At 37.9% G+C, this 144,179-nt stretch overlaps 1 protein-coding gene across 2 annotated transcripts; it reads right to left on the bottom strand.

Moving 5' to 3' along the window:
* Positions 1 to 39,698: 39,698 nt before the first annotated feature.
* On the bottom strand, positions 39,699 to 102,851 carry PIK3C3 (phosphatidylinositol 3-kinase catalytic subunit type 3). Of its 2 annotated transcripts, XM_048932019.1 has the most exons (26): positions 102,636 to 102,851; positions 100,868 to 101,056; positions 100,228 to 100,371; positions 98,323 to 98,452; positions 93,431 to 93,517; positions 92,009 to 92,104; positions 86,597 to 86,668; positions 86,073 to 86,162; positions 85,366 to 85,470; positions 84,786 to 84,878; positions 83,985 to 84,170; positions 82,695 to 82,849; positions 81,783 to 81,870; positions 80,566 to 80,633; positions 77,420 to 77,525; positions 76,489 to 76,605; positions 74,723 to 74,854; positions 72,568 to 72,696; positions 72,188 to 72,257; positions 71,510 to 71,574; positions 69,927 to 70,011; positions 68,344 to 68,418; positions 58,573 to 58,741; positions 51,515 to 51,605; positions 43,554 to 43,679; positions 39,699 to 40,449 (listed from the first exon to the last, which is right to left on the bottom strand). In XM_048932019.1, exons 1-26 carry the CDS (start codon positions 102,701 to 102,703, stop codon positions 40,435 to 40,437), a joined length of 2,751 nt encoding a protein of 916 aa, XP_048787976.1. In that variant the 5' UTR covers positions 102,704 to 102,851; the 3' UTR covers positions 39,699 to 40,434. The 2 variants fall into 2 exon arrangements, with proteins under 2 accessions (XP_048787976.1, XP_048787977.1); XM_048932020.1 differs by lacking the exon at positions 86,073 to 86,162 and having other exon boundaries at positions 102,636 to 102,850.
* Between the last annotated feature and the right edge of the window lie 41,328 nt (positions 102,852 to 144,179).

Here is a 144,179-nt window from a genome sequence, read left to right as displayed (position 1 = left end):
AAGTACTTCATTTTTCTGCTCTCTTCATAGTTAACAGTCCTGTAAACAGCTAGTTGTCTTGTACATGAAGATGAATTTTACTTTTTTTTTTTTTCTTTTTTCACACCTGTATTAATCTGCGAGCAACATCACACCTGCAGTGTGGTGCAGAGTGTGCTTAAATTCAAACAAAAGACTTAAGAGTCACTGATACATGGGAAGCTCAGAGCCTAAATCCCTAACTGACTGGGGAGAGAAGAGGAAGACAAGAACAATGAGAACAACACAAGACCTGATATCTTTTATACTCCTTGGCAAATGCAATTAAAAGTCTCTAGGAAGTCAGGAAATAGAGGAATGCAAAGAGATGTTAAAAGTCTTACATCTCACGTGTAGTCAGACTGACTAATAATAAGGAGCTTGTTTTCTCCAAAAATGTGATGGGATAGGAGAGAGATTGTGGGAACGTCAGCAGTTCTCAGCGGTGATTTTTTCTATTTTCAGAACTAGCAGAAATGTAGATGTTCAGTAAAAGAATGAAAATTGAGATTTTACTAAGCTTTAACTTACCATTAAAAATACAACTTCAGAGGTTATCTCCAGTACCATGACCTGCCCATGTGTACAGAAATAAGGTTTAACAGCTTGGGCACTGTCTTGAAGAAGTATGAGTAGTCTTGTTCCATGCATCTCATATCCAGCTAGCTCAAATGTGTCTACACAGAGTATGTAACAAATGTGAATTTTTTTCCTCAATGACACAAAAATATCAATTCTTCACCAAGATTACTGCTTATAAGGAAGTTGGATTTTATAATGAGAATAAAATTTCTGCATATTCTAGTCAAACTTTGATGAGATCGATGTATGTAAAAGGAGAATTGTGAGTGCTTCCAAGACTTTCTAAAGAACGCCAACTATTAAATACAGTAGCTTTAAAATGGGACATGGTTGGTCTCCTTTACAGGGCTAGGCCACATAGTGTACCGAGGTTGCGGAATAAATGGCAAAAGTAATAAGATTGCAGCTTAACTTTTGGCATGTACCTGAATGAAAGTGTACCTCAGTGAGAACACTTTTTTCCTGACAATACACTGTGAAACTCAGGAACTGCAGCTGACTTTCAAGACTACAGAAATCACCATTTTCTGGAAAACACCAGATTCGGTTAACCAGAGATAATCTGAGATGCACAGAACTATCAGTGCATGGACTTTCATCCCATCTCCACATCTTTGTATAAGATGTTTTCTCCTTCAGCTGCTCTATCAGCAGAAATGCTTACTACCAAATTCATTTTTCCCAAGCCTCCTAGTTACTGTTTTACAAATGCAAGTGATACAGTACAGGAACAACCCTTGTGACATTTCACTCCAACCGTACGCTGTTAATTGTGCTGTCTGTCCCCAGTTTGGAACAGATGCGAGTCTAGATCTCCATATCTATCAGCACAGATATGAAGCTGAAACCATTGACCTAATTAATAATTCACTTGGCTGTGTCTGGAAAATGGGGGATAAACTTTTCTTTTACCAAATATTACTATATTATACCAAATACTACCATACTACCAAACTTCTAGGCAGTATGAAGAAAGTCATGGTATGGCTGGCTGTGAAAAGATTAAACTGTGGGATAAAGAACTGTGTGATACAGAGGGCTGCTGAGCATAGTCTTCCAGAAAGTCAACTACACTGATGTTAAATCACTGAAGGATGCTCAGTTTGCAGGATGCTTAGTCTTGTTCCTGACACTCTCCACTGAATTTAATGAGTACTATCCTTTACATTTTTCTCAAAGATACTTTTCTCAAAATAAGATCTGAATAGCAGGGCCCATTATCACTCCATATGGTGAAGAAAAATGGACAGGATCCAGAACACAGAGCAGACATTTTGCTTCCACCAGCTGCAACAAAGAAAAAGGGAGGGGGAAAAGTCTGAACAGAAGAAGGTAATTTGTCAGGAAGTAAACAGAAGAGATGTTAGTCAGGCCTGTGTTATTAACTGGCTTTCAATACTGAAATCTTCATTTTAATACAACTTCCAACTGCTAAATAATGCAAACTCTGCTTCCTGGCCAATGCAAGTCATGACAGTAGAACAATTTCCCTCCCTTTTGGTAAAGACAAGTTTTGCAATGGCAAGTCTAGATTGCCATGTCTGCTACAGTGCAAGATCTGAATTTTTATTGCATAAAACTTTTCCATCACATTTATTACTCTCAAATTTTATTTTTTTTAGGAGTGATGGGCTTGCATAGTGAGCTTGCCAATGAAGCTATGAACAGTGAACAACATCTTAATTTCTAGACAGGAATCAGATATCACTGTATCATAGAATGACTTGGATGGATCTTTAAAGATCATCTACTTCCAACTCCTCTGCCATGGGAGGGATTGTCAACAATCATGCAATGGCTAAGGCTGCCCAGGGTCCCATCCAATCTGTCCTTGAGCACCTCCAGGGATGGGTCATCCACAGCTTCCCTGAGAAACATCATCTAGAGAATCAGTCTCACTAAACACTTTCCCATTGAGACTTTTCTGTGGGACTGCTTCTTTTTCTTTCTGTTTCATTCTGTTTCATTATTTTAACCAATAGGTAAATGCTGCATTGACACATGCAAAAAACAAAACAAACCAAAACAAAACAAATCATATATATCCTTACTGAAGGGTGCCAAAACTGCACAAGCAGCCAGAAGCAAAAAAATAAGATGTCATATTGAAAGTCAGAGAAGTTTTCTGGATGTCTGCAGGAGCACTGAATGAAAACCACACGTGACTGATAGAAACACTGACATGATCACCTTTTTCAAGGTACAAAAAGAAGAGAAATGTTACCCAACATGCAACGTGAGCTTCAATGTCACTGGCAACAGATGTTGATCTGTATTGAGGTTCCAGAATTGGATCCCTGTTCCTGAACTTTTTGTTTACTTGGCTTGATGCTTCGTGCTGTTATTGTTAGTTGTTTTAATTAAATGACAACATAAGAAAATTAAAATTAGATAACTGCAACATATCCTCAAATCTGATTCCTGTGAATAAAAAACTTTGTGCTTCTTGGTCCAGATTCTCATGCTGTGCTGAAAAAGGTTTAGTCCTCTTATTTCAGTGTATGGAAAAAAAAATAATCGCTTTCTATCATCATTCATGTTAATTATTTTTTATAATTTGATGTCCAAAGATTTTTTAAGTCTTTCTGCATACTATTATTCTCATGTTACAGATGACTGAAGAGAGACTAGTCACGTCTGTCTCTCAAGTCATAAGTTCTAGAGAAAATGCATCCAGCACAGCCAACCATCATGAGTGTACAAATTTAACTGTGTGATTGGATCTAAATTAATCTCCCTAATCTCTTTACTAAGCTCCTCAGCATCCTCTAAGGCACTCACCATGTAATCCAGACTCAACCAGCCCTGTGGTGTAGCATGCTGCGATTGACTGAGATTTTCATGTATTCACTGAATCTTACCTGTTGAACCTGAGCTTAAAGAGGGGTAAAGGAAAAGTAAATAAGCCGTAAATAACATTCCCAGTGCTCAGGGAAATGCTGGCCCTTTAATGATCCAGCAACTGGAACAAATGATTGCTCACGCATAACGTACATATTGCAGTTGTCATAGAAACGCACTTAGCAACAAAGAATCCTTGACCTTTTCCCCATCTGTTTTGAATCTTCACAAAGGCACATTAATACCTATATATTGATTTCTCCCCTCCCCTCTCCTTTTTTTTTTTTTTTTTTTTTTTCTTTTTTCTTTCTTTCTTTCCCAAGAGGGAAATGTCATATTTTGCATGGCTCCCTGACATCAGCAGAAGCCTTCCAGCCCTTCTGCTGATACGCTGCATGGATGCACTGATGCAGTGTCTCCTCACACCTGCTCGGAGTTGAGCACCTGAAAAAAAGATAACTGCAAATTAAGGCATACAGCCAGCAACTCCACCTCAACCAGTAAACTTGGAAAACAATTTATTTCAATCTGAGAGGAACCAGGGAGGCTCAGAGCTCTGTGGTTTTTGACATAACCATCCAGCAAACGTACACTATCACAGTCTGTAATTAAATCAGAATAACCCTCTTAAAAGAGATGCAGACCATCCGGAAAACAAGACTGTGTTATCAACATCCGAAGTGTATGTAGCAACAACACTGTGAGATGGAAACCATCCTGCTACAAACAGCATGGCTAACTACCAAAAAGATACAGAAATGGATGAAATTAATCCAGACTCTGAGTAAGCTGAAATCATTGCATGTTGGAAAGACATGGAGCTTGTAGATATAGCTTGGTAGATCTAATCATATTAGACATCAGATTTGCTTAGGATTTGTTTATTCGTTTGTTTTTTTCCAGCTGTTGTGAATCCATGTTTACTATTTCACATAAACAGAATAAACTTAATTCACAGCTACTGTGGCTAAAAATAAGGAAAAGCAAAGTCAAAGTTACAACAATTTCAGTCATTTTTAAATGATTCAATTTTTAGGGTTCTTCTTCTTAATTTTACTTTAGGCCAGGTGGGTGTTTTTTAATAGCAGTCTGTTCTCCCACTCCTGAAATATTTTACAGACTGAAAAAAAAAAAAAGAAAGTACATACATATATAAAATGCACACACACACACTCAGTCTGAATATCTGAAAGGAACAAAGCAGTATTTTTGAAACTCTTGGTGTTTCCAGTGGAAAATTATAAAATACATAATTTTCCAACTAAAATGATTTTTTGAAAGAATTTCACGTGCCTCTTTCCACACATCTTAAGTGCTTTCTGAATTAGTCTAGAGAAAGAATTGCAAATGAATGTCTCTCATACACATAATAGCCCACATTTTATGCTGAGGCACTGGTGGCTAGACCAGAGCTTCTGATTAGTATCAATGTTCAACACATCTCCTGGAACATCAATTATTAATACCAGATTATTATTTTTTTTAATCTGAAAACCATACTTGAGGATTAGTGTGTGTTATCATGATTTCAAAGATCAGTTAAGGTGTATCTCCTGGGTCACTAGTTGCCTGCACACCGCAGGTGAGGTACTGGCAGTGGAAGCTTCTACCTTGGTTAGAGAGACAAACACTGTGGCTACAAATCATTCTCCTTTTATTCTGCTCTATTCCAAAGAGAAATAAAGGAAATGCACTGCTGTGAAAACCTGTCATGTGATCAAGGGAAAAAAATAAAGCAGCCAATTCAGGACTGAGATGTCCTGAACACTAACTTTAAAGTTGCTTGTCTGCAGTTTACCTAAAAACAAATAGTAGATCCAGTGCGCCTATCTAACGATCCTCAGTATTTACCAATTAGATTTCCACTGGAAAAAAAAAGATAGTAAAGAGAAAAAGAATCAAAGATGGCAACACAAAATGTAACAAAAAAAAATATTCATACAGTCATGAAACAAAAGACCAGGGCAGCATTCAACAAGTACAAGATGATGCTTGGACTTTGTTAGCAAGATAAAGCTCCTCAGATCACTCCAAAACAACTATTTCAGCATTACCTACATCAGAAAATTTGATAGGTGTGGGAAGGGTCAGGAAGGATGACCAGGCTGTTTATGTCAAAATCTTATACACAAAAGTCTCTCTCAAGTAATGCCTCATGTCTATTTCCATGGAAAAAACACATACAAAGAGCACAATAACACTAATTGATAGAACACACACTCAGTTACAAAACACTATTTTTCAGCGTAGTCTATCTTCCCTCAACCCAGGAATTCAGAAGGCAAAATTCCTGAGTACATGGTGGGTGTGTTAGAACTATCTAACCAAGACTGGCAAAATGTTCCACTGTCTTCAAACAGGTATCAGGTCTGGCTTAGCGTGTTACAAGAAAAAGGATCCCATAGTTTATATTTGTAGGCTATTGTAAGATTGTGTGATGGTGTTCTCATAAATACAGTTTTTTTCTGTCTGAAAAACAAGCAGATCTGAGGAAAGAACCGAAGGGTTTTGTAGAACAGCTATAGATTTTCAGAGCTGTAGATTGCTGGTACTTACAGGAGCTGGACTGTGTTCAGCATGTTTGAAATGATTTTCTTTATAAATGGAGAATTCAGGACTGTAGCTTAGATTCTCCTTTAAAATTAGTAGTGGCTTTGAATCTATAATCAGCACCTAGATATTTACATAGAACAGCTCTATCTGAAGAATGTGGAGGTTACAATCAGAATCTCAAAAAACTTGAAAATTGTTTGTATTGCATAGAACAAGCTTCATGTCCATTTCATTTGGCAATGCAAGTTGGAGCACTCTGAAATAGATAATTTCTAAAAGAGAGTTCAACTCTATGCAGAAGGTACTTTGTAAACATTCATCCTTGGTAGAGAGTTGTCAGCTGTTCTTCTTGGAAATGTGAATGAGAGTAAGATACTTGTAAATCTTCAGAAAAACAAAAAACAGCAAAAAATGAAAAGGAATACAATTCATCCAGACTGAAATGCAGTTTTTCTGGTATGTCACGATGCTCGGTTTGGTCACATCAATGAGCTCAAGTCAATTCTCCGAACACTGTTTATGTGACCAGGGTGCTGTCTGGTGTTCAGAGATACGCAGAGAGCATGCAAACAACAACTACTATGGGTTGGATGGTGGAACACCTCAGGCAGCTCAGACGTTGTGTCACCCTCTTGAACAGGCAGTTCCTCCAAATAGTTCTCACGAAGATGGGATTTCTCCAAATGAAAGTAGTTGATGTTCATAACAGTTCAGTGTCTTCTGTGCAACTAGCACTTGTGGTTGTACCCAGGTTTATATCAGAAAAGAGTCAAGTCGAATTTTCCAAGTCCCTTTACGGAGCTTGAACCAGACATTTACAGGATATTACATGGATTTTAGCAGATCTTCAGGTCTACAGCATTTTCAACTGTCTGGTATTTACATTTTTGACACAAAAGACAGACAAAGCAACTCCAGATACTTCTGCTGATAGTAATTAAATAGAAACACTCAGCATAAAAATCACTGAGCAGTATCTTGATTTTGGAATGGTTAATATTTTTTAAAAAACATTAAAATTGGCGGAAATCACAGGGCAAATTCTCACATAAACCTTTCAGTAAACTTCAAATGCAGAGGCAAATACTCCTTCAGGAGGTGTGGGACAGACATAGTAGCATGGTTTCAGAGAGGCTATCTCACAGTTAATAAAGCCATTCAACCTGAAAGACATCATTTTTCAAGGAGTGATTCTCCCTTGTAATTTTTTTATTAAAAAGCAGGGAGGGGACTAAAACAGAGAAATTCAGTCAATCTGAACATACAAACAAACAAAAAACAAAAAACAAAAAAAAAACAAACAAAAAAACAGTGCTTCTGTCTTAGGTTGTACATAGCATCAGACTGAACAGAGAGGGTGAACTGATTTCCCATTCAGAGAAGTATCTTATTTGTCTGGGTACGCTGCTTTTAATTTTACACTTATGAGCATTGCTAACATTGCACGGCATAGGAAAATGGAGGAAGATTATAAATCTCCCAAAATCAGGTTATGACCTCAAAGGCTTTTCTCTGAAGGGCTTTACCCCACTTAGTGCCATGGCGACAGTTGCTAAATCTATCATGTTGCATATGAAGGACTCTTTCTACAGACATTTCCAGAGGGAGGACTTGATATTTATCTCTTTTCCAAGCAATAGGGAGTTAACAGAGTTCTGTTTCACCCCACTTGAGGGGGTTGGAACAGATAGGTAATCTACAGAGTTCTTTCCAACTCCTAAGGCTCTGATTCTGTGAAATTTCAGAAAGGGAACCATTGTGGCAAACACCAATGATTTATCATACAGACTGTTCCTGTCATTTGCCCTCCTGCTTGGCTTCTGCTGAGTACTTCAGTTTGAGGTTGAGGATTTACTGGGTTCTGGAACATAGAGTGAAGCTTCTATCATCCCATTCCCAGAGAACTAGTTTGCCATGGCTCCATCCCTAACCAAGTTGTCCTATTTAGAGCATACCCATACAAATCACAGTCAGAACTGGAATTCGGTAAGGACAGAGAACAAGCTGCATTGAACAAGTTCAGGGATTAGTCAGAAAAGTGATTTTCACACTTCAATTTCTCCAGCTTTAGTCCTTCCTCTAGACACCTTAAGAGCAAGCAGTTCAGTGTGCTCCATTTTCAATGGTTATCAAATCTTCTTGAGCTCCTTCACTTGTTGTTCCTCTGATCCTCTCCTGATCTGTGCTTATTATTATCATTTGTCTTTAATCAAATAACCTGACAATTTTCTTCCTACTGCAAATGAGGTTTGTTCAGAAGGTAATGGCTCTTATTTTATTATGTTGGTGACTTGAATTTGCCATCAAAGAAAATGTTCAAGACACAGCTCTCAGTAGGTAAAATGATATATACTGTCTTTTGGGATAGGAGAGGTGGGATCCTTCTGCATTTCATGGAAAGTGGACATAGCATCACATCTGACCACTTCATTGTTACACTAAGCTGAAGTTCCAAACTTCCAGTCAGGCAAGAGAAGAAGAAAGCCTTTCTCTTGCAACACCAAAGCACCAGGACCCATACCAATTTTCAGACCACGGAGCACATTGCCAATCATGCCTATCATACAGTCCAGATTTGGCACCTTCTGAATTCCATCTTTTTGGATTGGTGAAAGTAGAACTGTATGGACAACATTTTCTCAGCCATAACACCGTCATACCAACTGTGAATTGTGGGTCACCTCTGCTGGTACAGCTGCGTGGCATGCAGCTCTTGTTCACTGCCAGCAAAAATTCATCACCAATGGTGGTGACAATGATGAAAAAGTGTTTTGCAGCTGAGAATTTGCTCTAGCAAACAGTGTTATCATGTTCTTTGTATCTGTTGCAGTATCCATGGAAATAAATAGGAGATATTACTTTCAGAGCAACCTATTTCCTTGGAAAGAGATGCAACACAAAGAGAGTATTTGTAGCACGGGCAGTGAGTTCAGACTTTGTGCAAAGCTGAAAGCAAGGCAGGAGTTCAGACAGGAGTGACTCATATCTCCTGTCTGCTACCCCAGGCACTACTCAACTGCCCAACTTAACGACTCTGCACTCTCTGTGGAGTAGAGTTACCTTGGAGCAATGACCTTTCTATCATTCAACAAGATTCAGCCCAGATTTGATAAGGGAAAGATAATTTATTCGTTTGAAAACGCAATATCAAATAATTGCATTTAAAATATTTGCCATGATCCTCAAGGCATGAAACATAGCCCATGGTCCTAGAGCTCTTGCATGTTTCTAAAGGCTTGTGAGGGCTGGGGAAAAATAAAATCTTTTTAAAACCCATTGGTAGAAATGTAAAAATAGTCACGCTTTCCGACACACAAGCTTTTCTTTCAGTTTGAAAGAGAAGCAGCAACTGCCAGTGTTAAATTCAGGTTAAGAACAATTGTTCTGAGCTGAACTTGATATGGTAATTAGTTAAATTATTGGAAAGAAAAAGTTGCTAGTATCTGTAAAGCAAAAATAAGGATTTACAAGGAAAAAAGAAAGGTGATGAGGTGATTATCTCCTATAGGGAGAGCAAAGCCAGGTGATTTATCACCTGTGGGAGTGGTAGAGGCAGCAAGGGGAGGGAAGAGGAAATTGTAACACACCTTAAGCCAGTATCTCTCCTGAATCCATGTCTTACCATGCACAGTTATGAATTCTAGTTCACAATTTATCTTCTGAGGGATTGGGGCAATGTTTTTCATTTGAGGTTGTTTTTCTTTTGGAAGGAGTGGGATGTAGATTTGTCAGAAATCTCTTAGTGAAGTTAAAAGACCACAGTTTTGATAGTTACTCATTATGACATCTCTAGCTAATAACCTGAAGTTTCTGTCCCTTATTATCCTTATATGTGTGAGCTGGTGCAAAGCAGTGGTCTACTTCTGCATGCACAGTTACTGGGAGAAGATATTTTGAATGGCAAGTATGTGATACCCCAAAATTATCCAAGTATAACACGTACAAAACCTACATATTTTGAAGGCTGTTTTGTGGATATAATTTATCATGCTGGCAGTGAAAATACGTTGGCAAACTTTACTTGCAGTCTCTGGGAACAGCCTGGTTTCATCCAGAGCACATCACTCTTCATACTGAATTTACATTTGATGAAGAGGTTTGTAAGCTGGGAAATGTTTTGCAAAGACTATTAAAAAATCAAAAACCATAGAAAATCATTGTGCAAAAAAGATAGTTATCACACTAAGTACAATGCAGCAGATAATATAAGGTTGGTGATCCTAAGAGGTGATTCACTCTGTATGTACTATAAACACAGGCAAACACATATGGGTGTACATTAGATTTTGTCACATTAATGACTGCCATCAAGTGGCTCTGAGAGGCAAACGCAATTGAGTCAAAATGCAAAACTGCAAGCACTCCTCTAGCTCAAACAGGTGAGGTGAACAAGCATCATTATCAAATAAAACTGGATAAAGATAGTGGTGTGACTGCAGGAAAAAAAAAAAAAAAGAGAGAGAGGACAAAGAGAAAAACACCAAAACAACCAAAAGCCATACAGCATGCAATATGCTTGAAAACACAGAGGCGTGATCATTAGTTTCCAAAATTTGTATTCATGACATGACCCATTCCCTCATTTACACTTCTTCCTATTTCTTCCTATTTATACTTTTACACTTTGAATGATTACTATTTGTAATTACTATTACTGCCCCTATTTGGGATTCTTGTCCTGGAACACACTTCTTCTCATCAAATACAGCACCATGTCATAAATGAATGGTGTTAAACAAGGATGCAGCATTTTTCATTGGCTTCTAGTCCAGGAACGTTGCCAAGGGGAAATGTCTTGGCACTGCTGATGGACCAGGCCTCAGGAAAGCTTGATTTTTCAGTCAGGGTTAAGATTTTCTGATGGATTGAGATAACAACTGAGCTGCAATGCTCAGAGAAGACCTTTGTTTACCAAAAGAGTGGTGAGGTGTTGGAACAGGCTGCCCAGAGAGGCTGTGGATGCTCTGTCCCTGGAGGTGCTCAAGGCCAGGTTGGATGGGGCCCTGATCTAGTATAAGATATGGAGGTTGGTGGACCTGCCTGCCACGGAGGGGTTGATGATCCTTGATGATTCTTGAGGTCCCTTCCAACCTAAGCTATTCTATGATTCTATGATCTCACATTTGCAGAAGGAAATTCAAAATGGCTGCAGAATGGTATGATCCCACAGATAATTAAATCTCCTTAGTCATGGAATTTCCAAGTGAAAAATAGATTTTAACGTCCGTGTCTTTTAGGGCTTGAATGCTTTACAGCTTCATAAATTCTCTTGTCTCAGATTGCTGCCTATCCCGCTGGATCTTGTCCTGCCCTCCCTGTGGCAGATGCAGTGCTAGGTATCACTAAATGAGTGTAGGGTAGGCTCCAAAAGTTAAAGTCCATTGGCATATTTCATTGTGGCACCCAGTGTGCTTCATTTGAGAGGGAAACAGCCTTGCCACAGCCCTGATAGTGGCTGCACCCTGACCTATGTCAAAACTGGTTAACCTAATAACAGTGATAAATATGACAGTAGATCAACATGAATGCTTTTCTGTTCTATAATACTTTCAAAAGTGGAAGTTCATTGTAAAATAATCTATATGAATTGAGAAACCTTATAATCTTGACACTAAAAAGAAACAGAGTTTTTGTTTACTTTCTTTTCTTTTTTTTTTTTTCTTTTTTTTTTTTTAATGAAGGAGTTAAATAAACTACAAAATTTGAAGTTCTCCAAAGTTTCTCTAAGCTCTCTTATTTTTTTCCCCTGAACAGGTAGGAAAATCAAGATATATTAGTCATCATTCCAATTTCACCTCCTCAACTCCACTGACAGAATTACTCCTATTGACACTAGCACAAAACGATATCCTGACAGATCCAAGTAAGCTCACATGTATTAAAAGCTATAAATACTTGTTATGATCCCAGAGAAGCAACATCTACTTCTCAATTTGTTTTGTGTATGACTTCAGAGATTAGGGGACCCTGCTACTTAATTGCTCAGAGGGACACTAATCTTGTAAAGCTCTTTTCCTCACAGAAGCTATCAAATAAGAGCAGGACTCCTTAAAAAAATTTTAGTTGTTAAAATCTCTGTTTTGCTGGGAAGTTACCAGAAACAATCACCAAAACCATTTCTAGAAGGATAATCTAATCATTTTACCAAGGTTTGAAAAATTCGGGTAAGCTAGAATTGAGCATTTAGTTCACAGTCCTTTCTATATGCTTGTATTGTGGGGGAAGTTTTAGACTGGATATAAAAAAAAAAAAAGTTTTTCATTATAAATGTAGTGAAGCACTGAAATAGGTCGTCCAGAGAGATGGTGAATGCTCTGTCCCTGGGTACATTTGAGGTTAGGCTGAACAGGGCTCAGAGCGACCTGATCTAGTTATAAATATCCCTGTTCACTGCAGGAAAATTGGACTAGTTGTCTTTTAAATGTCCCTTCCAATCCAAATAATTCTATGATTTTATTATTCTCTTGCAGATATACTCAGTAACTGTGCATTTTCAGTAAAATGATACGATTTTTGTCCATGTAAAAAGGAAATATGCAAAAATAATTCTCCCTGAGTTTGTTCTGAGATATGTTTGCAGACATATAGCCTGGGAAAAATGATGCTGAATGAACTTTGTACGGTTCACAGGTAGCCTGGAACATGATGCTGTAATATCTACTTTTGTCCATATCACAGTCTTGTTCCCAGAAGTGTCTGTTTGCAGATGATGAAGGACACAAAAGAACAGGACAAGCATTTAAGATACAGTCCCCAAATACTCTGTCAGCCTGCAGCTGAATGGCCAGTAGAAGTAACCAGAAATTCTGAAGAAGCAGTTTGTGCTGTTATTAAGTATAACAGCAATGATGGTAGGTTGAGAAGGTTGCTTGCTGTTCTTCACTTGAAACTTTTTTGTGTAAAACTTGGAACTGATGCTCTTGGTGATGCAATGTTATATGGCATACCTAAGTTGGAGACATCCCCTCCCAGGCTCCTCTCAGTCCAGTGCAATTCACAGCACCTTTGGTGCATCTGTCAAGTTCAGTCCAAAATGAAACATCTGACTGCTTGACCAAATGGGATTTGCTGTGAAAAATAGTGCTCCTGTAGTCCCCTTGTTATTAATAATTGCAGCATAATAAAAAGCATGGAGCTAATTGCTGATCCTCTGTTGCAACCTGGTAGATTAATAGAAACAGCTACTTCCTCTCAGGAGAGTGGGCTCACTTTTACATTACAAAAATAATTAAAATGTAATCAAGCACTGAGAAGTCACCCAGGAGGTCTGTGTGTAATAGCCCACACATACATTTTGTCTTTTGTACCAAAGCAGCTCACAAAGGACAAAATCTGTTCTGCCATCAAGTCCTGATTCCCCCATCATATGTGATGAAGGAGCAGCCAGTCCACAGCATGGCAGCTCTGCGCTGTCACCAGGGGTCTGACACCGCTGCCAGACCTCCAGCTGTGACTCCATCTTGAACTGTTCCTGATAACACTCCATCAGCTCTGCAGAAAAATCTTCCCTTGTTCATCTATATCCTGAGCATGACTACGTTTTTCTTTCAGATGTGAAGCTCAGAGAAGAGGTTGTAGTTTGAGGATGTCTGTCTGTCTGTCTGTCTGTCGCTAAATATTGCTACAGCTACCTTAATTCAGTAAGTCTGAGAATGGAAAGGACACGATGAAGACCTGGGGTTGCTGTCAGAGTCTTGCAAAGGAAAACTCCCTTCTCTGAGCCCAGCAACGTGCTGCTACTCAGGAAATCACAGGAGTTTGCATGCTCCCTGTGCACATTTTTCCCTCTCCCAGATCACTTCAGCACTACCTGCTGCTTCTATGCAGCTGCCACAGATGCCTTCCCAGCATCTAAAATAAACCAAAAGGTTGCTGCAGCTCTAACAAAAGCAGAAAAACACAGCTCTACAAGCACAGGCCAATAAATCTTTTTGTGACTTTTTTTTTTTTTTTTTAATTACTCCTTTAATCTTGGAAGTAATTTGAAGAGGGAATATCTGAGGCAGAATTCCACTCACACACATACTTTCTCTCTGTAACCAATTTGTTGAACAGAATCCTTTCACTCCAGGGTAAAAATGTACTGAAACACTCATTACTTCTACACGCCTGTGCATGGAGTCAAAACTCCTCTGCAACCACTACAGTGAAATCACAAGGTTACAGACTGGAGATCTTCATTATTTTCACAGTGAAACAGTAAGCATTTATTCATATGCCAGTCTTAAAAAGAAAGGAAGAAAAAGGAGCATAACTTAAAGTTGTGGTCGCTATAATGAGAAAGTGAATTTTCACAGTCCTCATCTTGAATGTCCCGTTCTAAAGTTGGTACAACGGGGAAAATTCTATAAAAATACTAACTCAATCAAAGATCAAAGTACATAGTTTAAATTCTACAGACTTAAAAGAGACCATTACTTAATCTTATCCCATTGGACCTTTGGTATCCTATTACCTGTATCTTCTGTATGTTAACACAGATCCCACACCCCATTTCTTAGGTATTTCAGCCCTAAATTTCAGAGTCTAAAGTTGTGAATCATAGAGAGAAAAAAAGAAAAAAAGAAAAAAAAAAGAAAGAACAAAATAACGTTAATGTCCAAGACTCCTGGATTACAGGACCAAGATCTGTGCAGTATCTGAGTCATATTTCAATAAAAACATAAATTAAATAAAACAAACTTTCCCCTCCTAAAAACATACCCCTAAAAACATGCATATAAGCAAACAAGAAGACCTCTGAGCGTTTCTGAGCATTTCATTGTTTCTGGTGTGAATCAACACTCAAATGTGGGTTTTTTTGCATTCTCACCAATGACATTAATGCTCAGAGGGAAGCTCCATCTCACACTACCTGTACCTGTGAGGTACAACCACATTCCTGAGGTTATCAGTGGCATAGAAAGTGTCAGGCATACCAGATGAAAGATGCAGTGATACACATGACCACTCTTAAAATCTTAAGCCTATTTTACTTCCAGTTACATCAGATTCTCATTTATTGCATCTGGAGCAGAACAGTCGTTCTATCAGTGCAAAACTGATAGAAGAATTGCAGACAAAGCAGGGATTTTTTTTTGGTTATCATTTGATACAGACAAAATGTCGACTTTCATGCTTTATTTTTTTTTTTTAATTGCTGTCTGGTTGATGATTATTTATAGGAGATAAAGAATGTTTGAAGGCTTCTAGAGTAATTAAGTTTCATCTTTTTACACTGTTCTTTACATGTAAAGGTAATTGCTTTTAGATGTTATAAATCTTGTGTAAAGTTCCTGTAGCAATAAACACTAGCTGTATCTTAGTAATTGTCTATTGACTGTACTTCCCAGTATGAATTAATTTTCAGTTACAGACTTCCTTTCTCACTGTATCAGGCTAAAAGTCTGCATTTTGAACACGTAGATATTCTCATCTAGTGTGAATTTCTCATCTTGTGTAAATTTGTCTCACATTATGCTGGGGAAAAAAAATAGAGATTCATTGTGCAACTATCAGACTGAATATCAATGCAGCATGACAATAACAGTATATGTCAAAACTTAGATTTCCTCTGCAAATTTCCAGACAGTAACAAAGACCCATTTGCAACCTTAATTATTTTTATTGCTGCTACATTATGTTCATCTCTACAGCTTCTTTAAAAGTTAATGGCTTGATTAAGAAAGGGATCTAAATTCAATGAAAATTCCACAGCAACTACAATTGCAGTCCATCCCTACCAAACTAATTAGAAGTATTTCAGAGGAATAAGTACCTAAGTTACTGAGGAGGGTAACTGTAGTTTTGAGGTGAACCATCACATTCCTTTTTGAAACAGAAAACACAGAAAACAGCAAGACTTTCAAGGTGTTCACCTGAAGTTGGATGTCCTGCTTGCTGCTGTTTCAGAAATGCCACAAGGAGCCCATTCACATTCTGAGGTATGGAATGTTTTTCTTCTTAAAGTGGCCAAACACCACCTGACCACAAAGTCAGATGCATAGCTCTGTGGATGAGCTTAAAGAGTACTGCCAAGTTGAGATACTAGAGGTATGGCTTCAAATGCAGGAAAATGCCATAATGGTCTTCTGCTATCAGAAGAGATCTTTCACAGCCTTGAGGTCTCACACTCCCATAAAATGACTCACTACTGTAGGACACTGTGCTATCAAAATAGCAGAAAACCATCCATTCTTCCCTCCCTCAAGATATTTTCTCCCATTTTAGTGAGGTAGATTAGCTTATGCAAAAGTTTTGAGAATGCCAAAGCAAGCAACAGACATATGAGAGGTGAAGACATCCAGAATTAGAAGACAGAAAGAGCTCCTACTCAATGTAGATACTGATGATAGCAAGCAAGTTTTCAAACATCTCACCTACATGCCACCAGGAGGTTCAAATAGTCCGTGCCCTGGGTAACTTCTTTGAACTCCCTTTTCATTCTTGGAGAAGGAAGAAGCTTGGAGAAGAAAAGGCTCTGGGGAGACATCATTGTGGCCTTCCTGTAATTGAAGGGAGTGTATAAACAGGAGGAGGAATGACTGTTTATGAAGGTGGATACTGATAAGACAAGGGGGAGTGGTTTAAACTAAGACAGGGGAGGTTTAGATTGAATATTAGGTGGAAGTTTTTGACATAGAGGGTTGTGACAGAATCACAGAGTCACAGAATCTCAGAATAGCCAGGGTTGGAAGGGACCAAAAGGATCATGAATCTCCAACCCCCCTGCCACGTGCAGGGTCATCAACTTCCACATTTAATACTAGACCAGGCTGCCCAGGAACCCATCCAATCTGGACTTGAACACCTCCAGGAACAAGGCATCCACAACCTCTCTGGGCAGCTGTTTGAGCACCTCACCACTCTCTCTGTAAAGAACTTCCCCCTGACATCCAACCTAAATCTTCCCTCCCTCAACTTAAAACCATTTCCCTTTGTCCTGCAGTTATCTTCCCTTTCAAATTGTTGATTCCCCTCCTGTTTGTAGGCTTCCTTTAGGTACTGAAAGGCTGCAATGAGGACACCCTGCAGCCTTCTTTTCTCCAGGCTGAACAAGCCCAGCTGGTCTTCATAGGGGAGGTGCTCCAGTCCCTGATCATCTTTGTGGCCCTTCTCTGGACCCTCTCCAACAGCTCTCCATCTTTCCTATACTGGGGGCTAGAGGCTTGGACGCAATATTCCAGATGGGGCCTCACAAGAGTAGAGTAGAGGGGGACAATCACCTCCCTGTGCCTGCTGGCCTCCCCTCTTCACATGGAGCCCAGGTTACCATTTGCTTTCCGAGCTGCAAGGGCACAATGCTGGTTCATGCAGACCCCAGGTCCTTCTCTGCAGGGCTGCTCTCAAGGACTGCTCCTTCCAGTCTGTATGGATGCCTAGGATTCCTCTGGCCCAAGTGCAAAACATTGCACTTTGCTGTGTTGAACCTCATCAGGTTAACCCGAGCCCACCTTTCCAACCTGTCGAGGTCCCTCTGAACGGCATCCCTTCCACCATGTCAACTGCACCACTCAGCTTGGTGTCATCAGCAAACTTTCTGAGGTTGCACTCGATTCCGTCACCGATGTCACTGGTAAAGATGTCAAAGAGCACCAGTCCCAAGACAGAGCCCTGGGATCGCTGCTTGTTACCGGCCTCCACCTGGACACAGAACCATTGATGACCACCATCTGTCTGCGCCCTTTCAACCAGTTTCTTATCCATAGAGTGGTTCACCCATCAAATCCATATCCCTCCGATTTGGAGATAAGGATGTGGTGGGGGACCATGTCAAAGGCCTTGCTCAAGTCCAGGTAAATTACATCGGTCACCTTTCCCTTGTCCACCGGTGCTGTCACTCCATCATAGGAGGCCCACAGATTGGTGAAGCCATGCTGGCTGTCTCGGATCACACTCATTCCTCATGTGATCAAGCATGTCATCTGTTCCATGATCTTCCCAGACACAGGGGTGAGACTCAACAGCCTGTAGTTCCCGGTGTCCTCCTTATTCCCTTTCTTGTAAATGGGAGTAACATGACCCTTCCTCCACTGACACAGTGGAACAGGTTGCCCAAGGAGGTTATGGATGTCCCATCCCTGCAGACATTCAAGGCCAGGATGGGTGTGGCTCTGGGCAGCCTGGTCTGGTTGTTGACCCTGCACATAGCAAGGGGCTGAAACTAGATCATCATTGTGGTCCTTTTCAACCCAGGCCATAGTATGATTCTTTGATTCAGTCCTTAATAGACTGGGGTTTCCAGAATTTACGAAATTCTTACAGCACTTAGGGAGATGTGACCCAAGTAGATTCTTCTCTGGTGCCCATACGCTCCCCAGGGGGCTGTTGGCACTGTAGATCTTCTGTATTTTACCTAGAGTCAAGTGTCTTTGATACTTGGCATTAGCTGCGTCTCTCTATCGGTGACCTAAAATCACTAACACTAAAAATTTAGTAATCACAGTGACTTTAAAGATGTGTCCAAGAAAAGTGGATATATTAACTCATCATTTATGCAGAAAGAATGAAAGAACATGTATGTCCTTATATATAGTTTCAAGAAGAAGCATATTGAATGATTCTGGATGTGAAATAAGGAAAGACTAAAGATTTTCTTCATACACGTACGTGATCTGCACATCTGAAATTTCAAATTTCTGAATTTCTATTTCTGAATGTTAATATGCTCTCCAGGATCAATGTTACCAAATTCATGACACTACTGGACACACTTCCGTACGTGTAGATAATTGTACATTTGGATATTTATTTAATGTTTGTTAAGGGATTTTTTTTTTCTCTATTCTCTGATGTTTATTTTAGCTGGAATTAAAAGGATAAAAAAATCTTGTACTTCTACCTGAAAGAATCCTGAGAATGGGATGAAAGGAGTGCAATGTTACTAGCACACTAGTACATAAAATGAAGCTTAAGCATTTTACTCAACCACTGCAACATGAATAACATTAAAAAGAATTGTCCATTTTTTTTACTTTTCTTTTCCCCTTGTATAAGATTTGCCCATCAGTTTGTGAAAGGAAGAATTCAGCTAATAGTATCACCAGATGGGCCCTTCTTGGTACTGTGCTTCCTGAATGATATCTCAATGAAAAGAAAGGAAAAAGAAAACTTCAAACTTTAGCATTTCTGCTCATTTTTTCCTATCTTTTCATCTGTGCTCTGGAGTTCTCTCTCCAGCAAGAAACTTTAGTCTTTATAGTATCTTACATTAAAAGGTGAAAAGACCTCGGTTTTACTATCCAGTACAATAACGTAGTGGCTTGCAAATTTCTCACTTGAGGTTAATTGTGTCTTCAAAGTCTGTGACCTACATTGAAGGCAGACAGAATAAAACAGTTCTGTATATATTTAATGGATTTATTTAAAAGGATGAGCAAGCAAATGTTCACTTAAAAGCACCTATTAGTGAGGTAATATACTGCATTTTTACTAGGACAATTAAAGACTGAACAATGCAGTGGTCACATTGAGATCACAATTAAAATTAAATCAGTAAATCAGTAGTCTCGGAATGATCAAACCACTGCATTAATACAATACATAATGGAATTGTATTATGAGGTTGATAGCTGATGAAATTACTGTATGATGGTCTTTGGCTTTGGCTGAATTTAACGAAGAGATGTTTTTTCTTACAGTAAGTCTCCAGCATGTACCAACATGGTGTTGATCTAAAAGGTAAAGGAACCAAGTATCTGTGTGTGTGTCTCATAGTCTTTTGGTCATTCTTCTTGGGAAAAATTTAGCAGACAATAATGGAGTCTTGGCTTAGACAAAAAACAAAAAAAAAAAAAAAAACCAACCAGCTCCTGTTGTGTGAATTTAACAGTCCCTCCTCAGCTCTCACCACAATTAACACACTGCTGTGGCTATTCTTAATTTTAACCATCTGTTTTTGCAGCGTAACATAAGATTTTCCTAAGGACTTGAAACAGGGTTGATGGCATTGGATAGGAACTTCATATTCCTCCACTGTGACATGCATTTATTGTCTGTGAAGTTTGTTAGATCACACATATTGCAACTCATCTCATCACGATCTGATCCAAGACAGCTGAATGAGCTATGTGTGACAACTATTTCAAGAATAAATGGCTGCTTCTGCAGTGACACTATCTCTGAGTAACTGATAGCATTTAAGCCTATTAAAATTCACGTAGGTTCTCCACCTGCCTCCCTCCAATACATCAGATTTTTCTGTACTTGTTTGGAGTTTGTGCTTGAGATTTTCATTCAGATATCCCAGCCTAATGAACACGCAGATCAGAGAGCTATTCCAGCCCGAAGGTGTGCTGTGTTACAGAATGGCTATGGTCCTGGAACGTCTCACAGGCCCTGCGCAGAAGTGCAGAAGAGATTCTCTTATCTACAGTAAGAATAAGAAAGTGAGAACCTATGCATAAAGAGGAGGAGAAGCTTAATACCACAAGCACTTCAAATGGCCACAGTGGCTGTGGAGTGACAACCAGCAATTCCTAATCTCTGCACAGCTTGAATGGGTGGGGAAAGGAGATAATAACTCATGAGCTTCCCAAACAAACATCAAAACAGATTTGAATGCAAGAAGGCTTTGCACTATTATATTAAATAAAATCCATGATAGATAGCTAAGTCACAGGAGGCCAGTAGCAAGCCTTTGCTGCTGTGAAATGATTAATTTCACTAAGAACATCAAAGAGAGGAAACAATGAAAATGGATGAGATGTGTGCTTCTTAGGAAGAGACGGCAGTGGGGGATTTTGTCCACATTAAAACTACAGCCCTATACACAGAGCTGGCAATACACATTGTATTTCATTGCCTTGGATTCACATCATCTTGACAAGCAGTAAAACTACTTTTCTCCAGAACAGCAATAAATAGGAGACACTGGAATTGGAGAAAGCAGGATAACAATGCCAGCCTGACCTTCCCCACCCAAAAAATTGAGATGATGCTTAAGAATTATAATATTCAAGAAGAAGGAAATAAACCCTTAAGGTTTGACTTACAGCTTTCAGCTTTTTCTCAGGCGGAGATTGTAAACTCTCTGTAACTGAGAGAGATTTTTATCTTAAAAAAAAGTAATAATAATCAACAATTCTCACAAGAATAAGCTGAATTCAGCTGTCAGAGCTTTATAAACTGAGACCAAAGGACATGGGACTCCATACCATTTCTGTCGCATTTCTGTGGAAAACACATTGTTTAGAAGACTCTCTAATTTACTCTTGTCTGTAGGAAGCTATAAGTATGGTCTAAAAAGACTGGAAGAGGAATGCATTATTTAAGTGGCAGCATGTCACAGAGTTAGCTTTTCTTTCTATGGGCCAATGTTGCAGAACGACCTGGCAGATTGGAAGAAGTTTTGAACCCCAATTCTAGTTTATTGGTTGAACTTCTGAGGAAGCTTCAGGAAAAGTATGGCCTTCATTGAAGAGGAAAGATAGCAAAGAGGCTGATTTTGTAATGGGAATCATGGTTGTTGGTTTTTGTTTATTCTCTTTGTTTATTCTCTATTTGCTTATTTGTTCAGATTTAGACATTCATGGGGAGGGATGGCTGTTATCTGATATTTTGATCAGCCTTCAGAAGAGCCTGTTGCTAGGGTGAAACTCTACCAACCTAGCTGGGTGGAATGTTAATTTGTACTCCTGACCAAGCACTGCAGAATATCAGCAAAAAAAGATGGAAAATGCAGCACTGAGAGGGAAAAAAAACCCTGGTACCTGCTGTCCATAGAGGACCCCAGAAAAAGACTTTCCAAGGATACATTTCCTCACTTTGTTCATAGTCATATCATCTCAGTGCTTCCAAGTGCTTAATGTGGAATCCTCTCTGGTGTCTTTACAGGAGTTTGACCAGTCTTTCCCCACCATTGGATTCTGCCATGGGAATTCAAGCTTACTAATACCAAGGTAGTAGGGTCCATTCTGGTGACAGAGGCTTAAACAACAAAGAGCCTTCCTCCAATTCCCATTGCCTTCTCGGAAACACGATTTAACCCATAGAACTAATTAACTAAGTAAGTAACTAATTTTAGTGACCTAAGTGTGCATGGATGACATTGGAGTTTCTGGTTGTACGAATGCAGAGATGTGTATTGAAATGATAGATACTGTTTGAGAGCTGAATATTTCTGCAACCAATTTCATGTATGGGAGGTCTGAGACTTCACTTGTTCAGTGAAACATATAGCAGATGACTATGTGTTTTGCTGAATAACTTTAAAACTAACCGAGATTCATAGATTTTGAAAAGAATTGATCACAGCCCTCTGCAGGCATGACCTTCTGTTTAATACAGGCCATGGAATTTCACCCACTGTGGTAGAGGAAATTTTTCTTTCTTTCTTTCTAACTGAATGCTATTAAGCACAATAACTTGCTGGTGGCTGAACTATAGCTTATTGTTAAGTAAGACATCCAGTCTTGGCATAAACGCTCCACTGTGAATTTATCACCTTCTTTGATATGCTTACAATGTGCTTATACACCTTGACAGAATTCATTCTTTTCCATTTCAATTTATTTGACCTAAACTTCCTGCTATTCAGCTCTATTATGTTTTAGCACACTGGATTGAATAACTCCTAATATCATTTCCCTGATAAGACTGTTACACCTCCTGCCATACAAGTGGCACCAGGGACTGAAACAAATACTTCTGTGATAAAATCTTCCATGTCAATAGTTTGTGATAGTTCAAGAGTGTTGCTCCATGGCCAGAGAAGTTCTAAGGAGAATGTCATAGCCAGATGCCCTGCCCCATCTGCACCAGCGCTTGTGTTCCTGAGGTTGTTAAGTAAATCAATTTAGGGAGTTCAACTATAAGAAATCCAATACTACAAAAGATGTGGATCAGGTTCTCACTGACTTGTCCCCTGAAATGGGGCATCACATGACTACCCAGCACTGGGACAGGGGAAGCAGCTCTGACAGGCTGCGTTGGGCTGATGGACTCAAAATTAATCTTCAGGACTGGCCAGAGCTTTCATCATCAAATCCAGGACTACTGGAGCAAAAAAGAGGATGGAAGCAGTGACGCTTTATAGATACAGTATGAAAACCAAGATGGGAGGCCAGACCCAGAATCCTTCTCACAGACAGCACGTCCTGAACAACCAACAAGAAAGGCTTCTGTGTTCAAAGTGAACCAGTGCGAGACAGATTGATGGACTGGCCTGAATAAAAGCCATGCATTTTTCATATTCCTTTGAAATATTATCTTTTCCTCCTTCCTAAATAAAAGACTTGAATGTTAAATCAGCTAAGTGCCGATAAAAGCTATGCAAACGTTTATATATATATATAAAGGCACCATCTATAACACTGACAGTTCAGATAAAGGCTTTAGTTTCAGTTTAAAATACTAGTTCCCAGTATGGAATGTAAATTCAAACATTTGCTTTATTATTATTTTTTTTTAAGTACTTTGTATTTTGTACTCTGACAGTTACAAATTGTATATATAATTTACTGAGCTTTTCCCTCCTCATAAACCTAGACCCCCCACTCTGAGAAGACTTCCTAATATTATAGAAATCTGGCTAGAAATTCAAAACTTGAGTGGCATTGGGCAGGAAGATAAATAAAAAACAAAACAAAAGAAAACACAGAGAAATGACTGAGTAAAATAAATAGCAGCCAGTAGATCAAATTACAAAGCGCTGGAAATATTAAAAATGAATCCATCATCAGTGAAAAAAAAAGAAAAAAAAAAAAAAGAAAATAAAAAGCATGCACTATAAAACATTCCTGCATTGGTCCTTTGCTTCTAACTTGAGATCAGTATCTCTCTTTTTTCTCTTTAAAAGTGAGCTGCTACTGATGTACCACCTCAAACATTTGCCTATCAAGAAAACAAACCTCATAAGCAAGAATGAAATTAAACATACTGCTTTTATTTCCTTCTCTAAAGACTTTCCTACTGCCCTCATTTTTTTCCCTTCTCTGTCTTTCATTCCCTGCCTTTGTAACCCCCTGTCCTTTTGTATCAGCACGACTGTTTGTGGTGCTGCTCTACAAAGGAAAATGTAGAAACAACAATAAAAGAAATCAGCAGAATAAGGTTGTGATTCCTGTTTTGACCCTGGTAATTTCATAGACCTGCTTTATGCTATAACCTCATACACAGTTGCAACAACACAGCCAAAGGGACAGCAGGGAACTTTGCAAGTTGGCTTCACTGCCAAAGAAAATGTAGTATATAACTACTCCCGCAGGAGACATTTAGTCAAATGGTTGACCATGCTCATCCTGCCTGGGGAGAACAAACTTTAGGATGGATTCAGTTCAATGTGATTGCACTGCCGCTGGGACCTTGCTCAATGCCAAACTGTTGTGTAATGGTTTTTTTCCCCGACTTAATGTACATAAATGATCTTTTTAAACTAAGTCACTAACCTAATTTTGACTTTACGGACTCTAAATGAGACTTAGAGGAAATTATACAAGAAAAGGAGTTATCTAAAGAGCCAAGACATTGTGTCATTAAAATTTCAGTGAGTTAGACAAACTCTCAATTTTATACACACTAAAAGCAGAAAGAAAAAAAATATTATCTCCCTGAATAACAAAAAAGTTGCCAGTTGCACCTCCAAATTCACCTTCACGGGGATCTTTTATGAAACTAAAAATACTGAATCTAGAGCACTTCACAGAACCGCAGTCATTCTACCATCCTTATATGTCTGAAATGAATGAGAAGCTGAAAGCATTAATTGGCCCTTAAGTATCAGGAATTATTTATAAGTCCAATTCAAAAATTGAACCCCCCAGAATCTGTACAATCCTATTTTTTTCCAAAACAAAGTACTGTTTAAAGAAATAAAACATTCATCCTCATGCATTTGGGATTTTTTTTTTTCTTTTACTATTATTTTTTTAACTTCTCTAAAGAACATTAAGAGCTATACAAGTGCAACCAAAGGTCTAAAGAGCTTCATTAGCTTTTGATAGAGCATTACAGAATAGCAATTGTTTGACTATTTTAGAGCTTACTGTCTTCCTCTGAGAAATGAGGTTCAACAAGTCTAAGTGCAAGGTGCTGCATTTGGGTCAGGGCAATTCCAGACACGTGTAAAAACTGAGAGAATAACAAACTGAGAGCTGTCCTGTTGAGAAGGACGTGGGGATCCTTACAGCTGAAAGTCTGGACATGAGCCAGCAGTGTGCTCTTGCAGCCCAGTAGACCAACAGTATCCTGGGCTGCATGAACAGAGCAGTGCCCAGCAGGTTGACAGAGGTGAATGTCCACCTCTACTCTGACTTTGTGAGGACCCAACTGGAGTACTGCTTCCACTGAAGCAGCAAGGATATGGAGTTCTTAGAGAGGGTCTAGAAGAGGGCCCAGAAGATGATCAAATGTTGGAGCACCTCTCTTACAAAGCACTGCTGAAAGAGTTGAGCTTGTTTTATTTGGAGAGAAGGTGACTCCAGGGAGACTTTGTTGTGGCCTTCCAGTACTTAAGTCAGCTTACAAGCAGGAGGGGATCGACATGTAACACAGTCTGATAGGGACAGGGCAAGGGAGAATGGTTTTAAACTAAAAGAGGGAACACTTATGTCAGATGCTAGGAAGAAATTCTTTACTCAGAAGGTGGTGAGGCATTGGTATATAGGCTGCCCAGAGAAGCCGTGGATGCCCCTTCCCTGGAGGCATAAAAGCCCAATCACTATGGGATTCTGGGCATCCTGATCTAGTGCTTGGCAATCCTGCCCATGGCAGGGGGTTGGAACTAGGTGATCTTTAAGGTCCTTCCCAACCCAAAATATTCTATGATTCTATAATCAATAGGATTCAACATATTTTTTTACTAGAAATGCTGAACACCCAAGAGATGGCTGGACAAAACTATCTGTTGAGAGTTGTTGATACAGTCTATCCCCATGCCTACAGTTCTGGTTGACAGTAATACAGAACAAACCAAATTCCAATGGAATTCATAAATTAAATATTTTTTTGCATCACTATTATATGATGTCAGTAACAATAAGCAGAAAATCTATCTTAATATGCAGAAGATGAATAGTCAGCCTGCAAACAAATGAAAGTGATAGGATGCAACTGCATGAACTGCAAACAAACATGACAGGGATATGCTGCATCTTCTAAGAGCAAGAGTAACTTTATGCAGCAATGCTTTCAGCTTACTGCTGGAGTAGGGTTAGAAACAGAACCCATTCCTGAAGCTGCAAAGTTTAAAATTGAGGCATCTTATCTAAAGTAAACGTTTTTTGTGTCATTATGTCATCCAGAGAGAAAGAGAGCTGTGCGCTGAACATGTCCTTCAGTCAGCACTGGACGTGGGAAAAGCCTGGTTCCAGTGGGCTCATGTCTCCACATCTACCACTGGCCAATGCCTATTGTGCTCCAGCAGAAGCTCAGAGCTTCCTTCAGTCAAGTTTATATGTACAAAGTCCCTTGCAAACACTGCCAGTTTGCATTGCCACCAGGTGCCTGCACAGAAGCACCAACAGCATGGAAGAGCCCTGCCTGCACACCATACCCTACTGATGGCCCCACAGCTCTGCCACTTTCTGTGCAATTTTTTTATCAGCACTATTCCCCCTCCTTGCTGTACAGAACTCTTTAATTTAATTATTCCTTCATTTTGCCTTTTCTCCCTCCCAAGCCTCTTGCTTCCCCTGTCAAAGCCTCATCTTGCTGTCACTCCTGATCTAATTAGTTCTCACAGAACACCTGGGTTCTCTGTGCAGGACTGACACTCTGTGATGTACCAGCCTTTTGCTCAATTGCCTCAATTAGCTTCCATTGGGCAGCGGGGTAACGGCATTAATATGACATCTGTACAGCACAGGGAATGTCTGCTCCATTATGGAGCTTTTCCATCACTTTTCAGAGAGAAAGAGATTACTGTGCCCTTAACTGCATCCCTGCCTTAGCCAGGGGGATCATTCTCTGTCACCTTGTTTCACATGCAGCCACTCAGCCTCACTGCAGATGTTGAATCTTGGAAAAAATGAGTCCGCTGTGAGAGAGACGAAATCACGAACCATCAAGGCTTTGGAAACAGTAATTTACTGGAATGCTTGGAGCCAGAATTGCAAAACTGGGTAAAGCTGTTATAACAGTTGCACCTTGATTGAACGCTGCTCTAATCCCAGCAAAGTGCAGCTCTTTGCCTTGTTTGGGCTGGTTATAAGCTTGAGGGTCTCCCAAAGCTGCAAAGCAGGACTTTAAAACCTTCATTAGGCTCAGATTGCTCAAGTTGTTTGCAATAAATTGCAGGCTAGGATATTCAGGCTATGTCCAAGCTATCACAGAAACTTTACATGTACTAGCTGCTGGAGAAATTTTCCCCCTGCTCTTCGGAAGGCTGTTGAAAGACAGGCCAAAGGGCATTCTCAGAAGCTGAAACTGCATTGACAACACTGAATGATTTAAAACACAACCCTAATACTAATAAAAGGTGTAACTAAATAGTTTGTTCAGAGCAGCTGAAAAGAAGGGAGGGATGAGGCTTCCTAGCAAAGACGAAAGTTTGCTTCCTAGATCTGGAAAGATTGAACAGTATGTTTTAACAAGTCACCAAGTTGGGTTCATAAATTAGATTTTCACTAAATTCAGGCACCTATTAGACCTCATTTGGAGATTGCCAGGAAAGAAATAAGCTAATATAACTGACTGAATTTCTTCTACAGAAAGTGTAATGCAGACCATGACGACGATCAGAGGGCTGGAGCACCTCTTCTACAAGGATGGGTTGATAGAGCTGGGGCTCTTCAACCCCTTCTGGAGAAGAGATGGTGATGGGGGGGAACGTGATAGCAGCCTTCCATAACCTGAAGGGGCCTACAGGAAAGTTGTGGAGGGACTTTTTGTAGAGGCACGTAGCAACAGGACAAGGGGAAATGGCTTTAAACTGGAAGAGGGTTAGGTTTAGACTAAATACTAGGAAGAAATTGTTCACTGTGAGGGTGATGACACACAGCAACAGGTTGCCCAGTGATGTTGTGGATTTCCCCTTCCTTAAAGCATGCAAGCCCAGGACAAATGAGGCTGTGAGCAACCTGGTCTAGAAGGAGGTGTCCCTGCCTATAGCAGGGGGTTGGAATTAGATGGTCACAAAGGTCCCTTCGAACCCAAACCATTCTATGGGTCTGTGATTCTACAATAGTTACTGAGTAAGACCTGAAACAGGAATCCTGAGCCACAGAACAGGTGAGCTTTACTGATCCTTCAGGTAGGAACAGAATTAAATAATGGATTTCACTTTGATTCCTTTGCCGAGCCATTATATCATTCCCCTTCAAAACAGTATTCCATTTTTCATGTCATTCTATGTAACTGGTAGCCAGTTAATTTCCTTCTGACAGAGGTCTCTTTTACATTCATAGAGGCAATGACACAACTTACAGAGGAATCCTTAACCTTCAGAAAGAAACTGGAGTAGACTAGTGTAGACTAGAGAGAATCTAGAGTAGATTAATGCACAACTTTTTTACTCAGAATCTTTTTTTTCTGCAGCAAATACTATTTCTAATTTCTAATGCTCATATTTTTGAACAAGATAGCTCCACTAGATGAAAACACAGCTCTGAAAAGAAGACTGAACTAGAAATGTATCTATAGATCTTACTACTGTGAGGAATGAGAGAAAATTCTAACATGCACAATCTCATTTGTCAGTGTGGCAGGATTTGCTTTCATAGCAAGTCACTATGTGATTAAAGAATTACTGTGTGATTAAAGAGAACAAAATCATTACATGCTTAGTTTTAGAAAAGTCTCCAATCTGTATGAGAGGCATTGATTCACTGGAGCACAGGCTAGACTGTCTTATGGACTAGAAGTATTTTTTCAAAGCTCGTTGTCTCCATGAATGCTATCTATGACATCTCCTACCTGTTGGTGTTTGCACTGCCTGTTCTTCAATGTACAGTTACGTACGGCTCACTGACATCTGATAATTAGGAGCCAATGGGTTAAGAAAAATGAACATGGAAACCATTTCCAAGGGGAGATTTTTCTTCTTTTCTCTTTTCATTTTTCAGGAGAGTATTTGATTAGCCTGAGACAGTCAGGTTTATAATTGAAAGCCAATTAATATCAGTCAGTCATCAAAAGTAGCCACATTGGGGAACTCTTAATACCCGAGGAGAGCAACAGCTTCATGGTTCATGTTCCATGGGGTTGCAGGTCATTCCCTTCCTCTACATCCTGGACGAACACTGGACTTTCACTTTGCCACTTTGTGCAAAAAAACAGAGTTCTGACAGAAATCACAGAACAGTCAATGGAAATGAGCAGCGCTCAGGAAGAAGGGCTTCAGCCTCCAATTTGCAGCCTGGCACTCAGAAAATACATTGGCTTCAGCCCTCCTTGTTCTGAAAAAAGCTTTATAAGCAGCAGGCAGCCAGAATGATATGGCTGATGTGACTACGTTTGAGTTTTTCCTGAAGGACATTACAATTCCACAGAGCAAAGTCGTCTGACAGCATGCCATAAACTGAGAGGATCACACAATCTCTGGTTCCTGATTTAAGTTTTGGTCTCGTTTAAACCTATAAAAAGAGGCATAACGTTGTGCTTACCCTGAGGTACAAAGGTCAAAGAAAGCCATCAAGAAATTCTGTTAGAGTTGTCAAAAAACAATCAGGATAATCTTTTGACTTTTTTTTTTCTTTTCTTTCTTCTTTCTCTTTTTCCCCCCTTCCTTTTTTTTTTTTTTTTTTTTTTTTTTTTTCTTTCTTTCTCTTTTTCTTATTTTTTCTAGTTCTTTCTTTTTTTTCTTCTTTTTTTCTTTTTCTTTCTGCCTTCTTTGTTGTCTTTTTTCTTTTCCTTTTTCTTTTTTTTCCTCTTTCTCTCTTTCTCTTTCACTTTCTCTTCTTCCTCTTTTCCCTTTTCCTTTTCCTTTCTCTATTCCTTTTTCTTTTCTTTTCTTTTTCGTCTTTCTTCTCCTTCTCTTCTTCCTTTCTCCTTCTCATTGTGTATTTTTTTCTCTTTTCCTTAAGATGTCATCACTTAAATGAAAGCTTTTTTTTTTTCCTCTGCATCCAGCACTGTTCTCTGATGTTTATTTTGTGTCTGATGCTTTAAGTGTTCTGTCATCACATATGATGGAAGAATATTACCAAAGTAATCAAAGTGTAGACAAAGGGATTTAGAACACTTACAGCTGCATTCAGCCCTCCAGATGAAGCTCATGACAGCTTGATGGCACACAAAGCAGCAGGCTCAGCTGCCATCATAGCAGGTCAGTACTCACCCAGGGCAGATATGCAAGATAGAATTTTTAAAAAATTAGCTGAGCTACCCTAAATGAACCTGGAGGAAGTAACAGATGGCAATATTCCATGGGGCTCTTCCTATTCAAACATAACCTATTTTTTCCAGGTAAGTAACCCAGAGTTCCTCCTTTTTGCTATCTCATTCAAACATTTGCAATGAAGGCAACAACAGGATAAGGTGGTCTTAAACCAATGTAGACATAGAATTGATTTGAGCTCCTAATCACTGCTCCACAGGGACCGGCAGCATTTTATAAACAAGATGTATTTAATCACAGTGTCCCATTGACATTAGTTCAACGGCAGTTACTGCTGCTCTCATCTTCAAGAGAGAACTTTCTTGCTCAGACTTCAATTAACTCCTGCATTGTCTAGCTGTACAACATTTTCAACCTTGTGCAGATCCTTTGCAAAAAATCTTGTCGCTTTCACCAGTGTTTTCTCCTCAGTTTGAATACACAGATCTTCAGCAAAAAAGGAAATAAGAAAACACTCCTGCCCAGACTTCTCCTTCCCTGCACTATGATTACACCATAGCTGCTTTTGTATTTCCTTTATTTCTCATAAGCAAAACCAAAAATAGCTACAAGGGTTTAGTCTCCTTTGTTTTCGTCTATTACAGAGTGTTAGCATTCTGCCTCATGCAAATTAAGTTCTTTACTATTTTGCCTAAGAATTACGATAAACCATTTTGTCATCAGATATTTCATATATTTATATATGGTATATATATCATATATTTATAAAATTGTAAGATTTTCTTTTTTGTTGTTGTTTAAATGGGAAACTGTTCAGTCTCCTCATAAATGCATGTACTTTGCAAAAGGAACAGATACCTTATGACACATTATTAAGTCATTGTATTATATAACTCAAATTATTTCAGGCCTCTGAAAAGCATATTTTTTTTTCTTACTACAACAGTCTTGGGTATGGAATTATTTGTATTTATCTTTAATTACAATCTTTACAAGTCTTCAGATGTAATATTCTTCAAAATTGGACACAAAAAAATGGAACTTTATTATTCAAATCAGCTGTCTCTGCAAATACTGTCTCTGCTCAAGGTGCATTTTCTCTTTGTGATAGACAGCAATTCTCTCTCATGCTAAGAAGAGTGTTTGTAGTGAAAAGGGACCACAGAGTGGACATGCTTTATACTTCTAAACATATGACCACCGATCTGATGTCAGCTGTTGTGTGCCACATCTTAATCACCAGTGACAAAAGCCAAGAGGAGAGAGAGGGGAAGAATAGTAACATATTAACATACCTTTGTTGTAATCTTTCAGTTTCCAATGGCTTGCAGGTTTGGGAAATTCAAGAAGTGTATGCAATATTATATTTAACTGGCCTTGATGAATGTTTTTTCCACACATTCATCTAATTGCCACTTAGCATCCACAAAACACTGCGATAAAGAGTTACACAGTTCAATCACACACTGTGTGAAAAGCGCTTTCTTTTATTCTTTTATTTTTTTCGAACCTTTATCTCTCTAATTTCTTTTGGATACCATCTGTTCATTATGTAAGAGGAGAAACAATCCATTCTGTTTTGCTTTTTCATCTAATGCTTCAAGTTGTTACAGAATCATCTTGGGAGGAAAAGGCCTCTTGAGTCCACCTAGTCCAACCCTCCTGCTCAAGAAGGGTCACCTAAAGCATGTTGTCAAGGATGACTGAGTTTTATGTACTTCTACTGATAGAGATTTCCAGTTTCTACGGGCAACCTACGTCCCCACGTCTGACTAGCCTCACAATAAAAGCAGACGTTCTCTTGTGTTCAGATTGATTTTCCTGTGTTTCCATTTCTGCCCATTGCCTCTTCCCCTGTCACTGGGCAGTAATGAAAAAGAGTCTGGGTTACTAATTTTTACAACAAATTAACTGTACGCATCTATTTTACATGTGCTACTTACATCCATTTACATGTGCTTTTTAATTTCAGCTTGGAATAATGGTTCCTTCCATAATTATTTCTACAGATAGAGTTGCTCTGATCTTCCAGCGATACAAGTGAGAACCACTTTGCGAACATAGCAATGTGATGCTTGCTCAGATGAGCTTACAGATTTAAAATGATAATGAAAAGACAACACAAATGGATGCAAGAGATGAAAAAAGAACCACTTGGATCCCAGATGTCAGATATAAAGAATTTCAAGTAGTCTGAATATGAAATAGTAATCAGCTGCGTGATATCCACAGAGCACTGTGATCAACTCTTTCTTTATTGTGTCAGCAGAAATTCACTCTAATGATTTCAAATTTATTTCAAGTAAAGCTCCTTTCTTAAGTTTTTTAGATTGAAAATCCTGAAGTAATTTCCTTTCCGCCTCAATCATGCTTGAATCTAAGGAATTAAATAAAATAAGAGAGAAATAGTCTACAAAAGCCCCAAAATATTAAAAAAAAACTGCAGAAAAGTACAAATTCACCAGGGCTCACAAGGGGGAGGTCGTGCTTGACCAACCTGGTAGCCTTCTATGATGTTGACTCTGGCTGGGTGGATAGGGGGAGAGCAGTGGATGTGGTCTACCTTGATTTCAGCAAGGCATTTGATACTGTCCCCCACGACATCCTTATAACAAAGCTGAGGAAGTGTGGGATAGATGAGTGGACAGTGAGGTGGGTTGAGAACTGGCTGACTGGCAGAGCACAGAGGGTCATTGTTGGTGGTGCAGAGTCCGGTTGGAGGCCTGTAACTAGCGGTGTTCCTCAGGGGTCTGTGCTGGGTCCGGTCTTGTTCAACATCTTCATCAATGACCTTGATGAGGGGATGGTGGCCACCCTCAGCAAGTTTGCTGATGATACGAAGTTGGGAGGATTGGCTGACACGCCTGAAGGCTGTGTTGCCATTCAGCGAGACCTGGAGAGGCTAGAGAGCTGGGCAGAAAAAAACCGGATGAGGTTTAACAAAAGCAAGTGTAGAGTCTTGCATCTGGGGAGGAATAATTGCATGCACCGGTACAGGTTGGGGGATGAGCTGCTGGAGGGGAGCTCTGCGGAAAGGGACCTGGGTGTCCTGGTGGACGACAGGTTGGCCATGAGCCAGCAGTGTGCCCTTGTGGCCAAGAGGGCCAATGGCATCCTGGGGTGCATTAAAAAGAATGTGGCCAGCAGCTCGAGGGAGGTGATCCTCCCCCTCTGCTCTGCCCTGGTAAGGCCTCATCTGGAGTACTGCGTCCAGTTCTGGGCTCCCCAGTACAAAAAAGACAGGGATCTCTTGGAAAGAGTCCAGCGGAGGGCGCAAAGATGGTGAAGGGCCTGGAGCATCTCTGCTATGAGGAAAGGCTGAGTGATCTGGGTCTATTTAGCCTTGAGAAAAGAAGACTAAGAGGGGACCTGATCCAGGTCTATAAATATCTAAGGTGTGGGGGGCAGAATGGCGAGGCCAGACTGTTTTCAGTGGTGAGTGGAGACAGGACAAGGGGAAACAGCTGGAAACTGGAGCATAGGAAGTTCTGCACGAATGTGAGCAAGAACTTCTTTATGGTGAGAGTGACGGAGCACTGGAACAGGCTGCCCAGGGAGGTGGTGGAGTCTCCTTCTCTGGAGATGTTCAAGACCTGCCTGGATGCCTACCTGTGTGACCTGCTGTAGGGAACCTGCTTTGGCAGGGGGGTTGGACTCGATGATCTCTGGAGGTCCCTTCCAACCCCTACAATTCTGTGATTCTGTGATTCTGTGATAGGATGAGGGGGAATGTCTTCAAAGTAAAAAATTTAGTTTAGGCTAGATCTTAGGAAAAAAAAAAAAAAATTTATTCAGAAGGTGGTGAGGCTCTGGAAATGTTTCCCAGAGAGGTAATGAGTGCCACAACGTACATGTTCAGGGACACATTGGATGGGGCCCTGGCAGCAAGCTACAACAGTAATGCACCAAAGTTCATTATATTAAAAAACAAAAAAACAAAAACAAAAACAAAACAAACAAACAAAAAACCCAAAAACCTTAGAAGCAAAGAGTAAAATTCTTATGACTTAGCAAAAGGCTCAAAAGCAAAACTGCTATTTGGAATATTAGTTGGTATATGACTAGCGATATTAACATGTGCTACATAAAGCAATGAAATAGCAGAACAACTGCTATGCCATTTGCACACCTCCGTAATGAAGATGTAAGACTGAACTGTGGGTGTGTTGATTTATTTTAAGTCTTAAAGCTTATTGTACAGCTTTGACTGAAAATGAGAAACTTGGAACTTATAATTCTCAGCTGTCCTTGTTCGCACTCATTTACAATCCATGTAGTGCTAAGCTATAAAAACTGTACAGCCTTAAGCCATCCTTCTGGCTGTATCTCATTATTGAATAACAATTTATCTATTGCTGCATATTAAATCAGGATTGGGTACCCATTAAGCTGGATGATTTGCGTGCAGAAAAGTTGGACCCTGATAAAAAGGTCTGACAATGTCTTGTGGCTATTGCTTGCTTAAGCTGAAAAACACAATCATCTTAGTTTGCTGTATAAACAATTCAGGATTTAGAACTCCAGGATTAGTTTAGGAAAGCAAAGAAATATCTTCGCTCTCCCTATTTTTTTTTTATTACAGCTTTCTAAGATGGAGAGCCACAGCAAAACAATGTTTGACAGGAACATGAGTTCCAGCAAGTGCATTTCTTCAGGCATCATTCAACTCTAAAGTATGGAACAAATAACAAGCCAGCAAACCAAGGCTGAATGTAAAACACAATCAAAACGATTTGCTGCTTGGCAGATTATAGTAGCATTTCCCAGATCTGTCTGTAATTAGAGCCCCAAGCTATGGTACTTTTGTGTGAGAAGCTAAAAATGGGTTTGCACCACCAAGTTTACAGAGCTCAGAGCGAAACTGGAGTTCGTAAAGTGAAAAGTCTTCAAGGCCACTCGACAATGAAAGCCACAGCCAGAATTGTAACCTTTCTCTGCTCAACTCATTTTAAAAGGAGCATTCACCAAATGTGAAGCAAAACTGGAGGTAAAATCTGTCATCTCATTTGTGATTAAGACACAACACCTCCATATTACATCCACTATTTTTCCCTTGATTCACTATTTCAACAAGTACTGCTCTTGAGGTAGACACTTCTTTGCCATATATTTTATCTCTGAAAAGACTGCATTTTTCGTACCAAACTTTTCATTGTTGCTGTGCTTTCCTTTGGAAAAAGCAGCTGAATTTAATTGTGGTGTAAAGCCTTATTGGATTCTGATCAGAAATCTCAGCTGAATCACTCCTACAGGGATAGCTTCCTGCCATGCACACTGCTGTCCTTGCCCTTTGGGCTTGTGAATGGATCAGATTCATTACAGCATCAATTGTCTCCTTCTTCACTTCTGGGTCAGAAAATTTAGTATCAGCGTCAGTTACAGCATATCAGAGGTGAGCATCAGAAGTGAAAATCACTCACACGAGAATGGCTCTCAGCAGGGACAACCAAAGGAAAAAGGTGAAACAGAAACCTATCTCTGGGAATGCAAACTGGTAGTAGAGGTGCTGTGCTATCATCAGAAACCTCTCTGAATTCCTGTTATGTCAGTTGACAATGATACTGCATTAGAAAGGTGACAGACAGGACTGAGTGAGCACAGCTGACATCACCAGAAAAGGGAAAAAAAACCAATCCACTTTGTATTAGAAAAAAGAAGCCCGTCCTCTGCAGCGGTGACAAAGTGCCCCTTGTCTTGGGAGCTGCGACTTGCTGGTAAGACACACAGGCACCTCCCTGTACCTGGATGTAGGCATGGAGCATTTGGGTAATTCTACCTGAAGTTCAAAGGGAAGAAGTTTATGAACACATTATTAGGAGCAGATACTTTTCTAATTCAGTCTAAGATGGCCTGATCTTGGTATCAGGGAAGTTAATGGTGATGATAATCTTGAGATCACATGGCATACACAGGACAAGCAGAGGATCAGGCCCAGCCTGCATGGGCTGATGAAAGGCAGGTCCTGCTCGAGCAACCTGATCTCCTCCTTCTGTGAAAAGGTGATCAGCCTGCTGGATGAGGGAAAGGCTGCAGATGTGATCTACCTAGATTTCAGTAAAACATTTGACGCTGTCTCCCACAGTATTCTCCTGGAGAAGCTGGTAGCCCGTATCTTCATTGCCTTCAGGAATGGAGTATCCACAGTTTCTCTGGGAATCCTGTTCCTCGGTCTCACCACCACCTAAGAGAAAATTTTCTTCCTAATATTTCACCTAACTTTTCCCCCTTTTAGTTTAAAGTCATTCATCCATCTATCACTGTTTGCCCATGTAAAAATTTGGTTTCCCTCCTGTTTATAAGCTCCTTTCAAGCACTGCAAGTCTGCAACAACTCTGTGGATCCTCTGGACCTGTTCCACGGAGCTTTACATCTTTCTTGCATTGCAGTCACTGGACACAGTACTCCTGGGACCTCAAAAGGGCAGAGCAGAGAGTGACAATCACCCCCTCTCCCTGTTGGCCACCCTTCTTTAGATGCAGCCCAGGTTACCACTGGCCTTCTGGGCTGTAAGTATATGCTGCTGGCTCACGTCAAGCTTTTCATCCATCGGAATCCTTAAGTCCTTTTCCACAGGGCTGCTGTCAGGGAGTTCTACCCTCAGTCTATTTACATACTGAGGATTGCACTGATCCTGGTGCAGCACGTTGGACTTGCTGATTAATTTCCATATTCTCAGCTAGGAAGCTGTTTACGTATGATTGTGCCAGAAAATAAACCTATTTGAAAAAGCCATTTTTCTTTCACATTGTGGGTCCTTTAGTCTCTAATCAGCCAGAGATGTTATATTAGACAGACATGGCAGGAAAAAAGCCTTTAGTGACAATTAACTTTACAGTCCATTTCCCAGTGAAAGAAAATACTGGGGAAAAGACGGCACAAAATAATCTTCCTGTTTTATTGATCAAAGACAGAAGAATTTTTTTTTTTTTTTTTTTACACTGTAGAACATGCATCTGTATGATCCATCAGTTACATTTTCCAATTAACGTTTACCTGATGTTTATCTTACCTGATAAGACAGAAAAGGTGCCAAAGTGCCATTCTTGGGCATCACTGTTAGGTCTGCACGCTGAAGAATACTTAACAGCCTGCCCATGGACGAAGCAATCTCAGATCTCCCCAGAGCACCCCACATTGGCTCAATCCTCCCTTATTATTTCTGTATATTGCAATTTATGAACTGACTGTCCTCCCCTCAAAAATTCTGCAAAATCATCTTCTTCTGATTCTTCAGCATAAAGAGGAGGATGGGGAAAAGATTAGGCTTACCACACTTCTGTCAAGTGAAAGAATTCAAACTGGTTTTGCTACATTTTGCACAACCTCTAATTGTGGAGATGTTTCATGCTTCACTGCCGTACAGCTTAACTCACTTCAGAAAGGATCACACCAGCTTAACTTACTAATTTTTGTGTGCAGATGAGCTACAAATTCCACTCCAAGCAGCATTCCTGCTGTTTCAGATTAGAATCCATGCAGGTGAACCAATCCACTGCTTGGTACTCCAGAAACAACTGAGGGTTCAGCAGTTTCCTTTCCAAAGTGAGATTTGTCCCCTCAAGACAAAGCCTTGTTTAAATCACAGAAGCTTGGAAAGGCAGGACGAAACAAATATTGCACTTCAAACAGTTTCACTATTACAAAGAATCATCACATCAACTGAAGAGATTAAAAAATCTATTTTAACACAATCCACCAGCAATCTGTTTTCAATGACTCCCTTAAGATACCATAAATGTATGCACTCAGCTACTTCAGAATAACCACTATATTTTATCATTGACTGATGATACTGGGTCATGTAAGTAAAACCTCTGCTGACTATAAAGGAAAGGCCATTCAGTAACATCACCTCTCTTTGCTCTACCAGGACACTGCGAGGTGTTAAGATACCCATTTTCGGCTTCTCCACCTCTTTTCCAAAGCTATTATTCCCCCAAGCTCTTGCAGAAGTGCTTCTTACTTTAGATTGCATGCAAGAAAAAGTCACACAACTGTCTGTAAGAACAGGGACAATTCCTGCCACAACTCTTTACATTAAAGCAGTCTCCTTCTTTTCCCACCCTGTGAAATACTTTTTTCACCAGTTACTGCTTTACACACACACTCCCATTCAACAAAAAAATAAAATATACATTCATATATATATATTATATATATATATACATAAGTATACACTTTGTGTCACTTTCTGCTCTTGAAGCACTTGGAATTGAAAAAAAGCTATGACTGCATGGGCAGAGTAGAAAACATGAATACATGGAATCATTTATTTTGCTTTCCTCACTCTCAAACCCAACAGAAACATCAACAGAGAGTACAGGAAAAAAAAAAAAAAAGTAAAAATAAAAACAAGACCAATACAGATGTTGAAAAGCAAAGAACTTACAAGATGACTTCCTAATGCTGTGTCTCTAGTTACACAAAATACAAAGTCTTTCATCTGCTGTATTTATCTTCTCTGTAATTGCTGCTGGAGAGGTTTAATAGGATGACATGACAAGTTACACAGTGACACAGCTGGTACAGTCCTGTTTCCCGCCAACAACTGCATCATGCTCTGCTACATATGACGGAGTTCACAGCCCCACTCTATGCACCATTTCATGCCCCCCTCTCCCTTTAACACAAATGTATGCTCGGAGTGAAAACGCAGTCCGACATTCACCTGAGGAGCTATTCAAGGGATTCAGAACTTAACTGGAGACGAACACAATTATGTGGGAACATAACGGATTACGTGGAGACAGAGACATAGAAAACCAGTTAAACTAAACATTCTTCCACCTGTTAGTCAAGATTTTAGACTAACATACTGGAAAAGATGCTTTTCATTTAGAATAAAATTGGGTATTTCCTCCTGCCTACATGACACAAGTCCTTAAGCTGAATGAGTACACTGAATACCTCTTCAAAATAATTTTAAAAGATAGGAAAGTTTTTTTTTTTTTTTTTTGTTTTTTTTTTTGGTAACTTTTTCTCTAAGCATTTGAAAACACCCTGCTCTCAAAAATTTCTCAAATACTAAGTGATTAGGGTAATGCAGATTCTCTGAGCAGCACAGACCATGAGGAAGACAGGTGTTAACCGATGTTGTGTGTAACAAGCAAATTTGGGTAACACGCTGGAACCACCTGTGGGCCTTTTAGAGCTCTGGTGGATCTTCCTCCATCAAAGCAATTCTGTTTGTCAGCAGAAGCAGCAAAGACCAAGACCTGTTTCACAAATAGCAGACTCATAACCAAATCAGTCCTTCTTATAACTGGGAAGGACAATTACTGAAAAAGTAACAAGCACTTACATGCATTTATGAAGAGGTTATTACTTTGCTGACCATTCAAAACAGATTCATTAAGCACTCACTATGTGGCACAAAAGTCAATTTATTCCTGAATCGAGAAAACTCAGTAGTGAAAATCCTTTCAGAAAGCTAAGAGTTAAAAACATAATCCTCTACCACGCCACGTCTCAGCAGGTAAGATTAAACAGACAATACAGAACAACTCAAGACTGTAATAACAAAGAGTTTATTAGAGTCAAGAATATATAATCACTGTACAGAAAACATTCAGAGTTAACGTGTGAAATACTGAACTGCTCACTGTGCATTACGGTTGCTGAGCCGGTTAGCGATCATTTAATTGACTGCCTACAGCTGGCTAACTTATCAGCAGATAAAAACATTTCTGTAAGCAGGGAAGAAATGATTGTCCTTTCTAAACGATAACGTTTCCCAAGGTCAGAAAGAAAGGATCATACAAATTATATTTAAAACTTACTCTTGGAATAAAGGTGGTAGGGGGAGAAGAGTGGTTAACAATCCCATGTTCTTCCACAGTGAGGAACAGTTGCTGCACTTTGTACATACACATACTCAGTACAGTAACTATTTCCATTTTTAAATAAGGAAATATTGCCATCAAGTCCAGCACCTTCCAGGTGAACTGGGAGGAAGTTGTGCACTTCAACCTTTGAGGCTCATACATTTCACCAGAAAGAAATACCAGAGTACCCATGCCTGATGGATGGTATAAATAAACATTGGTTAAAAACAACAACAACAACAACAAAAGGTCATTTTTAAACCTTCAAAGAATAAAGACTCAAAAAGCTTCTGAGCTCCCAGTTCTCCACGCTCCTAAGTCTTTAACTTCTGCCTTTCAGTACTGCTTGGTGAAATCCATAAGGGCTTGAGAAGTTTATTCTTGAATATTTGCTGAGACCTGTTTCCACCCATCGGAAAAGGCTTATTTTCTCCAGTACTAAAAGGGAAGAAAAAAAAAAAAAACAGGAATTTGTTCAATCTTACAAAATTACTTACTCTTAGAAACCAAAGTTAAGAGTAAATTGAACTCTAGGTTTGAAAGGCACTGAAAATCGCTTCCCAAAAAGGCAGGTGATTTTCACAATCCTTCAAGAGAACAGAAAACTTAGAAATCAACTCTACCTGGCATTGGACAAATAGTATCATGCAATGTACACAGTCCTGGTGGTGGATATTCCATGTTTTATTCTGACAAGCAAGACTGGATCCCACCAAAAGGATAAAAACCAGAAGCACTGTCTCGAGTAAAAAGAATCACTGCTGCATTCTGGGATGTAGCAGTACTGGGAACACAGCTTTGGGATATCCTAAAGCCTCTTCACATTTACAGTTTAATTGAGTTTGCACCTTAACAGGGCACAGTCATTAGTACAGTCCCAGCTGCACAAATTCATTTTAGGTGGGACACTCTTCATCTTCCAAGTTTTCCCTTTTTAAAAGTCAATGCTTAATATTAGCCCAGGATACAACTGATCTGAGTTGTATATTCACAAGGAACAAATGTGAAGTAAGTTACTCCAACTGGAGAGTGTTTCCCCCTTCTGCAGAAATAATGCTAAAATGAAAGCAACTTTCCAGGGAAAAATAGCTATCCAGCCTTTATTAGTATCAACTGAAATTAGTATGCACTTCTTCTCATTTCTCAAGCAATGCAGCACAGCACCATTCACTTATTCTAAATATTAAATTTATTTAATCATCAAGAGTTCGTTGATAACCATTATGAATAAATACCACATAAAAAGGTCTGTAAAATACCTAATAACACATTAGAAACTAAAGGCTTCACATGAACTGAATCCAATTCACAATATTATTACAAGAGAACTCTACCATGCTGATCCCAAAATACCTAGTCTATTTTACAGAAGAACACTACTACCTACAGAGTGACATATCGAGTGTTCATACACAATGGTTATTGCAACCTTATTAAAAAGCTTTTAACTGTTGCAGTGGAAAGCATAGATTCCCTAAAGGGCTATTTTGGAGGCAGTAGGAGAATAAATACCTATTGATAAATTAAAAACAAAAACAAAAAAAACTTGAGGGCATTTCAAAAATGGAAAATTGTGGTTTTTTAGGACCTAATTTAAGTGAGTACCATTACACCTGCATAGGTTATTTGTTTGGTTTTTTTTTTGAGACAATTTCTATGACTATTTAGAGGAAGGTCATCAGCAATTCAATGCAGTATTGTACACGAACAAACCGAAAGCTTCAACGAGCCATTGTGTAAGGTGACTACTGCAAATTCAATTATGCATTAATTGTTCATTTGTTCAACAATTTAGAGCCTCCGAAGACTTCAACAGCAAATACTTAAAAAGAAGACAGCTTCGGAAAATTTTGATTATTGAAGTAGTAAATATCACTACAAAGTGTCCTACCTCATTTTGTAATATAAAGAGAATAAACTTACACTTTTTTTAATTTTTTTTTTTAATACAGTCTCTAGAATGTTAATTCTTATGAATTGCCAAATCATCTGTGACTATTCTTTTTGTATCCTCACACTGACACGCATTCAGCGTTCTGCAAGGGGAAGCCTGCAGCTGTAGCTTTTTACAGTGTAAGAATGAAGGCAATAATCAGAACTCCAAAACTAGCCGAAGACTCCTACATCACATGGGGCTAAAACATTTTAAGCACATAATCGCAGGAAATAAAATAGAAAAAAAAAAGCTAAAGGACATAGATGTCAAACACTACAGCAGCACAAACTCTGCACACAGAGTTCACAGCCTCATGAAAAACAGCTTGTTGCTTAAAACACCATTCTAGATCTAGAAGCCTCAGGTTCATATTCTTGGTTACTGTATGTATTCTGAACAAATCTGTCTTGCAATTATAAGAGCAGTTGTAAGGGTTGAAGAAAGGTCAAGCTAGAATAAGTCTGAGTGGAAAAAGAAAAGGTCAACTAAATCAGATCCATAAACTCTGACTTACTAAAACAGTTTCACAAATGCAATAACAATTATGTAGTACAGACTGGCAGTCACCCAATACCAACGAAGTAAAAAGATATGTCTTAAAAAGTCACTGTTGGTATGTGATTAAAAGAAAGGTCTACACACATACTGGAGGCACTTGAAAATTTTAATCTTGGATCTTTACAAAGGCCTTATTTATTTATAAGATCCTGAGTTGTTAGGCATTTTTCACTTTTTAAAATAACCATTCCACAACCTATGATCAAATTCATCCATAATATAACAAATTTTGAAGCATTTTCATTTTCCAACAGAAAATGTAAAATCACCTTTATAAAATACATAGGCAGATGGAAATGATATTTTTACTTTCTCCCCTGCACTGTAATGAAGTTTTTCAAAATAAAAATTTAATTTGTAGAACAATAAATTCTTTGGAACTCCTTTAGCAATATGAATAGCCACAGAAACTGAGGACATCTGATTTTATCAGTTTTTGATTTATTTTTTTTTCAGTTTTCCCATTGTCCCAATATAAGGTCTCAGGCCAAGCTGCATTCCTGAATAAACTCTGCCTGTTTGGAGGTGCCTAACGTAACAGAGATAGCTGCTTACATAGCTGCTGGGGACAACACCTTGTAGTGCACTATCACTACTGAAAAGAACCTTTATGATTTTTGAGCAGAGATCCTGGCCCCTCCTATGCACCCTGTTGTGCAAGCTGCTGCCTTAATTACAAAGGTAAGTAATTGCAACACACAGGTCAGGAATTATCACAAAGGTAGGAAAGGAAGGAAATCTATCAGCACTTTGGGAATGAAAGATACAAGAGTACTTGACTTTTCTCTTGTAGAACTCCAATGTTCCAATTTGCAGTTCTTACCTTTGGTAAGGCAGTCAGTTACATCTCAACAAGTATGTTTGCTAAGTGCCTAAAAGAATTTTCTAGGACCACTGAGAGCTTGCTCTGCAGTGCTGTCAGCAAGAACACATTTTGAACTTGCTGAAAAATAAATTAAATCAATGGTAACAATGAAGTCTTGAACTTGCCACTTTGAATCTGACTTTACTCAGTTTTCAGAAAAAAAACACCAAGAAGCTATCTCACCTGTGCAAACTTATGGATTTGTTCCACCACAGCTGCAAAGAGGGCATGGACGCTTTCATCAATTAGGCTCTGCATATAATGGACGGCTTCTTCATCAGAAAGGTCCAAACGGAACTTGTCCTGTACCTGAAATGGGGTGTTCATGTCAAACAGGAATTTAATTCAACAGTTACAGCATACACAATTGTACCCAAACCAACAGTAGCAGACATTGGCATTAAAACTGTAGAATTTTAGTAAATAATCTATTTAACTTCTAAATTACAGCAGATTACTGGCAATTAGCACTTTTATGTAAAATGCCAGATTTCTGAACTGCTTTAAAATGTCATTAAAATGTGTATTTAAAAAAGCAAGAAAACCCTCCCAACACTATCTCCATGAATGGCTACATGGAGACACTGCTATTCCATACACTGTTTTATTTTAAAGCAACATATTTTAAAAATTGTATCCATTGTGCAAATAAAGCATTTTGCCTGTTAACTGCAATTTGTGTATGAATTAAAAGCCGAAAGCAGTGTAATTAAAAATAAAGCAACAAGATCTATACTGCCTTATTTCAGCCGTGGCAATAACTGTGATCCATGAATATTTACAAAGGCATAGTGAATGCCTTTTTGTGAATTCCAACTAATTTCAAGGCAACTATCAGGACTGCTCCAGATGGCAACATCTCATAAGCACCGCTACTACAGACCTGCAGATTTTTCCTTTAGTACACAGAACTGGCAAGAGCTGAAACATCTAAAACAAAGCAAAAAATTTGCTTCTCAGGAGCTAAGTAAGTTTAGTAGACAGTACTTTTTATCCCTCGAGAACATAATATGAGAGTCAGGTGCATAAGTGAGCACTTTGGATGAGTTCAAGTAATTGGAGGGAAAGAATTGATATAGTATTACAAATATCAAAACATAATTTCTAAGTTTTACAGAATCACAGAATCATAGAATCACAAGGTTGGAAACGACCTATCGTTTATATTCCTATCTAGTCCAACTGTCTCCTCATCACCATTGCACCATAAGCACTAAACCATATCACACAGCATATCATCCAGACGCCTCTTGAACGCTGCCAGGGACTGGGACTCCACCACCTCCCTGGGCAGCCATTCCAGTGCCTGACCACTCTCTGAGAGAAAAAGTTCTTCCTTATGTCTAATCTAAACCTCCTCTGGTACAACTTGCAGCCATTTCCCCGGGTCCCATTCATTGCCTGGCAGAAGAGGCCAAATGCCTCTTCACCACAACCTCCCTTCAGGAAGTTGTAAAGTGCAATGAGGTCTCCCCTGAGCCTCCTCTTCTCCAGACTAAACAATCCCAGCTTCCTCAGCTGCTCCTCATAAGACTTGTCCTCCAGACCCCTCACCAGCTTCATTGCCCTTCTCTGGACATGTTCCAGGACCTCAACATCTTTCCTGTAGTGAGGAGCCCAAAACTGAACACAGTACTCAAGGTGCAGCCTCACCAGTGCTGAGTAGAGGATGATCACCTCCCTGCTCCTGCTGGCCACACCATTTCTAATGCAGGCCAGGATGCCGTTGGCCCTGTTGGCCACTTGGGCACACTGTTTGCTCATGTTCAGCCAAGCATCAACCAACACCCCCAGGTCCTTCTCTTCTTCACAATCATCCAGCCACTCATCCCCAAGCTTGTAACACTGTATGGGGTTGTTGTGCCCAAAGTGCAGAACCTGACACTTGGCCTTGTTGAACATCATCCCATTCACCTCAGCCCAGCAGTCCAGCCTGTCTATATCCCTCTGAAGGGCCTCCCTACCCTCAGGCAGATCAACACCACCTCCCAGCTTGGTGTCATCTGCAAACTTACTGAGGGTGCACTCTATCCCCCGATCTAGGTCATCAATAACGATATTAAACAAGATGGGCCCCAGTACCGAAACCAGGGGGACACCACTTGAAACGGGTTGCCAGCTGGACTTCACTCCATTCACCACTACCCGCTGGGCACAGCCCTCTAGCCAGTTCCTTACCCAAAGAAGTGTATACCTGTCCAGGACACGGGCAGCCAGTTTCTCCACAAGAAGCCTGTGAGGGACCGTGTCAAAGACTTTGCTGAAGTCTAGGTAGACTACATCAACAGACCTTCCCTCATCTACCAGTCTGGTCACTGTAAGACATTATTCTGTTAACATCAGTGTCTCAAAGCTTGCTGGGGACACAGACGGACTTGCTCAAGTCCAGGCAAGTCCTGGGCAAGGGTTGTGAAATCCTTTGTCTGGGAGACACAGATGGACAAGGCCAGGGGCAAGGAGAAAGATGAGCTGCAGCTAAATAGCTGTGAAGTGCTCTTTTGTGTGGACTTATCTCAGGATGATGGCCATCTCAGAGGGTACTAATGACTCTTGCTCAAGGCCCATCCTTGTCACCTAGGCAGGAGAACAAGAAGGATAAAAGAGGAACTGAAAACCATGAGAACAGGGTTTCTGCCAACAGATTCCTCATGAAGAACAAAGGTTTTCTGCCAACAGATTCCTCATGAAGAAGAACAAGGATTTCTGACAACAGATTCCTTATGAAGAAGAACGAGGATTTCTGACAACAGATTCCTCACGAAGTGATGCCTGCATGCTGAAGTAGAAGAAGAGATGTCTGAGATCAGATTCCTCACACTACGGAATTCCCGCATGCTGTCGAACTCTCCTGGGCATGCTGCCTGAGCACTGCTGCTTCCTCCTGGATTGGCTCCACAACCGCCTCTTGCTACCTGCTTGCTGCACAAGGCCAGCCACGCTGCTGCTCTCTTCCCCCCCCCTCCCCACTGCTTCTGACTCGGACCTTCAAATGTCGAGCAGTGGGACGCTGCTGGATGCTGGTGGTGACTATCCCTGCTTTACGCAATTCTTGCTTCTTTCCTATCTTTTCTATCGCCCTCCTTCCCTTCCACGTCTCCCTGATTAGGATTTGTAATAAACTGGTTGGACTAACATATGAACTGTTATTTCTTAATCTCACGTTGGGTATACAGATATTAAAAGAACCTCCTCTCCCTCCTATAAATTGAAGCGAGACAGTCACCCAGTCATAGAAGGAGATGAGGTTGGTCAAGCACGACCTGCCTTTCACGAACCCGTGCTGGCTGGGCCTGATCCCCTGGACACAGCGCACATGCCGTGCAATCTCATCCAAGATGATTTGCTCCATAACCTTCCCTGGTACTGTGGTCAGCCTAACAAGTCTATAGTTCCCTGGATCCTCCTTATGGCCCTTCTTGAAGATGGGAGTCACATCAGCAAGCCTCCAATCCTCTGGGACCTCTCCAGTTAACCAGGAGCGCTGATAGATGGCTGAGAGGGGGTTGGCAATATTATGATATGATGCATGTGCAAGAAATTGTTTCAATGATTAAGTTTTTCATAGGGAAAAACTGTAACTTATTTCCTATCCAAACTTTCCCATTTTCCATCTCTGACAGTTGAGCTCATTACTTTTTTTTTTTTTTTTTTTCCCCTAGGAATTCTGCATCACAAATCTCTCATATAGGGAAATGTCAAAGTCTTAAGTTCCTTCTAGAACTTCTCCCAGATAAAACTGAAGACAGACTGTAAGCCAAAATGAAGTTTCTTTTGAACATTTTCTATTCATATACCTTTATGCATTCACAAAAATGCCAATTTTTTTAGCAATGTTCTTAATAAAGCCATATTAATGATATATCATAATCTTTTCACCCCCTTTTGTATCCTTTTTATATATAGCAAGGATACCATATGTGCATCCACCCTTTTCTTTATGACAACAAAACCATCTAAGATTTCAGTTAATTATTACTCTGCATTCTTTCCAAAGCAAAGTATTTTAGAGAAGTACCTTTCAGCACTACAGTAAAAGCCTAAATTAATTGGCCAACTGTGGAAAGATAACACTGCTGCACTCAAAATATAGTTACAACTCTATTCTTATTTTCAACATACCAACAAAAAATTAAATTCTTCAGCAATATTATTTCAAAAGAAGTATGATCAGTATGGAAGGAAAGATTAAGCTGGAAACACAAAATCTCAAGAAAGCAAACAGCAGGAAGGGAATTAGAAAGTACTTCAGGCTAATACTTCTATTTTCATAGTAAGTGTTTGTCCCATATACATGTTAGAAGTTTGACAGTAAGATGCAAAACAGAATCAAGCTGAACTTAATGGACTTTTCACATGCTTGCAACTATGCACAAGCTTAAATACTTCCGCAGCAGAGACCACAGGCTTCTATCATAATTATTTTCATGTTTACTGGAAAGGTGATTTGAGATTTTAGGCAAATTTCTATTGGCAGCTTCTAAGAAACAAAAACAATTCCTCAAACACTATCACTTTTTAACTATAGTCTTCAAGCACTTCAGCTATTTTCTGATGTTCTCACAGGAGAACTCAAAATCATACATCATACAACATGATGCTACTTTACTCTAGGGGATTAATGACTCAGCTACTTCCCACCTTCCCCAGGAGCACACTGGGATGGTTACATATGCAGAAAAATTTACCCACAGTTACATTCTAAAATCAACTTGCAAGTAACAGCAGGATCAAATGCTGCCGAGTATGAGATCCTTACCTGGAAGTTTTTCAGCACTGCAATTAAAAATGATTGCTGCAACCTAGCTGAGAAGAAGCATGGCATGATGACAAATTATCTCTAGAGCTGCAACATCATCAAGAAATTTAATATACATTGACTTATGGTTCTTGTAACAAAACCAACAGTAATTATTGCTTGAAATCTCTCAGCTCCAAAGTAAACCACATGTTCTAAAAGCCAATAGTCTCTCACAGAAGATGTGCAACTAGCAAAAGATTTTTGCACAATATTATGCAAATATGGAGGTCACATTCTGATGAGTTACACAATTACCTAATTTTACACAGCTAAGAATAACTGTCGCTATGAATATATAAAAAATATTCCAATTGAATTATTTACCAACAGTTCTCATTTTGTCATTTAAATTAAACAGCTCTTATTAGTTTGCTATTAGTTTTATTCAAAGAGAAAATAAGTATATTTGATGAAGATATTTAAGTTTTTGTTTTGTTTTCAGAGAAGAAAGTTTTAAACCCCAAACTGTATACATACAATAACTTTAAATTTATTTCATAATGTTTCATTATTAGAACTTGAACTGCTATGGGTGACAGTATGAACTACAGTATCTATGAAAATACTAATATTGAATTTCAGTATCTTAAGTAGCCACTTTCTGTCAACCTGCCCACTGGATAATGTAATTTAAAAAAAGAAAACAAACGCAAAAAAAAGTAGTTACATGGACTCACAAGACTTAGAAATTCAGAAGGGAAAGATATAATGAAGATGAACTAAGCAGAACTGCTCAGAAAACAATATAAGAGTGTGGAAATTTAGGGATAAATATTTAAGTATTAATTAGTTTCAAATGAATTGATGAAGGGAATATAAAAGCTGACCATCACTGCAGAATTTTATGGAGGAAGAGGGAAACTCCTGCAGGTGGCAAGCCAAAACAAAAAAACAAGCTCTATAATATAACCATGAGTAAATACTGCTTAGCAACATGATCATCACATGTAAAACCATAGGCTTAGGCTTATCAACTCTTGCTGAAATAAACTCAAGTGAAAAGCACTACAAGAGGAGAAACTAGTTACGTGCCAGCTTCTTCCCCAAGTTAAATGTCAAGCACAAGCTGAAAATACAGCACGGTAACAAAAATAGGGTGCTCAGTTCGTTTTGATTCCTACATGTGTATCAAGTCTTTACACACTGAAAGACTGCTAACATACTCAAACTCAGTTTAGAATTAGTGCTGTTAACCAAATTCATGTTTTGTGAACATCTGCAGATACAACTGACAGAATTATTGAAAAAAGTGGCAATGTATTTTGAGCAAACTTACTGCACACATAAGAAAATCCTCTTCATGCTATTTCACTCTCTAACTACAAGCCAGCAATTCCAAAGACTGATGGCCACTCTAGCATGTATTCTCACAGCAACATGAAGCACCACTGCTGGAGTTTACTGCAACAACTAGCTACAGATCTAGCTGTTAGCTATTTTTATCACTGTAATACAGAACTGCTCACTGCAAAGTCGGCTTACTCAAATGTAAGACAAACTTCAGTGCCCTCTTTGGGTGACAGTACGCATCGGATGCAGGAATCAGCAGCTACAAAAACCTCAAATGAAACCATTTGATAGTCAAGAAATTAATAAAATTTATTGAGATCTTCTGAGTTTTTACTGCTATGCCCTAAGAATGATAATAACAGCCAGCATTCACTGCTAATATAGAAAAAATTGGCATTTCATTCTTGGCTCAACCCTTACCACATTTTATCTTTTTCAAAAAGCTTTCTCTGCTTTAAAAAGACTAAGGTCACCCAGTGCCACGTTAAATGGAAAACACATAATACTTTTTTCCACTGTTTTCTTTTGTGTTCTACTTGGTCCAAACCTAAGGAAGGCAAACTTTCAACCACCTTTACAGCCTGATTAGTTAGCATTATGTTATACCAACTTACACCACAGGAGGTGACAAAAAAACACAAGAAAGGAAGCCATACAAAATGGCTGTAGAGATCTTTATGATTATAGTATCATATACAAAAATTTTATTTTCATTTAGAAGAGTTATATGTTTATAAAACTTTTAACACGCATTCAGGCTGTAAGGTAATGCTATTCTAGAAGTTTATAAAATAACACTATGATATTTCTAATGCAACATTTTACTTGCCAGTGTGTTTTTACATCCCATTGCTCACGAGCTTGCACATATTTTGTGCAACTTACAGTACTTCCCTGCGTATTAGGAAAAAGGAGGACACATTATGCTGCTTTGTGAAGTGATGGATTAGACTGCAACCCAAGCTACTGCCTAACATAATGCTTTAACTTTGAGGAATCACATGGTGGTCATTCATGAAAAATCTTTCTTATTGCTTCAACCCTATGCAATGTACTCCGATATATCTGCTTCAATAATAACAGTAAGTATGTTACAAACTGCCTGCTTTTTTCATCTCATTAAGCCAAACTGAAGGAATTGGCTTCTCTTACACCACAAAGAGGGGTACAGCTGCATCTCATGAAAAATTGTAACTTTAAGGAGTGCTGAACAATTTAAGCAATACACAAGTTTCCTTGTAGTTTAATGACAAGTTGTACTCTTGACTTATCAACAAACAAAAATAATCTTTTATTTTCTAAATGGCTTGACAGCTGTCTGCAAGATCAGAGCCTAACTAACTCAATGATACCTAAATATTAAAAAAAAAAAAAAAAAGACTGAGTATTGCTGCATTACCAGTAATAAAAATGCTGTCCACAACATTCCATCAACATTACTATTCAGAATGCCTTTTTAGATTAAGAAATATTTGTGAATCTCCATCTTTGTCTTCCACTAGCGCGGAATTAAGGTTGAAACAGCTATTGACTCGAGTAAGAAAAAGGTAATTTAATTTTACTGGTCAGTCCCAAAAGGATCTTTAGCTAATGTGAGTCTGCTGAAATATATATCGATTTTTTGTTTAAAGTTTTTTTTAAAAGAAAAAAAAATAATAATAAAAAAAATCAATTGAAATACTGAAAGCATTTATTCAATTTTCCTACAATAAAGTATAGTGTTATCTTACTTCTTAAATGATCTAAGAAACCTACCATTCAGCGCAAGAGACAAAAGATACAGTCTTTTTTTTTTTTTAATAGCACAACTAAAATTCAGAATTACTTTCAGGCAGACTAATGGGCATTAAATATCCAAAACAAATTTTCTAACACATTATCTAAAAAATCACCTGTTCACCTTTTTACAATGGATTAAGATTATTTAACAATTTTACAGTGGATTTAGGATGGTTCTGCTGCTCAGCCATTTTAGAAAGCACTTTTGTAGTTACTTTGAACACAGTTTAGTTATGCGTAGTTATGTCTAGAAAGACAAGGAAAGCTTTCCAGTTACCTTTTTTACAGTCTTGTCAGGCTCAAGAGCAATATCTGGAATGTTGGCATCTACCATAAGGGAAAATAAGTTCAAGATCAAGTTGGAGTACCTGAAGAGAAGAGCAAATTAGGTAAATGCACTTTGCAGCCTGTACAAAAGAAAACATTTTGTGAATAATTTAGTTTAAAGAGAACAAAATCATCTTAATTTGAGTTGGTAACATTTTAGAGAAGTTTCATACACGTTATTCTCACATATTTGGATAAACATATGCTAGAATGTCAATTCAAAGGTTTTCTATATTAATAAGGATAGTAGCGATGCCGTAGTATTATATAAATTAACAATCAAACAAATGAAGTCCTCACAATAAGAAATAATTTTTCATTTTGCTGCAAGGGTTCCTGCCATAACAGGTTAAATTTAAGTGGTTTAACCAGATCTACATATGCAGTTGCCCAGTTCAGCTGAAATAACTCCAACAGCGTATTATTCATAACCATTTGAAGAGAAAAAACAGCAGTTTTCAGCTTTAACAAGGTGCTGGTAGTACTTCCAAATCTTCTAAGGAACATCATTTTACCCTTGCAGGAAATTAACTGTAGGTTGCTTACTGAAAGGATAATTTCCAAGCCGTTCAACATAAAGTGAAGCTTCCTTTGCTCTCTCTGAAGACATCTTATCTCCTTTTAGAGAAAATGTATGCAACAATCTTCAAAACCCCAAATACTACTTTCCTAAAAGCATTAGGAGCTTTTTAGATGGTAGAAAATGAATTCATAACAGCAAAACCTACTAGAAAATTTCAGAATATATACAAGCTGGCAACTTTACAGAATACAGAACTAACTCACAAAATCTTTTGCACGTAATTATTTTAATTATTAACAGGAACTAGTATTTCCTAGACCATTCTGTGAGAATCCTTCTTTGTTTTTTGGCTCAAAGCTTGCTTCCTAAGGTATTTCTTGTTATAAGACTCTGATTGATTTGTTGAAGAGGCAAGTGATGGGTGCTAACCGTGTGACAACGGATATCGCTTTGGGAACATTTGAAAGCCCCTTCCTCCAGAGCTGCTTGCTCTGTAGAAGAGCGGATGAGAGTGCTCAGGAGTGTTCACTGGCAGAAGACCTGGCCTGTGACTAAACAGCTCCAGCTAGGTATGGGAAAACTGGGGAACGATACCATCATGTTCTGTGAAAAACAGGATGTAGATGGGCATCCCTGCTCCCTCTTATCTGCTGGCAAGGCCCGGAAGATGAGAACAAAGGAGTTTCTGCTGAGATCCCAGAGCCAGAAGCTGCCACTCCAAGGGGAGCTGACTCAACCACTTTGGATTTGAGCTGTCACTCCAAAGACAGCTGACTCGACCACTTTGAAAGCATTGAAAAGGGGCCATCATCACCATGGTCATCGTCCTAGTCGTAGTCGTTGTCAATAGAACGACTCTGCCTGACGACCCACCACTACTGAAGATCAAAGACTGAACTACAAACCACGCTGGATCCATGCTGGTGACTATCTCCCTCTTGCTGCCTATGAAGACTCCTTGCTTCCTCTTTCCTATCTTTTCTATCGCCCTCCCTCCCTTCCCCATTACCCTAATTCATAATAGTGTCCGTCCTCCCCTTCCCCATTTCCCTGATTAAGATTTGTAATAAACTGGTCGGACCAACATTTGAATCGTTGTTTCTTAATCTCACGCTGGGTATACAGATATTAAAAGAACCTCCTGTCCCTCCTATAAATTGGAGCGAGACACATTCCAATATAAGGTTTAACTCTTTAGTACACAAGCAATTATTTTGAACTGTTTGGAGAGAAATCTTCTGTCTGAAAAGCTACAGCTGTTCTACCTAATTTTCATGAAGGCAAAAAAATTACTTTTAGCACAGATTAAATTAAAAAGAAATAAAATTTACTTTTTTTTTCTTTTCTTTTTTTTTTTTTTTAGTTTTCGGTTTTAGTTTTGTTTTGTTTTCCAAATTGGGCAAAAGAAATATGGCAGCCAAGTTGCAGTAGAGCCAGAAATCACCATAAGTTTTCATGAAAACTTGTTCTACTTGCTTGAGACTATCAAGACTCATGTTAAACATACTTAAATCTTGCAGCTTTACTCTATCAAGGCTGTTTCTAAGTCATCGGTAGCTTACAGCAATAGCAATTTCCAAAGACATACTTCCTTCTTTGCTTCTACTGCTCTTTTGTAATCAGATGAAAGCAACTTCCAGAGGGACAGTCTTGAGCAGAGGACCCAGCTGAATCTCATGAGATTCAATAAATCCAAACAGAAGGTCTTGGTTGCCCTAGGTTGAAGCAAAATCCACTGTCAAAACAAGCTGGAGGATGAGAGGGCTGAACACAGCCCTGTTGAGAAAGACCTGTAGTATTGGTAGATGGGAAGCTGACCATGAGCCAGCAACGTGCTTCACAGCCCAGAAAGCCAACTGTATCCTGGGCTATGTCAAAAGCAATGTGGCCAGAAGTGCAAGAGAAGTGATCCCTCTCCTCTACCCTGTGCTGATGAGACTTCACCTGGTGTTCTGGGTCTAGACAGGGAGTCCTCGGTACAAGAGAGACATGGACCTGTTGGAGTATGTCCAGAGGGCCACAAAAATGATTCAAGGGATGGAACAGCTCTCCTACAAGGACAGGCTGAGAGAGCTGGGGCTCTTCAGACTGGAGAAGAGAAGGCTCTGAGATGCCCTGATAGCAGCCTTTCAGTATTGAAAGGGGAGCTACAGGGAAGAAAGAAAGAGACACTTCAGCAGGGTCTGTGGTGACAGGACAAGAAGAAATGGTTTTAGGCTTAAAGATGGTAGATTTCAGTTGGACATAAGGAAAACGTCTTTTACAGTGAGGGTGGTGAGACACTGAAGCAGGATGCCAAGTGATGTGGTTGATGCCACGTCCCTGGAGAATTTCAAGGTGATGATGGATTGGGCTTTGGGCAACCTGATCTAGTTGTGCATGTCCGTGTTCATTGCAGGGCAGTTGGACTATATAGGTCCCTTCTAACCCTAATGTTTCTATGATTCTACAAACTTGAATTATGTGGTGAGAAATTAAGTGGACAGCAATGGGAGGTAAAGCAGTACAGAATAAACTGGACAGTGAACAAAAAGTGTAAAGGGATGCAGCTGAGAAATGGTGAGATTGCAGATACTGATGGTAACTCCTGAAAAGTTCCTGTGTAGAACTGCAGTTCAGCAGAAAACAGAAAAACATGATCAATAGCCAGATGTAAAGGTGTGTACATACTGACGTAAGACACAAGGAGAGAGAAGGCCAACCACCAGGTGACAAGAAATCCAGACAAGGTCAACAACCCAACTCCATCCTAACATTAGAAATTCTGTTGAAACAGTAGAGCTAGAAATCTGATTTGTAGAAGGATGAATACCTTGAGAATCTCCTCTATTTTCTTAATAGTTCTAAGTGATGTTTGTACCTTGTTATTCATGCCACATCTTTAACATTTACATTGACAAGGCCTCTGTCATGGGTAGCCTCAATCCACTGTCAAAGAATTATTTTCTTTCCACATTTAAGAAGCTTATATCAAGCACATGAAATTAACCCTGAAATGTTCTCACTTATTAAACTTGCTTTCTCAAAGCCCAGTACAAATTAATTTGCAAAGGAAGGACTGTTCACCTGCACTTGATTCACTGGTTGATTAAACGTACGGTTTGAACAGGAAGTGCTAAAAACAGTGAAGTTCTGTAAAAATATATGAAATCCAATTAAACTCTTCACCCACAAAGAAGCTTCATGCATGTTGTATATGTATATAAACTGACTCAAAAATTCTTAAGTTTTAAAATAGGATAATGAGGTTTAACAAAAGCAAGTGTAGAGTCTTACACCCAGGGAGGAATAATTGCATGCACTGGTACAGGCTGGGGGATGATGTGCTGGAGAGGAGCTCTGCAGAGAGGGACCTGGACGTCCTGGTGGATGACAGGTTGGCCATGAGCCAGCAGTGTGCCCTTGTGGCCAAGAGGGCCAATGGCATCCTGGGGTGCATTAAAAAGAGCGTGGCCAGCAGGTCGAGGGAGGTGATCCTCCCCCTCTACTCTGCCCTGGTAAGACCTCATCTGGAGTACTGCGTCCAGTTCTGGGCTCCCCAGTACAAAAAAGACAGGGATCTCTTGGAAAGAGTCCAGTGGAGGGCCACAAAGATGGTGAAGGGCCTGGAGCATCTCTCCTATGAAGAAAGGCTGAGTGAACTGGGCCTATTTAGCCTTCAGAAAAGAAGACTGAGAGGGGATCTGATCCAGGTTTATAAATATCTGAGGTGTGGGGGCCATAGTGGTGAGGCCGGACTCTTTTCAGTGGTGAGTGGAGACAGGACAAGGGGAAACGGACATAAGATGCAGCATAGGAAGTTCTGCACGAATGTGAGCAAGAACTTCTTTATGGTGAGAGTGACGGAGCACTGGAACAGGCTGCCCAGGGAGGTGGTGGAGTCTCCTTCTCTGGAGATATTCAAGTCTCGCCTGGATGCCTACCTGTGTGACCTGGTTTAGGGAACCTGCTTTGGCAGCAGGGTTGGTCTCGATGATCCCTTCCAACCCCTACAATTCTGTGATTCTGTGATAATCTTTTCTGCTATGTTGCTTGGGACCCTCTGAAACTAATTCTGTCTCTTCCAGACATGCATATATATATATATTCCTCAGTCACTACTGCGCCCAACCAGCTATAACACACTATGGTATTATTCTTCCTAAAGTTGTTCTTTATAGTGAAATCTTCATCAATACTGATTAGATCCCACCTATTTCACATTATCTCTTAACAATCAAACCCCTTCTTCTAGAAGACTATGCAGTCCTTGCATTGCCTAGCTACTGTCCTTTCAAAGAATCAGTCCTTTCCAACAGTCATCACAGCTTTATATTTGCTACTCAGAGTTTCTTCATTCTTTACATTACTACCCATCTTCTGTCCATGATACCATCGTGAATAGTCTAGGAAAAACACTCTGGTCTACCTGGTTGGATATTATCATTTAGATTGAACAAATCTCAGCTCAAATTATAGATTTGGTCCACAGTTACTACCTACTCTTTTGTTCCCACCTATAACCACTTACTCAAACTGCATGCCAAACCTGGCGAGGAGTAATGTAACCTCACTCTAAAACAAAACAAAACAAACTTACAGATGTTGATGCTAGATTCCTTTCTACTGGATCCTGCTGAAAACTTGTAAACTAGGAATTTACTGGGAAAGGGAAAAACTGATGCAACAGGACTTGAACATTTTAAAGTAAGCTCAACATGTATAGTGAGAGTGTAACATGCTACTGCAAATCAAGTGAGAACTAAAATTCTCCAGCCACAGTCTGCCCTGCAGCAGTTAGCACTCAGAGGCTGCTACTTCATTAGAGTATTGCTGACAAACACACAGAACTGATCAGCATTCAAAAAAGTAGGAAGATGCATCTCCCACGAAAAAAAGTAAATAAACAAAAGAACCAAGAAAAGCCCTCAACAATGATCACGTACCAAACTACTTCCTATCTAAAACAAAGAACAAAACTTCTTCCACTTACAAGTTTTAAATTATTTTTGTTTTTGCTGTGCATGCACATCCTACCAGAAACACAAAAAGATTGATATGCAGCACTTGAAGCATGCAGAGAACTGTCTATAACCCAGTGAAATTAAGAACATAACAAATTGAAGATGAAAAACATGGTGTCTGAAATTCGACTTAGTAAAAAGGTTATGATTTCACCATACTTCACCAGAAGACATATCTGTGAATAGGTTTGCATCAACATACAGAACTGTTAGAGCTAAGCCATTCCTCTTTATTCACTGACTCTCTTCCCAACCCATTACACAAGTAATCATGACCATTTTTAATTCTAGCTGTTGAATGTAATAGTTACTGTAATACTAATATTATCCTTCTATGCTATAAGCCTTGAAAATGTACATCCAGAACAATTTAAAAGTACTTTCCTATTATCCTGAAGAAATATTGGAGAATAATTACAACTACAGTTCCAGAATTAAAATGAAAACATTCTGATTTGCAGTTCAATTTTATTCCAAAATCACCACTATACTTCATGTTTAACTATGATCTCTGCAGCAAATTCTAGTTAATGTAATGGATAATCCTTCACCAATATAACAGACCCTTCTACTGAAATAGTTAGGTTTAATCAACCTAACTCTGAATTGTCTCAAAACCAACAAATACAATTTTATCAAAGAATTTTAGAATTTAGAATATTTAGAATTTTAGCATTTAGAATATGGAATACATGTCAGCCCTTCTGACCATTCTCTTAAGTTATATGTATTGTTTGCCAACAGTGCATCATTATTTTTCCTTCTGTTGCACTGCTTTTAATCTATTAACATCAGTCTACAGAAAAAATCCTTATTTTTACTTCATTTCACTATTAGCAGAACTACCTGTATCTTTTTTCTGACATTTCTTATCATTGTATACGTATTACATACATGTAATTTTCACATTCTTTTCATAAAACTGATATTTTTTCACGTACTTGGAGGTTCATACTATATGATCCAGACACTGAAGGAACTTTAACCATTATGTCAATCATTGGCCACAAGAGTGCCCACCTGTGTTCTGTTGAAACAGATCTAAAAGAGTGATTTGCTTGCCTATAAATAAGTCTAAAAATATTTAACCTCTTGCAGGTATCTGCAGAAGCTACTAACATACTTGACTACTACGCACAGCAGCTTGCATGACCTTCATCCAGTTAAGTTTAGTTTCTCAAGACAAAGAATTTGATTCTGATCATCACTAGCCTAAACTGGAGGAGGGTAAAGCAGTAAAATAGCACGTGACTTAAGTGAATAGTTACTTGATAAAGAATAATTAGAGAAAAAACTGCTTAAGGGCAAACCAACATCCAAAATGCAAGATAAAACTTCATAACCCACAGAATTTACGAAACAGCTGATGAGATTACTGAACAAGCAAAACCAGGGATCTTAACTTAAAAGACAAAAAAATTCAAGCTCCACATTATACAAGTGCTATTTTCAAATAACTCAGCATTGAAATAGTATTGTTACCTGCGGAGATGGAGAAAGGCTGTATAGCACTGCTTACGGAACTCCTGGTACTGTTCACTCTGTGTGCCTCCCATGCCTTCCACCATCTCCTTATTCAGCTTCATTGGGGGAGGTAGAGGCTTAGGGTCCCGACCCAAAATATAACCAAAGTCAATGTGAAATAGTTTTCCTATAAGACAAAAGGTGAATGCAATTCTTTACTTCAACAACTCATATTGTATCAAATCTTGATGACAAACAGTAATAAAAAATAGATAAATCCCTAGGCGCAACTTCCAGAAGATAAATTGTTTTCACTGAGCACAATTCACTGCTTTCTGTAATGCTTACACCTTCAGCTATCAAGCTGAAACTACAGACTTAAAGCTAACATCAAATTCACTCAGAGCAGTTAAAAAAAAAAAAAGTTTTGTGTTTTTTATGGAATACATTCATAAAGATTCAATCGGTGATGAAAACAAAGAGACATAAAATATAGTTACATAATACTCTTTGCTCCTTAAGAACTTGTTACAAAATAAAAATATTAATATACATAGTGCACTGTTTTTAGTAATGCATTTGGTTCTCTGGCCTGCAATATGTTACCTCAGTCACATGTTAATTTTACCACAGGAAAATAAGAATAATGGTCCTAAAATCCTTTGTTTGGGTGAGGTTAAGATTTTTTTTATCATATTTCATAATTGAGTAAACATGATTACCATATCAAACACGCTTTAAAATTGAGGAACTTTTCTCCTGAGTTCTTCCAACATTGAAATACAAGTTATAGCATTTCCCTTCTCAGATCAACTATGTCTACAATGTTACTACAGAACTATCTTGAAAAAAAAAAAAAAAAAATTAGATACCTCATTTCAAAGGAGGCAACTTTAGTTCCTACCTGAAGCTTATTTGAAACAATGTTCACAGTATTATCCATAAATCTATTGGGAAGCATTCACTGTCTGTCTCTTCATAGAATCACAGAATGGTTTGAGTTGGAAGGGATCTGCAAGATCATCTAGTTCCCACTCTCCTGATATAGGCAGGGACATCTCCCCCTGCCCAGGTTGCTCACAGCACCATCCAACCTGTCTTTGAATGCTTTCAGGGAGGGGAAATACACAATTTCACTAGGCAACCTGTTCCAGTGTCTCACCACCCCTAAAGTAAAGAATTTCTTCCTAATATCTAAACTAAATCTACCCTCTTCCAGTTTGAAACTATTTCCCCTTTTCAATACTACTGAATCTCATGAGAGATGCAGAATGGAGCAAAATAAAAAAAAAAAAAACACAACCTGGAACACCAATTTCAAACATAATATAATAACATTTGCATAATCTAAAGATTATACGTATATATATATGCAAACAAAAATGCAGTCATCAGAAATATAAGAATTCATCAATGCTTAAGAAGCCACTTTCTAGAAACACTTCTGACTTGCTTTTTAAATAGTAAATATTAACCATATAAGGCAAAAAGTGTTTTTGAAAATGTTCTACAGATTTTCAGTTGGAAATTAAATTTTGAAATGCATCATTTCAAGAATACTACAAGCTGCATAAAAAAAAAATAGGTCAAAATGTTTTATATTAAAAAGGAAAATATTAAATAAAAAATCATAGAACCACAAAAGCATAGAGGTCGGAAAAGATCTTAGAGATTAGCAAGTCAAAATCTACCTATCATGTCCCAGCATTAAACCACATCCTTCAGACATTGTCTATACGTGGATGGAGACTCCACCATTGCTCTGGCCAGTCCACTCTAATGCCTGAATGTCTTCTTGATATCCAACCTAAACCTCTCCTGAAGAAAATGGTATCATCAACTCTTATCACTTGTCACCTCAAGAGATGGATACCTGCATCATCTCAACTTCCTTTCATGTGGCTGCAGAGAGTGTTGCAGTTTTCTCTCAGCCTCCTCCAAAATAAACAATCACAATTTTCTCAGTTGTTTTACTCAAGTCTTGTTTTCTCATCCTTTCATCAGCTTTGCTTCACATACATTCACACTATTCAAATTTCTCCTTGCATCCATGGACCCAAAACACAATTTTCAAGGTGTGGTCTCCCCACACCTTGAATGTACACTCATTTCCCTATTACTGCTAGTCTGCTGAACAATTTCCTTAAGACAGAGAGAAACCATCTTCCTGCAGTCAGCGTGAAGAAGGAAAGGAGGTAAATACAGGACAAACAGGTGTTTGAAACGTTAGCTGAGTTTTACGTCCAAAGCAGAAATCCCTAGTGACACTAATACGTTTATAGAGGAAAATGAAACGTGGATGCAGAACTGAAGAAGTTTTCAACATGAAACTAGAAAATGATTAGTATAACTTATTTAGTCACAATAGCACAGAAGCAGAAATAGATGTACTAACTCTTGCTTCAGCATTATGGAACTGACCAGTTATGAACATGCTTTTCTGTTTCTTTTCACAGAGAGTGATGAGAGAAGTGGAGGCTGGAAGCTATCCTGGACAGAGTGATCATGAAATGACATAGTTCTCTATTCCTCATGAAGTCAGGAGGGGGGACAGAAAAACTGCTACCTTGGACTTCCAGAAGGCAGACTGAACTGTTCAGGAGACCAGTAGGGAGAGTCCCTTGGGATTCAGTCCTGAACAGCAAAGGGGTCCAGGAGGATTGGTCACTCCTCAAGAAGGAAATCTTAAAGGCACAGGAGCAATCTATTCCCCTGTGCCACAAGATGAGCCAGCGGGGAAGAAGACTAGTGAAGATGAACAACAAGCTTTTTCTGCAGATCCTAGAGAAAAAAAAAGTGTCTACCTTGTGTGGAAGAAGGGACAAGCAACCTGGGGAGAGTACAAAGAAGTCATTAGGATGTGCAGAGAAAAAACTAGAAATGCAAAACCCCAGCTTGAGCTCAACTTGGCTGCTGGATTAAAAAAAGAACAACAACAACAAAATTACAAATATATTAACAGTGATAGGAGGGCTAAGGAGAATCCCCATCCTTTACTGGATGCAGTGGGAAATGTGAGCACTGAGGATAAGGAAAAGGCTGAGGACAAGGGGGCAGGAAGGCCCTACAGAGCCATCTGGACAGACTGGATTGCTGGGCTGAGGCCAATGGGATGAAGTTCAACAAGACCAAGTGCTAGGTCCTGCACTTTGGCCACAACAATCCCATGCAATACTGCAAGCTTAGGGCAGAATGGGTGGAAGATTGTGTGGAAGAAATAGAATTGAGGCTGTTGGTTTATGCTTGGCTAAACATAAGCCAGAAGTGTGCCCAAGTGCCAAGACGGCTGATGGCATCCTGGCTTGTATCAGGAATAGTACAATCAGCAGAAGCAGGGAGGTGATCAACCCTCTGAACTCAGCTCTGTTGAGGCTGCACCTTGAGTACTGTGTTCAGTTTTAGGCTCATCATTACAAGACAGACACTGAGACCCTGGTGTGATCAGAGAAGGGCAATGAATTTGGTGAGGGTCTGAAGCACAAGCCTTAAGAAGAGGGGCTGAGGGAACTGGGATTATTTAGTCTGGAAAAGAGGAGGCCAAGGGAAGACCTCATAGTTCCCTTCCCTATCTGAAAGGAAGATGAAAGAGGATGCAGCGAGGTGGGGAGTCAAACTCTTCTCTGAAATGCTCGTGAAAAGACTAGAGGGAACTGTCTCAAAATGCACACAGGGAGATTCCCGTTGAACATTAGAAAAGATTTCTTCTCCACAAGAATGGCCAGATGCTGGAACACGCTGCCCGGGGAGGTGGTTGAGTCACCATCACTAGAGGTACTGCATTCAAAAAACATTTAGATGCAGTATTAAGGGACATGGATTAGTGGGGAAATACTGGTATGAGTAGACAGTTGGACTGGATGACCTAGACGGTCTTGTCCAACCTGTTGATTCTATGATTCTGTATTTGTTTGCCAGTATTAGAACTTGAAGCACCTCTATTCATTTCAGCAAGCTTAAATGATCAACATTCTTGAAAAAACTGTAACAACTAGTATTTTTTCAGCTAGTCATCTGTCTGTCCGTATCACTGAATAATAGATTTTCCATCACCAGACAAAACTGCTTGAGATCTGTCATAAGCACTCTTCAACTCAAGAAACAAATTCCATCATGGTCAATTTTCTGAGAGAAATCACAAGGATACTTAATAAGCAAACTAAATATTTGCTAGTTGATAAATGTCACATTCATGACATTTTGCATATCTAACTATGCTAAACACTTCCCTGAATAGTGTTTTCACACTGTTACAGAAGTTAGTTTACAAAAATGAATTTTAAAAGTAAGTTGTTTGAAGTAGACACTGATATATACAGATATCTTCATTGCATTATAGAAACTGTTTAATTAAAGAGTCTGGGGGAGGGTCTGTTTTCAGTTCACTTATCCAAATCTGTCATCATGAAGAGTTAAGGGACAATATTTGAATAAAAGAATAACTCTACTGGCAGTAATTACGTCTTTTCTTAGTTTGCTTTGGAGGTAAGGAATAAGAGGTGCTAATTAATAACGTAAATTAGTAACTAAGATGTACCTGAACCATTCAAAAACATTAACATGAGTGTATATGAACACGTATCATTTCATACAAAGAATCACACACAGAATTCTAGGGGTTGGAAGGAACTTCATCAACTTATACCTCAGTCCTAAAAATGAATAAAATAAAGATGAGGCCATCTTTTATTGCTGTTACAGTTTCTCTAGTTGTGGTTCAATATTCAGCAACATTCAGCAGATTTTTAGGCTATGACTCAAATGTACACCGAACTTTTAAATTTGAATGCATTCAATATATTTAGTTACATGAAAAATAATAAACAGGTTTAATTTATTTTTATTTGGTTAGATCCAAGATCAATTAAGCCACCATACTAAAATATGAAATAATGATAGAAGGCTCTCTTGGTGTTTTTTAATCAAGGGATGACACTTGGAATCCCACTCTAAAGAAAATGATTGAGATAGTTGATCAAGAACCTCAGGAGGGTTCCTGGATCTTTTAGAAGTTTTTATATCCCAAGTTAATGAAGCTGAGGACAGTGTTATTCTGCATCATCCCTGAGAATTATCAAACCAAAACTTCTGAGAGAGAACTCTGACCATATTTAGTTAAAATTTTTATTCTGAGAATTGACTTTTACAGTGAGTAGTGTATTTACTTAGCACAGTCATTCCTTCCGATACACATCTGTAAGGAAGGAGCAACTTTTCTTCACATGTACAGCTCCTCAAAACACCATTTATTTAAAATTTGTCAGCCTCAGGTGTGACGATACTTGAAAAAATAACCTTAGGTATGATTTTAAGTTGTGCTGCAGTCTACAAGAGTGTCAGCATCATATTTGACAATACCAAGCTGAGTGGAGCAGTTGACACAGCAGAGGGAAGAGACACCATCCAGAGGGATCTGATCAAGCTTGAGAAGTGGGCTCATGTGAATCTAATGAGGTTCAGTAAGACCAAGCACAATGTGGGGCAACCCCAGATATGTACTCGAACTCACAGATGAACTCACTGAGAGAAGCCCTGTGGAGAAGGCAGTATGGGTCCTGCTAAATGAAAACATTAATATGAATCAGTAGAGCATACTTGCAGCTCGGAAGGCCAACAATATCCAGGGCTGCACCAGAAGAGGGGAGATTTTGGTAAGTGAACTTATCAAAAAGAGGAAAATTATATTTTTTTACACAGATAGATGGACAAGACAGAATTGTTTTACAGTAAGAAAGGAGAGCTTTAGATCAGATGTTTGACAAGAAATTTTTCACTGAGAGGGTGGTGAGGTGTTGGAACAGGCTGCCCAGAGAAACTGTGGATGATCCCTGGAGGCCAGGCTGGATGGGGCCCTGGGCAACCTGATCGAATGCCCAATCTAGTGGTTGGCAGCCCCACACACAGTAGGATGCTGGAACTGCACCTGTACTTGTGGTTCTTCTCAATCCAAACCGTTCTATGATTTCATGTTAGTTTAGTAGCTATTGAGTAAAGTTTTTCAGTTCTGAAATAATGTTACAAAAAGCCGTCATCGATTGAGAGTTCCTAGAGTTACATAACTTGACTGGTAAAAAAAGCCAATCAGATTTAGAGTATTGGTTATGTCATAGAACAGATCAAGTTGAAAGGGACCTTCTGGAGAACATCTCATCCAATTTCACTGCTCAAGTAGTGCCACCCAGATCAGTTTGCCCAGGACCACATCTAGAAAGCATTTCAATCACAATCAGCAAACTTTGCCAGGGTTCAGACACCTTCACTATGATTAGTATTTCATGCCATATAGCATGATATTTATATATAATTATCTGTCCTCTCAGTACCAGACATCTTATCAACTTCATGCTTCTTTTAGAGGTTTTTTTCCCCTTTAACATACAGTGAGTGCCACAATATGCACATCTTAGGTCGTGGTCCAACTTGATGATCTTTAAGGTTCTTTTCCAACCTGAGTGATTCTATAATTCTATTTTATGATTCTATTCCATTTTCTAATCCAGTTTCAGATTTATTACACATTAATTTGAAAAGGTTTATAATTATTAGGATGCTTATAAATTAAAGATAAAGACAAAACTGGACAAGTACTGATTTATTACTTTTTCCAAATGACTGCTGAATTTCTATACCACGATATTATTCATTTAAAAAAATAAAAACAAAAAAAAAAAAAAAAAAAAAGGGAAGATACTTTAAGAGGTGAAACAGATCTGATCCCGAGACATTTTTGTAGGGCTAGAAATAAAAGACATGGATTTCTAGTTCTGGGATACTGAAAGTAATAAATTCAATTGTTTAAATATAAACAAGAGAGTATGTATATATGATCATACCATTTAAGAAAGGTGTTTCTAGCTTACATTCCTTGAGGTAAGAGGTTAGCTTTTCCAACTTACAATGTCTTGGCTTGTGAAAGAACAAAGGTAGCAAATGAAAATAATTTCAGGCTCTGAATTTACTGTGGTTCTGCACTGCCCTCTGCTGTTCTGTTTAAATTGTTCCCGTAAGTCAAACTAAGCTACAGTTACTTCCTAACACAGCTTTACCTCTAAAAAACTGAGTTATTATCAGTCTGACTATGCAAACAGTAACTGTAATAAAAAACACTTTATACCCATGTCATATAAATAATTCAAACTTCCTGTCAGATTTTTGAATGTTCATCTGCACAACTGCGATCAAATAAGGGAAAACATATTTGCCTTAGCTGTTATCCCACAAGCTTACTTCAAGACATTCTACCAGAATTAATTTCCAACACTTTCATATGAAGTACTCTGAGTCACTGCATCATATGCCTCAGGCATACTGCAAAGCCATCCATGTGGATATGTCTCATTTCCCTATAAGATATTTTATTTACACTTTTGTCATTCAGTAGATGCTTACTTTACTATAAACACTTTACATCTAACTTTTCTTCATTAGTAAATGAACATATTTGAAGTATCAAAACACCTACAGAAGCTATGGTTCAAAAGTAAGCATGCAAAAAAAAAAATCCATATCCATATTTATTAAGGGTTTCTGCACTTCATCTAGCTATGAAGTTACTTTCAACTAAAATATTTTAACTTCTCCCATCATACGATATTAACTGTATTAGTTAGAATAGCTTGACGGTAAACTCTTGTACTGCCACTTAGTTGAGAAACTCAATACAATTCATCCGAGACTATTTTCTTCCATACTTGCTAAGTGCTTTCTAAGCATTCAAACAGAGAAATTCCAGAAGATAGGTTGATCAACAAGGCAAGCTATCTAGAATTCCTTGAAAACACAGAAACTTGAAACACAGAAGATATCCAGCATTTTTATTTTGCTACTCAGGAGGCAGGGAAGAGAATTAAATGAAATATTCTAAATAAAAAAAGACAAGAAAATGGATGCTTTTTTGAAAAGCAGTTTCCTAAGTAAGAAAACATTACAGGGTTTTTGTTTTCATTGGCATTTCGGGTTTTGTTTTTAAACCTTCCAAACTCTTTCAAAAATGAAATGTTTAACTTCAAATTAGAGATTATTTATATATAATACTATTCAACTTGAAATAAACAGACTGCACCTCTTGAATCCTAACCATTATTTTACCTGAAACCATGCATTATTTCTTTTAAACCATTACAGAACTTAGTAATTTAGAAGTGATCACTAACATTATGCACTCTACATGGCCCATTATCAGTACATATCATGCAACAAAAGGTAATGATATAAACAAAACAAATCAGAGATATTCAAAATACATGTCTGTTATTTTGAACTGCCAAGACACGTGGGTTTCGTTACAAAGGAAAAGATGCCATCTTTTTTTAGCAGCATTCCTGTATGTAACGGAGGTGTACAAGAAAGCTGAGCAGGAACTCTGATCAGGGAGTGCAGAGACAGGACAAAAGACAGAGGATAGATTTAGACTCAAAACTGGAACAGGCTGCCTAAAGAAGCTGTGAATAGGTGTTCCACAGCTGGAAGCGTTCAAGGCCAGGTTGGATGGGGCTAGTCTAGTGACAGAGGATTGGAACTATAAGATTTTCAAGGTCCCTTCCAAACTAACCCATTCTATAATTCTGTGATATATCTCATTTAATTAAATGATAACTTCTACTACTTCTGCTCCCTCAATCATGTATTCGTAACAGGTAGGACATTTAGACCCTAATCACTTTTACAAATAGCTGGGAAAAATAAAAACCCAGCTTCAGTAGGGCTCTGGTATGATCCTGACTATCAGTTATTCTGATGGAACACCTGGATTATTACTTTTCAGGGGCCCGGCTTTCTTTAAAAAAAGAAAGAAAAAAAAAGGTGTTCAGAAGCAAGAAAAAATTTTGGAGTGAACGCTGCTCTGCCAGGTCTTATGTGGCATTCCCAGTTTGGGGTTGCATCATGTTTTCAATTCCTTAGAAAAGCACCTGTAAAGTTCACAGTACCATTTCTTTCAGAAGAAAGCAAAATCTGAGAGAATTACCATGGATATCAGGGAAGTTATGAAGATTATATCTAATTCCATGCGACAACTGAGAATACTTGCCATAATATCTACTGTATTAGGAACAGTGTACATAAAATATTAAAATGCAACTGGCATGCAATTAGTACGTCTTGAAATTGCTTTTAACTGCATGTTAGGAAATCTGAAAAACAGGAATGTAATTATTCATTAAATTGTTTGATGAAGATCAATTAGGATATTTGGAGTTAGAATTACTTCACAGCTACCTACTACAGCATTCATTTTTTCAGCTTTGAATAAGCTGTTATAGAAAAAATTGAAGTATGATATTTATACAAGTTTAAGACAACAGCAACAGGTTTTTTGATCTTAGGAAAGGCAGACAAGTTTTACCCTATACTATGTCCATACTACTTTCAAAAACGTCAGCATCACTTAAGAAAAAACTCCTGTTCTTAAACAGCTCTGAAGTCGAGCTTTCGTGAGTACAAAAATTCCAAAGTAGAACCCAAGAAGGTAAAATAAACCAAGAGAAATCTGTACAGAAATCCTGCGTTTGTAAACATTTCTTTGTTCAAAAGAATTCAGACTTCAGATATATATAAGCTGTGGTTACACAAACATCAATACCACATACCAGCTAAATGTTATCTCTTGCCTAATTTGATTAATCTACTTGTTTCCTTACTATTCATCTGTCACAGATTTTATTTTATTGGGGGGTTGGAAGTAAATGATCTTTTAGGTCCCTTGCAAAATAAACTCTTCTTTGGTTCCATACTACTAGTAATTTAAACATACACAAATGACATTATAAAATTATACTAGTAAAAGGAATTTACCTGTTTTTGTTAGTAAAAGATTATCCAGATGTCTGTCTCCAACTCCAAGGATGTAAGTAATTACACAGTAACCAGCTGTAACAAGTAAATTGTAAGCATCAATACAAGTACCTTTCCTGGAGAGCAACAAGTTCTGTGCAGTTAACAACAGCGTATAATGTAACCTTAATTTTTGCTCACAAGCAATATACCACAGAGGGTCAGAAGACTGGGACAAATAATCCAGATTATCGGCAATATGAAGAAAGCAAAGTAATAAACTAAAATTTGAATTTACTCAGAAACCTAAATTAAACTTTTGCTACACAGTTATATGCATAATGGTGTCAAAAAATCCAATGTCTTTCAATACTTGGATTAAAATATTTCAAAGCACTTTGGGCAAATTAAATGTACACACTTCAAACATTTAAAGATATTTATCAAACTGTAAACAAGCATTAGACATTGATATGAAACTGAATGCATGTGTCAGTAGTAGTTACAAGCTAAGAAGAAAGAAATTATATCTAATGCAAACACTTATTTCTTTCACCAACTAATCAGAACCATTTTAGGAAGTTCTAACGGACTGCATCAGGAAAAATAAAAAAGACACTGTAGAGCAACAATTGAATGACATTTTTTGTAGGAAAAAGCTGTTTAGTTTAATGGACAGAAAACATGATTTTGGATAGAAAACATGTTTTAACATGTCTCTTACGCATCTTTTATGCGTCCATTTACAGAGCAAAAACTACACTACCACATTTTCTTGTAATCCAAATGGAATAACAAATGAAACAGTGTCATCTAAGAAAAAAAAAAAAATCACTTCCTTTACTAGCAAATTAGAATTTTCTATCTCAAATACAGACAATTAATTATTGAACAAATGTTTTACACCTCCCTGAATTATGAAGAATCTAACTGATGAAATAGAGGAATTGTAGATAAGATTACTGCTAGAAAGAAAGGCATTTTTAACTTCTAATCTCTTTAAGAAAAAGGAAAGAGGGCAGAGGAGAGAAAAAGTATACTTCATGTCAAACTCAAAATTACCCTTTTATTAGTCAGCAGCACTCCCCCTTGAGGGCTTTGCAGACTCCTTGATTATAATGGGAAAAAAGCTGAAATGTTTTGCAATTCTCCTCCTTTTCACATACCCACCTCCCCCCAGAAAAGCACTAGGTAGTAAGAAAATTAGGATTTTCTTTCACTATCTCAAAAATCTATGTACTGATGCTAATTACCAGAAAAACTCATGGCCTCTAATTCTACCCTGAAAGCTGCAAGAAGCCTGAACATTGCTGTAGTCCTGACAAATTAATGACTAGCTTTTTGTTCATTAGAATCTTTCAATTAAAAATGAAAGTTAAGTTTAATAGCAAATCACTTAATGACTGGTCCGCTGAATAAACTTTAGAACTCATCGGCTATATAAGCAAGATCTGCCCTTGCTACAACAGAGGTTCTCACAGCATGCAGTTGTATAGTCCTCCAGCTGCTGACATCTAAATTGAAGTGCCTCAGTAACTCATCAACCCCAATTATTATATTTCAGAAACAAAATTATCAGTCACAGTATCATTACTGTCACTTACCACAGCTCTTAACATACGTGTCCATCACCTCTGCACTTATTCCATGAGGTCCAGTCTCACTAGGTGCGTGCTTTCTGAAGAAGTTCTGGGGAAGTCATCAATACATTTAGTTACCCTTTATCACCCGTAACATGATTTTTATAACTACTAATTCAAGCCATAAAACAAGACCACAAATAACCAGTAGCGTCATGTTAAGGTAACAGCCACCTCCCACTTCCCATTAAAACTAGTAAGATCTATTTAATTCTACATTGCTGTCTTTACATTTCATTTTAATCATCATATTTGCATACTCAACAGAAACAGATATGAATTTTAAATTGAAAAGCAGATCTTTAAAATAATCTCAGAAAATTAAGAACGCATTAAGAATAACCATGAATACAAAAGTATGTCTGTTTGTGACAGGTCAGGAAAAATCACACTGAACTAAGTTCTGTGAAAGAAGAATCTGAAACAGCTAGCTGACAATCAGCTGAACATGAGCCAGCAGTGAGCCCAGTGCTTCCTGGCCCACCCAGTGGCATCCTTGCTTGTAAAGAAAGTGCTGTCAGCAGGGAGCAGGGACATAATCAACCCGTGCTCAACTCTCCTGAGGCTGCACCTTGAAAACTCTTCAGTTTCGGGCCACTCACTAAAAGACATCGAGGCAATGGAGTGAGTCCTGGGAAGAACAACAAAGCTGGTGAAGGGTCTGGAACACAAATCTTAGGATGAACAGCTGAGATAACTGGGATTGTTTAGTCTGGAGAAGAAGAGGCTCAGTCCTTATCACTCTTTACAACTACCTGATAGGAAGTTGTAGCAGTGTGGGGGTCAACCACTGCTCTCAGGTAACTGGTGACAGAATGAGAGGGAACAGCCTTAAACTGTCACAGAAGGTTGAGATTATAGGAAAAAACTTCTCAGGAAGAGTGGTCAGGCACTGGCACAAGCTGCCTACGGAGGTCATGGAGTCATCATACCTGGAGATGTTCAAGAAACATGGAGATGTGGCACTTGGGACATGGTTAATGGGTATGGCAGCAATGAGTTCAGTTGGACCAGATGATCTTAGGTCTTTTACAGCTTGTGTTATGCTTGAAGCTGTGCTGATTTTTTCTTTTTGTCTAACACTATTCAACTACATGTCCCTGTTTAATCTAATGAATGATACAGATGTCAAAAATTAAATGGACAAAATACTTTGTTGCTCAATCTAAAAAACATTACTACATGCTTTAATAAGGTATCAAAATCACTGAGTAAACAACAGAAATATCTTAAAAACAGAAGAATACAGAAAAGCGTCTGGCATTACTTTCATCATTACAGGAAACCCACAATTTCAGTATCACAACTAAAGATTGAGTTTAATTATATATATGGTGTTACTCTTAGGTCATGAGACAGTCATGTGGCAATTAAAGTGTGGTTTTCTAAAGCAAAAAAAAAAAATCTAGTCCATTTGAAGTCTACATCTGTCTTCTAAACAGCAGACACAAAAATCAGTGGAGAGACTGTAAAGACTGATGCATAAGATCTAAGGCTGCAATTTACACTGTCTGATGAGTAGAAGACTTAAGTACTACATCACAGACCTGTATACTTTCCTCAGTAGCAAGAACTTCTGCAACTGGCACTGATTGAATAAACTGCATGAAGCCTGCAAAAGAAACAACAAAAAATTTGAGTGCACAAACATCTGAAGGTACAAATTTTTATTAAAAGGTTTCACTAACACATTCACTCAACTGGTTCTCAGCAAACTAGCAAAGCAAAAGAAAAAACACAACACTTTTTTCCCCAAATTTTCAGGCCTTGATAACAGTACCACTTATCCTAACTCCCAATCAGACAGAAAAAGCCAGTTTCAAACTTTCAACAGAAGAGAAAGTTATATCAGTGACATTCTAAACACTTATCCACAATGGATCTGAAAGCATAGCCAAGTTTGATTTTGTTCTAGTTTTTTTTTTTTCCCTCCAGTCAATGCAAAGGTCAGTAGGAGTATTCATGTGATTTGTCCAAGACCTCACAGCAAACCAGCATGAAAATAATGTCTGGAAATAGTCTAATGACTGTCACATATCACAACCTATGGAATACCGTGGTCAATTAAGTTGGTTACTTCAGTAATTTATATACTTTATCTTACACATTTGAGCTCTTTTTCCAGAATGCTGTATATTAAGTAAAGTATCTATGTCACAACAGTCAATGAAGGAGGGAAAGAAAAATACCCAATACTGCATTTTTGGAAAACAAAGTACTCATACCATGTTTTGTACTGGTAGCCAGCACTTTATACGGCGTCAGTTTCAAATCCAGATTTTCTTTTCTTAGCAGCTGGGATGGAGAAGAAGGAAGTATTAAAATGAGAGCAACAAAAATCAGCTATGTTTCTAAAAAATAATACTGGACATTGATCTATGAAGTTCTTCACTGTAATGAGTAATGAATAAAGGCTGATTTAAGAATTTTTTTTTTTTAAATATAAACAGAATCTGAAAAGATCTATAAAAAAAAAAGGTCAGAAAAACTCTAAAATGTATTAGCTACGTCAGTAGCCATATTAGACCCATTAACAGTTTTTACCAGTCTTGCTGTTGAGAAGAATCAAGAACTCAGAAATGCCACATAAGACAGTAATCCTTACTTTATCCATAAGTGAAATTATCTGAAGAATAAGTTGATCTTGACGTAAATCATCCCCATGCTTAAAAATTACAGGATATTTGCTTCCATCTTCTGTCTTGAAGAATAACTGAGCGGGCATTAAAGCACTCTGGAACAGAAAATCCTACTGAGCTGGCTCAAAGCAACATCCACATTAACATCTTGCTACAGTACATTTCTAAAATGTAAATCCATATTTACAACATTATAAGTAAGTGAAATAGGCAAGAATAAGGCATAAGGTATAAAACTGAGTGACATAGAAGTCTCCTTGTTTATTAGCAGCATGGCAGCAAGGACGAGAAGTTCCTTAATGTTCCTCATTATCTGTCAAAAAATAAGCAAATCCAAAAACTTCTTAAAGTAGTTACCGACTATTCAGGAATCAATTAGACTATGTCATTCTCAGATATCACAGCTGTGATCTAAGCATGTTATAAAAAATAAAAATAAATTAAATCCCTTCAGTTCTTCACTCTTTAAAGAGAAAAAAATTAGTGAAGTGTAAATGATACACTCCCTAAACGCTACTCCCCAACGCATGCCTGAAGACAAAAGGGCAGAAGGATTCAAATTGTTTGCAGGCATTTCATTCCAATCAACATGAAAGCACTGAGCAAAAGGTCACAACAAAACAAATTTTAACTGACCAGATCAAAAAGACACAATTATAGGATAAACATCAAAGAAATGCTAGAGGCAAGTCATCTTTAAAAATTAACTGCTTCCTTAATCTATTTAGTAAAAGCAAAAGTGCCATTTTACTTTGTCGTTAGTGAAAATCAATTTAATTGTTTGTTGTTTCTTCAGATAAAATAGATTGAAAGGGATCAATTATGGACATGAATAATTTCAACTAGTGCAAATGACCAAGTCGCTTCCCTCAACGCAAAAACAATAAAAACCAAGGACACTGTTTAATATTTTAGCAGCAATACTATATTTTTCACATGGATTACATTTTTTTTTTAAAGTTCCATAAATCTGCCATGTGATGTCCAAAAGCACCAAAAATTAGTCATTCATCTAGGAGTTCGATTTTTTTCTCTTAGAGCAAGATTAGCGATTAAATGGAAATCAGTAACCATTCAGAATCAGGCCAATCAAAGTTATCTCCAATTTAAAAACAAGTTACTTGAGCCTGTAGTGGGAGATGAGTACTCTTCAAAGTAAGGGATACACACACACACAAAAAAAAGGTGAGTGGGGTATCAAAGTTGTCAAACATTTTCCGTATTTGGAAAAATGTTTCCCTAAGTTGACAGAAATTAATACATTCCACAATCACCGAACTTTGCAGGTATAAATAAATTTACAGCCTGGTAACATGCTGCAAGAGCAGCTAGAATCTTTTTTCCCTTCTTTAAAATTAGCACTAAAGCTGCTGGTTAGAGGCCTGACCAGTAAAACATATTTAGGTTGACTACATAATTAAAGTTAAATTTATAGGGAGGTACTACATTATTGAACACAGGTCCAGGTTAGCATAACCATCCACATTCCAGGTAGCATAAGAAGCAAAACAAAACTAGTCCTTTTAACAGCATACTGACTGTTCAGTAACCACACTAAGGAATAGCCATATAACCACAATCAACAGAACTGGTATAATTTAATGAGTTATTTATCCTTAGGTTACATGATCTACCAAGCAGTCCATTGCTACAAATGAACAATCATCTTTCTTTCCAGCCCCTAACAAGAGGTTTATTTTAAAAAGGAATACATGCTCATATGTATCTTAGGCGACTTGATTTTTGATCATAAACGATATTCCTCCTGACCAGAGACTCATCAAGATTCAGATAAATTCTGAAGCATTGTCAACTTGGGAAGAACATCTCTGGCTGGTGAACCACTTGCATTATTGAAGTTTTGTACAAAAATTTTTACCCTTTTCTAAAGGAGAATACAGCTACTTCATAACATTATCAGTCTTTCAAAAGCTGTTTGAACTTGGTGCCTAAAAATACTTCCAGAAAAACAAACAAACAAACAAACCTGTTATTGAATACTTTAAGAACATGTTACAGTTAGATCTTGCCTTGACTAAATCAGATCATTTCAACATTCCAACTGATGTTTCCAAGCTTGGTGGCCATAGTTTGTATTGCATCTATTTAGAGGCCATTTACCTTGAAGAGTGTGGCTTTTTCTGGGATTATTCCTTTAATTTTCACCTGAGGTTCCAGAGGAAGAGGAATAAGTTCCATGTCTGCTAAATTCATCTTTTCATTATCTGCTAGCAATGCCTGAAGCCTCTCATTCTAAAAGAAAAAGAATCAAATGCTTGTTTTTTACTCAAAGCATACTTACTAGGTACACATGAACAATTAAAGTCTTCTTACAGTAGATAAATAATAATTACTAATAAATCACTATTTTTTTTTCAATTCTTTATGCTTCAAAAAAATCAAAGCCGTGTGATTTAGCTTGAAAAAAGAACATCTGAGAGAACACTACCAAAACACTGCACAAGCAGGCAATACATTCCTATGGATTGAAAAAACCTTCAATCTCTTTAGGTGATTATACCTTTCTTACCAGCACATAGCACTATCATAAAATTTCAGAGAAGTTATACAATGCTTAAGTGTTTCATTTTCCTCCACAAACATGTCCCAGAGACAGAAAAGATAGTGGAAAATCACACCGAAAACTCATCTTAAAGAATAATAGTATACATCAGAGGAAAAGAAAATAAATTTCTCCAGGAAATTCCTTGGAGATCCTGCTCCTTCTCCATACCTGTCAAGCTCACCCAGAATTTTAAATTAGAGTGGTGAAGTATCTTAGAAGGTACTTATGACAGAAATTCTTCTCAAGGCTAACAGTTCTGTTTCATGTAGTTATACACTCATCTTACAAAGGAATAGCTTTATGATTTTTGCTCTTGCAACAAAATAAGTCTTGTTAGCTGAATTTCTTGATTTCTTACACAGGCATAAATTTCATTGCACAAACAAACAAATGAACAAAAAAACTGAAGGTCTGGTAGACACTTTGCAGTAAAGAAGGCTAATGGTATTGGATACATTAGGCATATCAACCCAGAACTCAAGGGAGATGATCGATCCTCTTCAATCAGTATTGATGAGGTTGCACCTGGAGTGCTGTGTCCAGTTCTGGGACCCAGACTACAAGATAAACTTGGGCATACTGTAGAGAGTCACAGTGCCTGGCTTCAGAGAAAGGCCAGGGTGGATTTTATTCACATACAGAAACACATCAAGAGAGGGAGCAACCAAGAGAGCTAGACTCTTTTCAGTGATACCCAATGCCACATAAGAAGGAGGAGGGACAAAAATACGAGCACGGGGAGAGTACAACTGAAAGTCAGGAAACACCTGCTCACTGTGAGGATGAGTGAACAATGGATAATATTGTTTAGAATCCTTGGAGAGTCTCTGCTCTTGGAAATATCAAAAAGCTGTATAGGACTAGCCCTACTAACAAGGGATATGTTTGAGAAATGGGTAAGACAAGTTGACCTACTGAGGTGCCACCAAACTTCAGTCATTGCATGATTCTTGCATTGCATGACAATTCACAACATCATAAAAATCATCACAACAACCTCTGTCTGCTATGTTCTCATGTCTTCTGTGACTTGTTCTTTCTTGCATCACCAGCTCTTCATGTTATTCCAACATGTTACTTCTGTCACAGTAACCTGAAACTTTTCTGAGGGGGCTCTTTTTTCCACCTTTGAAGTTTCAGAGCACTTTATAACCTTGACCCATCTAATACTCTCCTATGTTTGTTTAAAATTAGCTGAAATTATGTAACAGTTGTGTAACATCTGTCCTGTAACATCTCAGTGCTAAGAATTTTTCATTAAAAGCTGACATTCATGCTGTTAATTTCTACCCAGAGATAAGTTTTCCAATCTCTTATTTACCTTTTTCTTACGATTTCCACTTTCACGCTGCACTGCTTTCATTACATGAACCAGCCGATCCACAAATGTCTGCTGAGCTGCCAGTAATGAACGCATAACCCTGACAGACTTATCACCCTAAGTGAATTAAAAAAAAACAAAATTAGCTTTTTGTTCCCTAATTATCTCATCTAGAAATTATTCTTGTGATCTTAGACTTTTGGACTTTAAGAAGTGAATGAAAATCAATTTCTTTTTAATTCAGAAGATATTTTCTGTAAAATGCAATCAAAATTACTGCATCTGACAATTAATTATTTAACTTACCAGCATATTTTGATTTGCATCAATAATTTTAGTTGTGAACAATCATGCATGACAAACTTATTCACACAACAAGTTAGTAAGAGCAAGCACATAGAACATTCTCCAGAGCCTAAGAGTTAGATTCAAAAAGCATTTGTAAAATGGAAATAAAAAACATAAGACACATTAAAATTGGGAAAGACCATGTATCTACTAAAAAAAAATTATACACTACAATTCATAAAAACATTTTATTTTGTTTTTGCTTTTTCCCCTATATAACTCTCTGCTGAAGGCAAATAGAACTACTCTTCTTCTGAGTTTTTAGGACAGGCTTCTTGACTCAATTTCAACTGCAAAAGAAATAACTGACTGCTTATACAAGGCAAAGCATTTTAGAATCAGCATGTTACTAATGGAAGCAAGAAATAAGACAAGAGGACAATTTTCAATAATTCTCCTTTACTTTTTTTGGTAGCCTCTTTATAGTTTACCACAAACACTGAAAATTCAAGTAAAGTGGAAGCTTTCTAGATAACTGACACAACAAAGTGTCATTTTCCTAGACATGTATTTTTTTATTTTTATTTTTATTATTATTATTTTTACAAAATGACTAACAAAAAACACTGTGTTAAGGCATTACCTTTAGCAAAGCTTGACTAAATCTTCTCATCACATTTAGGTACATTTCGTGAGTCTTTGGGTCCCTCTGCTGAGTGTCTTGGTCTTCACATTCCACAATTACATACCTGCAGTATAAAAAAACTGAAGTTAGTGCATCCCTGTACTGTATGTCTGGACCTGAAAACAAGTTCATTCCTGAATGAGATAACAGATGAGCTCTCCGATTCATAATTACAAACTTCCACTTGAATTACGACGGCCTATCAACATTTCTGAGGTGCCTCACTACTGCAAACATCTCGTCTCTTAAACAGGACAAGACAGAAATGATAAAATATTCCAAGCAAGCACTGTAAGTGCTGCCAACCTCTACAGTCCAGGCATAATGCAAGCTTTGGATTCAAGTATACATTAAAAAATCCCATCTGTTTCCTATCAGCAAAAGTAAAAGAAAGCATACTGATCCTGAAGTAGCAAACTCTACATTTCAAATCAAGTTCTTCTAAAATTATGATATTGGAACAAAATTAAATAGGATAATTTCAGATGGTTGTCCTGTAACTGTCAGTATTTTACTCTGATATAATAATTAGCAATGTGGTACATTTTGTGTTTCCTTCTATTCATAGCACTGACAAGCAACCACTGCTGTGCACAAAAGATCCTTTCTGTTTAAGAAAATATTTCCTAAGTCTTATCCAGAAAAAAAAGAAACCCACTATATATATTTAAAAAAGAAAGAAAAAAAAAAAGAGATGAAACAGCCTCTTTTCAAATATAGTAGTGTTTGAAGTGACTACATACTCATCGTGTTTCTTCCCCTCTACAAGTGACTTTTCATATGGGTAGGGGGCTTTCTGTGAATAAGCAATGCTATTTTCAGTGCCCTTTACAACTTCAGGTAATGTTCAAGAACGCTAAGCACACTATATGGGTTGTTTTTGTTGTTGTTGCTGCACACTTCAGTTTTACACTGATTTCAGATCAGCTTTAATATGGTAGAACATAAATGACAAAACACCCTGTACTCTATTTACTCTATTTTTTATACTCTTAACTAAAAAGGAGAAGAAAGGAAATTGCCTGTGAACAGCTCAAGTCAAAAACAGCTCCCTTGCTGTACACAAACTTCCTTCCTCCTAAGAAGGTGCAGTCAGAAAGGTATATAATCAGTTCAAAAGCAGTTACAGGTATCCATGATTCTCATCTGTACAGAAAGTCAAATTGATAGAAGAATTTCATTGTAGTGTCAGTTTATTTTTCTTAAATTTCTATCTGCATAAACTAATTTTGAATTTTCTTGTTCACGCTGACATAAGAACTCCACATTTAAAAACTGCATATGTTGAATTTGACTACTTTTATTTACAAATAAATATAAAAATTAAGGAATATGCAAAGCATTCAATGCATATTCTCCAAATGGAAGTTACTTCCAAAGCTTTTTTTCTTATACTGGCTTACACTGTTACATTCCTACAGTGACAAAATTAGATTGCAATGGTATGATCATAAACACAAAGATCTTCAGTCTGTGCAATGAAACTTAAAAGGAAAATTGGATGTAATAAACTGAAATATGTAATTAGCATCTTCATTTGCTAAAACAAACAAAAAACTAGACAACTTCTCAAAACTATTATAAAAAACTTGAGTAGGTATCTCATATGCCCACACAGGGAAAAGTAAAGCAGTGAATTTTGTAGGCACAGTTAAAGTACAGTGATAGGAGAGCTTTAAAGCAAGTGAATGAGCAAGGAGGTTTAATTTTCGACAGCTAATAACCTTTTCCATTATTTTAGGTGCACACTGTGTCTGGATAGCTGAAACAAGCAGCTGATCAGCAACCAACTGGAGTTTTGGCTACATCAGCTCAAACAGTGACTTCAACATTTATATTCTGTCACTGAAAAATTGAGATGTCTGGAAGGAAAACAATGAACAAATTGACTTTGTGGTGTTCTCTCTACTTTTTTGTGCATTTTTTTTTTCCTGTTTTTGTTCTTGCTATCCAGTGACAAAAACTTCTGAGCTTTGGCCACTTAAACATTCTAGAGGCTGAGATGTTGCTGAAATGTCAATGCACAGCTTATGTCAGCATGATAGGAACTAGCTAATCTACCAACATTTGTTTTAATGAAGAATGTTTACTTAGGTCAAACATTTGGCTTCTACCCACATTAATGCATTATACCTATAATTTAGCCATTTCAATTTAATTGCATCTTTTTTATGGTGACAAGCATCAACTTCGGCCAGCACAATAAAAGTACGTACGCTAAGGAACTACTTAAGCCAGGCATTTACATGTGATGAAAAAATAAAACAAAGAAATTTACTAAATCATTCTTGGGGAGGTTATGATACTTAAAAACACCATGTTTTTACTATACAAAATACTCAATTTATAATTAGCACTTGCTAATGTGATAAGTATTTATTAAATACATCTAAGAGAATAGAAATCATAACCATTACATTTGGCTAAAATCAGAAGTACAATGTTCTCCACTGTAAAATGCGTGCCTTGTGTACATCTGTGCACACAGAAACATATACACACTTGTGAATTATCCTGTCTTAATATTAAAATAGAGTTGTAGCCTACATCTGCAAATGATTATTCCATTAGGTACATCAGAAACCCAGACGACTAGTTTAAGAATTTAGTTTAGCTCTTGAATTGCTTAAGTGAGACAAGATCTTACCTCTTCATTATCTAGATGAACAATTCATAACTAAATTTATCCCATAAGAAAGTATACATCTACAATGACTTTTTGTTTGTGATCACAACATAGGCACAAATCAAATCTAAAACAATTGTTAGCACAAAAGAATTAGTGCTTTATGAACCTTTGTGAAGTTCACTCTTGTTTGAGAAACTTTACTCATTGCAGAAGATGAGCTTTCTTACCTACCACCATATACAAATTGTATGACAATGTAAAAATATCTGGTTTCAGTATTTTTTTCTTAAATGCTGTACCTACTGTTTGTGTACATGCCCCTTACTCACTGAATACTGTGTTCAGATGTATGTTGTTTTAAATGCACCACTTCATCCTGACAGCAACAGAGACTCTCAAGTTCAAAACAAGTTATCTTTTCCTTCGCATCCCTCCGGGATTTCAATTACACTTTGAAACACAGTTTACTACATACCAGTATAAGTAGTTTGCCAACGTAGAATTTTTGCATGCTCGTGATATCAAGAATGTACAAAGATCTTGCTGTGAGGGATTTAATAAAAACAGAATTACATAACAAAAGAATTCTGAATGCATCAGTAAAATTTAGTTAAGGAAAAATAACAAATAATGCACAGACTTAAGAGATCCCTTCCTTTCTAAAGGTCGAACCCAACTCATCCTACAATGAAGTTATTTTTAATTTTTACTTTGAAGAATCTGAGCAGTAAGCTGTAAGTAAAAAAAGCCTACTGAAGTAGCATATTTACCAACTAAAGATCTTCAGTATTAACTTTTTATGTAAAATGCTTTACACTTGCCTCCTATGCAATTTTCCAAGCATGAGATTCAAGCCTAAAGTGGTAGATTTGCTACCCAGTTTGCATCAAGAACTAACGCTCATCAATATGTTCTCAATCTTCATTCTAGTGAATGAATCTGTAGAGTTCACTGAGCATTTAGCTACTTATCCAAGGTATAATAGCCCAAGAAGAAATCTGCATATCCTTGTTCATATGCTTCATTTGAGGATTATTTTCTATTCAGTTCTGAGACCCAAAAAGACAAATTTGTGAAAAGGATTTGTGAAATCTGGACTTTTTGTTCAGATATCAACCAACTATACATCAGGAAAAAATTAAATTTCCCCAAATTGTTTTCACTATCTTTCCCTCCCTGTAGTCCCATTTTTGTTGACCCATTCCTACTTTAAACAGAAGAGCAAAATCCTTGATGGATATAAATCAGCATAGTGTCCTTAGGCTCATAAGGAAGAAAAAATGCCAACTTGGCTAAAGGAGGAACACACTGCAGATATTAAAAGCATTTGGATAACTGTTTTCCATTATAAACGGAGCTTTAGTACAGCTCAAATACAATCACATGATTGTCAGTGTCTAATCAGCATGTATAGTCATTGCAGTTGTCTTATACTTCAAAGAGTCATTTGCTATCCTGACCAATTCAATGCTCAGCTCCCTCCAGACTTGGACTAATGTAACCAGAAACTCACATAAGCTGCTGCTTTGTTTGTTTGTTTTTGTATTTAATTCACGTTTATATTATTAGAACATTTAAGTATTCTGCAAAGTACAATAGAAAAATCCAAACACACACACACACACACACAAAGTAGAAAGTCTACTAGAAAGCTTCAAACATCACAATTGCAACATAAAACACTTGACTTACATCAAGGTTCTCATTGTCTGCAGGTTCCTTCATTTTTGAAGTTAGAGGTGGTGAGGAGACAGATGGAATAGGAGTCATGATCTGGGAACTACACAAAGGAGAGCGTATAATTGCCATGATTTAAAGTTCTTTCTTGGGGAACAGGAAATGTGCAAGGAAGTAGCAATGCATTTGACTTCCACAAAACAATAAACTCAGAAAATTGTAAAGGAAGTATTTTCTATATAAATTCTTTAAATTTACTAGCAAGTAAATAATCAAAATTCTGTTCCAGAACAAACGGAATGGCAGCTTTAATCACTACTGCTCCTGAAAATATCAAACATCTGTGCCCAGTTGTTAAACAACTTATGGTCATGCAGGACATTCAGTCACATCAATCTTACTGTTTTCTTTCAGCTTCCATAAAAAATAAACAGACAATCACAAGAATTTAGCAAATTCATGTTTTCAGTATAAGCTTTTTAAAAATGTTTTTGATGAAGTTGCTAAAACACAACACCTGCAAACCCTCAAATCTGGAATGCAATCACATGCAGTAGACAAATCCAGTGTTTGCTAAGTAAAATTATTATACAGTAAATTCACCTAAGTAAAAGGAAGTAATCAAAGTCCTCTATTAATGTCTAAGTATCACTGCAGCACCCATCCCAGTATATTTACTTTACAGATCTGCAGTAAGATCAGTGAAAAGGAGTATATTTATAATATGGAGAGTATACATTAGTGACACAAGTGGAAAACTTGAGATTTGTCTGTTAAACAAATTAGTTTGTGACTTAATGACATGTTCAGCCCTACTCTTGGACTGCAATTAATAGAATGTATGCCCCCAGCAGCTCCTCTACGTTCACTGGATTCTCCCTGCAAATTCTTTTAAAATTCTTTTTATTGAAAATCTTAGCTTTTTACCTGTCTATTTCTGTACCATTAGTTCCAGATGTTGTCATGCTTTCTGACATTGAACCTTGACTATCCCTCTTGCTAGGTTCCAGTCCATTTTTTATGTCATCAAAGTTTTCATATTTCAATGCCTGGACTAGCTGCAGTAGGTACATTAGTAAATCCTCATTAAGGGGGAAAAAAAAAGAAAAGAAAATGAATTCACAGGATCAGTCAAAGCTGCCTAGATTTCAGAATCTAGAAAAGAACAGAAAAACTTGGTCAGTAAAATGGAATAGTATTTCAACAGCAATATACAACAGAAGAACTGGTGTAGGATGTGGACTCAGACTCCCAAAAGGTAAGAGTTATTACATCGCTACTTCTTCGTTACACAAAGTGTTAATTAACTAATTCTATCAGGGAAAAATATGCTTTTAAAGCACACTTAAGCTGCCCTACTTGCTTCGAGTGTTCACAAAATACATGTTAGTTCACAGCTTCTAGGAATGAAACAAAATCTGGACCACAGTACCAAGAAACAATCTTTCCTCCTCTTTTCTGTACAGTTTTTTTTTTTTCTTTTATCCTTAGCAATGAATAAGCGCATCTGATGTATGACTAAAACATAGAATTTTAATTACTAGCTCTTCATAATTCGTTTTCTCTACTACTCAATTTTCTGAGTAGGATTTAAACATTTTGTGAAAAGTACACTTCACAGACAAAGCAGTACAACCTTGGAAACTGAAGAGGGATTTCTAAGATTACAGAAGAGAGCATTCCCAATTTTAATCCCAACTGATTACCAAGAATTTGAGATCTACAATAGTATATTCACATTATTTTATTTTTTACTTTTGAATGTAAATAATTACAATTTAAACTGACCAGCATCTATAAAGCTTGACTTACAATTCACAGCTCATCACTCTGATCAGTATAAAATTGGAAATACCTTTTTTCTACAGATGTTTATCTACTCATTTTCTTCATAAAGTATATGATGATGTACTGCTTTGACATCCAAGGCAGCTGGAAACCTTTTAGTTTACTTCTATGAATGTTAATGTTCAAAATTTACAATGGGTTTGAGGAGAGAACACTTGTTTCAACTTGGAGGAAAAAAAAAAAAAAAAAAAAAAAACTACCACTGACTGTTCACACTAATACAATTACCAATACTGTGAATTTCCTTCCAAAAAGAGCCCAACAACAGCATTTCCATCACTATTATTTACTTAAATGTCTTTGAAGGTAAGAAGCACCTGCTAAAAATCCTCTGTGCTCCACGTTCTGAGATGAGAGAACAGTGAATACCTCATCATCAGCCTGCTGAAGTCTAGCAACAGCATATCGTCGAACTGTTGGATTTGTGAAGTGAGATGATAGAAGTTCTAAGGAGTCCTCCACATCCATTGGTTTCCACTTGCCCAGTAGCTCCAGCGCTTGCTTTGCCTCTTGTGGAAGGTCCCAGTTAACACATTTCAAGAATTTTGTCAAGGCCTGGAAAGAAAGATCAAACAAATCTATTTAAGAATTAATGCCTCATGTTAAGAAAGTACTAGATTTGAACTATATTTACATGAGCACAGATCCAAGAAGATGTACTGACATATGACAATATAGCGTGGAACTGTTTTAATACTACTTGAAAATCTGGAGCTATCTTTAAGTAAAAAGTGAAGTCAATGGTTACTGCTCTACCACCATCATCAATACATAAAAGTAGTCACCATTAGATTGTTATTTATTTAATGCACTTTGTTTTTTTGGTGTACTGCTATATATTCTGGTAGTACATAATGTTAACTCTTTACTAAAAAGGGATGGACAAGCTATTTCTATTTATTTCTCTTTGCTGACCAAGAAAATAAAAATATCACCACTAGCACTTTAAACTGTCATTCTGGCTTTATACAAAAACTACTGCAATAAAAGCTAGATTCTATGATTTAAAGAGACTTTGATTTTTAATATCAGTGACTTCAGAGAAAGTTAAAAGCATCTTAATTAGCTACTAAGACACTTAAAGTCTGTATCTTCAAGGGAAGAACAGTAAAAGCAGTGTCAGTTGAAACATTGATTGCACTAATAACCCTCTCAAGTACTTCAGCTTACCTTCTCCTGGTTAGTAAGGTAATATCTGAATTTCCAAACTAGATCCTGTTCCTCGTATGTTAGCTGTTTTGTTGGTGGGTAACTCACAATGATCTATTAGACAAATAGAAAGTCAGTTCAAAAAACATGAGCATGCATAAGCACTAAGTTAACGGAATATACTGTGATGAAACAAAACACCGATGACACAAAAATAGGTAGGAAAAAAAAGTTTTCAACAACACAAAGTCCTCATGTTGTCACGGTGACGCTTCTTAGTTACAAGGTTGAAGGAACCGGCAATGCAGGCAAACAGAAGCAGTTACGACTCCCATCAACAGCAAGGTATGTGCACAACATGTGTTATGAAACCCTCAAAACAGAAGTAATATGTTTTTCTTAAAAGATAAAATTACAAAGTTGAATGTATTTCTGTTTATTTCTGACTTGGACTCACCTAATTACTTGTGAGACACACCTACTGATTTTTCTTCATTGATGATTTTTTTCAAAGTTAAACATTTCATTTAAATTCTCAACACATATTAATAGTGAACAACATAAAATAACTTTGAATTTAATCATGATATGATTGACTTACATTAAGCTGATCTCGAGTAGCCGCATTGGGCTTCAGATCATGATCAGAAGGTCCACTTCTTAAACTTCGAGCAAGCTTGTGATGTTTGCTTTCTACTAAGTTCTCCTAAACGCAGAGGGTAAGTCAATATACATAAATACTTCAACTCTAGAGAAAATTAGTATTGAAACCACCTAGCAAAAACTCTCCAGCATGTTGAATAATGCACGACAATTAAAATTCACATCTAAAAAATACAGCATCTTCTGGATTGTTTTTTGTCATCACTGCAGTTTTTACTAGATATTCCTTCAACAATATGCCCTTTAACCCCATAAAAGAGAAGAAGGCTGTAGGGATTTGAATTTATTTTTATGTATTTATTGTACTTCACACAACTTACAAGCCTTATTTTGCCTTTTGGTGAATTGCTGCAAAATGCAAGTGTTTCAGTCAACACACCCGTGATTTAGACAGCACTCAAACGTGCTAGCTGCTTTCTAAACATATGTAGGATGTTTGCAGTATGAAGCTTTGTATGCAACAAAAACATTCTCAAAAAGTTTTCCCACTGTTAATACCATGTTAGCAACAGTAGGAGCCACAAAAAGAGCCACGGTGTCAACAAGATTTCAGCAGCCAAGGCAGTTTTCAGCATTGTCAGACTTGCTCTTGCAGTGTTAGATTACACAGTGCTCAAACAGTGTTGCCAGTAGAAGCCCACTTACATTAAGGTTCCCAAAGCTGCCAATACCAGTCCCACTGAATTGGCATCCACAATAATGGAAATCTTTTCTAGAATTGTATTTAGGCACTGTCTACATGAAAAACAACATACAAAAGAGTGTAGGGAAAAAAACATTTTAACAGACGAAGTGACCAAGAGTTACTACACCTTCTTCAAAAATTCCTTTGTCTTCTTCAGCTCCTTTTTGTCTAATTTTCCCACCCTCTCTTCTACCAGCAGTACCCCTAATCTGCTTCCCCACATCTCAGAAGAAAGTACATTAAGTATAGTAAGGAAGAAACTCATCGTAAGCATTAAATAAGTTGCTGTATTTAAAATCTAGCAGAAGCAATAAAAACGTACTAAAAATCACACCAACATACTTCTCAACTGGACAAATACATCTTTCCCACAGGACTCTGAACTACTGACAGTAGGAATACAGACAAGCTTTCACCTCCATGTGTGGAAACCTCTCAGCAATAATACTGTGTTACAGAACGTATTACGTAGAATAATGCTTACCATAGACATTTGTGGATCTGGAATCTTAACAATTTCAGAACTTGTTAAAACTGGAGATGACTCATCACCATCCTGAAAGAGTTAAAAGCGTATTTAATATTTCTAATTCTAAAGCAATGCCATATTAGCATATTGCTTTTTTATTAACATACAGCATATCGTATTTAAGTGAAAAAAATGATGCAACTACACCCAGCAGTTTTGATGGGCCTGAAGGAGAAAAGATACATGTATTTTTATCTGTTTTTTCCTGATAAGCATGGTCACAATATAGGTTGAAGTTCATCCAGTGAAATAGATCCCGGCAGCTCTTCATCACGATAGCACACAGGTGAGTAGAGAAATTTGATGCTATCATTATACACATCCTCTGGAAGCAACAAAATAAAACAAAGCAGGACCTCCATCTCCAACAGAAAGCAAGTGCTTTGCTAAAAAACAGCAGTCACATTTCAGAAATTACTTGAGAATATTTCAGCAACTAAGGCTCCTTGAAACAGTCAAATTTAAATATACATATATGTATATATATATCTATTGTTGATTCCATATCACAATAGATATATAACATCACAGCCTACATCACAGTCTCTTGTGGAAGTTTACGCTGTGCTGTTCTGAGCAGAACGACAGCAGTCAGACAGTTTAACTTAGGGAAATCTGTAGCTCCATAAATAACATAGGAGAAGCAAAATATTTTCTTTGAACCCATCAGAAGGTAAAAATTAAGCCCACCACGATCAGTTCAAATCCAGTAATTGTCTTCCTTTTTATTAATGTCCAACAGTTTAGTTTTTCTTTTTTTTTTTTTTTTTTAAACTACAGAAGTGGAACCTAGTATTAATTCACATGACCTAAAAAAATATTTAAGACCAAAAAAAAAAAAAAAAAAAGAAAAAAAAACCACACAAAAAAAAGTCAGTATAATAAGTGATACTTCAATAAGTCTCTTCTCAGTTAGTATGTAGCAGATCAGAATAATGAATCCTAACAGAAATATCTCATGTCAGGATGATCAAACAGGACAGAAGTAATAACGGCAGAACTTTCAAAGACTGAATCAAACGTTTATCCACATTTTCAAAGATAAGCAGGGACTAAAAACACCTACTGGAATTATTTCCTAATCTACATTTTTACATTTAAAAATTCAGCCAAGGTTTTAATCAAAAGGCTACTGCTAACAATCAATCTTCCCACTGTTTTCATCACTTTATTTTTTCTATCTTTACTGTTGACTCTCCACAATTTACAGAGGCATCAGGGATACAGAGAGGAAAGAACTGGTAGACCTGGTAAAGATGTGCAGCATTAGCTGAGAAAAATAAAGCTTCACTGGATTTTCAAGTGTAACACATAAATCTAAAGGCTACGCACTTTAGTTAAGGTAAGTTCAGTTTCATTTTAAGAGAAATGGGCATTTCAGATCAACCAAGAATATACATTTTTTCTATATCAGCACTTCCCTCAGTAATGTGATTCTTTATATACCTTATTTTTTTTTTCATAATTAACTTTCAAAGAGATGAGGAACTTGTATCAAGGGGGGAAAATTACCTAACTGACACCAACAAGAAACAAAAATTAATATTTCTAACACTCTTTCATGGGAAATACTTTTTAAAACTATGTAAATTCATATGTTGCTGACTATTACTAAAATAAGCACTTTCAAGACACTTCCACATTTACTGGTGTCCTATACCTTTCTGAATCTGAAAAGTAATGGCATTAACCACATATACATCCCTTCTAGTCAAAGTTAGCATGCATCCAAAATCTGACCGTGACAGATCCGAGAACATAAACAAAATTTCTCTTCCCATGAGATTTCTAAAAAGCATACATACTAACACTTAATAGGGCATTTGTTTACATTTTATTTTAAAAGAACATCCCCTAAATAATGTACTTAGCATTATCTACATAGTATGAAAATAGTAATTCTGAAGTAGCTCCATTATAGCTAAACACTTCTGTGTCAGTGTAACAGGAAATGAATAGAGTAGGAGCTAGACTGACAGACCAGCATTCCCACTGTACTAAAACTTTTGTCAGAAAACTGGAAGCAACTTTCAGATCATGAGTTACTGACATTAGGTAAGAACAATGAAATATTAATGAGTCATGCTTTGGCACGAAAATCCATCAAAAATAAAATTTGACAATAAATAATCACAGATCAAGTTCTATCATCTCATCAGTTATGTTTCTAATCAGAATCGTAAAAAGATTGCAATCAGATGTGGCTCTCAAAAAGCAATAAAGAAATACAAATACCCCAGTGACAAATAACACCCCACTTAGTGTGGACCCCTCACATAAATCAGTGCAGAAAAACCTGACTCAGCGGTGTATATAATAGCAACTAACAGACGTTCAAAACTCCTGCTGAAGCATTTGTAACATTGAGATCCAGGTGGATTCCCCAGGGATGGGCAGTAATAATGCTCATACTATTACATCTTCCTCTCTGAAAACTTTCAGATAAGATAGGCAGCTGCAAATTATGACAAAGCTTTTAGACATGTAAAAATTGGACTCCACAATGAAAAGCCTACCACAGTGATTAGTTACAAGGATGAGAATTACAACTGACTAAAGTTTACGTATGCACAAAACAGGATTTTAAAAAGGCACCATACTTTCCAGTGACCAATGTCATAATGTTCACAACGTCTTCGAATTGCGAAACTAGATTTTATTTCTAACACACTGCCTCTTAAATCCCTGAAGACCTACAATGACAACTTTAACTACCTCCTCTCAAATACATAATGCTGAAGAGTTCTGGCTATTCTGCTCATGTACCAGGAAAACTGGTTTAAACCTAAACTGTAAGTTCGATCTTGCTGCTAAATCAAGTTTTGCAAAAGCATACATGGGCCAAGTTACTATCCAGAACAGACCACTTTATCAGTTAGTCTTCCTGTGAAGGAAGTCAGCTGTTTTCTATGCCTTCAATTACTTAGCACTTGGTTCTAATTCCGTGTCATACCTTGAAAACACCATGTGGCTCACTATTACCCTTATCATACAAACTTACTAAACTATATCAGTGTCTGAGAGTCAAACCTAAATTAGCACTTGAATTTGATCAGGTGCATGCTTTCAAAAATATCCTTCCTGATCATCCTCGTGTAATGAGGTTTCACAACACCAATAAGTAAACTCTATTAACCTTACGCTATACTACCATCATCTTTCAAGCCATGAAAACAGCTTTCACAGATAACGAAGTTTTGTTTTTGTTTTTTTTTTTTTTAAATTGCATGCTTTAGTGCAATCAATTTATTTAAACAAAGGTTTCATTTGAAACCACCACAAGGTTATATGTACTGAAGAAAAACGTTGTTATTTGCATTCGGAAAAAATCACACTGAATTTTCCCTAAGTGGAGAATCAGAAGTGATGCTATTGTTACTAACAGACTGTTAACCTTCCCATCACAAATGTTGTATTAAAATTAACAGAGAACATGAAAACGGTCACTGCTACCTTACTCCACTGTACTTGAAGGTTGAGTCAAGCAGGGGATGCTAGAATTGAGATTCTTCAACAGTGCAGTAAACAAATTCATCAACAAAATTCTGACAAGTAATCTCCATTTTGCCTATCGGTCAGAGACAAGTGACAACAGAACCTAGTTTCAATATACTGGATATGTATACTATATGCTGTAATTGAAGGTATGAAAAAACTGAGAAGACAGGCACTAATTTATGTACTCTTTCCTACTGCTGCCAGGAAAGAGGTCAATAATGTGTTGAAAAGCTACTTTATAATAACAAACTCCTACAAGTAACTGCAGTTTGAGCTTTGATATATACCATTATACCAAGTACATCATTTCCAAAAACCAGACAATCTATAGTTATTTTGTTCTGTGCATTTCTAATATATTTCAGAAAAATCGGCAAAGAAACACATGCATGTTTAAAGTCTGAGTCTTCTTCCCTCACTTTTGATACTTGTAAAATCATAACAATGACTGAACAAAAAATAGTGCACATAAATAAGCTATAACAGTACATTTCTGGAGGTAGAGAGAGAAACCATTTTTAGGAACATCACATTCAACTACAAAACTAAAAAAGCCAAGTCAATACAAAGCTGTATGTTAACGATGTTTATTATTTTGTACCTATGACAAGTACAGAACAATCTGATTTAGGATCTTAACCCAGTGCAAGAACAATTGTTAGTGTTTCAATGTTTTGATTGTGGTTCCATTGTGCTCTCCAGAAAAAAAATAAATCTCATTCACCCTGGCCTTGGACGCCTCCAGAAAGGGGGCATAAGCAGCCTCTCTAGGCAACCTGTTCCAGTGCCTCACCATCCTCACAGTAAAGAATTTCCTTCTGATATCTAGTCTAAGTCTACTCTCTTCCAGTTTAAAGCTTTTTCCTCTCATCCTATCACTATAAGCCTTTCCAAAAAGTCCTCCCCCCCACTTTCCAGTAGGCCCCTTCAGGTACTGGACCACTAAAGGTCAGAGCCCTCTCCTCTCAAGGCCAAAGAGCCCCAGCTCTCTCAGCCTGTGCTCACAGGGAAGATGCTCCAGCCCTTGGAGTAAAACGCCAATGCTGCCTATCACTGTCAATCCTCTCTTCCCCTAAATTTGAACTCACAATCCTGCTGTCACTTCTCAAATGTCTCACTATGATCTTATGCATTTATCTTTTTAAACACCTACTTTTAAAGATATTTTTCTGGATACTACAGAATAAAAAACTTGAAAAGCGAGAAATTAATGACACTGAAAAATTTCTCTACACAAATTGAAAGTATTCAGGGATACTGTTTAGAGAATGGTATCTTGTTATCTATACCTACATATAATTTTTCTTTGCAAGAACAATAATAAAGTCACCAACATCAGTTACTACACCAGAGATCTGTTTTGTAAACAGAAAGAAAAGATGAAAGATATTTCAATCCAGAAGTTTTCTGCTAAATTTACTTTCAAAATATTTTTAGCATTAAAGGGTAAACCTACTTGTTCATTTTCAAGCAAATATTCACAAGGAGAGCACCTGTGCCAAGTTTTTAATAACTTATCTTTTATAAAATTACCAGTCAACGCAGGTATATCTCTTCTTGATGAGAGCCAATTTTACCTACAGGTACATTGAAAGTACCGCTGGATGACTGAAGGAACAATAAATCAAAAACTTTTTAATCACTCACATTTAGAAATTCCTGTAATCTTCAACTGTTGCATGAATGATTGACTTCTGTAATCTCATTGCATCTATACCATTTGATTTGTATGTACATAAACAGCTGCCACTGACAGATGCCTGCTGCTATCCTGCAGCAGAATATTTCACCTCAGTGGAAAAAAAAAAATCCATTTAAGGTGCACACGCTGCTTTTTAAAGACAACCGTAAAGTCTGCAAGGCACATACCTTTTCGTAGTAAACTATTCCATATTCTTTATCATCACTCTTGACGCAACGGAATTCAATCATCAGGTACATAAAATTAGAACTTCGTTTTTCCCTCTGAGAAGAGAACCACCACAGATGTGTATCACATTAAAGAGTAAAAAGCACAGCAATTACTCTTTCTTTGTGCCATAACTAATGAGATTATCAGTTGTTGAAACAATTATTAAGTTAATCATTTCATCACACTATTTGAGACCTTTCCTGACATGCTTGCTTCTTTACATCCCTACACAATCACAATTAACATTCAGAAGTAAACAAAATACATAGTTTTCATCAGTGGCTTGCAATTGTGAACCTAAAGGTCAGCAAAAAAGCAACAAAAAATAACCAGTTGTTTGCGTTTTTTTAAATGCTTACATATAATTATGCATGTCAGTCAAAATCAAGAAGACATGAAAAAAATCACATTTAGATGTGATGAAAGGAACAAATAAAACTTGGACTAAGGTTAGATTTGCTGTTCATTCACTTTCAGAAAAAGATTTGCTCATGTATGTATTTTTCAAATCTTTAGTAAGTGTTTAGAATTTTAAAATTTTGATGGGAAAGAATAAAGAAAATATATGTAATCTTCATCATACATTTTATTTTAAAAAAGTAAAACCTTTAAGAGCAAGCAACTCAAGCTCATTTAATGTATCAATATTAAGTTGGACTTGCCAGCACAGGCAAAGGCATTCTATACTTAAGTAGTAGGTCTAGCAATAAAGGATGCTGAATTTTAGGTATTGTAACAGAGAGTAAGCAAAACAATATCCATTTCTAATGTGGGATGCATTGAAATCTCATAAAGACTAGAAAATGGTTATATATACATATATTGCAAAGGAATCCGAGTCTCAGATGTCTTAATGCAAGTCTCGGAGCACAAAACAGAAAACAAAGGAGTTTTGTTGTGCAAGATGAGAATAATCAGTTAGTGATTTTACTCACTGAGCGTGTAACACCACATTCAGGTGCCGTAGTTATTTAGAGGTCTATCTTGTTTGTTATTGTATTTTAAATTCACTCAAACCTTAATCAAAAACAATAAAGCTGAATAGGTCAAAAGCCAAGGAACAGCCTGTGTGGCCAAATAAGCTTCCCATCACAATACAAATCCTAGAATTAAGTTAACTAAACCCTTAAACATTTGTTCCAAGCTATCACAAATTATTAATAAATACAAGTCACTTGAAGTTGACAACTAAGATAGTTTTCTATTTATTAACTGCTCATGTCAAGTTCAAATTAGAAGTGCAAAGAATTATTTTTTCTTTTATCATATACACCATCATATCAGTTGATGAAAAACAAGACAAGTTTGTCTCCTAAGTGAACAGTCCACATTAGCAAGATCTGAAAAAAAAAGTGCAACTCTGATGTAAAATGACCTACCTCGTTGATCATTTCTATTTCTCTAAAGGTCAGTCTGTCCAGCCAGTCCACTTTCACCATGTGACCTTGTCGATGAGACTTAGTGAGCTGCATAAAAGAACACAAGACTAATTTTGAAATTGTTAGTACTAACAGAAAGAATATCAATTTTGCAGAGGCACTAATAGATGAAATGCTTGTGCATACAGTAGTTCTTTGTAAACTGCTAAGCCGTGACACCATACTTCTAATATCTCAAAAAATCAAGGCAAAGACAAAAGCATGTTACAAGCATGAGATCTTTAAGCACATCAAGCATTAAAAAATAGGAACCTGTTTTTTAAGCAGTCAGATAACAAAAACACTATTTATCTTAGTTACTTGTTTTCATATAGTATAACTTACCTTTGTTTCGTTTGATTTGGTATTTCACTCCAAACTGAATGAAGTGTGCCTTTGTTTATTTCACCAAAGCAAGTTTACAAACTGAGATTTATACAATAAGATCAGTGAAGTTACAGAGTTAGTTTTCCCTTTTTAGGCAACTGAAGCCAGTACTTCAGGAAGCCTAGTGAAATGAAGAAAAGGAGAAGTCTCTCTGCTTAGCTGCTATTTCCCAAGACACAGTGAAGCTGCCATTCTACCTGCCTTCTCACCAATGTCCCAATTCTTTGCCTCTCCAATAACATTCTCACCTGCCAAAATCTTCTACCAGAGCCAAAGAGCATGGCTGAAGGACTCTGGAAACTGTACAGTCTCAAAGTACATTAACTGACTGCAGGTTGCACAAGACAAGTGCAGTCAGCTTATGAGCATCAACAAAGACACACTTCACAATCCCTCTCAATCTATTCCAGCTTTGATCATCCTCACAACAAAAAGTTTCTCATATTTAAATGGAATTTCCTGTTTCAGTTTTGTACCCAGAGGTCTGGTTTTGTCTTTGCTCCCTATTGTACATACCAACTGCTTGTGCCTTCTCTAAACTACCATAGTTCCTAAGCTATCCTTGAATGATAGATGCTTGAAGCCCCAAATTATCTTTGCAATCCATCACTGTACTCACCCCAATAGAGTAATCTCTTTTCCTCACTATAAGGCCATAAATGAACTCTACACTTCAGATACATCTCATCAGTGCCACAATCCCTTGACCTGCTACCACTGTTGCCTAATACAGTCCAGGACACTGCTGCTGCGCAGCTTCGCTGTACAGAATCACAGAATCACTCAGGTTGGAAAAGACCTTAAAGATCATCGAGTCCAACCACAACCTAACCATACTATCCTAACTAACAACCCTCTGCTAAATCATGTCCCTGGGCACCACATCTAAATGGTTTTTAAACATATCTAGAGATAGTGACTCAACCACCTCCCTGTGGACCCTATTCCAGCACTTGTAAAGGCAGAAGACCTTGCAAAACATTTTTAAAGCCTTTTTGAAGTTCCTTTATAGGAATCACAGGCCTATTTTTCCAGTCTGTTGAGGCCCCTCTGAACAGCTGCACAACCATCCAGTATATCAGCTGCTTGGGAGTTTTGTATTACCTCCGAATTTGCAGAAGATGTGCTCAGCCATTACACCCATGTCATTAAGGACATGTTAAAAAGCACTGGGACCAGTACCGCTTTCTACAGCACACTGTTCATAGCTGGCATCCAGTTGGACTTCCTGTTGCTACTGTTGAACCTCCTGACACTTCTGCCAGCTTTCCTTCCACCTCTGCGTCCATTTAGTTTCTAATGCAATAATGTTACAGAAGAATGTATCAAATAAAGACTCGCTAAAGACAAGATACTCACTGCTCTCCCCTGCCCATCAAGGCAGTAATTTTTTAAGTGTACTTTCCCTAAAACTCAATGAAGCTTATAGAAACACAAAAAAAATTGGAAGAGAATCAACAGCATGCAAAAGTGTTATAACCCACATTTTCTAAGGCAGGCTAGATATCATCATTTAATGCCTTTGTAAACATCCTATCAAGTCCACAAGTTCTATTCATCCTCAACAAGAGTATAAGTTCCTTACACTTACACATCCCTCATTTCAACAACTTCCAAACTACGTTCATTTTCCCCCCCTTAACTAACAAAAGTACTCTTCTTACCCCATGTAGCCCTATTTTTTTCACCCTATACCAGCACTTCAGCATATCATATATTCACATCCAGCGCTCACATAGGTTTATGACAGCCCTTGCCAAAACCTTGGCTAAAAAGATTCAAATAAGTTATTTAAATAGCTCTGTCAATTTTTAGTTTCACTGCGCTAGAGAATAAGGGAAATAAGTAATTCTGTATTTTACTGGAAAAATATTAGTCTCAAATCTCCACATTTCTCTTTCAACAGGAAAAAAAAAAAAGTCAAAAGACATTATGTTAGTTATGCCAGCATACAAGACTCTGTAGGTTAATATGTACTTGAAGAACTTCTCCCTTAGATTAAAAGTTTAAAATTAGAGTCTCTTCAAAGAAAGAAGCATTAATCTTCTGCTACTACCTAAGATGTATCCCTTTAAATGCTATATTAGTGCCATAATTAGATAATTTCAGCTAACAGAAGAAGTAAAGGAAATTAATGGATCAAAAAGAACTTAGAGTACCTTTTGTTTATGTAGAATAAAATAATCCATCATGTGTAACAGATTAATTTTCTATAATAACAAATACCACCCACATATATACAAAACTCAGAAGGATGTCAAGAAGAAAAAAGAAGATCTAGACAGAAAAAACTTTCTCAACCAAGTTCTTCTCTAAAGTTACTTACTACTATCTGTAGGACTGATTTGGCATCTGGTATCAGATGTTAAAAAGTACCATGACAGTTAGAAATCATACATCTTTCCAATAGGTAACATGAAAAACCACCTCTAAGAAGTAATCAAGAGCAAAAAAGCTTGTGTGATCTCATCTTGTATTTAATCTGTCCTACTACTCTTAAGTACATTTAATGTACCTTCCGATACAGCATCAAAAGATGGTATTCAGTAACTGATGAGCAAGTGAAAGGAAAAACTGAAACAGATTATATTAAAACAACAACTATTTAGGAATAATACATCACAAGCATCTCATCTGCTATGGAAACAGCTGTGCAAATTAAGGCTTTTGCAGACACTACACAGGAACTTTGTTCACTCTGTGAGCACCTGCGGATAAAATATTTTTATAAAGGAACACAACAAAATACCACTGAAAACAACAGTTTCTGAATCTTTTTGGAATTAGCATCTCCAAAACACAGCTTAGAGGAGATGCTCTTAGCAATGCTGAAAGCCATTTCCTAGCCATTAATTAGAATTCTTATTTTTGATGTGAAAGGAGAATTCCGTCAACCTCTTTGACAGCTTTAGGCCCTCCAATCCTAGCTGCCAAAAGAACAGGCTAGAACAGACACGTGTATTTTGGAGACTGAAGTACTCTGTTATTTGTGTCTCTTGAGCTAGGAATTCCTATGTGCATTCCTAGGAATGAAGAGGAGGAAAAATGTTGGTATGGTGCTGCACAAGCTAACATGAAAATGAAGACCTACACTAGTATCTTTGTTCAAGACCCACTACCTACATCACCTATCATGTAATAAACTACAAAAAGAAAATCTTGATCTGTACGGCCTGTCTACAGAGCGTCCCTCCTCTCAAGGGGTTTTATTCTACTACCACAAAAGATGAGGCTTACAAAAAGCTTTGCACAGATACATTTAAGCAGAACAAGAATATGCAATTATACTAACTCAAGAAAAAATTAAGTCTAAAATGAAGAAAAATTAATTTGTGTCTGTGGTGCATATCAAAACCTTAAGATCTTCTACTCCTTTTCAAACACAAACCTACAATGTTTCTTTCCTTTAGAATGTTATTTGAAACACTAGCTATAGGTTTGAACTCTCAACAAAAATCATTAGTTATGCAAGTATCTCACTTCTAAACCTTACTCAAAAAGCTGTTGCTTTGCATCACAAGGTTCTTGTGGTTCAAAGCATCACTGAACATTTATAACAACCTACTTCCTACAACTCACAAAATATTTATAATGAGTTTTGCAGTATAAATTCAAGGTGATCTAGACTAATAAAATAGACTGTAAATGCAAGTTAGTTTATTGCTATTATAAATTTCTACATGAAGAACAGACATATTTATGGCTCTAGACCTTTCTTTCACATGGAGATTTAAAAAAGGTGAAGATGAAAGCCGGGCAACCAAAATTAAGATGAAAGTACACCAATAAAGAGGAGTTGAGATATTTGGTAAGCTTAGTATAAGTTCATCTGAGGAGTGTCACCAGCTACTTAAGCAGTTCAAGAACAAATATTTATTGAGTTCCAGAAGTAGTTTCCACAGCAAAAATACAGTCTGTCAACAAGCTAGAAGGAGAAAATATTCATGTGGACAGCTACATGTGATGTAAAGCTAAAGCAAATCTGGTTAATTTTTTTAAGTCTACTAAAATTCTTTCTAATGCAGAGGCGAGTCATACATTTCTGAACACTACACCAGACAGTCTTAAATTTCAAAGGATGGCTACAAGGAAGGAAACTTGACTTGCTTTCACAAGCTGCTCTTAGGACTGAAACAGGTAAGAGTTTTAGCTTCAAGCATCAAGTTACATTGGTATTTTCACTCTTTATAAAGAATTAGGATTTAAAGTTGCTTTAACAGTATGTCAGATATATTAAGTTTCTTATACCAGTATAAGTATTTGTGTCCTATTTCAAAGAACATACTTGTGGTGAGCTTATTTGTTTCTTTGAGTAAATTCTCTGACTTATGAAAGCAATTAAAGGCAGACAATTTTCATGGGAAAAAACACCACTGGAACCTTGTCTTCATTAAAGTCTCTCTTCATTTCACTCCAATGATAGTGCAAACTTTCCACGCACATCTTAAAGGTCAGTATTCCATTACCTTTGCCAAGCGGCTCATTTGATCTTCAGAGACTGTACTGCTGGTTCTCCCAGGAGTTCTGGTGGGTTCCGAGCCATCAGCTTCTACATTGGGCCAGACTTTCAAATCATGCATTCCTTGACGAAACATACTAGAGGGAAAAATGCAGTATTATTTCAGCTAATTAGATAGCAAGAACCAAAGTGCAGCAGCAGATGCAAGAAAATGAACAGTTTCTTCTGCCAAACCTAAAAACACACATAGCTATGCACAACATAACTGAACTGTAGAAGTGCCTAGAGCCTTATGCCCTCTCTGGCCTTCATTTTTACTGGCACACGGACTTTAAAAGAAACAAATATGAGATAACTTACTTGGCAAATGGAAGAAAAATGGATAATTCCCAAAGTCAATGGAGTGGCACAAACACGAACTGAGGAGAGAGCTTGACCTTCATACTTTTTTATTATTTGTAATGAAGCAGAAAAAATCCTCGACTTGCAAATTACAGTATTGACTTTAGATCTTCCTGACAAAAAAATTAACTAAAAAACGATGTAAGTTTCATGGGAAGGTCAACTAATAAAAAGCAGCTTTCTCAGCTGGAAAAAAACACAACTCTCACCACACAATTCTCCATCTATGCCTGAAATTGAATTGGTAGTTGAAACTCTGCCATGAGCAGAACTCTGTAACAAAACTTAAACCTCTCTTCTGCATACCCTTGCATTCCTTGCATATTTTTATTCACCCATCTACAAAAATGCTCCAGAAAATCAAATGTATTATTTCTGCCAAGAAGAGGGGACCAATCAACTAAGAACTTCAGGCAAATGCAACTAGAAGGAACACTTAGAAGTCACACAGCTAAAAATAAAAGACACTAACTACAGGAAAGTCAGCTAATCTTAAAATCACAGACTGATTTGTAGAAAGTTTACCACTACCCTGCTACTAGGTTATCAGTTTACAAGCCAAGAGAAAATTCTGAAATATTTATTTCTGTCTGAACCCCTCCCCAAAACACTGGAAATAAAGGCAAATTTTGTCCAATACAATTTTCTACTCTAAGATAACATCAATCTTTTCATCAAAGCAAGATCTTTAATGAAAAAAAGTTAACCTCTTTTTACAGACGTTTTCCACGTTCACTATCACTAGGACAAATTTCCTAAATCTAAACTAAACCTGGCTTGGTTCAACTAAGCCTTATTACTTCATATTTACTGGCAAAATGATTTGCTCCGCTTTCAAACGCTGTCTACATACTAGAAAAGTATTCTCATGGCCTTTTCTTCAGCCCCATGTTTACTTACTTCTACTCCACCACACCCATTTGCTAGATATTCAATATCTACTCCCTCAGACTCTCAATTGTGAGAAACTTACCTGAAACTTTTTTACTACAATCAATGAGACAGAGTATCAGTACCTCATACTTAAATTGTATCCTGTGTTCTTTTTTCAGTCCCCTTTGTACTTAGTTAAGATCCATTTCATGCATTGCTACCTTCCAGTTAACTTGTAATTCTTCCCAGCTCCCTGTTATTTACTGTAATTTACTGATCTCACTCTCTACTTAATCATATAGATTATTAATCTAGAAGACTCCTTGTTTCTTGAACTACACTTCGTTCCTTATGGATAATGTTCTGTTAAGGGTCCAACTGCAAAATTAACTTAAAGAAATTAAGTAGTTGGTACCAAAATTAATGCATTACAAAAGTATAGAAGAAAATTATTTCAGCATTTGCCATGTCAAAATGTATGCTTACTTGTAAAAAAAAAAAAAAAAAAAAAAAAAAAAAAAAGAAAGAAAAATTTAAAAAAAAAATTCTGTTTTGACTTTATCTATGCACTTCCTATTGCACCTTACTAATCACAAGTGAGCTTCAAGTCTGTATCATGAAAGAAATAGCAGTATACCCATATTTCCCAAAGAGCGAGACTGTTGTTCCTCCCACAGGAACTGCTTTACCAGGTCCATACACATCCCAGATGGTTAGAGCCACCTGAGCATTGCGAGGCAGGTCTGGATACTTCACAGGCAGTTTCAGCCACTCATTCCAGCTGCAAGGACATACTTCATATTAGTCATGAAACCTCAGAATTCAAGTCACCCTACAGTAGTTTACAGAATCTAAGTTCTCCTTCAATTATGCACTTTGCAGGGCGTATTAACTATCTGCCTATGGGCTTTAATTATTCAAACATTTAAGTGTTGTTTTGAGTCATTCCATGTGATTAAAAGGCCAGCAAAGGAAAAAATCTTTGTCCAGTATGCAGCAAAAAAGTGTGCTATTTCAGGCTGCAAAACTTACATAATTATTGAGCCATGCCCAAAAACAAAAATAATTGTATTATTACTTACTCTTTACACAGAAAAATCAATTTTGTGATACTTAATTACACAGAGACTCACAGAAATGTAATAAACTTATAGAAAACAACAGAAAGGATTTAGGATTTTTTTTTTTTAAATGCAAACAAAAGATACATCAAATTGCTTCTTTAACTAGAAGCCTCAATAACTAATAGATAAATGAAATAAAAGGCAGTGACTTACTTCCATCTAGTGCTAAAAGCTTTGTAGGAAGTTCTAACTGGAAGAGCAAGAGGTTTCCCTTCTGCAAACACCTGACAAGTTACATACAAGTCAGAGCAAGTCTCTTGATACAGTCCTGAGAACTTCAGCATTGGGTCTTCCAAGAGAGCTTTGTAACTCTTCTGTTCTCTTTTCCCTTCCAGACTTCCTCTGAAAATAAATAAATAAATAAATAAAAATTAAAAAAAAAAAAAAAAAAAGAGCAAAAGTTTTTGTTTTTTTTTAATCCACTGTGAAAATTCAATTTCCATTACTCATATTTAGACAACATGGATACCTCTATTTTGAATAACTAGGAAGCAGTGAAATCCAAATATCAAAAAGAAACTCTGCACAACTCACTGTAATACTGATTTAGGGGCAAAACAGAATAGAAAATAGAAGAATTACCCACTCGAGATAGAGATACCTTCTAATAAAACCTGTAGATTCTTAGACTACATCATATAAGATACATTAAACAAGGCAACAGGGAGATTATAAACACTGCAATCATTAAAAGAAATAACTATAGACATTAAAACATTAGTATACACTTGCATGAAAAATGAAAACAAAAAAGGACGAGGAGTCTTATTTTAAAACTGCGTGAAATGTGAAGTGTTTCTTTGGCTTTGGATGCCAAAAATCAATGTATTCAAACCAGAGTTGATTAAAGGTCAGTAATAATGTGCAGAATACTAGTGCTAGATTTCACAGACATTAAATATAGTCATGAAAGACAAAACTTCACGTCTTTTCCAACCTTAATGATTCTGTGATACTGCAATATGAAATATCTGACTGTGATTAAAAACAAAAAAGGAACCACAGCGTTTGTGTAGACAGGAGTAATGCACCTTTTAGCAAACAAAATCTTTCAGAAATAGAACAAAAGAGTAGATGAAGAAGTTTCTTGCAAGAAACAAGCACAGTGCATTCTAACAGTAGGCGAACTTTAAAAAAAAAAAAAAAAAAAAAAAAACACTTAAAAACTCTGTTTTTGTAAGTTAAATTTTTGTTAGAGTATTAGTAATGAAGTCAGGTATGTAGCTGAATTCAGTTGCTATCTGCTATTAAAATGAAACTTACATAAGCCCAATATTAGGTTTTCCTGAGTTACTTTTCAAAAAAAATGCAACATACCTCAGTGTAGCTACATAGCAATAAACTATAGGACAGGTCACATCTGTCCCACATGAATTTATACTGCCCACTGCTGTGATGTGAGGGGAAAAAAGAAAATAACTTTTAAAAATATGAACCAGCAAATGCATCAGCGTGTGCAAATGTGAAGTTGAACAAAGTGCCTGACCTTACCCAAAACACATTTATGTGCCTTAGCACATATGTGCTTCCCACATAGTGGGAAGAAGTGCCTTCAGCTTCTCTCCATCCCTTAACGCTGAGAGCGGTGCCACCAGCAGCTGAAAGGTCACCAGAGACATTAGGGCTGAACTGAGTTAACCCGTGCCTTACAGCACTACAGGACCTAAGGACACGGATATGTCAGCGCTCAGAGCAGCCTGCAGCAGGCCCCGGCCCTGCTACGTCGCGGTGCTGCTCCGGGACCCCGCGGAGCCCTAGGCGCGGCGTCACAGGCACCCCCACCTCAAACAGCGGGAGGCCCAGCCACCTGCGAGCCGGCGGGGACCGGGCCCCTCCCGCACACCACCGCGGCCGCCCCACACACCCCCGACCGTCCTGAGCGGAGCAGGACAGCGCTGAAGCCCCGGCTCCTCTCACTCACATCTTCAGTTGCACATTCATATCCAGGTCGCAGCTATACACATAATACAGCTTCTCAGTCTCGCCCATGATGACCGCGAGCCCGGTACGCCCAGCGGCACGTGCACCCCGCACCGCCACAGCCCGCGGGGTAATCACCGGCCCGCCGCTTGGGCCCCCTGCTTTCGCGCATGCGCCGGCGCCGCCATTTTGCTTAAGGGAGGAAAGAGCGAGTATACATCTACCCTACCCTATACCAAAATGGCCGCCAACCTGGAGCTGACCTGGAGGCGGTCCCAAGGTGGCTGCCCCCATGTGTACGGCACGGAGAAGATGGCCGCCTCCATGGGAGGCATAGCAAGATGGCTGCTAGCAGGCAGCATCTGGCTGCGAGATGGCTGTCCCTGTCCAACTTCGGAAGCAATGTGACTGAGGGCATCCGGTGCAGTTTTCCAGCAGGAGCCCCCAGCAGCATTGGCTTTCCCCCTTCTTTCTCCTCAGGCTGTGATTCTCCAGACTGCAGCACAATCAGGACAGTCACAGCAAATTCCCACTGTAACTCTAAACCCTTCTGTGACCCCAGTGATGTTGCTTTCTGACAGGGAAGGGATGATCTACACATGGCACCTGCGTTTTGCTAGGGGCTGCCACGCTGTTTAGTTGTACTGTCAGTCATTCTTGTTTCAGCTCTCTGACACCTTTGGAGAAGGTCAAGCAAAGCTAGCAGCTGTCTTCTGCCCTAAACACCAAAGCGGTACAGGGCAGCATGCAGAAACTGATGAACTTCTTGCAATGATCTTAGCATTAATTGGCACTTAATTTGACAGTATTCACTCATTCGTTAGATATTTTCTAAGGCTGTTAGAATTGGTAACTGATCTGTAATCACCAAAACAAAAGAAAAAATAATGCAGAATTATTCTGTCTGGGCTTTAGAGACAAGGAAAAAAAAATCTTATACAACTTGTATTCTTTAAACACTTATATGACTTTAAACAATGTTTAGTATTTTGAGGATTAGTGAAGGTTGCAGGCGCTTTAAGTGACAAAAATGTGTACATTACTGTCATATGCTAATTCTGTCTGACTAGGGAGAGCAATGGAGGTTGGTGTTTTATGATTTGCCACAGGAGCTGAACAATGCTGCGTATAAAGTGCTGTTTTGATGTAGCTCAGTGTAGTGAGTGATGTTTAGAAGCATTGGTACTGAGAAGGCATCAGGACATGTGAACTCTCCAAGTATGCGCTGCTTGTACAACAAAAACATGATGTTTGATGCTTAGAACTGTTCTCCATTTTCACATCAAGAACCATTAACTTGAAGCAATGGAAGGATATGTTATCAACCAGTCCTCTCTCGACTAGTTACTATGGGGACAGAAGAGGCCAGAAAACAGAAGAATGCCTCTTTAAATAAAAAAGTAAAAAGTATAAAGGACCATTGGATCATTTCACCTTAACACTATTTGTTTTTTACTCAGATGCTGTGAGCAGGAGGTCTTTTTAAATTCCTATCCAGAACAATTTAGAGAAGGTTATAACCCAGAACCATGCAGTGCATGGTTGCTTTTACCTTGCTTTACAGTGTTGCCAAACTGACTATGGATGCCATGGGTGAAAAATGTAATTTAAATTCAAATTAACAAATTATTTTGTACAGATTATGTTAAAATAACTTTATTAATATTATTATTATGTTGAAATATCTTTATTATTATCATTATTATCATTATTATTATCATTATCATTAGTAGTAGTAGTAGTAGTAATCTTTTATCCAATTTTCTCTATCCAAATTGGTCTCTTTTTGATGACATTTATAACTGCTAATACTCTGGCAGCTGCCAGTCATTTACTACCTACCTACCTACCCCATCATTTATGTGTTCTGTTCGCTTGTTAGTTTAGTTCCTGAACAGTTGTTTACATAAAAATTCAGCTTGCCAGAAGAAAAATAAATAAACTTACTGCTCTGCTTGGTTATGCAGGAATACTAAAGCTAAACGTAAAAAACAAAAAACAAAACAAAACAAAAACAAACAAACAAACAAAAAAAAAACCTGTAAAAATTTAAAAGACACATAAATGTCATAATTTTAAAGCTAAACAATTAGTCAGTTCTGTGTGTATTCAAACTAAAAGTATTCAGACATTCACATGTCCATACTATATGATTTTATCTCAGGAAAAATTGGATTCATTTTCAATTAACCTCATTAATACTATCAGTTAAGTAATCTTACCATCAGTTTCACCACTATAGAGACATTTTTAGGTCATTGTTCAACTATGTTGAATATGTGTCCCATTGAAGAATTGTAGGATTTTATTCCAAATGCTAAGTTTCAAAAATAGCACATCTATTCTTGTGTTACCCACTTGATGTGCACTCGTATACAAACTATCTGGGGTTTCCTCTTCAAGGGTACAAACTGGTATATTTCCACATTGAGAAACATAGGGACATGGGACCAAGTTCTGAGAGTGAATTGGGATGCTGTTAATATCATAACCACACTGTGAAGCAAACTCTGACCTTCATGCCAACAGAGGAAGGGCACCTGCTACTTCCGAACTTGTGGTGAATCTAAGTAGGGCCTGTGGGGCTAATGATTCTTAATGATAACCAATTTCCTCAGCCTATGGCCCAGTACTCTGTTTTGGAGGGGTCCCTGATGCAGAAATACCATAGGGCAGCCTGCAGGGTGCCTCACGTGGGCTGATGTCTCAGACTTGTTCCATCACCTTACAGGGTGCCCACAGCTGCTCTGACTGCCCCCAGCCTGTCCTACCTAATGGCTGGTTGATTGGACATGCTCTGGCTTTCTACCACAGCACTGCACAAACATATATTCCTCTAGCACCCTGAGGTTTATTTTATCTTGAAGCACCAGTTTAATTCCATGTGTGGGAGCATTTACAAAATTTTCAGTAAAGTACACAAAGTGAAATCTGTTTTCACAAAAAGAGTGAAAGCAACTGACTACGTAGATCTAGTTACTTACACATGCTGCACCTTTCTTTCTATTGAAAGAACTGTAGCAAACTATGTAAAATGACTAGGGTGGTATTCTCCATTGTTTTGCACATGCATTCCTCTGCCTTTTTCTGCTTCTCATTCAGATAGTTTGTCAAATCTCTGAGGCTTGCTGAGGTGAAGCATCTAGAAAATATGGAGAACAGTAGAGAGCACTGCTTCTGACATGATTCTCTTTGGAGGGAATGGTTCTATTTTCTTGTTTTGAAGCAAAAGTGTCACTTGCAGTCCATATTCTATCAATAGCAATAGATAAATATGTCATCTCTCAGTCCTAGTAAGAAATGCTTTCCATCTGTGAGAGAAAATCATGCTTCTGTATATACCATCCATCTTCTACTACTAGGATGATAAGCATGGCAAGTGATCAGTTCAGATTTTCAGCCAGGTCTCACATTCTTGGCAAAGACTTTCATCAAAAGACTTTCATCCTAAATTTATCTATGTTTTCAGTCTTACTTTGTTTTGTCCTTTCTGAATGTGGACGTATGTATACTATAAACCAAACTGAGACAACTAAAAGCTGTATATAAACCTTTATACATCTGTCAGATAGTAATTAGTGACTTTCAGTCACTAATGAACTGGAACAAAACTACATAGACAACAGCCTTTTCCCCTCTAGTAATATCCTGAGAAAGACTTTACATACTGAACATGTGTGTGAGAGAATTTTTGCTGTTCAGATACCACTATGATGGACAGGTCTTCAGATAGTCAGTGAGGTAGTGGCTATCATAACAGTTATCAAATATCCTTTAAAAACTGTTAAGAATGGAGTTTAAGAAAAGAGCATATCTTTCTTTTCCTTAAAATATGCTTTACTATTTGTAGTAATAATTTATAATAAATATTCTATTTATTTATAGACACATTAAAATGTCAGTGATTCATGTACTGTAGATATTGAATAATTGTGAGTATCTGTGCAGAAACATAGTTATGTGTTTTATAAATATAGATATATATGTATATATATACACATACATAAAATTCTGAATTAAATTCAAACTTAGAAGTGTCATTTTGGATCAAAACTTACCCTTCTCACAATTCTAGCCTTGGAATAAAACTGTTCCTGTAATGTACTCAGGGAACATTTGATCTAGAACATGTAGAGCTGAGAGCAGCTGTCCAAATCATAACAGACAGTGGTGCCTGTAGGTTATATGTACCTCTGTAGAGAGCTGAGGCTCTTACAAATGTGGTTCTATTGTGATTCTAATGTAGATGACAGTCATCTACATAGCAAAATGCCACACATAAAGCTCTCTGAAAACTTAAAGCACCAATAAATTATGTTTATGAAATGATGTTCTACTTTAAAAAAAAATCGTCTTTCCAGATGATTATGCATCATTCCATAATTTAAGACTATTAGATTTAGGCCAGAGTTCTTTGAGAAAGAAGTCGTCTACCCTTCTGCAGTTTTGCCATGCTTCACTGTCCAAGCCCTCAATCACAAAAAATTGTGCTGGCCCTGTTCAGTAACATTGCCACTGAACAACTTTACTGTTCCAAATCTTGTTTTCCCAGAGTTCTGCCCAAGAACAACAGCACCATTCCTTGTGCTTAGAGAAACATGGGACTTGCAAGCATCTCTTTGTGAGTTCAGTCCTGTCATTTTCTAATGCCAACCTCAACTGTTCAAATCTGTCACTTCAAGTCCCATTTTATAAGCAAAAAAGTGGTTTTTGTCTCCACTAAGCTCATAAGAATATTGTCTCAGAACTCTCCTAGTTTAGAAACTTTTTTTCCTCCAATCCATAGAGTCTGTTTTCACTGTGCTCAATCCAGAGCTGCATTTCTGCAATTTTCAGGAGCCAAAAACTCACAGTATCCCTTTGCTTGTGGAACCTCTCCATTACCCTTCTTTCTATTATTATTGATGTAAATACGGTGGAGAAGATAGCCATTCTGCTTGGCCATAGGAATCAGAGTACTCCAAGGTATGGGCAGAAATGAAAAGCAGTATTGTTAGGTACCTTCTGACAATATTAGATTTTAATCCATTAAAATCACATATTATTTTACTTTCTTTTGTGGTCAGTACCCTCAGGTTTCATTATGTTAGTTGAAGCTTAAAGCAGACTTAAACTAGACTTCTTACAACGTATAATTTCCAATGAAATGACAACAAAGGTGTAGACTTCCCTTTTATTATGGAATCAGCCTATGCACTAACCCTCTTTGCAGGAGTCTCTAAACTCATTCATCCCTGTATAACTTGAGCTCAATAAAGCTGCAGTTTCCTGAACAAAGAAGGGAAAGGAATAATAATAAGGGGAAACATGAAAGTTAGTAAAGCCTATTCAGAAGATAAATAAATAAGTTAATGCTAAAGCAGAACAAAACTACTGAGTCAGGTCATCAGCTAGGGAAAATCAGCGTAACTCCTGTAAATGGTATTGAATTATGCCAGATGACGATCTTCCATGCATTTTTTTTTTTTTTCCCAGTTTCCCATCCTCCTCTTATATTGCAAAAGTTGTTTTAAAAAAAAATCCAGGCTGCTAGGTTTTGCAAGTTCAGTAGTCTGTTAACTGAGTAAGTAAAGATATAATGAAAGCAATAAGTGCTGAAACATCACACATGCGGTACATATCTCCAGCCAGTCCAATTTTATGCATAAGGAGACTGGCAGAGTTCCTGCTGCGATTCAGATCTTATGTCAAATTTATAAACTTGTTTTCTCCATTCTCCTCTCCTATCCCTGTGCCCCATCAATCAGAGCTTATACCTTCACAAAAGGCTGATCCATCATTAAGGAGGCAGGTAGCAGACAAATGTAAATTTACACTTTAAAAAAAAAAAAAGGAATAATGCTCATGCTGCAGGGCAGGGTCACCCTCTGACCCTAGGCAATCTGCCTCTCAATCTGCAGAACACAGGCTAAAATAACATGTCCACCGAAGAAGCAGTAAACTTTTCTGCTTCTGCCTTTTTGAAGATTCTTGGAGTTGCTGTGTCTGCCGGCTGACACTGTCTGTCTTTTAAAATATGAAAATCTCCTCCATATGCATTGAGCTCAGTTTTCTATTTAGCATTTCAAGAGCCCTAAAGACCTTCAGGGGGAAAAAAAAACCAACATATTCTGAATTTTCAATTTTGATGACAATTTGCTTTCCCTACATGATGTGCAGAAACACCTTGAAAACCTCGTCAGCTGCACTAAAGGAAATGTTTCTTGCCATGAGAATGAAGGCGCATTACTTTCAACTAACTTAGGGAAAACAAGTTTGACTCTTTTGTAAAAGTGGGTTCATATTTTAACTTGCACCTCTTATTGTCCAAAAGAAGCAGAACATCAACTTGAGCTCTTCTGGTATTGCTCAAAACAAGGAACAGCAATAGTAACAACTTTTAAAACAAATTTAATTATGTTTGTACAATGGCAAATTTTAACTTATCTGTTCTTCCACTCATCCACCCACTAATAAAGGCATTCATTTCTATAGCATCTGAATCCAAATAAAACTTTAGGTCATCAACAAAAGATTGTTCATTTCTTTTAAATTAGATTGCTAGAGTATGGTACATCATTTTATCTCATCTACATTAGCCTCACCTTGCTTTAGAGTCAGTGGAAGGAGACAGTAACATTTAAGATCAATATAATCACATTTACCTTCAATAATTTTGTGAGTCTAAGATGTATCACTATTTCCAAAATCATTTTTTTTTAGTTCCAAAAATTGAAAAGGGAGCCTAAATGACCTACTTGTTTTAAAAATTGCTCTTATAAGAATTTTAAATTAAATGAATCTTACCCTTAGGTTGAGATTCATGTGTTTTCTCTGTAACCGAAAGATGACTAAATGGGATATTGCAAATGTTAATTTTCTCAGCACCAGTCCCACCCATGGCTTTCAGGGTGAGCTTCCATCCTGTTGCTTTTGTGCCGCAGATGGAAGAAACTGAGATACAGGGGATATAAAGTTCAATGTTTTCTCCCATTTGAACTTAATGACAAAAGCATTATTGACCCTACAGGAATTAGTAACAAATTTTATGGGCTGGCTGCTCAGGAAACCCAAGTTTACAGAATTTTGGATGAAATCACAGGATTTCAGTATACTGGATGCTCAGTATTCAGCCTTCATTAGCTTCTGACAGATGAACCAGGAGCTGCGTTAGGAACGGAGGAGATAAGCCTTGATTTCTAGGCTTGTTTTCCAGCCGTTAGACAGCACTTATCTTTAATGTGAAACTCTTAGTTTTAGAGATTGGACTGATGACAATCATGTTTGCCATTGTTGTTGTTGTTTTGTTTTTAATATTGTTGGGTATCTCTGTGTACTACACCGAATAGCCCAAATAGCATGAATTCTATCATAGTTTTATATTTCTGTTGCTAATCCTGATTTAGTCTTGACAGAGACAAATGTGATATTAAGCAATGGAAGGTGTTGCATAAACAGTAAATTCTGCCTCTCCTTCTTTCAGTGGATGCAGAAATTCACACCAGGGCAGCCAGTTGCAATTTGCAGTTTATACTATGGACTATTCAAGTATTTTTGAGTGTAAGATTTCATTACAAATATCTTCGCTAATTTTTTGTCCAGAGTGAGATGCAAATCCAACAGTGACTGATCAGGACATGTGAATGAATAGGAATGTTTGCCTAAATTGTATTTCTTTGCCGTTGTGGAAGAATTTTTGCACTTATATTTAAGCTTCCACTATTTATTTCCGTGTAGTTACGAGCAGGCAGCTAAGGACAAGATAAACTCATCCATCCACCTACTGACTGGTCAGGCTAAATTTTCTCTTACAAATTCCATTTCCATAGAAAGGCATGGCTGGGCTTGATCTCACGACCAGGCTATACAGCATCATGGCTACAGACACAATATGGATATATAGCTCAAAGCAGTGGGTGCTTATGTTGGGTACAGACGGACTGAAGTCCCCCAGGACTCCCTGAAAAGAAGAAGGTTAGGCACATATGAGCAGCTGAAAGTTTGTTGCTTTCTTTAAAAAGATATTTAATAAATAGTCAAAGCTCAAAAAGCAAGTTAAAAACTCATAATCAATTTTGTCATTCTTGCTTTCCCTTCTTATTTGTAGGAAAAAATTAATCACTTTTCTCCCACCCTCTGATAAGACTAGGCTTTTGCACTCTATTAACCCCAGGGGCTAAAAGATAGACTGTTTTCTAACAGGTGAATTAGTGCTAGATAGCATTACCACAAATGCCAAGTCATTAAACATGTAATTGGAATTTTTTTTTCCTATCTTAACTTTTCTACATTATAAAGGATCTTTACAAATTAATGAAAGAATATGAAGCTGCCCTGAGAGCTATTTGCCTATTAAAAATAGGCATGAAAAACTCCCATCCCCATCACATGAAGAACTATCCCACCAATTTCCAATTACTTCTGCCGCTGACAGTTCACTGGACTGTTAAGTTATATTCTGCACCATGCTGCTTAATGTGGTTAAGTCAGGCAGGTATTTGCTACTCCCTTTTTTTTTTTTTCTTTCCCATTCTTCTCCTTTCTAATTTTTTTTTCCCCTGATTGTGAAGCAATTAAGCTATGTCACTAATGAAAAAGGAGGATTTTTGTACCACAAAGGCATAGTTAATTTAAAGATAAATCCATGGCAATAACTAAATAAATCCTCATAGCACCCTGGCCCAAAAACATTTCTGGAAGTTTATTCAGGTCCAATAAAGGCCTTTTAATGGCACTTGCAGGTATTCTGAGACAAGAGGTCTTAGTAAAAGGAGGCAAAGATCTTACATCTGCAACTGGTATTCACAATGATAATATTAGTGACAATGGTTCTAAGAGGGAGAAGTATTCACAGTGAGATCTCTTTTTTCTTCAGTTTGATGGAAACGTTGAATTGAAAATGAAAGATGGGCAAATATGATAACTTCTAAAGTCTAAGCAAAATACCATGGTGGAGAAGCTCCATGGTGGAGAAATCGAAGTATGCACCCACCATCTGTGGGTGGACCCTTTAAACAGAGATGTTAATGGCATGGCTAGGAATAACTCAATAATAAGTCACTTGTTATTATTTGGTAATAAGACACTCCTCAATTCACCAGTGCCTCTGTCTGAGTTAGAGCTGTGCTCTCCATGTTCCTTGTAGTTTTGCTTTTCACTTTCTTGAGATGCTTGTCAGGTCTCTAATAAGGCATCCGTTCTCTGCAGATTGGTGAATCGTTCCTTTTAAGTAACACCTGGTTCATTAAACATTTACATTCTATACGACTCGATAGGGAATATTTATTGAATGAAGAATCCATCTTTGTGTGGATGAGAGTAAGGTGATCACACTATACATGGACTTTGTCAAAGCACGCTGTACCTGACTTTTTGCATCTTTTCTTCAAAGCTGCTGAGAGGATCACCTTTGAAACAGTACTGTGTTATCATCTATATGCTTTGCAGACATTTTAACCCAGAAGTTTTTTAGTTTTATTACCAAGATTGGGCAATGACCTGGACTTTCCAGAAGTTGCAGATGTCTATTCCAACCATATGAACGACAAGTAAATTCTGACAGAAGCTTCGAGACATTAATAATCAGAAAACACAGAATAATCCAAAATGCAGGTACAGATCAGGAAGAGTGAAGAAGGGAACCTGTTCTATAAGGTAGGATTTAAAGAAAACAGGTTTTTAAACCAAAGGAAGTGAAGAAAATAGGGAAATAATACTATTACTGTATAATTGTCATTCCTCATGGGAGCAAATCCATGGAAAGGGGAAAATTTATTGAAGTTAAAGAAAAACATTAGAAAATGAAGATATGTGAATATAAACTGGATAGCTGGATATATCTGTCCTCTGGGTGGGAAGTGCTAGAAGATTAACAGGCCATATATAACATCACTGTATGTGCTGGAGTATCACCTTCTAACATGCGCTCCACGTATGTACATCTGTGTATCCTAATACATTTCTTCTTTAGAAGACCAAACTCAGCAAGTTTTCCAAGCAGATTAGTGCTGATATATTTCTGGACAAGATGGTGTTTGAGCTGGAAACAGCAACTCATCCCACACTGTCCGAAAAGCAGATTTACAGGCCTGATGCTTTCCAGTGGAGCTGCTGCATTTACCTCCTCTCCCATTTGCCAGTCTTTTTTTTTCTCCATCTTCAAATCTTTCACTGAAGTCCATGCTAATATTACCAAAATTTACCTTGGCTGTCGGCTGCTGAGGATTTACTTTTGGTTCCACAACAAAAGAACAACAACAACAAAATCAAATCATTAGCACGGTAGAATATGTTTTCTCCTCTTATGGCTTTTCCTGTCTTTATATATTGTTCTGTCTCCTTCAACTTCTCACATCTAGAGGCAGGGATTTGGGACCAGATTTCCTTTTATCTTTTAACCTCACAGTTATTTACACCAGTATGATTACAAGGTGAAATACATAAACGAAGAGGACATCATTTGACACCCATTTTCAGTGTTGGAACAATTAAACAAGGCTAATCATTTCAGAGGTGAAATGAAGAATTATGGTTTTAAATGCCCATGTTCAATTCAAGCCGCCTCACTGCTGTTCTACAGAGTGTATACAAATAGTACGACTTAATAATGAATCAAAACCCTCTTGCTTCAACCTGTAAATTAATAGCTGAAATGTACTCCTGTGCAGACAGACAGCGTCTGGGCCAGTTCACACCTGGCATCACACCAGGGCTTATGTGAAATTCAGGCGGGCCACAGGCTTTGTGCCGGGTTTTTGAGCAGGGCTATTTTCACTCTGCAGCAAGCAAGTGCAGTCATATGTTTCAATAAGAGACTTATCCGTTAGCAAGTGAAAATGTTACCACTAATTTTACACCTTGAAAACAAATCAGGGTTTCACAGTTCGAAAGCAGAAACCAACCAGCTATAAACAGTCAGATTGACTGTGATCTCAGAATTGAATAGGTCTATTTGTTCTAACAAACAGTTAGGCCATTAAATTGCAAAGCCTTCCAGTGTTTGTCCAGGTAAATAAGGACACATCCAAATTGATTATCTGTTGTTCGGAGGTAATGATACGTAATAAACTATTCACTCTGGGTAACCTAACAGAAATGTGCTTTAGTGCCCACATGTGCAGTATCTCCCAGCCTAAGAACGGGATAGGATCTCCCCAATAGTTTTTTCAAATCCTGGGTGTCATCACTCTCACATGCCCCCCAATCCTAAAGGCACAATGTGTTTGCTTTATAAAACAGAAAAATATTTTTCTTGCTCCATGTGTGATGCTTCTGCTGACGGGGAATCTGCATGTGTGTACACCCACGGCCCATAGAAGGAAAAGATTTCAGAGACTTTAAGGTTAATCCTGTTCCTTTCAGTGTTATTATACTCATTTGAAAAAAAAGAAAAGAAAAAAAAAAAAGAATATCTATCATCACAGACTTCAAATCCGCTAGCTGCCCAGCAATAAATCTTGTGCTTGTGTCAAAATGTCTCCAGCAGAATTTCTAGGATGAAACTTCGCAGCTCAACATTAGGCAGCAATTGATGATATATGATCCAGGCAGCATGAGCAGTATTCTAACAGGAAAAGAGGTAATCTAAATTTTGTCAAATTGGAAGTAGTTAAATGATTCTTGCTTTTCTCAATTGGAACTTAATTGACTTTTTTTTAGCTGTCATGTAAGAATTTCTCCTATGCAGACATTCTTGGTGTCTCCAGAGTCAGACTGCGGCCACATATAGCTGGAAATCTCCAGTGCAGGGGAGAGGGAATGAGCTTTGGGGACTAAGAACCGGTGACAGAAACATTTTCCATAAGTGGTGGTACTTTCTTGATGGGATTCTGCTCCATCACTTGTGACAAATGCCAAATTGAATGTTTGTGGGGACAAACTCCGAGAGGGTAATAACCCGTGTTGAGGCAGTTTGAGAATGATAAATGTTTTATTGTCTTTATTTTTCTCACATCGCTTGCCCGTTAGACTTACAAGGTGAAATTAGTAACCTTCTGAGGTGGAATTTGTCTTGCCAAATTTTAGCTGACTAAAACATTGAGTGGGATGGTGTACACAAGGGAAACATGAGTTTAGAAACATCAACCTAGGGATGTTGATGCTAAGGTGGGTATTTATTATAGCTGGCACAGAGGCAGCTAGTGCTGCAAATGCCACCTAGGTTGTTATTTCATCTGTCTTGGTGCCCACTGTTGTGTTAATAACATCATCCCCGGGCACCATGATTTGTTCTGTCCACTTCCCCTGTATGTCAAGGGTGTCTAGGCACACAGGGATTCTCTCCAAACTGTCTCATTTCAACATGCTCTGCCTGGACTGTAGGTCAGGGAGAGGCCAGATCTCTTGCAGCATGTTTCATGCTCACCCATGCCCCACGCATCATGCATAGCCTGGAGGATCTTGGTGTTGTGGAGAGGAACTGAATGTTGGTCACCCAGCTTGCACCTGTAAACTCCTTTTGTAAGCCATGGAGAAGGCAGGTGCCTTCAGCAGTGTTTTCATTTAATCTGTCTAAAATGTCTACACTAAATTTAATTTATCCCAAACGATTATTTAAACGTGACAAGCAGAGCCTTACATAACAACAGCAAAAGCCTCATTCTAGAGAAGAATCACATAGAATTGGTGTAAAGGAGGGGGTCACCTCTACCTGGCTGTGGTGTAATTTAATACCAGAAGAGGAATGCTGAGGGTACTCTTGAACAGTGTCCACTGAAATAGAAAGCAAGATAAGTAATCAACAAGCATTATCTCTCAGTGATCACGTAACAGATGGCAGACAATATGGAAAGGGGAACACACAAAGAGAGATATTAATTTAAGACAGGCAGATAGATGGAGCAATACTTTCAAAAAGTAATAAATGGATCAAATTGAAAGCCAATTCTCAAATGTGTATTCAGAGAGTTATGTGTTCAGTGCTTAATGAAAAAATCAGTTACTTTGAAAAATATAAGTAAAAGAAGGATCATGCATTTAGATTGATTTTCATCCTCAAAATAAGAAAGAAAGAAAGAAAAAAAAAAAAAAAAAAAAAAAAAAGAGATGCAGCTACATTTTTCTCTTGAGCCCTTTTTTTCTGTCTAATTGCTAAACATTGCAGTTTTCCTGATAAAACAGAAACAAAACACTTAAAAAGACATCAATATTTTCGCTTTAAAATAAATGGAGATTTGTAAGAGGAAATGTGTTTCTTTTTCTTTATTTTAGAAAACAATGAGACTGCTTTGTGTCTAAAAAAAGATACCGAAATCTGAATCCAAAAAATCCTCCGGCAGAACTGCAAATATGTTTCTAACCACTAGATGGTACTTAAAGCACGGCGTTGAAATGAATTGCCGTTTTGTGAACTGCGTGGTATAGTCAGGGTGCCTGTGCCAGAGGCTTAGCGAAGTCAAGGTTGGCTTTATTTTCCCATATCAACGAAGAAAAAAAAAATAATAAAAAGGGGAAAAAAAAAAAAAAAAAGACTAAATCTCTTCTGTGCCTTTTTTTGACTTAAAAAGAAAAATGGACGTGGCAAAAATGTTCCTGATTAGATTGGTACAAAAAGATGATGCATTCTTTCTGGATGAATCAGGAGATATGAGGTTCTGTCACTCTTTAGATATAGACCTGAAATACTAAGCTTAAATTTATAGCCTCTTGAATGATCCACAGGACTCTGTTTACTCATATAGTAGAATTGGGTGCAGTTCCAGCAGTTCCTTTCTGTGATCAGTTACTTTATCACCTTGATCAGTTCAGAAGATACAATAACTCTCTTTTTTTAATAAATTCTACTACATTAGATCCTTTATCAACCTTCTTTGGTTTTAATCACGCTTCTGGGCAGGAATGCTCTCCCCATCTTTCTCTTTGACACGCGTGCAACCACATGCTCTTATACCCATAAATGTCTATGTGCTACCTTTTGACCTCTTGCAATTTTTATATTTTCAGGGGGGAAAGGCTGGAAGAGTACAGGATCTAAAGGAAAGATCGCTCAATTACAGCTGTTCCTTTTTTTTTTTTTTTTTTTTTTTTTTTTTTTCCCATCTCTTATTTCCAGAGAGGACAATCTGTTTCAAAAATTGACTAGGGAAGATGTTTCCATCCACACGAAAGATATTGCAATGGACACCTGGAAATTCAAAATATACTTTGACTTCAGATTTTGAACATTCAGAAACTTCAAAACATTTGGGCTCAAAACTCTTATTCACTCTATGTTGTGAGAGCTCTCCCATTCCCAGGTTCAAAAACTTATTCCAGTGCTTTGTTTTGGGTTCATTCCCCACCTAAATATTTACAGCATGAAAGAACACTGGGAAGATCAATGAGATTTTCCAGAAAATTGGGAATAGCAAATATTTTTCTGGAGCTCCTCCCATCAAACACCCTGCTGTGCAACTGGGAGCGCTTCATCCTAACCTCTTCTGCCAATAAACTGCGCCCGGAGGTATGCAGATCAATACTATTGCTTAATGTACATGAAAAGGTTAGTCTGGTACTTATTCTTTAAAAAAATGCCACTGGATCGTTTCTAAAGGTATCAGGGATTTGTCTCTGATGTGTTCCGTGGCACTGAGTTTGAAAACGTCCAAATATTTGTTTGGCATCACTAACTATTAAAAATAATAATAATCATTAGAAATAGAAAGAGCAAGCAATTCTATTCTATCTTTCGACAAATAACTATGAATGAGATTAAGGTTGGAAAGATGAGTCTAAAAATGTTATTGAGTATTAGAGCACCCAGTGAGTTAAGAGAGAATGGTTTGGTTATCCCGGTCTACATTTTCTTTAGGAAAAAGATGAAGCTTTGTCTGCATTTCCGTAATTCTTTGCTGGTCCATGACAAATGTCACCACAAAAATGCAACTTCCATGGGCCTGATCCAAACTGCTTGTATATGGGACAAGTTCTCCCTGAGGACAAAGTCCATTTGTTAGCTTCATGGCAGCCCCTGTGAGCAGTAATTTTTTTTCACAACAACCACTTTAGGAATAGCTGTAACATTGATCTCATCACTGAGATTTACTCTTGAGTAATAGCTCTGCACCAGATGACCTGGATTTGGTAATGAGTCTGTGTGTGAAAGCTTTGAAAGTATGGTTTGCCCTGCAGTTCCCAAGTAGCTGTTGAAGAGGAAGTACATATTTTCTGTTTTCAGTTGTTAAGGAATAAACTTCTGGGCAGTTCTAATTTTGCTCAGTGTTTTTTCAGAAAAAATACAGTACAGGCATGTTCAAAAGTCACATGCTGGTTGTATGTGTTGGTCCGATGTGTCCTTGGACTTGGAGGATGTGCATGTATGAGACTCAACCAAAGAGTGCTTCAAAATGTTTTGTTCTCTGTTCCAGTTGGTAACTTCTGCTGTAATAGTTGCAAGTCGTCTCCAAACTCTGCAATTCCTTTTCAAAACTACATCCTAAACTACACAACTCCAAACTTAGCTGTGGTTGTATTCTTTTATTTCCTTTTTCTCAGAGCAAATTTTATCTAACTCTATCTGTCCATTGCTCCATCTGTCTGTCTGTTCTGTTGCTCTGCAGTCTGGAAGGGACTGCCTTTAAGACTGTTTCATATACCTCTTTGTAGAGGTTCCTATAACCTCTACAAAGCTTTACCTGAGGGGGCCAAATTCATCTGTGATGGGGAAACTTCATTAACTTTAAGGATTTTGTACATATACATATATATTTAATAAGGGATGATTTTGATCCACAGCCTTCCTTGGGGACCACTGCAGATGCAAAACGTGTGTCTGTGCATATGAACAGCCAGATTGGGGAGGGGAATCCTAGTTAAGGTTTTGCAGAGACTGTTCCAACACTAAAGAAAATCATGTACTCATTGCTGCACTGCACAGAACGCGCTAAAGGAGAACAAGAAAAATGAAGGAACATGCAATTCTGCCCACTTCAGCAGTTAAGCTTTTGTTAGAATACTCTTAAGCAATTACAAAGCTGCCAAGACTGTATTTAATTAAATATATAAATATCCAGACAAAAATAAAACCCAAGCAACACTTACATCATACCTACAAGGTGTTATTGTTTTGTTTGTTTTTTACAGATGGGCATTTTGTCAGGGAGAAATTTGCTGTGAGGGAGAGAGGGAAAGAGAGAGGAAAAGAGGTGGAAGGATGTACAGAAAAGAAACGTTGATGCTGCAAGAGAAATGGCATCTCTTATATTTCAGAAATGCGAACACTACAGTGCACAAGTGATAAGAAAGTGTGACTTGAGTTCCCTACTTAAGGCTTCACTGAAATTGCCCAATACTTTTGGAAAAACAGATGACAGAGTAATTAGAGATGGTGCATATACATAGTCTTGAACTTCATTTGGCTGATTTGGTGACCAGATGACTTGACCATGTAGACCAAGTGCTTGAGGTGGGGAGCGTGGTTTGAACAGAGTATAAAAAAAAACAACAACAACAAAAAAACAAATTTACCCCTAAAATACGAAAGGCATGCCTAGAGTTGTCCTGAAAAGGGGGAAATTCTTTATGAGACAGACTTCACGCTGCTTTGCTGCTGATGGAAGGACAGCCCAGACACCTACAGTTTCAAGCATGCACTAAAGTTTTGCCTACACATCTCTGTGCCAGGAGAGGATAACATCTTGCATTGGAGAACCTTTGGAGCTTTCCAGCTGGGAGTAGAATAAATACTGGTCCTGGTTAGTAGGAGTGCTTACCAGATGCTATCTGATCCAAACAGCAGCAATAGCCCCATTCCTCTGTGGTTGCATCTATGCAGGAAAACATCCCTGAAAGGCTGTGTCCTCACACAATGTTGGGGGCAAATTAGTGCTGGGCAGAGCAACTCAGGCAAAGTGATGCAATGTACAGTTTATGTCCTCTTGGTTATATAATCTCAGAAATATGACTGTATTCACAGAGTGGTACTTTCTGAAATGTTAGTGTGCTTCACAGAGGCTACCGAGACACCAGTAATAGAAAGTTTTGCTCTGCAAAACATCTTTTAATGGGACTCAAGTACATCAGGTACTGTCTGGAAGTCATATGGCCTGCTACAGCATCCACTCATGTTTGCCAGTGTTGTGATTATCTTATTCTGCCCAAAGAGGGGTCCATATCTATGACAACTCACAATTCCTTTCCATGGGAGCAATGCCTGCAGGTACTACCAGACTCTCTCAGGACTGGGTCCTCAGCTTGAGCAAGAGAGGCATTTGTGTCTGCCTGCTGGCTGGGTGCTATTACAAAGGGAATGTTAAACTCATATGGTCCATATGTGAGGCTTTCCCATCATTTGTTTTGCATATGTTCTGCATCCCTGCATGACCTTCGAGAGCATGAGCCTGCAAAGGTTTTTTTAGAGCAGGGGAAAATGTGCCCACTGTTACCAGTGGATATGTCAATCTCATTCCCCGAAGGGGGAAAAAACAGTGTTTAAAGTGAAAAATGGTTGAATTTTTCTTTTGTTTTCTAAAGGCTGTGGCTGAGGTTTTCAGAAAGGCTATAAGAATTAAATATCCATTCTTTTTGCAAGTGAAAAGTCCAAATCTCTGACCAGAGCCTATAAAGTAAATGTTTTGCTTGCTGTATTTTAACCTCAGAACGGATTACATGAACATTTTATGCTATCCATGGTCCTCTATTACCTTAAACATGCCATGATAATCATTTTCTTCATAACAGATTCTATGTTAATTCATAACGAGAAAATCTCAGGGACATCCATAAGCTCCCAAATAGAAGCACTGATGAGGAAACAACTCAGCATTGGGTGTGCTCTCTCTATTTTCCTCAGACTATCTCAGGTGGTGGCTGCAAAATGAAAATGCTCGACTGATAAACACTTGTGAGGTAGGTGAAAGAAGCTCTCATTTCAGGTGCAAATCCAAGATCTTCCCCCGCAGTTTGAGGGAGAGGATTAGGTCCTTTTGCCTCACATTTCTCCTATCTCCACCCCTCCCACCCCCCTCCTTCGGCATCTATATCCAAACCCTGCATCTGAACAAAAAAGCTGTATCTGTCCCTTAGTAAAACATCTTTTATTTGCCAACTTGTTTTTCCCACAGACTCCCGCTCCCTTTTGTGTTTGCGCTAATGTTCCGAATGTCTACACCGCGTAGCTGATGATTATTTGTGAGACAGAGTGAGTTAATGCAGATTTGCAAGCTGTTCCCATTTGTTAAATGTCAGAAAAACACATGCAAGTCACTGGCTTTAGCACTTAGCTGCCAGCTGGCTCTTCTGAAAGGAGGGGACAAATGACAGTCTATCAAACAGCATGCTTTCAAAGAAAGAGGAGACCTGTTCCAGAACTGCAGCTTCAGAGGCTCTTTTAACAACATAAGCAAAACTGGGAGCCAACCTCATTTTTTCCCCCTGGCTGTAATGAACACACAGCTTTGCTACAGCAGTCTCCCACCCCCAGTAAAATGAACCGGAATTACAAAGCTTATGAAGAAAACAAGCATCTTTTTTTTTTTTTTTTTTTTTTTTCTCTCTATCTTTTTCCTTTCTTTTTAATTGTTTTTCCCTGTTTCTTTCTTTTTTTTTTGGATCAAAAGTAAGACCAAAAAATGTCAAAAGGCAGAGGATTGGGGTTCTGAGATCATTCTCAAATCTCAGAAGAAGACTGCAGGAAATGGTGCCAAATTGAAGTGTTTATCCATGAGTAAGTGCCCAGTGTAGATTAACATATTTTAATTATGGTCTCTGGGTTTGCTGCACTCCCTGAGGAATACACAATTTAGGCCTCACTGGTGAGCCAAAGTTGTCGGGGGGGATATTTTGTTTGTCATGCATGCTGATGGGGAGCACTGTCCTCAGGATGTGCCTTTCTCCTCCAGCATCCTCAAGCGGAAGCGGCACCGGCTTTTTTGCAGCACTCTACATGCTCCGATCTCAACCGGGTGGCCAGTGGCTGTCAGCATGGAGGCCTGGGCATGGCGCTGCTTCCCCGGGTGGTGTCCACCAGGACCTCCAAGATCACCCCGTCATTAGGATGTCTCTGAACAGCTGTCATGTGGTGCTGACTTTTTTGTCACAACTGACAGTGGTGAGATTAAAGCAGGTAGCCAGTAGCTGAAAGACTCTCTGTTTTGTTACAAAGCTCTGAGTCATCTAGTCTCCTGTTATAAATATCAGTCGTCAGATTTGGATTCACACTGAGTCACTTGCAGTCTTGGGTAGGACCCATTGCACTAATGGGCAATTTTGTGCTGTGGGACTATTAGTATACAAGATTGCTGCCATTGTCAAGATATCAAAATGTGATCTTGTGTGTTTAATAGTTCATAATTAACAAGTTGCACTGCTCTATTGAACATCTGCCATTTATTCAGTGAGATTTTGAAAGGAGTAGTCAGTTCCCAAAATTTTTCCTGACTCAAACTCCAAAAAGCATATTGGGAAGAGAGACCATTGTGTAAGGCAAGATTCAGGTGTTATACTTTGTTACATGAAGTCAAGTGCTGCCTACACTAAACGGCCAGATTCATTTTCACAAGCAAAAGAGAGACAAAACTATGAAGGTAACCTGCATACGTTTAAGAGAAGAGAGGCTCAACTGCTTACCTTCATTACTGCAGAGAGCCCAGTGTCCCAGATGACTTTAGGATCAGTGCTAGCCAGTGAAATGGGAAAAATAAGGTGAAATGAAGCCTTTTCTAATTACAGACACTGCTTGCAAAGCTCATTGCCCTGTAGTTCACAAGTGCACCTTAGAAGCAATCTCAAAGAAGGACTTTGGTTTTAAACGTAGTCTCAGATTGTCATCCAAACCACACCTACGCTCAACTTCCTGATCCAAGGAAAGCATAAACTCACTGGATATGGAAGCTTTTACCCTGAAAATATACACTAGGGAACCCTCAATTTGAAAGTGAGTGGCTAACTCCTTCATTAATCCCAGCAAGATCCAGGAATTAGGCAAAGTTAAGGCTCTGAATCTAATAAGCACAAGCTGAACAATCTTCAGTGTCTTCCGGATCAACACATGGCCTTGCTTCTGTCTTCTTTCAAAGAGAAAACAACTCTATATATAAACAAAAGGTGAGATTTCCCAAGTTTCAGACTATCAGCATTCAAAAGAGTATGAAATAAGATACCTCAATTACTCTAAGCTTTCCATTATAATCTCAAATTCTAGATTTTGAGTCTATCTGAAGAAACAGAATGTGAGAGTCATTGTTCTGCAGCTGGATCAACTTGACTCCATTTTGAATTTTACGTGTTCAGTCTTCAGAGCTAGATCCACTGAGATATTTAGACCCACAGATATTTTGGCACTCAACTTTTGTTTGTCCAACCACCTACATTAACAGAATTTAAAGTCAACTTGGTGTAAAGAGCTTCAGAAAATGAAAGTACCAAGCAATATTTGCCTTTAGAGAGAGAGAAGGCAGTTGTTATCTAAAAATTTCCTCCACATTAGGTTCTTATTATCTTTCCTTTTGCACCATCAACTGCTCCATGCAATTGTGCTCAGAATCATTCAACTGAAAAGAAAGGCTTCCCTGTCCATCTTCCTAGCAAACGTGTTCAAAGGTACCTCCTTTTTTCATTCCTTTTCTCAGATCTGGCTGATGAAGCTTATCAAACAGAGCGTTAACGGCATAGCCTCTCTGAGTCTCCGAAGTCTGACCCCAAGTACAGAGATCACTGAGTCTGTTTCAGGTTAGCATATGGCACTTGTTTGAGAACATTGTTAGTGAAAGACTGAATCTGGCACCCTTGACAGATCCAAGTCTGCCCTGAATCCAACCACTATTGATGCTGCGGGCATATCCTGCCAATAGATACACACACATGGGCACTCATATGCAGTATATATGCATTTAGAAATATCTATACACATCCACATAGGTCACAGGCAGACACACAGTGCACTCATACAAGCAGCCTGTACAAACCGCTTCATCCTGTCCCCTATCTGGCTGATAAGATTGAAAGTCTGTCAGTGCAAATAAACAAACAAACAAACAAACAAATAAATAGGATATATATATGTATGTATGTGTGTGTGTGTGTGTGTGTGTGTGTGTGTGTGTATACAAGGGCTGCTCTATAGGTAATAGCTCCTACTTTATTATGTTGGCCCATGATGTCAGAGGTGGATGTTGCTGCTATCACACCAGGGGTTGAACCTTCCCATCAGTATTCCATACATTTTGTTGCTGTGTGACAGATGGCAGCAAAGGGGCTGTTTGACAGAATGGTGTCTGACATGGAAGTGTGTGTGAAGCAAAGTTTTGCCACTGAATTACACCATGTGGAAAAACTGCACCTTTTTAAAAATTTTCTGAGCTTTTATGGAGACCAACCAGTGGATGTCAGCATGGTGAGGAGGTGAGTGGTGTGTTTCAGCTGTGACACCAGGTCAGCTCAGCTCCTGCAGATTTTTTATGAGTGCATCATGCAAACTCTTGTTCATTGCTGGTGAAAATGCAGAGTTAATGGTAGTGTCTGCACTCAAAAATAGTTTTTTGTATCTGAGAATTTGCTCTACCAAATAGCATTATTGTGTTCTTTGTACCTGTTGTAGTTTCTACAGAAATTGAGAGGAGGCATTACTTTTGGAGCAACCTATGTATTTGCAGGCAGATATGTATATAAAATATAGATCCACTAGTAGCTACGCTCAAAAGTTCAGTGTGCCTAGTGGCTGCTCCTGGGTCCCAGTCTTACTTGTTGAAGGCAAAACCTAAAGGGTTAAGTAATCTGAATGAAGAGGGGTTTTGGTTCCTCAGGTTATTTTGGTTTCCTCCCCACTGCTGGCCTCTCTGCTCCTCTGTATGCATGGAGATGAGCCTTTTGTCTCACAAGCTGACAAATATCTGCTTTCTGTGAGATTTTTTTGTTGCGTGCCTAGATCCTGCTCTGTCTCAGAGGCACATAAGCTCTGTCATACTCATTACATGGAGATCATCAGGGCAAGTAAGCCCTTTCTCTTCATTTTCTTGAAAAAATGTCAGGTTCAGACTTAAGCAGTGAATGCTCGTTGCTGCAAAATTGTGGTTTTTGTGGGGAGATTGTGAGACAAGATGGGTTTAGTAAATAGAGCAGGGCTAGATGGGCTCTGGGAGTCCTGTCATCAGCTCATGGACTTCACACCAGATGAAAGTCAGCATCCCCTTTTGACAAAAGGGGATATTACTGCTAGCTTTCTTTTGCGACATCAGAAGCTGTAAGTAATGCTAGCAAAATACTCATGCTGTTAGTGCCAGACACACAAGCCACTGGTAATATTGAAATCTCATTTTTAAGTGCACACAAGACAGATTTTCAAGGATGCTTAGATTAAAGATCAGCAGATGTGAGAAGGGTTTTCAAAAGTTGTTATGAATTTCATTCCTATTAACTCCAGCAGAAGATAAGCGTTATTTTCTAACTCCAGTTGCCACCTATGAATATCCTTAAGTATCTAGGTATCTTTAGAAACTTCTCTGGGAACTTTTAGATAGAAACTTCTTCATTTTAAAAGTGAGCACAAAGTAATATTTCTGCCAGAGTGTTTAGGTGCCATGCTGTCAGTATCATAATGCAGTGGTTATCCTTTCACTGGGGAATGGTTAGTCACTGACTTACTGGCTAAACTAGATTCTTGGGCATGATGGAGGACACATTAAACATGACAGAAGATATGAGAAGTGAAAGAAGCAAAAGCTGTGTTTTGCTTTTGCATTCATCCTAGGCACTGTGTTAGCCATGTGACAGATACGCTTAAACACACAGGTAGAATAAAGAGCTTATGAATGGAAAAATCTTTATTTATTTACTTACTTATTTACTTATTTATTTTCTTTCACTACTTCCAAGGTGATTTTAAGCAGGTTATCCTGGGCATCTGTGCTATATTTTCTAAGTGCACCTTTAGCATTTTGCATTGAGCCATCTCTCAATGAGGAGGCTGAGGGGCCTCAGTTTACCAACACGAAGTTGGGATGACCATCCTGCTTCTGCAGTCAGGGCACTTCTTTTGACAGCAGTGCTGCAGTACAGACACCCAGCTATTCTGGAGCCAATTTAAATCTCTGTCTCACAATGCTGTCTTATATAGAGCAGGTTTATGCTTAAAGGTTGGTCCAGAGCTCCCAGAAATGAACAGGATGCAACGCTTCAGCAAGCTCCACCTAAATCATGAAGTTCTCCCCACCTCACTTCCATTCCTTGAAACAGGGATAACCTTTTTTTAATACGGTGCCTACCTTGCTCAACACAACAGATCCCTAATCATGCAGGGAAGGAGAGAGGAGAGGGAAGGGCAGATGGTATCATCTTAATGCAAATAATAAATAATCAGAGTAATCCCTCCGTCATGACAAGACTTACATTAAGTGTGGAAATAAGGAAAAGCCCTGCTGCATTTCCAGGAGTGAGTCAGAGAAGGATATGACACAAAGTGTTCCCAAGCTTTTCTCTTCATTTTGCTTTTTTCCCTTTATGTGTGTGCGTGTGTGTTTGTGGTTATAATGAGAACAGAGCAATTTGAGAGGGTAGAGGCATAAAATTATAGTGCTGGAAACCAACTTCTGTGTTTAAAAGATTTTTGTCAGAATCTCATGAGCAGGGTGACCAAATGCTCACATTGTAGGGGTCTTATTGTCATGATCTGCATCCATATGTCACACACTCAATCAGAGAAGCATGGTCCTGGGATAAAACAGGCAGATGTGAAATGTCAGTGCTCAGGTAGAAAGCCTTCTTTCTCCTGACTTCTTTAGCTGAAATGTTGAGCACTTACACTCATATTGCTAGTTCTTGGTTGGGCTGTTTCTATTTCCGCAGTGTCCTCATGCCTGTCATTGCTTGGACCTGGTTCAATAAACACATTAGCCACATCTGAGAGTACAAATATTTCTTCAGAGGCTTAAACGTCTGTTTGAACACGTGATTGCAGTAACCACACGTGCAGTCAGAATCAGCCCTGTATACAACATCAGCGCTGACATGTCCAAATTTAGGCAGATCACACATGAGAGGAGGACCTGCCTGGATGCCTACCTGTGCGACCTGGTGTAGGGAACCTGCTTTGGCAGGGGGGTTTGACTCGATGATCTCTGGAGGTCCCTTCCAACCCCTACAATTCTGTGATTCTGTGATTCTGTGAACTACACTGGGAATAGGGAATGCTGGCTGCTGTCATCAACATTCTGTCTGAGGTGGTCCTGCAAATAACAGCAGATGTTTGGCTAGGACCACCAGTCCCTTGAAAATCCTCCACAAGAAAGATGCACATCACAATCCGGCGTGTGTCTGTGCTTCTCCTGAGCAGAGCCTTGTGCCTATTCCTCAGTTGCTGGCTGAAGGTAGCACCTTTAACCCTGCTGACAGCAGTGGCAGTGGGGTGCCGAGTAGAAAAGGGCCCAAGGTGGCATTTAGTGGCACACTGAAGCCTAGGAAGTCACTGTGGAAAACCTCCACATTGCCACTCTGCTGAAGTTGACCCAGGAATGAGTCATCAGGTTATTCCAAGGAAAGGGGTATTGTTCTGAAGGTTCCTCTTTAGGAGAGACTGATACAAGTGGAAAGTCGGCTGCACTCCTGGATTTCTTCTATTGTAATTGCTTCTAGCCGATACAAGCTTTTAGAAACAACATGAGTTGAGCAAAGTGAGTATTTAATATGTGAAGAATGATTTATAGTGTGCTTTGAGAAAAAGTTTTCAGCAAGTCTGAATTCTCTATTAAAATCTGCTTGCTTCATTACAGAGCTACCAAAATAGGCAAAGAAAATATTCCTTGCTTATCCCAAGACTCCTTAACTCCTGACAATTTTAATAAATCAAGAAACATTTGTAAGTACTAAATGTTAAATGTGTATTCACAGTTAATTTTTAATCAACTAACAACGGTGATGTGTTAATTGAATGCCATTAAGAAACCATAACTTGATGCATTAGCTATTTTCCAATGCAGGGGAACTTTTCCCAAGGCTTTCAGTTTTTGCCCAGGCTCCTCTTGGAAACAAACAAACAAATAAATAAATAATAAATGTGTGCATATTTATTTCAAATGCATTTTGACCTGAATTGGATTGTTCAAACCCTAAAAGTTCACGTAAGGTTGTCTGAGATTCATAGCTTCGTGAACATGAGCTGAATTTTAAACAAGCCTGGGCTATGTTTGAAGTTATCTTTCACTTGGAGGTAGTACTTACAACCTAAAAAATGTGTGTAGGCCCAGCATGTAGACTCCTCATTTCAATGTTAGATGTTTAATTTTTGAGACGCCAACTCAGAGGTCCAGGAGAAACTCAGAAGGGTGACATTCAACTCATCTTTTTGACATTTACGAAACATGCGTTTTTTGTATCCATCTTTTCAGCTGGCTTCTCAGCAGTAGAACTATGCCACTTCTCCTCCATATGAGGACTAAGGCCTAGATCATACACTGTTGGTGACTTTATTGCCATCTGCTGAAGAAGTTACAGCCCTTTCTATTCACTTCTACTCTTCCTGGCTTGCTGGATAGACACTTCTACCTCTCCTTAGAGAAAAAGAAGGAGGTTATTTTAGCTAGACTAACTAAGGCAACTTTGCTCACCTGGCTGAGTAAGGATGATAATGTTCACACAATTAGCTGTGGTGACAGTTTTCATGGGATGACTGTGGCTATTCCTCTGGCCAGCTACAGCATAGACTTTTTTAAAAAAAAAAGTAGAGACCCCCCCAGATTCTTCTTCATACAGAGTTCTTGTATGGATGCTTTACATATTTCACTAGGGTCTGAAATAAGTCTGATCAGAAATGCAAAGAGGAAAGGGGGAGGAGAGATGCGAGACAAAAACAGCCAAGTTATAAATATCTCTATTTTTAGATACTCAGATGAAATTTGCTATGGGGGTTTTTAGTGATGGTAATCAGGAGAAGAATGAAGGGCATCAGTAAAGATGATTGAAACCTATCCAACAAAAATAATCTACTGCAGTTGGCTCATTTTCTTTCTGATGTTGTGCTCAATGAAATGAATTTAAACTGTTTATTTTACAATTAACATGCAATGTGCACTTCCAAAGTAATTTATGAGAAACAATTTTCATTTTATGTGGGGCTGCAGCATACAGAGAGCAGAGCTTCAGTTCACAACTGCAAGGTGAAGTTCCAGGGAGGAGGAAAGTGCTTTCTTGTATCTGATATTTGCTATTTTCCATTAAATTTACAAATGCTATCATTTTAACATGTCCCTTGGCTATAAAGGTATATATAAGAAAAGCATATGCTCCTTTTTGGGTACCTGGACAAGGACCCTTGCCACAACAACAAGGGAGAATAAGAAGCAGAGACAGAAACCAAGCCTGATGCTGATGAGCATGTGAGAATGCAGACATGTTTATTCCATCAGAGTTACAGATAGAGGATTTAAAAACTGAGAGACATGATCAGATATAAACATAGTCAGTTGAACAAATTGATAAGAAAAGAGACAAAATGTGAAAATGTTGCTTCAAGCAAGGCTGTATGATTGAGGATTTATGAATCAGGATAATAAGAAAAGAATCATCTAATCATTAAATCGTAAAATTGTAGAATTGTAGAATCATAAAATCATAGACTCATAGAATCATAGAATTGCAGAATGGCTTGGGTTGGAAGGTACCTTAAGTACCATCTAGTTTTGATCCCATCTGCCACGGGAGGACTGTTAACCACTAGACCATCTTGCCCAGGGACCCCATTCAACCTGGCCTTGAGCATCTTCAGAGATGGGACATCTACAGCTTCTTTCAGCAACCTTTTCCAGGCAATGATAAGCCAAATATTGAGACACAAGCCTGGCAAATTAAAACAAAAGCAATGACGAGAAAGTGTTTCTAGTAGCAACAAACAAGTAGAAGGGTGAGGTAGTCAACAACTTTTTTTGTCTCAGTCTTCAATAGTGACTGCTCTATTCACAGCCCTTGAACAGATGGCTCAGAAAGTGAGAACTGGGGGAGCAAAGCTCCTCCTGCTGTAAGTGAAGATGAAGTTTGTGACCTTGTGGGGAACCTGAACATCCATAAGTCTATGGGTCCTGAGGAGATGCATCCTGGTGTCCTGAGGGAATTGGCTGGCGTAGTCACCAAGACACTTTTGATGATAATTGAAAAGTCATAGCAGTCAGTTGAATTCCCTAGTGACTGGAAAAAAGACAATATCAAACTAATTTTTAAGAAAAGTAGAAAGAATGACTCAGGGAACTACAGACTTGTGAGCCTCACCTCTGTACTGGGAAAGATCATGAGCAAATCTTCCTGCAAGCTATGCTACAGTACATGGAAGAGAGGGAGATGATTTGGGATAACCAGCATGGTTTCACCAAGAGCAGATCCTTCCTGATCAACCTTCTTGGTTTTCTTTTTTTTTTTTTTTTTTTTTTTTTTTTTGAATGCTTAACTGCATCAATGGACAAGGGAAGAGTCACTGATATCATCCCTTTGGACTTCAGTAAGACCTTTGACACTGTCCCCCATAATGTCTTTCTCTCCAAATTGGAAAGATATGGATTTGACGGGTGGCCTGTTCGATGTATGAGGGACAGGTTGCAAGATCATACCCAGAGAGTGGCAGTCAGTGGGTCAATGTCTGAATGGAAATCACTGAAAAGCAGTGTCCCTCAGGAGTCAGTACTTTGACCAGTATTCTTTAACATCTTTACCAATGACATTGACAGTGGGATTGGCGGTTGGAGCGGTGCTGCAGATCACAGCCCAGTACCTGGTGTCCTTCCTGGAGGAAGATTACCTTAGAAATCCTTTCTGATTTTGAAGGCTAATTTTGGTTCTTTGTTCTCTTATATTTTTCCTTTGTGACTGTGTGCAAAGTGCCTCTGAAGGGAAATATGCTGGGGATTGAAGTTTCTTGAATCTTGAAGGTAGTTTTAGCAAGAGTGAGTGGCTGGAAGCCAGACAAAGTCTTGTGAGAGAGAATGTGTGCACTTATAATGGAGAAGGGAATTAATTCTTGTAAAAAAATACAGAGATATGGGGAATTTTCTCACATTTAATGTCTTCAATTTGAATCTGAAGAGTAAATGTAACCAAAGACAATGTTTTAGCCAAATCATAGTGACTGGTCTTAATACAATGATAGTTGTGTGTCCATAAATAGCTAATGATAACCTATATCCTCTGAGGCTATAAAGTGGGAAGGATTTTTGAAGTATTCTGTTCAGTTCCACCTCAACTGTTAAATGAAACAGATATGACTAAATAGGAGATAAGAGGTACAGGATTCATCTCACCTCGATTACATTGTCTGTAAATAAGGCATCTAGTAATTAGTTATTAAATTTTTCTGCTGAAGTTGATGGAAAAACCTCATAGTCATTTTTGCCTGCATTTGCATTTGCATTATAGGATACTAGGTATAGAACATTCTCTGGTCATGCTGTCTCATCAGGTAGAAGAAAACCTAAATGATAAACACGGACCTGATAATGATTTTTAAGAAGTGGATAAAGTTGGATAAGATAAACTCCAACTTCTGCATTCCTAGTTCAGATGTTTAGCAGCAGTAGTTACCTTCACTCTTCTTGTCTCACAACACTTCTTATATTTATCACTTTTTAAAGACAGTCCTACATTTCATATCAACACCAAAATGACTTTCACTTTACCAAAAGCAAGACTGTGCTTAAGAATTAATTGCCCTCTGAAGATGTTTACTATTTTTTATTATATATGATGGAGCCAAGGTGTCTAGCTCAGGCTTAAATTATTTTCTGTCCTGAGCTGTACATTTGTTAGCAATTGTTAAAAACTTGCTGTGTTTCATCCTAGCTGTGCTGGAGTTTTAAAAGATGGTTTTGTAAGGAAATCTGAGACTCACCAGATGAGAGGAAATATAAATATGTGGTAAAGAGGATGGAGAGGAACAGCTCGTGTAACTTCATGTGTTGAAAAGTTTTAACACTGACACCTGACCGATCAGATTAGGCTGGAACCATGAGCACTGATGTCATCAGTTGCAGATGCGTGTCCCAAGATTACGCCAATCATGCAAATCAGGCCAAATTCAATGACTTCAAACATCTTTCTTATCTGTACCAGTTAAAGATAGGCATTTATATCTTTATGTAGATGATCAAGGAATTTGGAGCTAGAGACCATCGAGTAGTCCATTTGAATTTTTGAATATTATTCCATTGAATATTTGGCTTCTTAGCAAACTTGCTAACTGAGAAGTACATTGGCTGCTTTGGTAGTTAATAAAACAGTCACCTCAAGGATGTTTCAAACCAAAAAAATGATCACCTTTTCAAATAGTATCTTTCCTTTTTGTTGTTTCTCTTTGGGATATGAGAAATTCAAGGGTGACAAAGTCGTAACTTACAGTCATCAACTAAATATATAAAATTATAGAGGATGAATTTGCGATGACAAGTCTGCAAAGAAACCCCTACAAACTAACTGAAATTCTGCATCCTAGTTATAATATTATTGACATTGCTGGGTGTATTTTAATACTTATTCAAATCTCTACATAAAGATATTTATATATTCATTGGTATGATATTTATATGTCTATTTATATAAATATTTGTATATTCATATAGATCTTTCCACCAAGAAATTCTCTAATTGGTACTGCCAAAGAAGAACAGTATTTCAAAAAGAATAATTTTGAGTTTGGAGAAAGTTTGCATGAGGTAGCAGCTTAGGTCCCGATGCTGTATATAAATAGCATTACAGTGCAATTCATGGTAGCAATTACATAATTAACATTAGCTATGTAACACTAGACCCTATCAAGCTAGCTAAGGTACACATATATCATATTTGATTATGAATCAACTATAAGTTGTGGAGGAAAGACATAAAAATGTGCCACCAGATGGACTCCTGTCATGGTGTGGAAATTTCCAGTGGAATTTTGTTGTGGTTGGGCATGATATTTTTGTTTTATTTATTGGCTGGTCATCCTTTTGCTATCTGAGGTAGCAAATGATAATCCAGCGTATCTGCTGACAGAGACATTTAAATGTTGTCTGTTTATGAGCTTCCGTGATGTTTTCCATTTCAGAATTTTAATTGATGTTCTCTCCTCCAGGCAATTATCTCTGCTAAACTCTCCACAGTTTCAGCTTTAAGTTCACTGGCTGCCCCTAGGAATAGCTGTGTTTCTCCACCTAGGTGACCTCTGTGAGAAGCAGCAAAGCAGATTTCTGGACAAATTCTCTCATCTGCCACCTGACTTCAGCTCCACTTTGGTCTGCAACAGAAGGGTAAAACTTCTTCTAGTCCTAAGATGTAGTTTCTTTTCCTCCAGCATTTCTCCGCTCCTAAGTATCTGATCTTTTCTCATTGTAAGATATGCTTTCATGGTAACTACATGTGCTTAGAGCTCAAGCAGCTTCTTGAACATAGTGGTCTGCTTTGATATCTTTACACGAAAGGAAGTCACATCTTGCACCACAATGGGGAAAAAAAAATAAAAAATTAAAAAAATAATAAAAAAAGTCAAGCAAATTCTTTTTGAAACACCAAGAATGGATTCAATCTCAACTGGTTTGCATTTCACCCCAAACTAGCTATTTTCACTCTAGGTATAATCCTCAGTGATATTGTCACACATGTGTTGCTGTAAACACAAACTGCACTGCATTTGGAGATGGGGTTATTTTCCACCCCTAAAATAAAGAGTGACAGTACAGTTTGCTTGATGTCAGAGGGTAGATGGAGTACTTGAGACCCAGACTCAACATCAGAGAGTAATCTGACTTAATGTTGTGGGCAGAATATAATTTGATCTATACAAACACTTCACTGTAACACAGCATGGATTGCAATTCTTCCACCTACCAAAGAAATATTTAGCACTGCCAGGGCTTAAGATCTGTGATCCTGGTATGCGTGAGCATTTTAACACACACGTTAAGGGTCCATAAGAGTTAAGCAGATGCCCTCCTGATAGCACAGGTATTTTTCATAAAGCTCTATTCCACTGTTTGTAGAATACTACAGGCATGCTGATGGCAAACTTTGATTATACCGAATCCTCTTTTGTCTGCAGGTGAATAAATCAAGAGAAGCACGAAGCAAACAGGAAAGGAATATTGCTTTTCCTAGGAACATTGTGATGCATATTTCTTATCACAGCAAAGTCAGGGATAGGCAGATTTTACCTTGGTTTGCACCTTCACACAGGAAGCTGCGTCTAAATTTCAACTGCCAGGTCTCACTGCCCCTGATGGGAAGAAGGAAGGATGTCTTTTCCTTATATTAGATTTTCTAATATTGCTTGTTTGACAAAGGTTATTTTATCTTGGCTTCATTCCTGCGTGATGAAGCTTGGGTTTGCTCTGAACTCTTTTCCTATGTCCCTTGTTCTTTCTCCGTGATATTAACAGATGCAAAATTTTGTGGTTTACATTTAAAAATAACCTTCTGCTTTCATCCAACTTTCAGGCCTGAAAAGAAATTTGTAAATTGTCAAGTTGACTTAATTTTTCCTCTGGACTTGCACCTATTTGCTGTAATAAGAATTTCCCCCTTGGGTTTCACTCATCTCCAGCGTGTGGCAGAAAAAAGGGATTAGGATTGTATTTGTCTTCTTTCTGAAGCCAATACCCTTTCAGCAAGTCTGCTATCAGTTCTGGCTGCCAAAACAGCATTTTAATGCCTTACCTTAGGGTCAAGTATTTTATATTAAGTTAACTTTTGCCTCTGCTGACTTTCAGTATTCTATTTACTTTGGAATCTTCGCTCCTTATGGAGTTTACAATTGTTTTATGTTCGCTCAAACCTGTATTATGCTTTTTGGTTCTTCCTGCAAAGAAATGGGGAGGGAGTCTTGGGGCTTCTTCATCCTCCAGTAATGGCCCATTTTAATGAGTTTATCCTCTGATTTGGAGAAACTCAACCCTTTGGCATCAGGAGATGGAATTTCTTGACACTAAGTGCTCTGCAAATGCATTTTTGTCAGAGCTACGGACCATTGGTACCTGGGGGGATTTACACAGTACTTAGCAGACCCATTTATTTGCAATACAAAATAATGTTTTGTTTACAGCATCCTCCCCACAGGGCATTAATCATACGGCACCTCATTCCAGCTGCAGATTGTCAATAATCCAGGGCTTTTTTTTGTTCATTTTTTTGTTGTGGTGTAGTAGATCTCTTATGTCTTGCGTTAAGAAGAAGAATGTATGAAGTTCTGTGTGGAGATTTTTCCAAGGTGACTTGCAGTTTTGGGAGGTTTGTGAGTTCTAGCTCACAGAATGAGTTGTACATGAACTAGATGGGTGCTGTTGCCAGTCTCTGAACAGACAGTACAGACACATGATGTCAATAAAGCATCTGTCACAGTAATACAGAAGGGCAAAAATTTGTATCAGCTAACTACTGGTATCTATCATTTTGGTTAAAAAACAAAAAAAAAAAGCCTGTAAATTTTTACCTGCTATATCAACTAACTATTGTACTAGAGAACATAAAACAGCTGAACAATGAGTATTTCTTCTGGGAAATGCTGAGTTTTCTGCTCCTTCTGACCAGTCTATATGAATATTTGCCTCGTATTCAGCATCACTTCATCTGCTGATCTGAAAGATGTCAATACATTAGATAAATTGGTCAAATAAATTTCATATTGCATATCAATAACTCTGTCAATAGATTGAATAGAATTTTCCAAATGATGCACAAGATATGTCAGTATTCCTTTTTTTGAATTGATACAAGAAAAATCAATGGCATTTTTCTTAAGGGGATACAGTCTGTCTAGCATCCAAAAGGGCCCTTCATGTATCTAAATGTATAGATAAATGTATAGATATAATTTTATATTGTCTTTAATGCTGAACTTGTCCATATACATGTAAATCCAGACTCAACTCGGCACCTGAACCACTCAGTAGGAGCCCTCACCATTTGTATTTTTACTTCAGCTATACACTTATCTGTACTTTGATACATATTTGTTTTTCCCTCCTAACATATAATCAAGCCGACACATGAGTATATAGGAAAACAAGCTTTAAAAGCCAACAAACAAACAAAGACAAATTTACCAGCCAACTGAAACCATCCATCTTTTTTTTTTTTTTTTTTTTTTTTTTTTTTTTAGGACAAGGAAATTTTCATCACAATTTTTTAGTATACCACTGAGGTTATCTTTATTTATGTGAGATTCTTTTGTCATTGAGTTATTTTTACAAGTATTTGGCTGTGATTTCACTTACCTGCTTTTATTTCTGCTTCCCTCTACTGAACAAATTGAAAAGTGGAAGGATGAACGATAGAAGGAAAAGGATACAAAAAAAATGATAGAGGAAAAAAATCTGTCTACTTCATAAGGGGAAAATTTTGAGGATGAATCATTATGAGGGCAAAGAATTTTCTCCAAAGACATTCCCCAATTTTGAAAATGAGTCCGTTCTATTAAAAACATTTTCTGTTTGAAGAGTTCTGGCTTGCCATTCTTTTCTTTTACTGGTCATTTCACCTACACCACAAAATCATGCCACATGTGGAAGCAGTCCTGCTGTACTTGTGAAGCATGCTAGACTCAAATGAACACACTGTCTTTTCTTCCTTATCATGTCTTGTCCTCTGTGATGTCTTTGCATCTGTCCTTACATAGCCTCAGTCCTGCAGACTGCTGTTTATTGCAGGAAGATCAGTGGTTCAGGGTGATAGTGCACTGCTTGTTCTGTATTGTCTAAAGCAGAGTTGGCTGCACTGCAAAATAACAGCAACAACAACAACAAAGTGATAATCATCGCACAAAACAGTAGTGCTTTAAAGGATAAACTGAGATGACTAGTTTCAGAGAACTCTTTTGGCTGTGATCAGCAGTGTTTGGTTGTTGGTTTGGGAAAATAAATAGTTTCCAGTGATGGGGCCTGCTGCTTCCTGCAACATCCCCAGGCAGAATCAGTCCCTGCCTATTAGCATTTTCACAACCTGACAGTAATCAAGGTATATTTTAATTGAATCAGATCATCTGATTCAATCTTTTTTTTTTTTTTTCCCTCCTATTTTCTTTTTTTTTTTTTTTCTTCCCAATTTATGTATGACAAATTCACTTTCTGTGAGATAGAGGTTTATATTCACTTCAGGAAACACGGTATCTGCTACCTGGGTTGTCATACAGCATCAGAATTGTCTACTGTCTTCCATGAGGTTATTATGACAGGTTCCTGTGTTTTTGTGGCCTGGCTCCATGAAGCATGCCACATTTGATGAATGTCTGACAAACATGAATTGCTATTTGTAGGCTTGATTTAGATGTGAGGGAAATTTTTCTAGGAGAGCTGTTCCCTCTGGATATGATCTGATTCCAACACTTTCAGTTCAGGACAGTCAGTCTGAAACCCTGACTGAATGACGGGTCGATATCCAATAACTCATGATCAAAAGCTGAGGTCTTCTTAGTCAGCAAGACTTGAGTTTCCTTCAGGGGATGAGAACACTGTGCAACCATTCTGACAGAGACGCTATTTCTATTTCCCTTTAATCTGAGGACACTACAGGCAAAACTAACTTGGAATGAAACATTTCTTACACTAATTAACACAGCAAGATAAAAAATAATAGAATATATTTTTTTGTGCCCAACCAGTTAACATCAAACCCAATTCATTTTAGGTCAAAGCTATGCAATTAAGGTCAAGATTTCTTTAGGATGTATGTTTTCCACTTAATTGAGCTACACTATCAGCAAGTTAACTTTTTCCTCCAACTACAAGCAGGAATATTAATAAGACATCGTGGAGCTTTTTATTTTTTTCATGACTAGGTTGTTAAGTGTCACGTTTCTTTAACACAGCAACTCAGAGAGGAATGACAAATTGATCTAATCTATAGCCATTCACCGTGGTGTCCAGGTACAGAGCATGGAAATTTATGATTGTCAAAAGATTTTGCCATAAAATACCCTGCTGTCTGCTGCCTAGTTGAGCCAGTATTGGAGATTTCTTTGTCTTCCCTGTTGGTATGAGTCAAGTGTCAGACCTGACTTGAGTTTTGCTCTGGGACAGAATCTTTCAAAGGTATATGACACTCAGAGCATCTCAGCATTTGGCCAACATCTTCCTGAACTGTCAAGACCATACTAATCTTAAATTGCTGATTTGTTTTCTCTTATCTCTGTTTATTTATTTTACAGAAAACACCTTCTGTTGCTTAATGATCAAGTTATTATTATTATTTTTTTTTCCAGGTATGTCATATTCAGTATTCAGCATTATTTACTGAAATTTATTTTTCTGATACTGCTTTGTTAAGCTCCTCTTGGAGAACTAGCTCATGTGTCTGAAACTTGAGGACAGGAGAAAGGACTTTGCAGAACTTTTGACTTCTCAAGTCCTGGGCCCTAAAGGGGAAGACAGCACCGTGAAGGACTTGCGCATGGCAACACAGTGGTGATAGAAAAAGCCTTGAGAGACTAATTCTTTTGAAAACAAAAGGCAGACAGCACTAACCAAAGCAAAACACAATATGGGGAAATATTTAATGAGTAGTATTTCTGCTAACTCAAAGGAAAGTGCCAAATCACATCCTTAGTTAGCCAAATACTGAACCTACAATTTAAGTATCCCTATTGACCAAAGCCATTCCCTCCTTTTAACAGATGGAGAGGGACTTTGTTAACAGTAAAATTTTTGATCACCAAGTTTCCAGTGTATATCTGGGACAATGACAGCCTCCCATGAGATGGAGAGATCATTTTGTTTGTACCTGTAAACAGATCATGGTCTGGCATTGTTGAACAGCTAATGCCAAAAGCCATCTAACTTTGCCCCTCATCCTTTACATTTCTTCCTGTTTTTAACTGTTACTCATTTTTACAGCACCTCAGGTGTGTAAGGTTTTCTGAGCTATCATAAAGCCAAGCGGTCCCAGTCCATTAGTGACGCGTAAAAGCTGTTTGCAGTTTTATGTCTGCTAGTTTAATCGACTTTTCTGCAGACTACCACATGGCGTTCCTTCCATTATATCACACTGAGGTATAGCAAGAGAGCATTCAGCGTCAATAGGATCAAAGCACAATGAGCAAGAGCCATATGAAAACTGAAGAGCTGCTATATGAAAAGTATTTCCCTTTGGAACTGGTTAAAGACTTTTTCTCTGCCTCTTGTTAAAGGTGGATCTGAGTGGGACACTTCTGTATTGCATAAAGATCAGAAAACTCCTCCCAAAGAACACTGGAATTCATATTAATGAAAAAAAAGCCCACTGTTTTCTCCACAGCCATTTTGAATGGGAAATAAAAAAAAAATAAAAATAAAAATAAAAATAAAAAAATTTAAAAAAAAAAAAAAAAAAGTACTGAATGACAACATAAGGTCTGTTATAACTAAAGTCAATAAAAGAAAATTTGGTCACTGATGCTGTCCTCTCCGAGCAAATGCTTAATTTCACTGGCTGAGAGAGTAGAGTAAGGAGTAAACTCTTGAATGGAAAAAAGAAAACTACATGTGGCTTAAACTACAGTATAAAATTGTAAATTCTCTTATGCTCAGAGTAAACTAAATTCATTCCTGCCAAAAACATATTAAATCCACTATCTTTGGGACCTTAATGTATTTGAAAAGACAAAAAGATCATATGTGGGTCTGTAATGGCCTATGATCCTCCTCTAGAGTGGTCCATCTTTTTAAGTAAATATTTATATTCTTGTACTTGTTATAAACCTCAAAGAGATCTTTAAGATAATACAATCAGAAGGACTGTCTTAAAATCATTTTAGCACAACACTCAGTAGTGATCAAAAATGGTTAATAGTGTGTTAGCAATGAATAGGAAAGGAAATGGTGACTGAATGGGAAGATCTTGTGCTTGCAGGATGTTAATAGATCTCCCTGATAAGTTCTAGGAAGGAGAGGAAATTGTAGGCTACAAGTTAAAAATGCTGCATGCTGTTATGCTGTTTTATTTAATGCACTTAGCTGAGAGCACATTTTGCCATTCTAATTCAGCAGCACAGTCTTGGGAGTAAAAATTTGCCTGATCTAACTCAGTTCACTGACAGCTTGGACATAAAGGCTGCCTACAGAGTAGTAAAGAAAGGAAAAAAAAAAAAGAGGAATAATTTTGGTAAAGGGTTGCATAACTGAAGTAGCAGAATAAGAGTCAACTATGGTGAATGTACAATGAATAATTTTTATTTCAGCAATGCTGAAATGGGCAGAGTAGGCATTTGAAAGAGAAATATTAAGAAATATTCCTTTACACAGAGATGATGGAGATTTTTCCTATCATGTAGGTAGGTGGAAGGAGCTCTGAGTCTGATTCTCAATCTGTTATGACAGTTTGCATCACTGTTGCTCCATTTACTCCAGATTTACGCTTCGATTAGCCTAGACAAGCATGAGGATTCCCATAGTCCTGTCTGTGTTGCTAAATGTTCTCAGCATTTCTGCATTTGCCCATGTATGCCTGGTAGATATCCCGTGGTTCTGTGGGCTGAGATGCTTTAGTGTTATTTCCCAATGAGTTGTTTCATTATTTATCTGTCCCTGGAGGAGGATTTGTGGGAATGGCATTGGAGAACTGTCAGCACTTATATGTTCTCGTTTGCATCCTCTTGGCAAAGTGAGTTCCAGATCAAGCAAAGCACAGCTCAGATTTGAATTCATATCCTAACTAAGTACATTCTCAAAGAGCGAAGCCTACACTCTTTAGGGTTTTAAACACATTTGGCAGGTGCTGTGGAAAAAAGTAGAGTGTGTGGGCTGCATGTTCATTTTTGTTTAGGAGCATAGTGCAGTACGATAATGTAGATTTCCCTGGGGATAATCAACTGGTGACACATATGTTTTCTGTGAATATATCTGCAGGAAGGCAAAAGAAAATAGATTTTACTGTTCCTAGTTCGTTTTGTTTTGTATGCCACACTGATGTCAGAAAGTCCAGACGTCAGCCTGAAGCTGGAGTTTCAGACTGCCAGAACTTGAAGTAATGACTGCAAGTCAGGAACAAAAAAACGTATAATTATACAAAGATTAGGAGAATCTCATCTAGTGATATTTACTAAAATAATCAAGCCTAGATAAACAAGTCATTTTCCTATTTTACTGTGTTGCAAATGGCTTTGTAATTTGTTTTTTAATTCTTCCCTTAACCTATCCTATAATTCCGTCCAGGTACCTCTGTAGACGTATCCTTTTTTGTGTCTTGTCTCACTTGCCTGTTTAGCTGTTCAGGGATGCTATGGTGCACTTCATGTACAGTTCTTTTCACAGTGGCAGCACAGGAGTTTGGGGAACCAGTCTCCCATGTGTCCCAGCACCTGTCAAACTCCCTTAATATCTGCAGAACACAAGAAATATCTTCTAACTGATGAAAGCAGTAAAGCAACAGGTATTTTGCTTATGCTACAGTTTTGACATTCATCAGGAAATTTACTTTGTAATGAGAGTGAACAGAGACTGACCTTCTTAATGTTTATGAAGTAAAACAAAAATTGGAAAATTCCTTCTGAGTACTGACTCAACCTAAATATTACTTAACTCCAGGTATCTAGGAAATAGCTTGTTAGTTTGTGTGTTTCTAGGGGAATATAGCATATTTGTAATCTCCTAATGTTTTGTAAGCATCTACATGTGGTATTAAAAAGAGAGAAACCAGCAAAACTGAAAGACAAATGTGTCATGAAAAGGCATGACCTCCTTGAGCCAGTGTGGTGTGAGGGCTGAGCTGAATGATTTTCAAATGGAGGCTAACAGCCTCTGGAGATGAACATGGGGAGATGTCAGAGGAGATTTTCTCCAGAAAATAAGCTATCTCTGTTGGAAAACACGTCTTCCACAGCAGAAGGAGTTCTGCCTAGTGACTTGGGGGAAGAAGATGGAAGGAAATTCGGATTCTGTTTCTGTGGTGATGACCCTCAGAAATCAGCTGTGCCTCCCTGGGCCTGTTTGCCTAAGCAAACTTTGTAAAAAGTGCTACTGGTAAAGAGAAGACTGAAGATCCAAAGTGCCACAGGGCAAGACTCAGGCTGTTAACTTTGGCATCTCAGTACATGAAAAAAATAGATACCTGACTGCAGGAGTGCAATGCAGGCTGGGTTTCAGCTCAAGATTCAGACCTCCAGACATAAAACTTTCTATAGGTGCTGTGGGTCTGTTGGTCTGTTGCAGTCAGCACAGTACAGTCAAAGTATTAAAAGCTATTTCTTCAATTAATACCACAGATAGCTAAGAAAATGCTAATATCCACTTTAAGGTGGACTGAATAGTGGTTCATATAGTTCTGACTGAATCACTGCTGAATACAATGAAATCTCAGGCTGCTAAGCCCAGCTGTAGACATTTCCAGCTACACATCGAATACAAGTCTAAATCTGGCCTTATTTGTATCCCAGGTCACAGAAACTGCTCAGTGACTAGAGGGAGATAGCTCTGAATTGTGATCCAGAATTGAACTAAGTCATCAAGACTTAGCCAGAAGGAAAACTGAGATGTAGAGCATCTCTGAGGTTTTATGCTGTTGGCCCTAAGTTTGTGAGTTGCTCCTCTCCACTCAGAATGTTGCCCTTTGCAGGGAATTTGTACTTCCAACTTGTGGTACTTTTTCCCACAATCAGTGAATGATCCCAAACTCCACCAGTTAATTCCTAACAATTATTTCTGTGAGGCAGTGGCTACATCCTATGAATTAACTTATTAACTGCGCTAACAACAGCAGTTGGTCAGTGTTAGGAGCCCTGATCTATTCAGTGTTGCTGTCAGCATGTTATAAATCAGATAGTCTATCTTGGCTTAGATCAATACATTGTTCCCAAAACTGCTTAAAACTATTGGGAGCTGAACAGCTGAACACAAGAGTGAGAAACATCTGCAAATCTTCCCCTTAAGATATACAAACTTAAGATATTTCCGTGTCCCCCTTAAAGAAAAGTAATGAAGATAATAGCTAGATTCCTGCCTCACAGGGTTGTAATGAGATTAATAACCCATTTCTAACCAGTTTGAGATTCCTGAGTAGGAAATGTTACTGCAAACTTAGGTATTGCATTAGTATTCTTTGTCTTCCTTTTTGGAAGGGGAACACACCCTTCGAAGTGTTCTGTTTTGCAACTGCATTCTTATGGTTGCTGATGTATAAACGTGGAGCTTGGTGTGTATAATTTATAACCTCTACAAATGATAAATAGCCCAAGAAAGAGGAGTGATTTGTGTGTTCAAGTCCTGGGATTTTCAAGAGGAAAGTGAGTTTGTTTGGGAAATTGTCTATAACTTCCTACAAACCATTATTTAAACTGCTTCTTAGCAGTGATTTTTCTAATGACACTGATGGAATTTAATTTTGAATGCATTCTTGCTCTGATCTGCTGTTGGTGGAATCTGTCCAGGCCTGCTGTAGTCAATAGAAGCAGCAGATCTTGAACATATTCTAGAGTGTAATACTCTGCAGGTTCAGATCATTATTGATATTACAGAGATCTTTTTGATTGGGATAAATCATAAATGAATAAATAAATGCTAAGGATTTTAGCTTTCAGAAGAAAATGGCGGTGGATTTTGTCTCCTTCAATGCATTTATATATGGGACTGGATTATAAACCTTCCTAAGAAAACATGGAACTCAACTGGAATTTTTCCAAGGTAGATTTCTCATCTCATTCATCTACATGGGATAGTAGCCCCTTATTCATATTGAGTAAACCTACTGTACATTATTTTGCAGTTGCTACAAATTAGAATTGCCTGAGTAATTATTGGCACATAATACATTTGATGATTGTTAAGGAACAGTGACAAAAAAGTTTGTCTTTAATCATATTAGCTATGCTATGTTCTCTAAGAGGCATTCTGCAGCAAAGAGGAGGAGGGAAGGTAAAGAAAGGCAAGGCAAGGCAAGGTTTTTTAACAGTAAACTAATCATCAGCAATGAATAAACATGAATTTCATTTTAGTAATGTCTTCAAATTTCTGTGTACTTTTAGTGTTATTACTGTAACTAAAATGTTATCCTGAAATTCCAGATTTCATTGTTACAGATCTCTTATCATGCTGAGCATGTCTGTGTCGTTAATGGAAGCTGGGACTATTCAGCGGCTCGCAAGTTCAGGCCCAAAATGGTTGCATTTGGTTATATAAAATGCATCAACCTTCTAACCTCATTTTACAAAAGTTTCACATTGTTACGGAATCAGCTTAAATGATTCTGTCTTAATGGAGCTTTTGAGTGGTGGTTACCAGAAGCTCTTTCACAGGTCAGCTAAACACTATTATGTTGATGGCTCCTGCTGACAGAGACTAGCAAGAAACAAGTCTTCATAGGAGATAAAATACATATTTCATTGGAGGAAGTAGGAATGTTATTCTGTATTTCAACTTGTTCAGACCCACATTGCAACATTTAACCTCATGATAACAATGTTCTTCCCTCCATAAAAGCATGAAGTGTTCACATACACAAAAAAAGCACCTGTTTTGTCATGAAAATGGGATGAATATATGAATCCAAAGGAGGCTTCTGTACTTGTCAGCATCATTATTTGCAGAACTCAGACAGTTCCAATGTAAAGAAAAAATGTAAAGGCAATTGCACCAGTTTGTCAGCTGCAATTTGTACAGAAAGAGTTTCCTACAGGCCTTGTACATCTTAATCCTGTATAAAACTGATGTCATTGTCTCTTAGCAATTTTTTGACAATAAATAAATGAATA

The sequence above is a fragment of the Lagopus muta genome, chromosome Z, assembly GCF_023343835.1.
Source record: "Lagopus muta isolate bLagMut1 chromosome Z, bLagMut1 primary, whole genome shotgun sequence".
NCBI classification, from domain to species: Eukaryota; Metazoa; Chordata; class Aves; order Galliformes; family Phasianidae; genus Lagopus; species Lagopus muta.
The sequence above is the reverse complement of the archived record's forward strand: the minus strand, read 5'-3'. Positions and strand labels throughout refer to the sequence as shown.

Coding starts and splice junctions, on each gene's coding strand:
- PIK3C3 (XM_048932019.1), bottom strand. CDS start 102,703: ATGGGCGAGACTGAGAAGCTGTATTATGTGTATAGCTGCGACCTGGAT. Junction 51,606..58,572: donor GCCTTTCTCCATCTCCGCAG/GTAACAATACTA, acceptor TCTTCTCTTCAG/GTACTCCAACTTGATCTTGA. Junction 43,680..51,514: donor CTGACAAGACTGTAAAAAAG/GTAACTGGAAAG, acceptor ACCCCATTTCAG/GTACAGGACAAGTTCCGTTT.